This window comes from Camellia sinensis, chromosome 13 (genome assembly GCF_055761805.1).
Source record: "Camellia sinensis isolate YWXY chromosome 13, ASM5576180v1, whole genome shotgun sequence".
NCBI classification, from domain to species: Eukaryota; Viridiplantae; Streptophyta; class Magnoliopsida; order Ericales; family Theaceae; genus Camellia; species Camellia sinensis.
The window spans coordinates 82,607,214-82,751,392 of record NC_138973.1 but is presented as its reverse complement, the minus strand read 5'-3'; the positions used below and the strand labels follow the sequence as shown (position 1 = coordinate 82,751,392).

Below are 144,179 nucleotides of genomic sequence, written 5' to 3'. Positions count from 1 at the left end.
TACCCCCCGTACTAATATACCTAATACTTGGTGATATTAGTGGACTAGTACAATCCACCCACGTCCTAGGATATGCATAGACTCTGTATATTCTGGAAGTATAACTGCTTTTTGAATAATGAAGCAGTGAACTTCATTAAATCCTTGTACTTTGCACTTCCATTCTTTGAGTAGACAAAAATACTGGTATATCCCCAATAGCCAGTCACATGTTGTCTTACATTGATCGAGCATACGAAGAGTCTTTGGAAGATGATTGCAGGCCTCGAAAGAACCTTAATTCATTTATTGGCTACACTTATTCGCCTCCATTTATACAAGTCATGGAAGCTTTTGCAAGTTACCAACCTTTGGACCAAGAATCTACCAACTACAAACCTTTGGACCAAGCATTTGCAAGAATGAATCTTGGAAGCTCCTCCTCTACCCCACAACCTCCGTATGGGACGAAGCCGCTTCTTCTTCCTCCAAGTCCACTGGCTAGGGAAGTTGGTCAACACCTGCTGAACCCCAATTAAGAGAGCGAATTCATCATTAATTTGTTGAATTCGATGATTGTAATGCCCCGCCTTTTTATTACTCGGATTCCATTACCAAACCATTATTATAGATTCAATTTCAAAGATAACATACAAAAACTCTTTATATTTACAGGAACACGTGAATAAAGATTCTCTCATCCGAATATAATATGAATGTAAGTTGTATTTAAATAAATTTCCCGTAGGCTTACATCTTTTAAACTAAGAGGAAGGGTTTAACCCTTTTACATCAATGGCATTCCGCCCACAAATAAAAGGCCCCGTGGCCAACAAGTAAAGAAGATCCATGACCTTGAAACACTCCTCGACGTTCACCTGAAAAAGGATTAGCAACGTGGGATGAACATAAAGTCCAGTACGGATCTCAACATGATCCTAAACAATAACAACTTACAGATAGTTATGATCATGAATGCTTAATCTCATACTATAATAATAATGTAACGGTTTATACAGAAATATACGTATACAAGAACTTTTCTCAAAATCATTCATTTCATTCAATAATGTAAACAATTCACTTTTCTTTTTTCTTGTTACCTTTTTCCAAAATTTATATGACCATAACAGATTTTAAAAAACAATTCCACCAAGCCCATTACGTTTTCTCTCACTTTCCGGACTTGCGCCTGATTTGCCTTTTCAACATATGTTCACAAGTATCCAATATCCTTCACATTTTTCACAATCTCAATATAGTATTTACGTCCGTTTCCAACACATTCATATCTATACATGCCTACCTTTAGTACAAAATGAAACAACAAGCAACCAACAACTATCTAATCAACAAATGAGGCAACTCGGCCTTCCAAAAATATAACCATCGTAACCCATAACATACCCAAATACACTGAGACAATAATGATAAATAAGTTCTACTCTACCTGCCTTAAGCACGGTAAGCCAAGGATACACCTTTCCACAATAAAATGCTAATTTACCAGACACCGACTGGAAGGTAATGGTACCTTTACCAAGTTCTCCAAGAGCTAGCTGGAAGGTGCTGGTACCTCTCATTCTAAGCGCGGCCAATTCTCCAGGCGCTAGTTGGAAGGTAATGGTACCTCTCATTCTCAACGTAGTATACGTTACCAATCATTACAACATGACAAAGTACAACCAACAAGTGTAATGCATACACATAAACTATTCAACAAATTATAACCAACACAAGTGTAATGCATACACAACAATTCAACACAACAATGTCATCCTCCACTAATGACCAAGGACAAAACCTCTAAACGTATGTATTCAACACATGTATTATAATAATTCAACTCTCGTGAGATTTTAAATCCAACAACAACAATATTAAGATAACTAAGGACAAAACCTCCAAATGTATGTATTCAACACACTTATTGTATTAATTCAACTCTCATGAGATTTTAAAATCCAACCTTAAGTTAATTTCTGAGATTCACACAGTGTTATCATTTTATTCTTCCATTTCAAAAATCAATTCTCTTATTTTCCAAGTTAACATACTCCACCATTTATCCCAATCCATTCTTTTCATTTCACAAAAACTAATTCCGTGGATATCAAAGCCATAACTCAACTCAATTTAATATGTTCAATCCAAAATAATTCCAATGCCATAGTTAATTCTCCCTTTTAGCTATTAACACATTTACACAACCCATAATAACAATTTACAAATATTATTTAACTTTACCCATTTTTAATTCACCAAGTCAAAACATTAGATTAGGGCTTTTTCTTCTTTCAACATAACCATGCTAGATTACTCCCCAATTAACCCAAACATCAATCAATTTAACAATATCATTCCCAAATAACAAACCCTAGGTTCCCTTTCATGACTTTCAAAGAAATCCATAATGGATATGATTTTAATGCAATACAAATCTACCACATATCTATCTATAGATGAGGTATTGAAAAGGAACAAGGAAATCCCTACCTTAAAATTCGAAACTCAAGATTTGAAGCTAAAGATGAAGACCCAACTTGAAATTCCAATGAAATCGCAAAACAATCGGTAGAAGTTTTGATCTATGCTTTCTCTTCAACATTCTTGAAAGATTTGGGGTGAATTTTGGGTAAATAGAAGAGAAATCAAGAGTTTGGAAGGTTAGGGTTTTGTTTTAGAGCATGGGAGGAGAAGAGATGGAGAAAAATTAGAGTTTTAGGGCCAAAAAATCACTTTATAATGTCTGTTAGCGATGTGGTTGCTCGAGCGAAGGAAGCTTGGCTCGAGCGAACAAAAGAAGCTCTCAGAATTTCTGAAACTCACACAGTTCGCTCGAGCGAAGAAAATCTCGCTCGAGCGAGCATGCTTCAGCACAGAAACTCAAAATTCAAACAGGTATAACTTTTTCATCTGGACTCCGTTTAGGGTCGTTCTTGTGTCCAAATTGAAACCCCGGAAGTAAGCTTTCCAATGGTTCTAGCCTCACATCAAGATTCAAAGTATGGAGAGAGAAAATGATGAAAGCATAAAAACTATTCAATAACAATTATTCAAATTTGGAGTTTCTAATTCAATCTCACCCAACTACTATGGCAACACCTTAACCAAGAATCAAATAACAACTAAGAAGGTTCTCAATCAAGGTAATCAAATGGTCAAATATAGTTCCATTATCAAGGTAATCAAGGTAACAATGATCCCCTTTCTGTTCCGCCTTCTACTCAAAGTTCAGTGGTTTGTCCCTATGTACCCACTGATCACCAATGCAGTCTAGAGGACAACTTGCTTGTGGCGTGGTACACGTCTTCCATGCCAGGGAAGATAGTGCAAGAAACTCCTCATCCAGACAAAGCATGGGGATATAATCCGTCATTCTTGGCTAAAAAGGCAAAACTTTGCTCTTTTGACTGGCTGGAATGGGTGAATGACCCCTAGTTCCCCTCTTCCTTCGGGATGGATCCCTCTGTACCTCCTCTCCCTCAGAATCCTTATTGGATAGAGCAATTGAAACTTACTCTCTTTGAGAATCGATTTTTTCCTTCCTACCAACCTTCAGCTCTTCCAACTGTATTTGAGTGATACAAGGCTCAACTTCTGCTTGCTGCTTTCTCTCACTTGCCTTTCAATGTTCTTGGGGACAAGATTCCTCTCAAGAACTTCCAATAGGCCTGTGATGTTATGGCTCGGGGTCATGTTCTCAACCCCATTGCCCAAATAGAGCTTCAAGCTTTTTCAGATCAACTTCCACTCCTTCTTCATTGGTACAAAATTTCTTTGGCTTCCAGTGACTCTTTGGACAAAATCACAGCCAATCGAATTCAAACTCAATACGAAGTAAAGAACCTTATTAAAGAATATGATGACTTCAAGAATAAGGATTCAGCGTACTGAGATGATTTAAATATGGACGAAAAAGAGCAAGGCTTGAACGAGACAGAGTTCGAGGTGAAAGCTAAACAACTTTTTCACCAAATAAGAGCATACTAGCTGCAACAACCTAGCTTTGATAGGATAGAAAATAAAATAAAGAAAGAACATAAGTTCATTGAACACTGATGGGTTAAATTTAATGAACTTGTTACTTTTTCTATTCCTTATTATTATAAAATCGAATTTGTAGCCAAGTAGGCCTTTCTAATGTAATTACTTACATATTAATAAAACTAGGGGTTTTCTTCCCCTATTTGGCATGATCTGGTTTTATGTTCCAATTGCATGCTTGTGACCACTTTATTCACACAATTCAAATAAAATTACAGCTTCGAATTAACCAGTTTTGCTTCGAAGCCTAGTTTGAACATCTCCAAAGTATAGAATACTTGAAGCCTGATTTGAATATCTCCAAAGTATGGAATACAATTGACAATTTTGCCTTAGGTCTTCTCATTCCAATAGCATGGTCAACATAATCTAACAACTTTGAATTTACCAACCTTTGTATCAAAGTTACTTTTAAATGCTTCGAAGTATGGAACTACTTTTAAAAGTAACAATGTTGCTTCCCAAAAAAGGGTTTATTTTGACAAAAAATCCAAAAAGGAATTTTTCATGTTCAGGTAAGTCTTTTTGGATTTTGATCATTTACTTGACTTGGTATTGGCTTTGCAACTTTTAAGTCTAAAACATTAAATAAGAATCAAATTCCAGCTACAGAATACTTCAAAGTTCACTTCGAAGGATTTATCTTTTACAAAAAAACCTAAGAGCAAGTCCCCAATCCCTTTGAAACAGATCAAACCTAAACATTCTTGCATTCTTAGGCATAAAATGTGTTTCGAAGTCAAGTACCTGCTCTTGAAGCCCTAGCTGGATGTTTGACATCTGGCTTTGGAGCCAAACCCTGGCTTCGAAGCCAAATATCTATTTTCGAAGCCAATCTGAGTGTTTGAGATACGTTTCCCTCCCAAACAATCACTCTTGAGAGAAACTTTCCATGTTGTACTCTCAGGACTCCTTTGAATTTTAAGGCAAAGGCTTAAACTCATATGGGTTCCAAAATCAGTCAAACAATCATCTCGGGTCTTTTTACCCATTTAGACTGATTGGACATCTTTCGGACAGAAAGGTTTAAAAAACCCTTTCTCTTCGCGCTTTTAACTTACTTGCTTGCCCAAAACAGAAACCCTTTATTTCTATTGCTCTCTCCTCCTCTTTACTCTTTTTTTTAGCTTCTTCCATCGTGAACTTCTGCTAATGGCTTCTTCTTCCTTGAAAGTACCAGTTGTGGAACGTATGAGCCCATTCATAGCTTTGGAGAGGATTATCACTGAAGAATGTGAGAAGTACAAAGCTGGCAAACAAAGTGCTATTGATGGGCACATTTTTTCATTCCCCGTCGTCATGAGCAACAGGAATATGTGCTTGGGCCCATTTTTAAGGAGGACCCTACTCAGCATCCTGCTTTATACCCACGTTTGGAGGATCACTGCCTCCTCTATGAAGGTGGTCTTGATTGGGAAAGCTGGAGGATGAACTGACCCCATCGCTGCTGGCCCACAGTAAGGCCAGAATGGGAGGAATGGTACGATCGAGTTATTCTCTCTAGGTAATTAGATCTCTAGGAACTTTGCCTCTTCGATACCCTTCAACTATCCAGGTTCACTATTTCGAAGGATCCATTTTTAATATCTGCTGCTCTTTGTTTTTGGAACTCTGCTTTTAATTTCTTCCAATTTAGATGTGGTATGATGGCCTCTACTATCCTTGACGTCTACCATCTTTTAGGGTTATCCCCTATTGGCACTCCCTTTGGTCCAGACTATCCTGACCTTAACGTCTCTTTTTCTATTCCTCCTCTAAACTCATCCTATAGTGACTTTGTCAATCTGAGAACAAAAGGGAAGGTCCTGTAACTGATAGGGAACTCTTTTCTTTTTTATTATATTGGCTTTGTAAATTCCTCATCTGTACCTCTTCTCAGAAGAATATGCCTGAGTCTACCCCTTTCACCAAAGCTTTTGTTTTGCATGAAAATATAGCTTTAGCTCCATATATTCTGGGTCATGTCTACAGAACTTGCTCTTAATTTTGTGACAAACCCATGGATGCCAATCAAGGAGGCTCATTTTGGGTACTCCAACTCTGGCTTTTTACATACTCCACTGACTTGCACTCTAAATGTCTAAGATTTCTGTCACCAGACCCTACCTCTTACGGCATGAAGTTTGACAGGGTCTCTCTTTACCCTTCCAATTTTGCCTTCTATTTTTCTTTTTTCCATCAACTTCCAGCTTCCCCTTCTAGCCTCTTTTTCTGTCCTTTCGAAGCCAACATTGGACCAGCCTGGCTGAGTGCCTTTTTGGGTGACAAGTCCTACTCTAGGCCTCAACACAAAGATATGTGGGCTTCGATTCTGATTCCAAGGGAGCTTTTCATTGGCACTATAAATCCTAGAGCTTATAAGTATATTTTTTAGCCCTACTGTAGACGCGCCCGCGTGAGGGGGACCTCGCTGCTACAGTTCGGACTTGCGATTTGGTTGTCGCGGTTCTTAATCTGAACCAAAGAGTCCAAATCTGGCAAATCGTTTTGAGAAACAGATTTTTGAAAAAGTAGTGCCAAACATAGATTGCTTTGCCAAATATAGAGTCGCCACCTAAATATTTTTAAAATGGGAAAATTTAGGAAACCCTGACTCGGTGCCGAAGGCCACATGTCCGTCATCACCGGAGTTGTCTCGGCTTAGGAGCTTGGGTACGATCGGGGAAGGTCAGCTATGAGCACCCCCTTTCGCCCGATCCGAAGACCGGCCTCTACTAACCATGATATCCGATTTTGAAAACATTATGTGTTCTTATTCCATTTATTAGCCTAGAATTACTATGTTATGCGCGCAACAAACAAGTATAGACTAGATTGCCTAATTTGGAAATAAGCATTGCATATCCGTTTGTTTTGAAAAACATTTTGGATTTTCTACTCGCAAGTAGGCTAAAACACGGATTTCAATGAGTTCTTCCAACTCAAACAATCCAACCTTCACCCACAGGCATTCAAACAATTTATCACATAAGCATTTAGCCGCATGGCAAGCATACTGTCATGGCAACACTCACACGCATGCGGGATGCTAAAGCGTAGATACTTACATCGTACTCCGTGCCAAAACAAAGAACTCGTTAGCAAACATGCATGATCCAAGTCCATGTTAAGTGCCTAATGCATCGCATACAAAATGTTGCTAGAATAGGCTCGGCTATCCTAAACATGGCATGTGAGAATGCGCAACTATCACATATTCAGTTTAGAATTTGAAGTACAAATGCAGTTAGCGTGATGTACCGAGCCTAATGTATGTAATATAAATGTATGGATGCACGCATGCATAGCATAAGGTATGCTAATTTAAACGTGCCCTAATACTAACCATCAAAGCAGGTAAGTAAAAGGGAAGAAAGAAGTGGGGATTGGGAAACATACACACCACTCACACACACTTATTACAGATTCGCCCTCCCTCGGAGGGACCAAATAAATATTACAAATTAATTAATTAATTAACAAATTAAGTAAGCTAAAAAAAGCAGGAAAGCCGCCTCGGGAAACGCGCCGCCATGCATAGGCTGCCTCTGTTTTCTTTCCTTCACTCCTTTGGAGGTTGTCAAAACCTCAGGACTGCTCCCTTGGATAGAGGGGATCACCACCGGCTAGATGGAATTGCCACCGGCAATGAAATGTGGCCACCGGCACAAGGTGAATCTGTCGGCAGAGAAATTGTTGCCGGTCGGCACTTTACACTGCCGGTCGGCAGAGGATGCCTGCAGAACCTGCAATTGACAGCAACAGAGGGCAAGGTAAAGCATGGCAGCACAATTCAAGGCATATATGCACCAACCATGTCCCTTATCATGTTTGTGACTCAAAGGGGCATGTGTCTCGATTCTCGGACCACCAATCACACATTTCCATGTATGATGGCCCAAAGAACCAAGTATGCAACTTTGATTTCAAATGCATGCAAACCAATCAAACAAACTAGGCCCAATTCCTATCACCAATTCAAGAAACAAGGCATGCATGCAAGATGCAATGCAACCTAGGCATACAAGCTAAGGATGCAACATGGCATGGCAACAAACTTATGCAATCATGTAAACAAACATGAAGCAATGCTAACCAATGCTAAGGTGGTCTTAAACATGATTTGGGGCAGCTCTAATAAGGCCCAAAACAGTGGCCAAAATGTTATAATGAGGGACCAAATACACATGCACACATACACATGTTGAAAGGCCAACACTTAGGCATAAATTGAACAACTCTCAAACACATTTGAAAGGGGGAATCATGGACTAATTAGCATGCAACATAAGCATTGAAATCATGCTAAAACATGGTGCCAAACCAAGCAATAAATCAAGCCAAGCATGCAACAAATGGCCCAAATGCTCGAAGCAAACCAATAGAGTATTGAACTACACCTAGCAAGACCAAACATGGCATGAACTCATTGACCAAAAACAGAGTTTCGGGACATTAATACAAGGCCCAAGGACCACCTAGATGGCATCCAAATGACTCAAAAACAAAAGCATGCATAAACACCAAAACATGGAGCATTGCTACACAAGCTTATGAGGCATTAAAGAGGCATGCAAGGTAATCAAGCAAGCATGAAAATGGGACTGAAATAGCATGTAGGGTGGTCCCAAATCACCAAAACAATGCAAAGATGCCATGCTATACATTCACATACCTAAGGCTAACAAGCCAAAATGCAAAGGGGCTATGTGATGCATGCCAAAATCAATCCAAACACTTATGGACAGACCTAAAACATGTCAAAATAAGCACATAATCTTCACAAGACTAAGCCTAAAACATGCTCCAACAAAGGCTAACAACCTAAGGCATATTAAGGCATAAACAAGGCATTACATGGCAAATATGCTAAGCATGCATGGAGTACCAAAGCCAAGTAAAAGCAGAGGCATAACATGACATATTAAGCATAAAAAGCAGCCAAGTCATGGTCAATACACACTCTAACATGGTGCTCCCTCAAGAGGCCAAAACATGCCCTTTTCAAGGACAACAAGGAGAGGGGGTGGCCCTCTCCTTCTTGGGACTTCAAGGCATCACCTTCACCACTGAAATCCCTCAAGATTTCAGTGGTGAAGAGACCCCAACACCAAAATCCCGGAGTTAGCACAAAATGGCTCAAAATGAGGCCTTTCAAGGCCTAAGAGGGGTCAACTACCCTCAAACCAAGAAACAATCTTAATAAACAATAAAGAGGGCCTAAAAATAGAACTTTTTTGTATTATACACTAAGCTCAAAAACGAATTTAAGATAGGTAGAAATACAATGCAAAAATGGGGTAAAAAGGGGTGAGATTCTTACCCTTGAAGCCTTCTTCAACAATGATGCTCCAATGGCCTTCCTTAGCTTGAATCCAACACCAAAACCTCAAAATCAGTCCCTTAGAACCTTAAAAGCTAGACAAAGGTGAAACACTAGGTGTTTGTGTGCAATAGTAAGACACAAAACACCTATAGCATAAAAGGGAGGGAAAGAGAGATAGAATGTGTATACAACTCAAACCCTAAAACCAGAGCTTAACCATGGCTATCTAAGCTCTCAAAATATCCTAAGTCTCTAACCTCCCAAGCCAAGAGACCAAACCTCTCTCTATATGGCACTTCTTGTCTTGTAAAGCTTACAAGACAAGCTTCATAAGAGGGAGATCCCTCCATACACGTGTATGGAGGGGAGCAAAAGCAAGACAGCTGTCTTAAAATATCTGCAAAAGCAGATGCACAGTAATCGGCCGGCCAAAAATGCCATTTTGGCCAAAATAGTGCCGGCCGGCACTAAATAGTGCCGGCCGGCAATAGCAAAAACCAGCCGGTGGCCTCTAGCCACTGCCGGTGGTGGGTGGGGATGGTCTACAAGCCCTACCCTGCCTCTCAAAGGCAAAACACAAGTGTTTGGTGTAAAACCAGACACTAAACAGTCAAGTTCGGAGATCCTGAGGCAAGGTGCGCGAGCCGAGACCTCCGGGAACTCCAAACGAACACAAACATGGATAATCACCGAGTGTTCAAACGGTGACGTCCAAGTCTTGAGGACGGTCAAAAATGGGGTGTCTACACCTACTACCCTGCACAATTCGCTAGGCAATTTGGATTCACTCAGGGGATCCCTATCCCTCTCTGCAGCTAATCCAACTCAAATCTTGTAAGCAGAGAACTAAAGGTTCCAAGGTCCAAACTGGGGGAAGCAACCTCCAAGTTGATCCAAGACTTGATTGATTTTGAATACTTACCCTTCATTCCTCAAGGCAATATATTGAAAAGACACCAGAATTGGTGGACGGCCAATATGGAGGTGCACCTGGCCATCCCTCCTCAGGATTTGTTAGTGGGACTAGATGTACCTTAGGCCAAGTCCAAGGGGACTAGGATCATCATTTCCTCTACTGCCCATGCATCCCAGCTCCTAATCCTGTTGTCGCAAGGACTGTTCCTTCTACCCTATCTCCTCCTCCTACAGTTACTAGAGCTGCTTCGAAGAAAGGTGTGCACTGTTGCCTCCCTCTTTTTTTTCTTTTTTCTTTATGATGCCTTACTTAGTTATTTATAGCCTCTCTTTGGTGCAGGGACTTCACAGGAGGACTTTCCTTAGAGAGTTCAAGCTTTGAATATCCTCAAAGACAAGCAGCAACAACAGAGGAAAAGAAAACTTCTACTTGATCCTGAAGAGGAGATACTTGAGGCTCCCATAGAAGAGGAAGAAGTAGAGAAAGAGAAAGAAACACCATTAAAGAGAAGGAAGAAAATAACAGTTTCTCCTTCTGACCTTGTTGGTGATCTTATTCACGAGGCAGCTGCTAAGGCTGTGGAAGAAGAACATTCCAAAGAAATTATAGCATTTCAGAGGTCTGAAAAGAGGAGGCAGCAAGAAATACTAAGGATGAAGCTGCTACTGTTGATGCACTACAAAGGGAGGCTGCAAGGAAAAAATAGACTGCTGAGCTCTATGCCTTTCACAGCTCTCCAATCATTACCACTACAACTTCTGAGGCTGGTAATTTCTCCCTTAACTCCTTTTGATTCCCTCTTAAGACTTAACAAAAAGAATTAACATTTTCTTTCTATTTTCTATTTATGCAACAGCAGTCATTCCTCCTCCGACATTGGCCTCTTTGGTCTCAAAAGGAACAAGGAAGGCTTATACTGAAGTGCCAATTATTATAGAGCCTATTTAGATGGTACTTCCGCTTCCCAACTCTGTATCCTCCATGCCTTCATTTTTAAAGCAAAGCATTCCACCTTCCTTATGCCCAGGCTTAACACCATACCTGCCCCATCTATCTTTCCTCTCTTCTCATTTTACTTCTCCCATAATCATGGCTACTCCTGTATCACCAGAGAAATCCAGGGGTCACTTCATCTTTAGTGATAACTGGTACTCGCAAGGAAGATACTAGTGGCTCACCAATTTCTTTTCAACCATCCAGCTCCAGTCCCTCTTCTTTAGACTTGCTGGTAGCCAGGACTATTGACTTTGCGAGGGGAACTTTTACCCCTTCACCTATTCCTATGCTTCCATCTCTTCCATCAACCAACAATCCCTCTGTACTAATAATGTCATAAGAGGAGATAGACATCTTCGAAGCTCAACTAGCTAGCTTGTTTGGCATTTCTTCACCAGCTCGGGTACCAAGCAGTGAGACTGAGCCATTGACCCTTATTGATTCCTTGCTAGAGATTTTTGAGAGCTCCTCTACTGCTGCTGAAGCCTCTTTACCTCGAGCGAACTTGGGCACTTGCTTGGATTTACTGCAAACATTTTCGAGGATTCCATTTAAAGCTTTGCTCCTTAAATGTTGCCAGGCCTTTGAGCAATTTGATCTGGCCTTTTCAAGCCACATATCTCAGGCAGCAGCCACCATAGACTTTTACATCAATATCTGCCAAATGGCTAAGGCTGCAGAAGAAAAACTGTTGAAGGATAAGGAGTTTGTATCCCACATCCATGCTGAAGTGTTTGAATTAAAGGGACAATACTGCTATGCATCCCAGTTTCGATCCCAACTATTGGAGAAGAAAGCTTAACTGGAAGAGGAACTAGCAGCAATCAACCTAGCCTTGGATCGAAATGCCAAGAAGCTACAAATTACTAACCAAAGGCTGGTTGACAAAAAACAAGACATGGCTACAGCTATTCAGTTGTTCTCATCCCTTAGAAGTAGAGAATCAATTGTAAGGGAACAATTGAAACACTGTACTAATTTCTAGGCCAATTTGTGGCTACATGTATTTAATTCTTTATAAAATGAAAAACCTTTCATTATCGATGTGGGTGTATCATGCTCTATCATTCTATTATTTAGCACTTTCTACACTCATTGTGTCTTCTACATAGTTGGATAATAAGGCTTCAAGTACCTGTCATTAATTTTCTTGGGATGCACATATCCGTTCAGATTTCTCAGATGGTATGCTCCCCCAGACAAGACTCTATGAATTTGATATGGTCATTCCCAATTAGGTGATCATTTACCAAACTTATGGCTTTTAATTCTTATTGGAAGTATTATCTTCCATACCAAATCACCTTCATCAAAGCTAATGTGCCTGACTTTCTTATTATAGTTTTTGGCTGCCCTCTTCTTTTAGAAAAGAATACTATTTAATGCCAAAATTCTAGCTTCATCCACACTTTCTAATTCCAAGAACATGCTTTGATGGTACTGCTCCGAAGTTAACTGGTCCTGGCATTTTACCCTCAAGGATTTAATATTAATTTCCACAGGCAACACTTCATCATGTCCATATACTAAGGCATAAGGAGTGATTCCTATACTTGACCTTGGAGAAGTTCTATAGGCCCACAACACATCTAACAACAAGTTATGCCAATCCCTAGGATTGTCTTCTACAACTCTTTGTATTTCTTTTTTCAAGGATTTATTAGATGATTCAGCCTGACCATTTGCTTATGCATAATAAGGGGTGGAATTAACAAGGCTAATTCCAAACTCTACTATGAAATATTTTACCATCTTTCCATCAAATACAGTCCCAGTATCTACAATTATGGTTTATGGGATGTCAAACCTATGGATCAATTCCTTGATAAATCCAATAACTTCAGTCTGATCCACAGCCTTATAAAGTTTAGCTTCGACCCATTTAGTGAAGTAATTTGTGGCCACTAGAATGAAACATTGTTACTTCGCAGAAGGTGGATATATTCTCTCTATCATATCTATTGCTCATCCTTTAAATGGCCATAGCTTCACTACTACATGCAAATCAGCTATCGGAACATACCTTATCACGCCATGCTTCTAGCATGCCTGACATCCTTTTGCATACTCTATGCAATCCTTTAGGATGGTTGGCCAATAGTAGGAATGCCTTCGAAACAACCATTTCATCTTCACACCAGGCTGATGGGCACCACAAATACCTTCATGCACCTCAGCCATAGTAGTCAATGCTTTCTGTAGCCCTAAACATTCCAACAACAACCCATCTGCCCCCATTTTGTAAAGAGCATTTTTATACACTATATATTGCACAGGCTATAGTTTAATGTTCCTGCTGGCCTTTGAAGATGAGCCAGTTAAATATTGAATGATTGGATGTCTCCAATCATGCTCTTCTAAGTTATTCTGGTTAACTTCTACCGATACCCCTTTTAGCCAAAGGTGGTATTAACTTCTGGTATGTTGCTTGACTTATGTCCATTTGGGTATTCCCTTTTCTTCTGAAATTCGAAGCCTTTTGGGCCACATCATTAGCCTTGTGGTTCATGAATCTTGGGATGTAAGTCACATTGGCTATTTGAAACTGAGAAAGCAAATGCAGTGCAGCAACATAATATGGTAACATGTTTGCACTTTGACACTTGAAGATTCTTTTTACTTGGTTGATTACCAATTAAGCATCCCTAAATATATCAACTGCATGAGCTTGTAATCCAATAAGTATCTCAAGTCCCATTATTAAAGCTTCATATTCAGCTTGATTATTGGAACAAGTAATTTCATCCATTCTGAAACCATGTGTGGTTTCTACCCCCTGTGGTGATTTAATTATAACACCAATTCCAACCAAACCACTAGCTTTTGATCCATTGAACCACATTTGCCATGGCTCAACATTGATCATATCAAGATCCATTATCTCCTGGCTTTCTATTTGACATGGATGATCTGCCAAGAAGTTAGCTAAAACTTGTCCTTTTACTGCCTTTTAGGAGACATATTCTAGATGAAATTCTGATAAAGCTAATATCCATTTGCCAATTCTTCCTCTCAACATAGGTTAAGATAACATGTACTTAACCAAGTCCGTGGTTGCAATTACCAAGAGAACAATAAGCAAAAATAATATCTTAATTTTATTGTTGTAAAGTATAATGCAATGCACAGTTTTTCTACAGCTGAGTATTTACATTTACAAGAATTTAAAAACCTACTAAGGTAATAAACTGCTTGTTCCTTGCCTTCTTCATTGTCCTGGGCTAGGAAAACTCCCAATGAATCTTCTCCTTGGCAACATCAACACTGGAGGCTTGGCCAAGTAGGCTTTAATTCCTTCGAAAGCAGCTTGATACTCTGCTGTCCACACAAACTCCTCTTCATCTTTCAACTTTAACAGAGAAGAAAATACTTTAGTTTTTCCTACAGTGTTAGGAATAAATCTTCGAAGAAAATTAACCTGACCAAAGAACTTTTGTACTTCTTTCTTACTTGATGGAGGTTTGGCCTCAATGATGGCTTTGGCATTATTCTGATCAATCTGTATTCCATTCTTGTGCACTACATACCCCAAGAAGTTTCCAGCTATACACCAAAAGCACATTTGAGAGGATTAAGCTTTAATTTGAACTTTCTTATTCTTTCGAAAGCTGCTACCAAGTGAACCAAGTGTTCCTCCATAAACTGGGACTTTACAACTATATCATCAATTTAACACTCTAGGTATCCTCCAATAAGATCATGAAAGATAGTATTCATTGCCCTTTGATATGTTTCCCCAGGATTCTTTAGACCAAATGGCATTTTTACCCATTCAAAGGTGCCAATATTCCCAGGACACCTAAATGCTGTCTTGTGGACATCCTCATTTGCAATGCATATCTGGTTGTAACCAAAATGCCCATCCATCATAGAAAAAATCATGTGCCCTGCTGAACTGTCCACCAATAGATCCACCAAATGGCATGGGGTATTCATCTTTTGGAGTTGCCAAATTCATATTTCTAAAATCAATGCATACCCTCATATTGCCATTCTTTTTAACCACAGGCACAATGTTAGACAACCATTCAACATACCTGACTATTCTAATGAAGCCTGCTTTAAGGAGCCTGAAAATTTCCTCCTTCACTTTCTGAACCACTTCAGGGCTCATCCGTCTTGGTTTCTGCTTGTGTGGTTTGAAGTTAGGCTTTATAGGGAGCCTATGTTCCACTAATGACCTATCAAATCCTAGCAATTCATTATAAGACCATGCAAAACAATCCTTATATTGCTTTAGGACTATCAACAACTAGTTCCTGTCAATAGAACTTAACCAAGCACTAATATAAGTGGGTTGTTGTGCAGAACCTTTTCCTAAATTGACTTCTTCCAAGAGGTCTTGTACTTGAGCACTTACTAATGCTTCTCCTTTGACTTCTTCTGCCTTCGAAGCAATTTTTTTGTTTTGTTCTGCTCCCACATTCTCTGGTTCAACATCTTTGCCTTCTTTTTCATAGACAAAATCTGTCCATAAGGCTTCTTCTTCCTGTATTTCCTGGACTTTTGTTTCAATGTCCAATGCACAGTACTTATCAAGGGCTAAAGGCCTGACCTTTTGTTGTTCCTGATTACAGCCAACCACCATGGCTTCCCTCTCTTGTTCCTAAACCTTCTGGACTATTGACTTTTATGTCCAATGCTGAAAACTTGACTAAGGCCAAGGGTCTGGCTTCTTGGGTCTTATCTTTACCAGGCATCATTGTTATCCTTGGTGACGAACTCTTCATCAGCACTCTCTTGCATTAAGTGCTTCAGGTGTGCTATTTTCTTATCAACCGTCATTTCAGCTGTTCCATCAGGTTTTCTCAATATACTGAGTGGTGTCACTCCTTCAGTATATAACTTGGCCTCTGCAAAATCAGCACAAGTGATAAAGGGTTGAGGGTCTGCGTTGATCTCCTCTGTCTCTCCATTGCATAGGGCCATCATCATTTTCTGATGTAGAGAGGAAGGCACACATTTGTTGGTGTGGATCCAATCCCTGCTAAATAAAGCATTATACTTGGCATTACTATCTATAACAAAGAATGCTGTCATGCAATCTCTAGTTCCCACACTCAAGTTAATGGGCAGGATACCCTGAGCCATTTGCTTATCCCTAGTGAAACCAGCAATGGTTGTGCTGGTTGGGATTAGTCTGGGGTTTCTTTTTCCCAATTTCTTCAAAGAGGACTTCGGAAGTAGGTTCACTACTATCCCATTATCCACTAACATCCTGTTCATTTGTATCCCATCGAAATAAGCCTTGATATACAAGGGCTTAATGTGCTACGTCATAAATGTTGTAGGGTACTCGAAGGGATACGAGAGATTAATACTCTCCTCTCACCTCCTCACTTTCATCTTCAATTTCCATTGGCGTGGCCACTTCAGACTCATCTTGAATCATGCTAACCTGTGAATCTTCACTAGAAACTGGAATAGGGTCATCTTCCTGACCTTCTTGGTTTCCATCTTCAGCCCGGAACTCCTGTGGCAGTATATATACCATGTTTACTGACACTAGAGGAAATGAGCCAAACTGAACTGCTGGTTGTACTTGTTTCTCTCCCAAACTAACTTATTCAGTTAGTTCGGAAACATCTTCCATGCTGTACTCTGGTACCTCTGTGCTAGCAGGTTCCTTTAAAACAGCCTGTTAGTGATTTACCTCCGTTGGCTTATTAACCAAAAAGGTTTGCTCAGCTATGAAAGCCTCAAATATTCCATCTTCAGCCAATGTTCTCTCTTGGCCTAGTTCAGTCCGTTCATCCGTTTCATCGTCGCTTTCTATTAAAGCCTTCTCGAGGCCTGCTAAACTGGATTTTTCTTTGGCCCTTAGTTCAGCATGAACTTTAGCCAACTTCTCCATGCTGGCACTCCTCTTGATCTTGGGAACAGGCTTTGAACCTATCCCTCCATCTGTCTGATCCTTTGTTTGTGCCATGGAAGTGCTCTCTCCAATTTTTTTCAGATCCTTCTAATACTGGGTGTATCTTCGTTGGATCTTCCTTCTTTAAGACCTAGAAATTGTAGAAACCACATCCGGCTCCTTTGTTTTTGGATTCTTTAATAACATCCAGCTGTTTGAAGCCACCAAGGGAGGTTTGATCATTGTTCCCTGGTCTCCAAAAACCTTTCTTTGAGTTGACATCTCCTTAGGTTTATTTTGCATGACAAACCAATCTGGAACTCCTGGGACCCATGAGCCCACTGGTCTAGCTACTGGATCTACTACCCCACTCTTTGAAGCAGTCTTCGAAGCAGTCTTTGGAGGCCAATTATCAATCTTGGTCCCATGCTTGTACTGAATCCATGCCTCATTTCAAGCTGGTTGTCTACTCTGTAATAATTGGGTGACTTAGTTTTATACAGAGGCCTCTTTCCCTTTGACTGCATCCTGGTGTCTGGTGGAGTTACCAAGGACAAATGTTGTTTGGGGCCAGTTGGGTATGGCCTCTTGTTATGAGTGCTGGTTATTCGGTCCCACTACACCTCTTTGTAATGTTGCTTCCTATCAACTGGGAGCCCTTTCAACCACTTGTAACACATTCTGCACCTGGGGCATATTCTCTGCACTATAGCAGCTTCGAGAGAGTCATCATCCAACATCTCTTCACTAGAGCTTTCTATTAGGCCTGCAGAGCTTTGTCCATCAGCTGGTGAGCTTCTTGTGTTCTTCTTGAGAGTAGCATGGCTAGCCACATGCATCTGCATAGTGACTTCCTCCAATTCTTTCAGGGATAGGTTTTGGAAATCTGGCATGCCAACATTGGCTAGAACCTTTCCAATTTCTGGAAATGGGTTGGTGTCAATTCCCATAGCTTTCTCAGACTTGGCTGGAAACTTTAGCCTTCCCTTTCGAATCTGTTCTTAGATCCTGTCCTGGAAAACAATACAGTTTTTAGTTGAATGGGACCAAAAATTATGCCATTTACAATATAGTTTTCCTTTAAGTTCTTCTAGGGTAGGAATCTTGACTCCCTTTGGTAACTTTAGGAAATTTGCTACAAGCAAATAATAAAAAATGTCATCTACTTTTGTTAAGTCAAAAGAATACTTCCTATGCAGGTCTTTCTTTTTAAACTGCTGGTCTATTGTGCTGTCTTTCTAAATTAATGTCTCACAAGTCATAGGTTCTTTTCCTACTATTTCTACTGCATCAATTTCATAATTAGGGTCCCTATAGTAGGCTTTATATGATGCATTACTTCGATCTTGTTCTTCCTCGAGTAAAGTTTCATATCTAGACACCTTATAGGTTAACTCTACTAAGTCTCGAAACTCAGTTGAAACAAACTTTTTTCGAAGCCTAAATTCCAAGCCATTCTGAGCCAATCTTACAAATCCAGACTCTGGTAGCATGACCCTGCATTTGTTTCGTACCCTTTTAAATCTGGTAATAAATTGACCAGCCTTCTTATCAGGCCTTTGGCTTAATCTTGCCAAGTTTGCCACAGAAACTTCAGGTTTTGTTTGGAAAAATTGGGCATGAAAAACTTCATTCATTTGCTGCCAACTTTGGATAGAGCTAGGTGTAAGGTTTATGTACCATACGAAGGCTGCTCCAGTTAGAGAACTTGAAAAAAGTCTCAGTTTGATGTAATCATTATTAGCAAACTCACCACATTAGCTTATAAACCTAGCAATGTGTTCCACTGTTGACTGATTTCCATTACCATAAAAGAGGGCAAAGTCTGGTATTTTAAACCCCCTAGGATTCTCGTGTACCCTATCTACCCACTCTAGGTAAGGTTTTCTATATACTAGTGTCTGAACCCCCCGAGCCATAGGTCCACACATTTCTCTAACTATATTAGCATTTGGTCCTTTGGAACCATATTTTGTGCTCGTTGAACCACTACTGGAAGGACAAACACAGGATTTGGAAGAACACCATGTGCTTGTGGGCCTCTTGGTCCATACACGGGTACATTCAGGGCTGGTTGTCCCTGTTGTACTGGCTGCTGTTGAAGGTATGGCTGGCCTCTTGGGGCCTGCCCTGCGAAAGGTCCTGCGAAAGGTACCACAAGAGGAGAAGTAAGTGTTGTTTCTCTTCTAATTGCAAGAAATCCTTCTAACCCCCCAGGTGCAAACTCAAACACAGGGTTGGTGAAACCCCTTGTGCCAGGCATGTTCTCTCAACATAGGATTTGGAAATGCCCTCATGCCATTACCCTAGGCTGGTTCAGATCCACCAAATTGTATAGTTTCGTTGGTAAAGAATGGTGCATTCTAAGTGGCCATTGGTCTCGAAGGAATTTCATACCATGACTAAGGCACAGGTGCTGGCCTCTCATGGTTGTGACTACTAGTCTGACCATTGACTTGTCCATTATTTTGCATAGGTTGTTTATCTCGAGGCAATCGTCGCTGAGGACTATTTACATTTTCTTCAGTTTATTTTACAGTAGTTGGTTGATAAGAATTCATTCGATCCAAAAAGGATGTTGCCCATCTTTCCATTGTATACATTAGTTGTTGTCCCATAGTATCTACTAAATCTCCCCACGGATTCAGTGGTTAGGTAGAAGGAACATTCGAAGGTCCAGTCTCATGACCCTGTCCAGTGTATTGGACATATATAAGTGTTGGTTTGTTCGACCGTTTTTGGAGGATCTAATGGGAAAGGTGCATCCATCACATTGTCTTCTAGGTTAGGTATTTCTACCTCTCCCTCTACACCTACGTCTAGCCATTTTTAATAGTCCCATTGGGCGAGCCAAAAATATGTTGGCTTTTTTGGCTTTTGAGGGTTAATGGTGTAAATTTAAGCATGCCAGCAAAGATCAATTAATCCTTATAGAAGTTATAATTGCCAACTAATTATCAAGCGATTGTGTTGAAATTCTTTCAGCCTCAATAAAGAGGACTTTTACTAGTGGCTTGTTTTAGGAGAAAGTTATGAATAGTAACACGTAAATATAATTCAGAAATCGAATTTCATTAAGCAAATGAAAACTTACAATGAAGTTACAATGACCCAGTCTCGACAAGGTTCACAGTAACAAACTACTAAAAAACTACTCCTATGAATTGAAGTGCAGTATAGGAATTGAAGTGCTGGAAATGTAAAGAACTGGAAATGTAAATAATTGAAAAGAAAATATGAAGTAAATGACTAGTTTCTAGATCTGAGTCTGGGTCTCTTCTGTTTAGCCCTCTCTGCTATTTATGCTCTTTAGTGATAACTGTCGAAGTGGCCTTCTAACCGTCGAAATACGTTTCCACAATCTCTGGTCATGGCTTCGCTCAACTAGCTCCCACTACGCCTCTTTTGCAATTAGGCTATCCTTCTGAATTTGAATTTAAACTGTAGGTAACCGTTAGGTTACGTCATCTCGCGTCTCTTAACTATTCAGATGCTACACAGATCCGATACTATCAATATGAACTGCTACGTGTCTGTCTTTGATTGGAGACTTGCTTTAATTCTCCAAATCGCCCTTCAAATGCCACGTGTCATTCTGCGATTGACTTTTACAATTTATACCGCCAACACGTAGTGGATTTTTTATTTGCCATTAAATAAGCGAAATGATAATTTAGGATAAATTTAAAAAATAAATAAAAATTAGAAAACAACAAGAGCACCTTCCCCAATAATTTCTCCTGTTTTGAGCGTCGATTAATTAACTTTTGAGTGAGAAAATCGCCGGGAAACGATGGAATCAGAGAAAGCGACGAATGAAACCCTAGTCTCAGAAGCCGAGGCCAATCAAGAGCCGACACTTCAGCAGAATTCTCAGTTAGACGAAGAAGAAGAAGAAGAAGATGTTGAGGATGAAGTGGGAGTTGATGAAATTGGAATATCGAAATCGACATCGTTGGATCAGAAGGAGATTCTGAGTGCTCTGGAGGTCGTGGAGAGAGACTCGGTGGCGATCGCCGACAGCTTCACCTCTCTCTTCGCTTCCCTACGCTTGGCTCTCTCCGAGGTCAGTCAGTCAGTCAGTCAGTCAGTCAATTTTGTATAATCTTCTTCTACTTCTTTGTTATTCACCGCAATTGTTTATGAAATGTCTTGTCCAAGTTTCTATAATTGCTAGTTTCATATTATTAGATTATGTCTTCACTGACAGAAGGATAAAAATGAGGCCTTTTCAATTCGAACTGTTCTGTTTCTTTAGACGGGAAAATTTTGATTGTGATGGTGGGGGAATAATTCAATTGTTTATGAATATATTCTGATCCAAGTTTGTGTAATTGTTAGTTTCATATTCTCAGATTTTGTGTTCATTTGAAGAGGGATAAAAATGGAAAATTGTGCATTTGGTTTTGGTTGAAAATGAGGACTTGCTCTTGGAAGAGTTCTGTTTCTTTAGTTAGGAACCGATTTTCCAGCAAAAATTGATGGTGGATATCTTTATTGCAACTTTACGGTGAACCATTTTTCCTTATTTGGTATGGCAAAACTGTTGACTGAAAAATTGATGTTTGCAGTTTGTTTGACATTGTTGAAGTGGTAGATGATAGTGGATTTGGATTCTAGACTAGAGACCTGAAGTAAGCTGTATGAGAATTTAAAAGATTGTATATATTATAGGTGTCAGTTTGATAATCTATTAAGTCAAATAAACATGGTCAAAATATGTATGAAGTAGGGATTTTTTAATTTCTATGGAGTTGAAATTGGATTTTTTTGATTGAAGATTGTGTCTATCTGGTGACACAAAGCAATATTTTGCAGGTAACAAGCACTTCAGTTGACCATATGCGATGCTTCAGTGATGCTGCAGGCCGACTTCAAGAATGTGGTAAATTGTGATTATAGTGATTGATATTGTGCTTTATATATTTATGTGTTTAATAAACTCAAAATGTTTTGGTAGAATTGAGAGTAATTGAATTTTTGTGTTAAAAATTGTTGGAAATTATGGTTTTTATAAGGATTTTTTAAGGCTTGTTTTGGGCCTTCTTTGAGCCTAAATTTGAGTAGGGCCCACACGTCTTTTGGGGTGGGTCCAAAGAGGTGACGTGTTCCTTACCGCATGGCAAGTCACACGGTTCGTCAAAACTATTTTTAAGTGAATGGGAACTTGAAGTCGTTTTTGAGTTTATGGAATGGGAAATTAAAGAGTCAAATGTGGGTTGCCTTAAAATAGTTGTCCCACATTGAAACTTTAACAGAGCTTGTGTGTGTATATAAGCTCTAGGTGGACAAACTTGAGTTGGGCCCCAAGGGCATCTCAAATTTGTAGAAGGAAGGAGTTATGGACAAAATGGGCTTTGGCTCAAACCACCACACGGGCACCGGGTGTGGGTTGTGGGTCGGGTCCTGACATCAATTTTTTGGACAAAATTCATTTGAATTTTTGTAGGAAAATTATTTGAATTTCTGAACGGAATTAATTCAAATTTTGCGCCAAATTTGAATTCAACTGTTTCAAACATATTTGAATTCTATATCTGTTCAGTTTGAATTCTGCACCTGTTCAGTTTGAATTACACCTGTTTAGTTCAAAATTGCACCTGTTCAAGTCTTTCGAAAAGGCACCAATTTGCCTATAAATTAAGACCTTCTTCCAGTAGTTTGTTCAATTCGAAAATTTTCTTGTTGTCTTCCATTTTGCTCTCTTGTATATATATATTCTTCATATTATTAATTTTAGACAAAATTCTAAGAGTATAGAACACAGGTTCTAATTCGCCGAAACAAATTGTTTTTAGTGCTAATACAATCTGTGAAAGATCCTTATATCTTGGGAGATGAACGCCATTATTCCGTAAGCACCTGAGCAGGGCGAATCTGTTTTAAGGACATAGTGTCACACTCATTCGTGTTCTTAAGTTGTTTCGGTAAATGAATTTTGTAAGTAATTTATTTTGTTTATTTGATTTATTTCTAGTTATTTATTTTATACTGAAGATTGTTCCAACAAAAATATAGGATATCCATATAATTGTCATTTCCCTCCATGGCATCGGTCTGCAATCCAGTATGATTATGGCTTCTAAGGTGCTCATAGGTTGCCTGACACAAGAAGAGAAGAGAAGGGAAAATTTATTGCAAAAAGGAATTAAGTTCTTTGCAATCTTTCTGCCTGCTTTCTCTTGTTGAACAGAGGAATGCAAAAGAATATACTACTAGCCGAATTGAAACAGTTATTTAGCATGACAGTTCTCTAATACAAGTTGAAGCTCACTAGAAAAGTCTAGGATTTAAATTCCTGTGGTGGTTTAGGAAGGTTATGGGTGGTTAACATGTTATGGTTGCTTCACCCTAGTGTGGTTGGAAGGAATTGGTGCTGATACTTGTAGTGTAGTTTTGTAAGACTTCATTCATCTTACTATAAGTGAATGCACAATATTACTGACTGCATTTCCTTTAGGGCTTCAATTTTTGTTTTTGTATTATATTTGGTACCATCTCAATTTAATGAAAAGTTCTCAACATTGAGTATATTCATTTTTTAATTTGGTAGTGTCTGGCCGTAGACTCTCTCTTGCGGCTTCCACTTCATGGCTGCAGAGATTCTGCTGCCAGTGCCAGGCTTTATTCTTTACCTTTCCATCACTTGCCCAGTTGCCCTTACAGAAGAGCTTGGTGATAGTAGCAAAACAACAGTTAGTTTTTGGTTGAGGTTTTGTTTCTGCATTAGTTTCTCCTTGTGACTTTTTATATCTCTCTCTCTCTCTCTCACACACACACACACACACGAGGCTCACTTTTTTTATATTTCATCCTTAATTATTATTAAACCCAATTGTTGCTGTCCTATATTTTGGATCCTCTGACTTGAATTTTATTCTTCTTTTGCAGCACTTGATGCAGCAACAAAAGGGAATCGCTATATAAATTCCTGTCTCAGGTAAATAATTTGATTTCACCTTGCCATTTTGATAAATCCTGATAACTTTTAAGCATGTTTTGATCAATTTTGAACTACTGTTCAGAAAGGATGTTTTGCGCTTGGTTCTAATGGCATTTACATGGGAAGTTATGGAAACTGGAGCTTGACAATAACTGTGCGACAATATACATTTTGTGGCAATATCTAAGGCAAACTTTTTAGTAGTTAGTTAAAATTTAAAATTGAAGTACTGCCAAAATGAAAGGAAAAGAAAAGGAATAAATTTTGATAAATTTCGTTGGGAGGAAGGTTGGTTGTTGCCTGTGTCATTTTGTACTTCTGCAGCCAGTTGGTGACTCGAGAGTTTCAGGGATCTTAAATCAAATCTAGAACTGGAACTTCAGATATAAATGTGGGAGCTGCTACTCCTTGGGGATTGAACTTCAGTGCCTTCATTATGACATCAAATATTATCATTTTACATATAAAGGAACTTGCATTTGCACTGACTCTTTCTTGTGGAACTTGCTTGTTTGCAGATTAAATGAGGAAATAAAAGGCATGGATAGTCTAGCCACACAACTGTATCCTTGGTTTTACTTGAGCTTACTTTATATATATTGCTTCTCCCTACTCCTTTCTTGTATGATAAATTTCTAAGGTTCAAGACCAGAGAGATTGACATCCTTCTTTTTTCCCTTTTCATTTTTATTTATTTATTTCATTTTTTCAATCGTACATTAATAACACTCTCGCACATATTGACATCAAGGGCCAAAGAACTTTCTTGGTGGTTCATTGGTGTTATGCCAAGTTTTGACAAGCTAATATTCTGAATTTTGAATCAGAACTTCAAAACCTTGGTAGCATTCGATGTAATCTTTCATCTATACAAAGATTTTCACTCTGCAGTTCCATTGGATTTGCTTCCTTGATGTTTGCAAAGAAAAATTCTGAGGAAGAACGTAGATACTTTGGACTCGGCTGTGAATAGGCTCCTCCGTCTTCCATGATGGTGATATTCTTGACACTGATTTTGTCAGTTACAAAGATTGCTTCTTCAAATTTCTTTGTACCTGTGATGTGCTAGTTTACTTGATTATTTTTTTAATGATTGTTTCAGTGTGGTTGATATTACCTCTATACTAATATATGAAGGCAGAAGGCTATTGGTGTTGTGTGGATTTTGTTCCATACCAATATTATCCTCAAATTGTTCATTTATTATGGTTTTTATGGCTGATATTTATGCATAATTAAAGGTCAAAATTGGAATATCAGAATTTCATGACACCAGTTGAATTTACCCTCAAGGTTATCCACTTCCCTTAATCAAAAGCCTTCATTAGTTTCTATTTTCTTTTATGATGATGTTTGTACATACAAATATGTCGATATAAAAGAGAGATATTGGATAATGACAAATTTGTTTCTGTTTCGACGATATCAATTTGTTTGGATATGAAGGTGATGGAATTAAGGCACAAGAGAGAAAACCCAGAGAGGGTAGGCAATGGAGGGATCAAAAAAAGCAAAGCAATGTTTCCTTCTTTGAATCTCTTAGTTTTGTGTTCTCTAAAATACCTTCACTCCATAACAATATCAAGATTCAAACATAGCAATGTTTTGCTTTTTAAAATCTTTTAGTCAAGAATGGAAATCAAGCTATTAATTCAATCAACAATACTACATGTTTATAAAAATTAACAAAAAAAGTGAATAGACGGATTATATTCATTCTGTGATTTCACTTATGTTAAATATATACATTCATTGGAGTAAAATTCGAAATAAATTTCCATGGTACATAGCATTTTTGTAACTCGATGATAAGATTTTCAAAATCTTAGCCATGTCTCTAATGCACTTCTAGATTTATGATTGTGTTTTAAGATTTTGAAAATCTTGGTTATGTCTCCAATGCTTTGATACTAAATGATACAAATCTCTTAAAATAGAATTCACTTTTGAAAGTCAGTTTACAAGAAGAGGGATCCCAGATGATTTATATTACTAAGGCTAATTATATTTTGTTCGTATGTGAAACCATAATAGATTCCGCATAATTGAACCCTTACCTGTTATCCTCAGCTCCACTCCAGTAGAATTACATAAACTCATATGAAACCAAAATGGGTTGGCATATGATTATCTCTCAATTTGAAATTAATCACTACAAAACAAAGAAAATAAAACTTACTTAAAAAAAAGGGGAAGGTGGATTGGGGTTTTTTTTTGTTTTTTTTTTGTTCCTACTTTTGTCAAGATAACATTCATTAGTGCAAATAAAGAGCATACAACAAGGACAAGTCATTATTATACAAGTTCATAATACAGCAAAATTCCCAAGGGCAACTAATCTATTACAAAACAATTCATGAGAATGAGAGAGAGAGCGAGAGAGAGAATGTGGGGGAAATCTACCTAAATCACATCCACTTCAAGAATCAATAGAACATGTGAAGGAAAAGGACTTAATTGTATAAAGTATAAACCCTAGCTACCCTATATAATATACTTATTATAATTTAAAGTTAAAAAAATTAAAATAAAAAATAAACATTTGGTTACATCGCTTGTTTAATTTTGTTGATAATATTCTTTACAGTCCAATTGCATCAATAAGACACAGTCTTATTAAACCGATTTGTATTTATTCAATGTGTAAATTAAACACAATGTGGTGATCCTAATAATGTGTTCAACTATCCAAACGATTATTTAAAAGATATATATTTATATATACATATGTGGGGAGTGCTTTTGAAATACTCCTTTAATCCAAACAAACTCTTGAAAGATCCTTAAGATGTCACCTGAAACAAAAGAAAAAATCTGGTCGGTGGTGCCTGAATTAGCACTCCAACGAGCAAGGTAGTTTCTTTAGAAAGAAGAGCCTTTGCTACCTTGATATTTTCTCCTAAAGCTTAGCCCTTTATCATCATTATGTCAAGGCCCATCTTCCTATTATACTTTTCAGAAGAGGACATTCTAGGCCCACCTAAAGGGGTCATGCCGACTTATCTAATATACTCGGCTCAAACACACGGTCTAGGTATCCTTAACTCGGCATGTTTTTCATCCCATTTGTATCTACTCGACAATGACTTGTTTGAGTCCAATAGGTCTTGGCTAAATCTAGCCCATCAAAGATGGGCTTGGATGTATTCTGTTTGCCGATTAGATTTATTTCTATTCATCTCCCAAAATATATATATATATATATATATTAAAGTAATTCTCGGTTACAGTTTTTTTTGGTAAATTCTTTTGCAAATATAGTTCCAAGCATCCAATAATTTCTTCTTTTTTTTAATGGTGAGAAACTTTTCTAAGGCACACATCTCTACATATTAAATTATAAATATTTGTAGTCACCAGTTGAATTTACCCTCAAGGTTATCCACTTTCCTTAATCAAAACCTCCATTAGTTTCTATTTCTTTTATGATGATGTTTGTACATACAAATATGTTGATACATAGAAGAAAGATATTGAATAATTACAATTTATTTGTGTTTTGTTGATATCAATCGGTTTGAATATGAAGGTGATGGAATTAAGGCACAAGACAGACGACCCAGAGAGGGTAGGCAATGGATGGATCAAAAAAAAAAGGTAATGCTATGCTACACGCAGCTTAAAAGGTGGGGTATCATATACATTATTATTTTTGTAGTATATATTATGTATTTGTGCTAAAATTTATTTATTTTTTTCTAGTAGAGTTAAGGCAATTTATGATTTATAAATGAAGTTACGTGTTTTGTAGTAATGTTACGTGTTTGTGATAATGTTATAAATGTTTTGGTTAAAAGATGTTTGGATAAAAAAATATGTAATATTATCACAAAATGCGTAATTTTATTTCCGAATCACAAATTATCGTATTTCTACTAAAAAATTACGTAATATTTTATTATAAAAATATATAACATACACTATAAAAATACATAATAAGTGTATATGATACGCACTCATAAATTTACACCATACATTTATTCAGAGGTTTCTTTAATTGTAAATTTACACATACATTTATTTTCAGAGCAAAAATATTAAATTTACAAAATACATTCATTTTTAGAATAAAATTTGAAATAAATTTTCATGATACATAGTATTTTTGTAATGGACAATAAGAATTTCAAAATATTGGCCATGTCTCCCATCACCTCCTAGATATATTATATTGTTTTTTAAGATTTTCATCACAAGATTTTCGAAATTTTGGTGATGTCCCCATGCTTTGATATTAAATGATACAGATCTCTTATATAGGATTTACCTTTAAAAACCAAAAAATTGTTAGTGAATTTCAAATAAGCACTTACTAACCAGTCTCATTAATTAGACTTATTTATTTACATACTTTGACTGATAAGTTTATTACTGTAAATTTATTTATAAAAATAAGAGAAATTGATAAATTTATCACTTGATAAATTTATCAATAAAATTTAATGGGTAATAAATTCCGAAAGTAAAGTCTATTGGTAATTTACCCCTCAGATAATTTATACTAACAAGGCTAATTATATTTTGTTTTGACGTGAGATCGTAATAGATTCCGTATCATTCAACCCTTGCTTGTCATCATAAGCTACAGCAGAACTATATGATCTCTTAAAATCAAAACCAAAATGGTTTGGGCATTACCTCTCCAACAATTTTTAGCCAAAAAGTAAAAAAGCCAACTAAAACTAGTCACATCACCTCTCTACTTTTCTGCACATCTTTTCGTAAAAAGTCAAAAAATTACTAAAATAGCTTGTTCACAAACGAGGCCATTTGAAATAAATCACTACAAAACAAGAACAAAAAACTTGTTTGGGGGGTTTGAACTGGGGTCCGGGTTGGGTGGGGTTGATTATTCGGTAGTCTGAGAATACCGTCACGTGATATTTTATGATAATATGATTAGTGGAGAAAATAAAGTATTTATTATTTATGTTAGGTAATTAAGAAACATAAACGATATAATAAATAGTAAGCAATCAAAACAAAATTGTATATATAAATATATAAAATTATTTGCTAATTTATTTTTTAATAATAAATAAGATTAATTAAAAGTTTAATATTAATGAACAAAAGCAAAATGAATATGCTTTAGTTTTTTCAATAGAATTTTTTTATTATGTTTAAAAAATATTCCTTTTAGAAAGGGATTATTAAATAAGTTGATATTAAAAAAATGACATTTTATAATGGTATAAAATAATTTAAATATAATAAAATTAAATTTCTTACAAAATAAAAGTATCTGGATAAGAAAAAAGGTGAGAAGAAAATTTAGAATGGTATTCTCATTTGATCTAAAAATAATTCTAGATGACCAATAAATTATCACATATAGCCCTCATTTTTTTAATATAAAAAAGATATTTCACGAATCATTACTTTTAACAGAAAAATAACATTTATTTCTATTTTGTTTTGGCAAAAGTTACTTTTTAGCAATTTGAGTAAAAAAAAAATTCATTTTTCATTTTAGTTTGTTTAATTGACAATTGAGATTAAAAAAAAAAAAAAAAAAAAAAAAAAAAAAAAAAAAAAAAAACCGGAATCCACCATGTTTCACAAGTGCTAAAAAAGTCTAGATGAATAATAAAAAAAAATGTTTGACACTTACAAAAATACCCACAATGATGTGGTATCGTAAGTGTCATCTCTTAATTTGCTCTAAATTTAATGATATAGGACTCAACTCCTTTGCCACATCATTGGCCTCGTTTGGAAAGTGGCTATTTTAGTAGGCTATTTGGCTTTTTGGCTATTTTAGTAGCTATTTTAGTTTTTGTGTTTGGGAAGATGAGATGATTTTTTAGTTGAGTTATTGTATTGAAAAGTGTGTTGAAATGATGTTTAAATTTAAAATGACAGATTTATCCCTAACTTTTTATTTTTTAAAATTGATATAAAGGGGCAAAATGGTAATTTCGCCCTTGCTGCAACACTGTCCGGCAGCAGCCTATTTTCTTTTTTCTTTTTTTTTTTTTTTTGAAAATCCATGCACAGTGTTGCTTTTGGGCTAAAAAATCAAATGAGGCTATAATAGCCTAATTTTCGGAATCCCAAACAGCGCCATTGTAGGCGAAAGTATGAGCTTGTAGCATTGTTAGAAGAATAAATTATCACATGTAATTTTTTTATTATATAAAAAAATAAATTTCCCGAACCATCACTTTTACCGGAATATAATGTTTATTTCTTTTTAATTTTAGCAAAACTCACTTCTTACTATTTAAGCTAAAAAAAATATTATTTTTTATTTTAACTTGTTTAATTGACAATCAAAATGATTTTTTTTTTAATAGAATCCATCATATTTGGCAATGTTAAAAAAATCATTCATGTTCTTAATGTTTTTGTCTTTTTGTTAAAAAAATTGTATTAAAAAAAATTTATTGTTCAAGTTCTTGTAATTTAAAAGGACATAAAAAAATTTGTAAAATTTAAAACCAATATATACATATATAAGCTTTTAATAACGATTAATAATTTGAACACGTGTATTTAATGACATATTATCTTTAGACTAATAATATTAGGACATATCATTATGACATATGTGAATTATAATCTCATTCTAATTGTAATAACATAATTTAAAGAAGAATTTAAATTTAAAATTTTATGTTATAATTCAATATAATATGCATAAATTAAGGAATGAATATTGATCTCATTCCAATTATAGTAATATAATTTAAGGAAGAATTTAAATTTAAAATTTTATTTTAATAATATAAAATTAATTTATAAACCAATCATATTGTAACACATATTAACAAAAATTAAACAAAAACAAAAAAAAAATGAGAAAAAAGAATTGCAACTTTCAACCTTAAGATGATAACGTTTTGCAAACCTATATATATATATATATTAAGGAAAATGAGATTTTTAATGAACATAGTATGGTGAAACTCAAAACCCTCATACTATTTTTCTAGATTTCTTATTTTTCAAATAATTAAAAAAACTTCTATCAACTAGCTATTATTGAGTCATTTAAAAAATAATCTTATTATTCCTTCATTTGCACATCTCAAAAGGAAAGTTAATTAATCCATTGAAAATTTTAAATTTAGAAATTTAAAAAAAATAAGTTAACTAATCAATTTTAAAATTTAAATTTTTGTACCACTAAAATATAGGAATCGTCTTTCATAGATTTTTTTCTCTTGATGTTTAATAGTTTTATATGTATCGACATTTTAGTTGAGACCTCAAAGATTAGTGATAGAGTTAAAGAAAATGGGTTAATCTTAAAGTTTTAAAATAAAATTTTTATGTTAGAATTTTTTCAAATGTAATTATCTTAATATTTATAAATATTTTTTATTGATTGATAAAAAGCACCATAAACATTAAGATTATTATTATTTTTTTAATGATATTGAATTATTAAAATATGATTTATTATAGGCTTGAACCAAGAATTGTTGAAAAAAATAGACACGAACTAGATTTTCTAGACATTTTTAATATTTAATCTAATATTGGAATTTCCAAATTAGCTCATATTAGTCACGTACCGATAAAGACATTTTTGAATGATCAAGATAATTTTCAATGATTAGGTGAATGTCATATTGACATAAATATTGAGTCGACTACCTTCTAACTCACTCCTAATATTTAGTCAATTACCACAAGTCAATCTTAATCCATTTTTACGAAAAAGTTATGACATAAGATAATTTACAATTTTGAGTAGACAAATTTTTAGGCTTTACAAAATAAGAAAAAATTAATATATTAACAAATGTAATTTACTACTATCATATGCTAAATTAAAATTACAAAATTTATAAAACAAAGTGTATTTATATTTTATCGTAAATATAGTTTTTGTAATTAATCCTTTAATTTTTACTAATTAAATTATGACATGAAATTTTTTTATTAAAAACTTATAACACACAATTAATGGCATCAGAATAAAAATCTTATTTTATATGTAACTTTGATAAAAATAAATTAAATTTAATTGATTATAAATTATTTTTACTTAATATTTTAAATAAATTTTATATTATTATTTTAATTTAGAAACTAATTTTTGATTAGTTATTGTACGCGTGCATAGCACAGGTAATATGCTAGTTATAATAGTATATAGATGGATAGATGGCTATATTAGGGTAAATTACATCGATATTCCTTATATTTTACTTTTTAAGTCATTTTGGTCAATGTAATCTCAATTAATTCGATTTTAACCCTTAATTTTAGATTATGTGTCAATTTGATATAATTGATAATACCGATTATCATTTTTAAAGAAAAATGGTCACTAAGTTAATTGAGGTTAACTCACTGAGTTAAACAAATTTATAATTTTGTCTATAAGAACATAACACATATCGTTTATGTGCGTATTTTCTATATAAAAAAAAAACTAAAAATTGTAATTAATTGGACCAAATTGATGTAAAATTATAAATTTATAATCAAAATTGAATCAATTAAAATTAAATAGATGAAAATGATACAATGGCCCTGTTTGGTGCAGCTTAAAAGCTGCTTATTTCAGCTTTCAGCTTAATTTAAGCTATTTTGATGTGTTTGGTTTAACTTATAGCTTATAGCTTTTTGGAAGTCAGAAATCAGCTTATTCTTTGAGTGGGACAGGAGATGCTTAATTTATAAGTCAGAAATCAGCTTATATTTATAGTTATAAGCTATAAGCTGTTTAAGCATAAACTATAAGCACTTTCTCACAGCTCTACCAAACAGGGCCAATGACCAAAACATAAGTACCACTAGTATAATTTGCCTTTTAAATTTTTTTGGGTATGCTCAAGGATAGTCATAGGGATAGACAAGTGCACCATTTTTTCTTCTTCTTTGTAATAAAACTATTCTGTCACAATGAAAGAAAATAAAAGAAAAAAAGTTTTGAAAGGCATAAATAGTTCAACAAATATGTGTACATGTGCCTAAACGTAGTCTGGTATTTTTAAAATTTGGAAAGAGTTACAATGTTGTGTGAAGAAATTTGGACATATTGCAAGATTTTAGTAAAGGTGAAATCAAAATTTAATAATTTGCAATATAAATTCAAATTTTGGATTTGATTGGACAATTAAGAAAAAGTTGATCTACTCATATGGGGAAAATAAAATAGTAATTATGCAAAATAAATATTCATAATTTTTATGAAAGATTTTCTATACAAATGGTAATATATTCTTAAAAGAACAATCAATCCCGAAAGTTTGAAAAACAATTTCATATACAATAAGTAATGAAATGTTTATATTTAAATTCCGAATAAAAATAGTGAATTTAAATTACTTTTAAAATTTCCATATTATTAAAAGAATATGAAAAGCATCACTATCTTTAAACCATTCAATTTTAAATAACCTGTGATGCTTCTTGGATAACTTTTTTCAAATTGATTTTGTATTCCTAAATTAGTGTATTTGCATTTGATTTTGTATCCCTAAATTAGTGTATTCCTATCTAAACTGATTTTGTATCCCTCAACTTACCCTAGCAACCTAATCTTCGAGGCTCTTGCAAAAGAATCCTAATCGTCATTTTGTTCTTCCGCCATGCTGCCTAACACGCACTCCGGTAGAGGACGTTGCTTCCTTGTGGTCATTGACCAGCCTTCTTCCATTACCAGGGGCTGTAGTTGCGACAGTGGCTGTGAAATCTCGTATTTTTGAAGTGTTCATATTTTAGTGAGAAGTATTGATGATTCATTATAATATTTTAGTAATTTATTAAATTCTATACTGAAACAAACTTTTCAAATCATAAAATTAAGCCCTAGTCCTCATAATTTAAATAAAATATATTTGAACCCTCCAGAAAATCAAAGTGTTTGTGTACATCTTGAACAAAGATTATTAAGGAAGCTTTGAAGAATTATTGAAGAAGTTTTGATAGATTATTGAGGAAGTTTTGATAAAATGTGGAAGAATCCTTGATGGATTGTTAAGAAAGTTTTGATGGATTATTAAGGAGGCTTTGATGGATTACTAAGGAAGCTTAGGAAACTTGGATAGATTTTTGAGGAAGCTTTGAGAAAATTATGGAAGAAGCTTTTGAACTCTATAAATACACCATTCCCCTCCACATTTTGGAACAAACAACACACTTATACACTACCTATATACACCCCATGGTTGAGAGAAGAGGAGAGTTATAGATTTTGTAAGTCTTACCTATCTTATACCTTAGAATTCACCATTTTTGGACATCCATGGAGAAATATCGAGATTAGAGTATTGGTGATGGAGGAGATTGATTTGAGGTAATTTGAGTGGTATACAATATGTTTTCTTTAAATCTCTTTACAAAGAGTTTCATTTTAATTACCTTCAATTTGTAAATCCTTTTAATTATTCTGGTCATTTGATAAATTTTATAAAATCATTCTTGATTCGTTTGATTACTCTAGTGTAAAGTGTTGGAGAATAAGAAAAGTTCAAAAAAAACATGAGCCAGAGAGTTATAACTCGATTTTTTCTTTTTTAATTTATGTAGAAACGACTTTTCGAAAGCCGTTTTATAAAACATTTTTTTTCTAAAATCATTTTATAAAATAATTTCTGAAACCCATTTTTTGTATATCTTATATTTTTGTTAAAAAAAATATTTATGTTGAAAATGAATTTTTTAAAAAAAATAGTGTAAAAATGTAGTTTAGAAAATCTTTTTTAATTAATTAAGTTTTAATTGAAATGGCTTGTGATAAATGTTTTTTTATTATATTTTAACCAATTTTGTAAGGTAAACCGTGGCTTTTTTAGAAAACGATTTTGGCAAAACTGGTATAATGAGAAAAAAAAAAAAAAAAAAGGACAAAAACTCACCCTAAAGTGGGGATAAACTTTTGGCACTGCCTTAGAGCCTCTACAATAGAGTGATTAAAAATGTACGTTAAAGTATGTTATATGATAAAAAATGATAAAAGTAGAATTTAAAAATAAAATAATTATTCAATAATTTAAAATAATGGATACGTGATATTTTATAGTATTATAATTGGTGGAGAAAGTGGAGTATTGTGTTGGGTAATTGTACAACATGAGAGACATATTGAATGGTGATTAATTAGAAAATATAGACACGTGGTAGTTCGGAAATATTGGATAATTTCTTCCAAAAATATGTGTTAAGAATTTATTAATTTAATAAGTGGAGGGTGATACCATAGATATGTTAAGGCCTGTTTTAAAAATATATATATATATATATATAAATAATAAATAAATAATTTAAAAGTACGGTCAACCCGCCCTGCCCTGTCCCAGTGACCCTCTCTCTCTTGTTAGCTGATTATCCAACTTGTTAACTGTAACCTGGCAAGCGTAATTATATGTTTAGCAGCTCCATTGTAGCATCATTTAAGTCCACCACTGATCAAAATTTTAAAATCTGACACTAACATACACAGTAACACTGTGGATGCTCTTAGTCACGGAAATCAACCCTCTCTCTCCCTCTCAGAGAGGGAGGAGAGAGGAAAGAACGGCGGCTCCGGCGAGAGAGAGTGGGTGAAGTCGGAGGAGGAGAGCGATGGTGGGGCGAGACGGAGGCGATGAGGTCGCACGATCTCAGATCTGAAGCGTGGAGACTCTGACGGTGGAGTTGTTGGCCGCCGCCATCGCCGGCGGAGACGACGGATGAGGTCTCGCCGCCCTCTTCTTTCTTCACCGATCTCTCTCTGTCTCTAGGGTTTCAATCTCTCTCTCTCTTCCTCTCAAACGCATCGCCCTCTCTCCAATCTCTTCCCTCTCCCTCTCCCTCTCCCTCTCCCTCTCCCTCTCCCTCTCTCCAATAGCTTCGGTGGATCAAACCGAAGGCCGAGGTATAGCCATTTTTTAACACATTTGAGTTGGTGCTCGCTTGTAGGAAGATTCCCCGCTCTGAAGTAAAGTCTTTTTGGAGCTCAACGCCGGAGTCCACACCAGGGCACATCGAAAGGCAACTTCTCCCTCTCATGGCACACGTCTCTCTCTCTCTATCAAATAGATGCCGCCGGAGGAGGTCTCATCACTGACCAGGAAGAAAAGATTGAATCTCGCAGTCTCAGGTAACCTCTTGCATTGCAAAATTAGGGTTTTGACTTCAATTTGGGTACAGAATCAGGTTTTCAGTCTTACCTTCAATTTTTGTGCAGAATCGTGCTTTTGATCTTAAAATACATTTATGATTATATTTTATTTTACTCTTAACTACTACTTGAAAATCTGAGATAAAGATGACACAGTTGAGCTATCTCAATATAATATTTTGATAAAATAAGTTTCAATAAAAAAGTTAAATTTAAGAATTCTTTAATTTTAACACAACCAAGTTGGGAGAGTTGGTTTTAACGAAAACTCAATAAAAAATGTTGATATTTTGCAGCCCGAGGTTTGAAGTCTTGTCACTTACTACAACATTTAGTTTGTTAGCCTAATTTGTGATGGCTTGGTGGTAATTATGAATATTTGTGCAGGATTAATGCTGAATTTTTTTTTTTTAGAATTTGGAAGTAAATTAAGTTCTAAACTTGGAAGGGGTCATTAAAACCTTAATTGTACCTCTAGATTAAGTTTAAATTTATAATTTTTATTTATCCTTTATAACGTCCCTGTTTTAGTATGTACTAATTGGGCGTTGTTTTTTTAACGTCCATACTTTACTTTTTTTTATGGAAGTGTGCGTGCTCTGTTTTTAGACTCTTGTATTGTTTTAGTATTAGAGTTATAGAGCTAATTTGTAATTAATTTCACTGATTCGGTTGCTGGTTTTGATGAAGTTTTTCTATGATAATTGTGTTTGACTTGCCTTGATTGTCACGGTGTGCGGCTGGTTGTTGCTCTTTCATTAGGAATTGCTGGGAGTTTTAGGAAGGCATGTGTATTTTGTTTTTGAGTTTTGTTGCTGGGAGATTTAGAAAAATGTTTTGATCGTATTCTTACAACCTTGAAACCAAATAAAGAAACTACTTCGTGAGATCGATAAATACAACTTAAAATAGTCTTAATACATATATATATATATATATATATATATTAAAATGAAATTTCAAAAATCTAAGAAGTTGCATAGTTCGCCGAACATTTTACATTCATCAGTAATTTCTAAACATATTCAATACGTTAATAACAATTATCAAAAAAAAAAAAACTAATAACACTATTGAATCAAATAAAAATCTTACAACTTCTCACAATTGTCCATAAACTTGAAATCGTCCATTAATCATATTCATAATTACTTACATTTCTTTCATGTCTGATTTTTGCCATAAACCTGACATCTTTCATTAACCATATTCATAATTACTTGCACTTCCTTCCTATTTGGTTGTTCCAACAACACTGGAACATGCGGATAAACCGGTTTAAGAATATGCCAAACTCATAATGAGTGTGACTATGAATGCTACATCACATTCTCTCATTATCGAAAGACATTGTTCGCTAGCTAAACGAACATCGGCTAAAACAAATTGCATATAATTAACTGTTCTCTTAGTAGCGCCACTTGATTACATGCCATCCAAAATTGCATAAGATCATGTGTAGCTATTAACTCGTCTCCTGATTGTTGATCTTCCTCAACATGTGGCTTAAATATCGAAATTCTCTGAGCATTTGCTATATTTTGGATATCTAACCATGAAGTTGCATTTGAGAACAACATTACATTCAACGGGTAGGTTGGCGTTCCTATCCAACCAAATTCGTCTATCAACCCAACAATGGTTTGTATATCATCTTCTGTGACAGTCGGGATTTTTGGCTTTTGAACAAGCTGTCTTAACCACTAACAATGTATTTGTCCAAATTCTGTAGGTCGCAAATATCCATTCGTTTGTGGTTGAAATTCTGCCATTTCCCGGTGTGCTACGTTTTCGTTTTTCATTTACTGTCACTGTCAAGAATAAAACAACAATCAATACAAAATTAAATAACAATTAAACCATATAATTATTTGTTACTAAATATTAACGTTTCACTGCACATTTTAGGAGAGCATGTCAAAAAAGCAAACGTCAAAAAGTACAAAAGTTGATAGCGGGCATTGTTAATTACTTTATTAACATGTTCTCCTAAAATGTGCAGTGAAACGTTACTATTTAGTAACAAATAATTATATGGTTTAATTGTTATTTAATTTTGTATTGATTGTTTTATTCTTAACAGTGACAGTAAATGAAAAACAAAAACGTAGCACACGAAGAAATGGTAAAATTTCAGCAACAAACGACTGGATATTTGTGACTTACAGAATTTGGGCAGGCACATTGTTTGTGGTTAAATTCAAACTTATTACTAAGATATGGGACAAGGTTGCTCCATTACTTAGGTAGACAGCTTGTTCAAAAGTCAAAAATCCCGATTGTCACCGAAGACGATGTACGAACCATTGCTAGGTTGATGGACGAGTTTGGTTGGATAGGAACACGAACCTACACGTTGAATGTAATATTGTTCCCAAAGCAACTCCGTGGTTAGATAACCAAAATGTAGCAAATGCTTAGAGAATTGCGATATTTAGGCCACGTGTTGAGGAAGATCAATAATCAAGGGACGAGTTAATAGCTGCACATGATCATATGCATTTTGGATGGCATGTAATCAAGTGGCGCTACTAAGAGAGTAGTTAATTATATGCAATCATGTATTTGTTTCAGCCGGTGTTCGTTTAGCTAGCGAGCAATATCTTCCGATAATGAGAGAACGTGATGTAAAATCCATAGTCACACTCATTAATGAGTTTGGCTTATTTCTAAACCGGTTTATCCGCATGCTCCAATGTTGTTGGAACAACTAGATAGGGAGGAAGTGCAAGTAATTATGAATATGGTTAATGGACGATTTCAGGTTTCTGGCAACAACCAGATAGGAAAGAAGTGTAAGTAATTATGAATACGGTTAATGAACGATTTCAAGTTTACGGACTAGTGTGAGAAGTTGTAGGAATTTTTTTTGATTCACTAGTGTTGTTAGTAGTTTTTTTTATTTTTATAATTGTTATTAACGTATTGATTATGTTTAGAAATTACTAATGAATGTAAAATGTTCGGCGAACTATGCAACTTCTTAGGTTTTTCAAATTTTATTTTAATATATATATATTTATGTATTAAGTTGGATTTATCAATCTCACGAAGTTTTTTGTTTATTTGGTTTCAAGGTTGTAAAGATGCGATTAAAACATTTTTCCAAAACTCTTACCAACACACTCAAACAAAATACACCTGCCCTCCTAAAACTCCGAGCAAATCCTAATGAAAAGTAACAACCAGCCACACACAGTGACGATCAAGGCAAGTCAAACAAAATCATTATAGAAAAACTTCATGAAAACCCGCAACTGAATCAGTGAAATTAATTACAAATTAGCTCTATAACTCTTATTTCACTGATTCGGTTGTTGGTTTTGATTTAGTTTTTCTGTGATGATTGTGTTTGACTTGCCTTAATTGTCACTTTGTGCGGCTGGTTGTTGCTCTTTCATCAGGATTTGCTGGGAGTTTTAGGCCAAGTTTGGCATCCTTAAAATAATCTATATTTTTATCTTTTTTCCATCACATCATATCTCTACTTTTCTGCACATCTTTTCGTAAAAAGACAAAAAGTACACTTATTTAGTTCATCCCAAACAACCCCTTAGTAAGGCTTGTGTATTTTGTTTTTGAGTTTTGTTGTTGGGAGTTCTATAAAAATGTTTTAATCGCATCCTTACAACCTTGAAACCAAATAAACAATTAAACAAACAACTTTGTGAAATCAATTAATCTAACTTAAAATAGTCTTAATACATATATATATATATATATATATATATTAAAATGAAATTTCAAAAGCCTAAGAAGTTGCATAGTTTGCCGAACATTTTATATTCTACAGTAATTTCTAAACATATTCAGTACGTTAATAACAATTATCAAAAAAAAAAAAGAAGCTAATAACAACACTATTGAATCAAATAAAATTCTTACTTCTCACAATTGTCCGTAAACTTGAAATCGTTCATTAACCGTATTCATAATTACTTACATTTCTTCTCTGTCGGGTTGTTGCCATAAAACTGAAATCGTCCATTAACCATATTCATAATTACTTGCACTTCCTCCCTATTTGGTTGTTCCAACAACATTGGAGCATGTGGATAAACCGGTTTAGGAATACGCAAAACTAATTACTGAGTGTGACTATGGATTCTACATCACGTTCTCTCATTATTGAAAGACATTGCTCGCTAGCTAAACCAACACCGGCTGAAACAAATACTTGATTGCATATAATTAACTACTCTCTTTGTTGCGCCACTTGATTACATGCCATCCAAAACTGCATAAGAAGATCATGTGTAGCTATTATCTCGTCCCCTTGATTGTTGATCTTTCTCAACATGTGGCCTAAATATCGTAATTCTCTGAGGATTTGCTATATTTTGGATATCTAATACATGGGAACAACATTACATTCAATGGGTTGGTTGGTGTTCCTATCCAACCAAACTCGTCTATCAACCTAGCATTGATTTGTACCTCTTCTTCTGTGACAATCGGGATTTTTGGCTTTTGAACGAGCCGTGTACCTAAGTTATGGAGCAATCTTGTCCCATGTCTTAGTAATAAGTTTGAATTTAACCACAAATAATGCGTTTGTCCAAATTCTGTAAGTCGCAAATATCCATTCGTTTGTTGGTGAAATTCTACCTTTTCCCCGTGTGCTACGTTTTCGTTTTCCATTTATTGTCACTGTCAAGAATAAAACAACAATCAATACAAAATTAAATAACAATTAAATCATATAATTATTTGTTATTAAATATTAACGTTTCACTGCACATTTTAGGAGAGCATGCCAAAGTTGATAGCGGGCACTACTAATTGCTTTTTTGACATACTCTTCTGTACTGTGCAGTGAAATGTTTATATTTTTAGTAACAAATAATTATATGGTTTAATTGTTATTTAATTTTGTATTGATTGTTGTTTTATTCTTAACAGTAACAGTAAATGAAAAACAAAAACGTAGCACACGAAGAAATGGTAGAATTTCAACAACAAACGACTGGATATTTGCGACTTACAGAATTTGGACAAGCACATTGTTTGTGGTTAAATTCAAACTTATTACTAAGATATGGGACAAGGTTGCTCCATAACTTAGGTAGACAGCTTGTTCAAAAGTCAAAAATCCCGATTGTCACCGAAGATGATGTACGAACCATTGTTATGTTGATAGATGAGTTTGGTTGGATAGGAACACGAACCTACCCGTTGAATGTAATGTTGTTCCCAAATGCAATATCCAAAATGTAGCAAATGCTCGAAGAATTGCGATATTTAGGCCACATGTTAAGGAAGATCAACAATCAGGGGATGAATTAATAGCTACACATGATCTTCTTATGCATTTTGGATGGCATGTAATCCAGTGGCGCTATTAAGAGAGCAGTTAATTATATACAATCAAGTATTTGTTTCAGCTGGTGTTTGTTTAGCTAGCAAGCAATGTCTTCTGATAATGAGAGAACGTGATGTAAAATCCATAGTCACACTCATTAATGAGTTTGGCGTATTTCTAAACCGGTTTATTTGCATTCTCCAATGTTGTTGGAACAACCAGATAGGAAAGAAGTGCAAGTAATTACGAATATGGTTAATGGACGATGTCAGGTTTATGGCAACAATCAGACAGAGAAGAAATGTAAGTAACTATGAATATGGTTAATGGGCGATTTCAGGTTTATGGACAATTTCGAGATGTAGAAATTTTATTTGATTCAATAGGGTTGTTAGTAGTTTGTATTTTTTATTATTAATTGTTATTAACGTATTGAATATGTTTAGAAATTACTAATGAAGGTAAAATGTCTGGCGAACTATGCAACTTAATGGGTTTTTGAAACTTCATTGTAATTTTGATCTGCGAAATTTCATTTTAATGTGTATATATATATATGTATTAAGACGATTTTAAGTTGGATTTATCGATCTCACGAAGTTGTTTGTTTATTTGGTTTCAAGGTTGTTAGGATGCGATTGAAACATTTTTCTAAAACTCTCACCGACAAACTCAAAAACAAAATACACATGCCTTCCTAAAACTCCCAACAAATCCGAATGAAAAGCAACAACTAGCCGCACAGTGACAATCCAGGCAAGTCAAACAAAATCATTACAGAAAAACTTCATTAAAACTAGCAATTGAATTAGTGAAATTAATTGCAAATCAGCTCTAGAACTCTAATGCTAAAACAATACAAAAGTCCAAAAACAGCGCAGACACACTCCAAAAAAGAAAAGAAAAGCATGGGTCGTTAAAAAAACAACGCCCAATTAGCTATGTTACACGGACTCTTCAAAATAAATCAAATACTTGTGTTGGACACCCGACACTTGGACATTGGTATTGGATATGTGTCGGATATTTTTCAACAGATACTTCTTATATAACATTATTATTATATGTTCATATTGTTGTATAATTGTTATAAATGTCATTTTGATATTATAAGTTACATATAGTACCATTTTATCTTACATACTTGATTAAAAATATAAAAATATGACATTTTTTTTGCCATGTCCGCGTACCCTTAAATTTATGATTTGATGAGTCTGACCTCTAAATACATACCCGCACTCGACACCAGTACTCGAGTCCTTGTAACATAGCCAATTAGTACATATTAAAGCATGGACATCATAAAGGATAAATAAAAATTATAAATTTAAACTTAACCTAGATGTACAATTAATTTTTTAATGACCTTTCCAAGATTAGAACTTAATTTACTTCCAAATTCTAAAAACAAATTACACCATTAATCCTACACAAATATTCATATTTACCACCAAGCCATCACAAATTAGGCCAACAAACTAATGTTGTAGGTAAGTGACAAGAGTTTAAACCTCTGTCTGCAAAATATCAACATTTTTTATTGAGTTTTTTTAAGAACAAACTCTCCTAGCTTGGTTGCGTTAAAGTTAAAGAATTTTCAAATTTGACTTTTTTGTTGAAACCTATTTTATCAAAATATTATATTGAGATGGCTCACCTGTGTGAGTAGCAGTTAAGAGTAAAATAAAATAAAATCAAAAATGCATTTTAAGATCACAAGCAAAACTTAAAACCCAAACCCTAGTTTCGCGATTCTGCACAAAAATTGAAGGCCAAGACCCAAACCCTAGTTTCATGATTCTGTACAGAAATTGAAGCCAAAACCCTAGTTTCGCGATGTCAGGGGTTACCTGAGAGGTCGAGATTTGATCTTTTTTCCTGGTCGGTGATGAGAGAAAACCTCCTTCGGCAGCGTTGGTTTGTGAGAGAGAGAGAGAGAGAGGTGTGTGCGGTGAGAGAGAGTTGGCATTGTATGTTAAAAAAAATATTTTATTTGGGTTCCGCTGCCCCAATGATGCCACATCTCAAGAGGAGACTCACATGAGCATGAGCTTGTGACAGGCTTTTAACGATATAAAAGATGTGAATGTTGAGCTCACAGCCTTCGCCTCCAAAGAGCTCGTCGAAGATCGACATTGGTCTCAAGTACGGAGAGGACCAGACCCCGTCACTGATGTGGCTTCTCGAATGCCTGCCGTCTACTTTGCTTGCCATAAGTAACGTAATAAATGAAGTCCTTTATTTGTATGTATTTATGGTTTTAGGCTGATTGAATTTGAATTTATTAGACATGAAATTCAATTCTAGGTTCCTACAAGGCTACCTAGGTTTTCTCCAACAAGGGTATTGGATTTTGGAGCTGGTACTGGTTTGGCAGCTAATTTGATTCGTCCTATATGGTTACTTGGGTAGTGAAGATTGATATTGGTTTTTATAAATTACTTGTGATTGTATTTTGCTAGTTGTGGTCAAATACTTTATTGGCATATTTGGTTCCAAAGGGCACTGTGAGAACTCTGGCCAAGATCTCCGGAAGGAATTAATTTAGTAAAGCCATTGCAATCGATGCAACGAGAATAAAGAGTAAGTTAGGATGCAAATGGAGCAATTTTGTATGCTCAATATGTTTTTGTTATGGTTCTTATTTACTAAAACATACAACAAAAATGTGAGGTGTATAAATGTGCGTGTCTATAAACTTTGCTTGAAGGCCTGAAAGTTGTACCCTAGTTACACGTTGAACTGACCTATTTAGTTTTCAGCTTGTCATGCCATTTAGATTTTCAGTGATGATAATGGAAACTGGAAGTTGTTGAATCTGAATTCTAAATACTTGGGTCAGCTACAAAAATCTTCTGTAACATGCAACTTTATCACAGCTACTTGAATCGTTGGACATGATCTTTTAGGTAGCCTTAAGTGTTGCTTTGTTAGGCCTTTGTTGTGATGGAAGAATAGTAACTCTTTGGTGTAGTGTTGTAAGCTCAAATTAGTATGTATATCTTCAATGCTCCATTCAACTTCTTGTACACAAGAAAATAGGTTTATATATATATATATATATATATATAAAGGGCAACAGTGCACAAGGCCTTTGCAAAAGCGGTGTGGGGAGGGCGAAGTGTACGTAACCTTACCCCCGTTTCTAGAGAGACTGGTTTTATGATTCAAAGCTATGCCACCAGGACGTTTATAGAAGACATCAATTTTATTCCATTTAGAAAAGGAAAACACTAGGATGGAGTACAGAAATAGTAATCAATTTCGTGAGTCAGAATATGAAACTTTAGCAAAAATAATGCATTAATTTAGAAGTATTGAGACAACATAGCTCGAATGTTAGGCATTGGTTTTCTTATTTTGGGTTAGACAATTTGAAACATTATTTGTCATATTCACTGTTGGAAAATTCACTTTTAGTAGCGTTTTAAAAACGCTGTTAAAAGTACTAAAAACGTCGCTAATTTTTTTTGTGGCGTTTAGTACCAAACGCCGACGACGCGGCCGTCGCTATAACTTTATGGTGTTTAAAAACGTCGTTATATTAAAAACGCCGCCAAATGTCCTACTAACTGTACCATGACGTCACTATGACATTTAGCAACGTTTTGAAAACGCCGTCATAGACATTTATACATTTTAAAAATCTAGCCGTTGGGGTGGGATATAGTGACGTTTTTTAAACGTTGCCATATCCTTTTTTTCAAAAATTTTAAATTGTGCTAATTTTATATGGTTGAACAAAAAAAATACCTGTCAAACAATTATTAAAAACCAATAATTAATGTTTATTAAAATATTAAATAAACTAAGCTTGAAAACAAAATTAAAAATAAGAAACAATGCATTGCGTACCTAAGAATAGAAACAATTCAGACTTTAAATACATCAATTAAAATCAAAATGGTCGAGAAGTGTAATTTGCCCAAAAAAATGAAAAAGGAATAGAAAGCACACTAATATGGCTCATAATATTAAAAATACCACTTGTCTTCCAACCATATCCAAAGATGAGCCTAAACTATATGCAACAGATGATACATTTGGAACCATACAGTACGCTATAATCCAATTAAACAAGATAAAAAGAATTAGAGGGGGGGGGGGGAAGTAAAAGAACAAGAACAAATAAAAAAAGCTTCATCATATTCCCTCCAATGGCTTTTTCCCTCTTCTCTCACATAAATTCTACATGTAGCAACTTCATATCCATCATGATGATCATTCGGAGTTAAATAGCTTCACACAATTGGGTTTCAAATTATTTTGTCTTGTCTTCTTTCAAATCATCGTTCGATACCCCGTTGTTTCCACCATGTACTGATCCGACTTCAAGTGGACTTCGAATATCCTTTGAAGGCATAGGAGATGGTTTTATGAGTGTCAAAGTATTATCATCCCTGTCAAACTCTTCACTTGCTTCTCCCGAGTAAGTATAGCTGCCACATGTGAAAATATTCAATGTGGAGAAGAAAATAATTGACAATTAATTTTTATAACATAGAAGAAGCCCTCTGCGAGGAGTTTGCAGCTAATTTCTATGTTCCACCATAAAATTGATCGATAGTTGGGGAGATTTTTCCTGGACACTCAAGTCTCTACGAGTTATTATGACCTAATGTGACAACAATCATAATACTCACAAATTACGACCTCAAGAATTAGTGATTAGAATAACAATATCATGCATCAAGCTTGCCACATCACATCGATAAACAAATGTTACTTCGGTGGATTTTTTCAGAATTCAGGCATCAATACTTATATCACATATCAATAAAAATAGCAACGTAGGTGTCATTTCAGAATGCAGCATATCATAAAAGGAAAGTATTCTCCCCTCTCTCTGCAGACAGTGAGGCCAAATGAAGCCCAAGCTTACTTATATGAATTCCAAGGCACAAATAGAAAAATATGCACAAAATTTAGTCATTGGGCCCTAGCAGTGTTGAATGGGATACAAAGCACAAAATACAAAGAACATACATCACACCTTGACCTGCAAGTAAAATTTATTAAGATTCCTCACTATTTTCAATTTTCAAGAGCTAATGTCCATTACATTGACATTGGCACTATAAAACAGTTGATTCATTATCGTTGCCCCGATTACTGCCTAATCAAGAAATAACTAGAGCAAATCATTGTTTTATTTCATTTGAGATCAAATCAGAAATCAGCTTACTACAGAGCGCATGCCAAGGTTCAAACTCATCTATCATCGACACAAATAACATAATAAATAATTAGGGAATGTGGTTATCACTAGCACTGTATAAAGTTGTAGACATGTTTATAAGGATTTATGGAGTTCATAATTATAGGAGTATTCTACTACCAGCGTCAATCTCCACCATGGTTTTAGATAACATTTTAGAAGATTTTTGTTTTTTGGCGTTTTAAGAGTTTTCATTTCCAAATGTTGGAGTCTTTTAGTTATACTTTGTTTCAATTCAGTTTATTTTACATTTACAGGAATTAAAATGCCTACCAAGCACTTTTTTATTAAGTAGAACTTATCTTCACATTTTTGTTATTTGTTTTTGCTTTTTTTTTTCTCTTCCTATAGAGTATGTTTTAACCTGATTAAAATACCATCTGATATATAAACTAATAAACAAAAATGTTTGACTCCTATTGTTAGCTAGATATGCAACACGTTGAGCCCAAATATAGAAGTATGAACTTGCAATTCCAAACAAACTAATTAATATTTGAATCTTTGCTAGCATAGCATGGTATTGTCAAAGGACCACATAATGAACATGATCAAAAGGTTTTTCCATATAACAATAATAATATAACTAAATATACCTGAAGCTTATTTAGAGTTGCAGAGAGAGAGGTAAATATCCAAAGAATGAAGAAAGCATCCAAGAGTGCCACAGGAAGAACCAAAAACAGTCTTGCTTTTCCTGAAAGATCACTGATAGCACCAACATTCTCTACCAGTTCAAGCACTTTAAATACATTAAGCCATGTGGCTCATATCCTTATGTATCCATTTGTAATTAGAGCAATCAAATCTGGAATATGGTATGCAATGGTAGACACTTATTGTCATATAAAAAAAGAATACATACATCTTCATCTTGTGTGTAGCATTTTCTCGTCTACAATGGCAGCTAATTTCTGATCTGCCTATGTTCTTCCTTTTCGCTTCGATGATTTTATGTACTAATTCAACCATTTTCTTCTTTGCCTGAAACAACCCATCTTCAAATTTATTATTAATTTCTCATAATAGTGTAAAATAAGAAAAATAAAGAAATTAATGTGACTAGATAATTAACTTGCCTGTAATGACCTGTGGAGTCTACTTCCAGGTATGTTAATTGGTAAAGACATGAGACCAGCCATGAATTCATGAAATTGTTTCTTTAGAAACTCCGTGTCATCACCTGGATCCATGCTAACCAATGCCTTCACTAGTACTTGAAAAGCAATCTGAACAGAACATATGGACCTTCTTTAGTATAAGTAACATCTTTAAAGGGTTTGGAGATACTTGTGCATGTCTTGGGTGATCTGAGCTTTGAGATGTGAGGATTTGAAGAAAGACCCGATGAGGCCATGAATTTTCCTTTGCAAGCTTCCAGTGATGAGCAATATAGAAGACTTACCCATCAACTCAGTGAGAGATTTGGGATAAGAAGGCACAAAAGCCTTGCCATCACTTTGCAAAACAAATCTACTCACTTCTGCATCTGTGGACACAATTGTAGGACTTCCAAGTAAATGTGACTTAAACACCTTCCCATACCTACGAATAAAAATTTCTATCATAATTCATGTAATCCCCAAACTTGGTTTCATCTTAATCAAGCTATTATGTGGGTTTTGAGTCTAGCCAGTTTAGTGCAGCTTATTGTAAATTAAAAATTAATAATTAAAAGGCAAACTCATCTATCAATTTTTAAATAATTAATTTTTTTAACTTATTTAAACTATTAGTAAAAGTCTAAACAATCTAAAATAGATTCTTAAAATAAAAAATAAAGAACTCAGATAAACTCTATCAAACATAGACATACAAGTGACGACGTCGGTCCATGAAGGTCTCAGGGTGGTTTGAGCAAGCACAGGACATGAAGGAGATGATTTTGCAGAGAAAAGGCCATCCAAGAGTGCCTAAAGGAAGTGGGATTGGCGATCTTCTACAACTCCTTCCCTTCTACAATTTGAGTACCTGTTGCAACTGTGATTAAAGCAGCCCAATAATGAGCAAGCATAAAAAAAAATCACAATTTTATGTGCTAGAATGAAGTTCCACAACAAGAGTGCCCAGGTAAATCGCCAGTAAGTAATGATTAGTACCAAAAAATTGAGGAATGACAATCTCTTGACTACTCGATTTAGAAAGGTTGCAACAGATTTCATCATAGATATGAACAAAGCTATATTTACCAGTTTGCCCATACGCAAAACAAGTTGCTTTGGTCCGCTGAAAAATTATTGGAACAATAGGCTCCACAGTTTCACGTAAACCTATGGAAAGATAAGAAAACCAAGATTAACTAATGCCAAATAGCCTAATAAATTATTTCCATCACACCAAAACCATAAGTAGCTTGTATTTTCATTTTAGTTTCTTTTTTTTGCTTGTGCAGCGTACTCACCTCCTCATTTGAGACCTCTTCATTCAGCACTACATCAAAAACAAATTCATGCTTTTCCACAAGATTCTATTAGGTCAACCTGCTGAATTTTGAGATATAGAACTTTTAACAACATATATGAAGTTCGAAAAAATGTGAACACAATCTATAACTGGGATAGCTTTGATATGAAAAAGGCCAAAATAAGAAAAGAGAATGGTAAAATAAAATTATATATGCTCATGTTATATAAGGACAAACTTGTATGTTTCCCCATTTTTAAGTTCCACCAACTATCAAGATTATAGCATTAATTAGGGGGCTTAAAAAAATATAATATGTTGTTACTATAAGTTTGCTTCGCTTCTTCAAGCTCCACCCCTTACTAACTAATCTGACAAACTTAAACTCTCAAAACCTAACCCTCCATGCGATTACTGGAAATTCCTAGGAAAATAATAAATTAAATTTCAACTCTTAACTCCTACAATTCATGTTCTTTTTGTTTCAACAAGCAAAAAAACTCCATGATTTAAAAAATAATAATAAAATAATTTCAAATCAACCAAAACTTGTTGGCTGCTAGATTCTTGGCTATTTGGGAGCCAAAATCGTGAGAAACCTAACATCATATTTTAATAAATTTCCTTTCCTATATTTCCTTCTAACAAAGTAGAGCAATAATTTAAATTCAACCCTAGTTTCTTTACATCTACATTTTCTCAGCAACCAAACAAAGACTGCATAAGTATAAAAATGCTCTCAAAAGACAAGACTCTCACCATAGGATGCCCCTGTGCAGTCTTGAGGAGAGAAAGTGGAAGCTGAAATAGAAACAACCAAATCATTAAAAAATGATCCGACAGATGTCCAAAGTACACCAAAACAAACCAAATCATTAAAAAATGATACCAGAGATCTCCAATGATATCACTTGCTTCTTGTCTCATACCACACACACAGCCATGCAGAGAGAGACAGAGTGCACAAAGATGGCTGCACAGTGGTGAGGTGGTGGTTGGAGTGAAACACAGATAAGAAGATGAAAAATGAAAAATGAAAAAATATATATATATTGGAAAAGAGCATTAAGCAATTCCCCCCCCCCCTAAATTAGTTCTAGCACAACACCACATGCCTAAATAATGCATGAGCTTCACACACTCTTATTTTTGAATTAAGGGTTTCTGTTAATTTCATACTACAAGGACCATAGGATTTATGAGGAAACATGTATTTTAGAATGAAAATCTCATATCTAAAAGGATATTGTTTCGAATGAAAATTTTTAATGAGGAAAGACTATATATTTTCGAATGAGAAATTTCAAATCTCAAACAAATATTTTTGAATGAGAAATTTCAAATCATAAACATATATTTTTGAATGAGAAATCTTAGATCTGAAACATGTGTTTTTGAATAAGAAGTTCTAAATCTCAAACATATTTTTGAATGAGAAATCTCAGATCCAAAACATATGTTTTTGAATAAGAAATCTCAAATCTCAAACATATTTTTGAATGAGAAATCTCAGATCTGAAACATATATTTTTGAATGAGAAATCTCAGATCTGAAATCTTAAACTTATGTAAACCCTAGGAGAAGAATCGATGGAAGGAAAAGCTTGAGAGAGAGAGAGAGAGAGAGAATACGAAATTGAGATTGTAGACGGTGGTGCTCACCTTAGTCAACGGTGGTGATGGTGGTGGCGGTGGAGGTTCGAAATCGAGAGAGAGAGAGAGAGAGAGAACTTCGAAATCAAAATCACTTTGAGATTGGATCTGAGATGAAACCGAGCTGAAGAAGGTTAAATCTTAATCTCTAAGACTGAAAGGTTTAGAGAGAGATCGAGTGAGTGAGAGATTTGAGGGATTGGTTTCTCTGAGACTAAAGGTTTCCCATATTCAAAATGAGGGCCTGAAGAGAGAGACAGTGAGAACGGTTCTGATTCTCACAGAGCTAAGAGAGAGAAATGGAGGAATAACATTGTAACACGTGTGAAGGCATTGAAAAAACGACTTCTATTCCTTAAACGGTACCGTTTTAATTAAAATAAAAGGCAACGTTTATAAAACGTCGTTAAAGGTTAGAAACAGTAGTGTTTAAAAAAACGTCGCTAAAAAAACGCCGTTAAATTCTATATTTCCTGTAGTGATTATTGAAGTTAACAAACGATATAGTGTTACTAATTAGGTAAGTAATGCATGTTGTTATATGAGTAGATTTATTAGGGTTGTAATACAAATTACAATAGCAAATAACATGTCTCAGTGTTATGTGCTCCGACTTTTATTTGAGTTTCTTCCAGTTTTCTTGAGATGTTGACTTGTCATTCTTTATGGAATTGGTTATTCTTTGTTGCAACTCTTCATTTTTTTTGGTTGTCAACAAGGGAAAAAGAGGTTTGTGTCAAGAAAACTTCTAATATTTTTATTAATGGTTATTGTAGATCTGAAGAATTTGCCACTTATTTATAGCTATAATAGCATTCAGTCGCTAACTAAGAATATCAATAAATCTGGCACAGAGCATGACCTCGTCATTGTTGTAAGTTTTATTTTCCCCTCCATTATTGTCTTTGGTCCGGGCCTATGAAGCTTGGATACTTCTAGAAGGGAGTCATGCATGTATCGGATATTGATACTCTAATCTGTGTTACCAAAAAAATGCTAGTATCCTAGGGAATTACGTTTTAGAATGCACATTCTGAAACATTACTCCGTTCCAAAACCGTAAATTTAGTGATCCGAAGCAATCCCAAAATATTTCTTTAAATGTTTTCTTGGGAGGGAAAAAGATATATATAATGAACTAAATCTTAGAGGAGTGAAGCTTTAACATGACATATTTGTGTACAACACTTCTGCATGTAACACATTGAAGTATGAAAGTGAAAAAGTACAAGGGGAATAAAAACAGTTTCGACATAATAATGAAATGAAATTTGTATAAGACCTATTAAAAAAGACGTAAAGTGGCTGGCCATTATCTTGTAATCTAATGCCTAATTCCTAGGGAATGGTTTCTCACCATTCTTTGAGCTTATTATAATACAATACTAAAACTTATTAAAATAGTATTTCTTATGAACGTATCCTTGTCGTACATGCATCCTATTTTTAAAGGTTTTTAAAGGTTTTTTTATTTTATTTTTTTATTTTAATATCTTCATATCCATATCATAGCCATATCCCGTATCTGTATCCATATCCATGCTTCATAAAGTCTGGGTGTTTCTTTTACTTATGCTCTAGAATAAAACTGATGGTAACATGCTTTTACTTGATAGTGCTATCTCTACCAACTACTCTTGAGAACTATTTTATGCAACCCTGATTTGTGCTAATTAATGCTTAATTTTTGTTGCTACCGGGTGAAGTCCTATGTGCTTGGAGAGATAGCATCACCACAGGACAGAATTACCATTGTGCACTAGCTTTGGGATCTTACACGAGATGTTCTGGTAAATTTTTAAGTCCGTGGATAAGTTTCATGTCTCAGTATGTGCAAGCTTATGTGTTGAAGGTATATGTGATTTGGTTGCATTGTTGATTAATATAATTCAAAAAAAAAAAAAAAACATAGAATGTCCATAGTTGTTACTTTGTTTCATGGTTTAAAATTTCCTGTCAATTTGTTCTTTACTTTTCCTTGGGAAGTGTCAATTTATTCCTATTATATTTATTATTTTAATCCTTCAAGGGGTATTTTTCATGGGCGAGGCTTTCTCAGCATTTGTTTCTGGGGCTATAGATGTTGGATCAATCTATATCTTGATATTAATCAGCAAGTTGAGCATTTCAAAATAGTAGAGTGTGAAAAAAGTGAAAACATGTGAAGTATGAATTGTCAGTTATCTCTATGTAAACAAAGTATTCTTCAAGATGGATAGTATACATTGAGGAATGTTTAGATGACTTGCCCAAGATATATCATGCTAACAACTTTCCATTGGACACTTCTCATATATTTGTATTTAACATTATCTTACATGTATCATTTGTTGTGTAATCGTGATAAAACACTTTTTTTGATGTTGTATGTTATATATAGTATCATTTTATCTCACATAATAGATTAAAAATATAAAAATGACCCTTTTTTTCTGATTCTACGTATCCTTAAGTTTGAGATTTGATGAGTTCATTCTCTAGATACGCAATAGTTTGCAATAATAAGCTCCATTTATGTTTATAATTTAGAAGTATTACTCCATTACCTTTTGTTAATATGTTTCTTTTATAATTTTTGAAGCACATTTGTTTTAGTTAGAGAGAAGTTTTAGTGACCTTGCTACTAAGCATGAACTCAATCCAGTTGACCTTTGTTTTGGTTTATTTGCTTATTTATTTATGTCCATAACTGCTAACTGTGTTACATGGACTCGGTAGTTTGGGGCGAAGTACCCGTGTCGACATGACACGGGTGCGGGTGTGGGATCTATGTTGGATTCGCCTCCTCCCTCTCAGACACGGCTAATCAAGAAGGAAGGAAAGTCAAGATACTTGCATCGATGTATTGAGTTCGAGATCTAGATTTGTTGAATCCTTAGTAGTAGGAATCGTGGATCTTGATCTCTCTAACTTTCGATCTTATTCTCTCTGTCTTGATCTCCTTTTCTCTCTCCATCTTGATCTCCTCTCTCTCGATCTTGCTGTGCGTGTATGCGAGAAGAGAAGAGAAGACTGTCTAAGGGATCTGTTAGTAATGGACCTGCAACTCCATTTGCATAGTGGTAGCTGATTGAGCTCTTCCATGGCAAATGAAGTGCAAACCATCAATCAAGGAAAGACTGTAATGTTTTCATTCTAACATCATGTTATTTTAAGTTTGACCGAAACCCCAAATGATGTTACATGGACTATTCTAAGTGTGTGAAGTACCCGGGCTGGGCACTTGACACTGGGGCATTTTATTGATATATGTCCAACATGTGTAATTTAACATTTACTTATCAAGCATGTAGTAATTTAAGCTTACCGTATAATTATGCATTAGAATAAACTTTCATATAATGCATGAAATCCCGTGTCACCTTATAATAACTCTCATCCTAAAAATAAAAGTAGAATATTAAGAAAAATGAATATTTGTCGTGTCATCTTTTCTTATACATGAGAATTAGATGAATCCTGACACTACACATGCCCTACTTGACAGTTTTACTCAGGTCCCATGTAACATACCCCAAACATCGTGGATACAACAGCAAATTGTCTAGTAATTTGAGGCACAGGCCAGAACCGGAAGGCATGAATATGCAGGCTCCTGCATCTTCCCACAAACTACTTTTACTTTTGCAATTTTTCATGACGGGTTTGTCGTCTCTTACTACAGGGTTAGTCTTATTTAACTTGCTTTTGGGATCTTGGAAAAATAACCAATCATGGGATGACATGCTTTCTCTTTTTTTCCCATCATGGGTATGTTGGATGACATATCTCAGTGCTTGCTGTGACACATTCAAAAAATAAACTTCCAATATCTTGATGGTCAAATTGTTAGGATCAAACACACCCAGAAAAAATTATCTCACACACACAGAGAACACAATATTTACGTGGTTCGGCCCAATGCCTACATCCACGGACAGAAATGAGAATTTTCACTAAAATGGAGCAAAATACAAATACAGAGGAGGAGATGAAACTCACTCAACTCACAGCTCTCACTCGCCAATTTCTGATATAAAATATCCTCTCCCTCCCGTCTCTATTTATACACAAAAGGAGTAGGTGGGAGAGCCTTCATTCTTGACTTGGGTAGCCTCCATTCTTGACCCTTGCTATGGTTGGTGGCTGCCAAGCTTGACTTGGTTGGTTGCCTTCCCACGTTTTTCATGCATGTGGGTTGGTGGCTGACAAGCTTGACTTGGTTGGTTGCCTTCCCACGTTTTTCATGCATGTGGGTTGGTGGCTGACAAGCTTGACTTGGTTGGTTGCCTTCCCACGTTTTTCATGCATGTGGGTTGGAACAACAATTCTCCCCCTCCATACCCATATGCATGACTGACTTCTCACTTGAAGTCCATCCCGGCAATGTCTCTGCAAATTTCGAGTTTGTCTCTCGAGACCACCTTTGTAAGCATGTCAGCTGGATTCTTATCTGTGTGGATCTTGATCAGTTCCAATAACTGCTTGTCCATCACTTCGCGTATCCAATGATACCGAACATCAATGTGCTTTGTGCGAGAATGGTACATCGAATTCTTGCTCAGGTCTATGGCACTCTGACTATCACAATGTACCGTGAACTTTTCTTGCTTTAATCCCAACTCTTGGAGAAACCGTTTCAACCACAACATTTCTTTCCCGGCTTCCGCTGCGGCAATATACTCTGCCTTAGTTGTGGATAAAGCAACACACTTCTGCAGCTTGGACTGCCAAGACACAGCTCCCCCTGCGAAGGTGAACAGAAATCCTGATGTAGATTTCCTACCATCAAGATCGCCTGCCATATCTGAATCAGTATAGCCTTCCAAGACTGGTTTAGCATCTCTAAAGCACAAACACATTTTTGTTGTACCCTTGAGGTACCTCAGAATCCACTTGACTGCTTCCCAATGCTCTTTTCCTGGATTGGAAAGGAATCTGCTTACAACTCCAACCGCATGAGCAATATCTGGTCGGGTGGAAACCATTGCATACATCAAACTCCCTACAGCGGATGAGTAGGGAATCGCCTCCATCTCTTGTCTTTCCTTCGTAGAGGAGGGACAAGAATTCTTGCTCAGCTTGAAATGATTAGCCAGCGGAGTACTGACTGGCTTGGCATCTTTCATGTTGAACTTCTCAATCACTCGTTCAACGTACTTCTCCTGTGACAGCCACAACTTCTTGGCTTTCCTGTCACGCACAATATTCATGCCCAAAATTTACTGTGCAGGGCCTAGGTCCTTCATGTCAAAGGACTGTAATAACTCCTTCTTCAGTGATCTGATTGTTGTGGCATCTTGTCCAACGATTAACATGTCATCAACATAGAGCAGAAGTATGATAAAGTTTCCACCGGGAAATGTCCTGACATAAACACACTGGTCTGCAGCAGTTCTCTTGTACTCATGACCTACCATGAATGAGTCAAACTTCTTGTACCACTGTCTCGGCGCTTGTTTGAGGCCGTAGAGACTCTTCTTCAATCTGCAGAATAAGTTTTCTTTCCCTTTGACTTCAAAACCTTCTGGCTGCTCCATGTAAATTTCTTCCTTCAGATCACCATGGAGAAATGCTGTCTTCACATCTATTTGTTCAAGTTCCAAATTCAAACTAGCTGCTAGTCCCAAAACTACTCGAATGGATGTCATTTTCACAACTGGCGAGAAGATTTCATCAAAATCAATACCTTTCTTCTGCCCAAAACCTTTGACAACCAATCGAGCCTTATACTTGACTAGCTTTCCCCTGCCATCTTTCTTCAACTTGAACACCCATTTGTTCTGCAATGCTTTTCGACCCTGGGGAAGTTTCACCAAATCATAAGTCTGATTCTTCTGCAAGGATTGCATCTCTTCTTGCATAGCTTGCTGCCAGCTACTCTTCTCCTTATGATTTTGAGCTTCTTGAAAACTTTCTGGCTCCCCCTCATCGGTAAGCAAAATATACTCAGAAATAGGGTATTTGGTTGACGGCTTAAATTCTCTTGTTCATCTTCGTAACTGTGAACCAACAGTCTCTGGTAGAGGGGATTGTGGCTCCCCCTGCTCAACACCCTCTGCTTCTGGATCTTCTTCTTCTAGAAATCCATCCTGCAACTCTACATCATTGACTGCATGCTGCAGTAACTCTTCTTCATCAGTGGCATGCTGTGATGGTGCAGGGTTTGGAATAATTTCTTAAACATCATCAACTTTGGGTTTGGCTGGTTGCCCAAAGTCTTCAAAGGTCTGGCCTTCTTGAAACACCACATCTCGGCTTCGAATGACCTTTTTGTGTTTCGGATCCCACAATCTGTATCCAAATTCTTCATCTCCATAGCCAATAAAGATGCATGGAGTGGCTTTGTCATCTAGCTTCTGTCTGTGCTCCTTGGATACATGTGCAAATGCTTTGCACCCAAACACTCTCAAGTGAGAGTAAGAGATCTCCCTTCCAGACCATACTTCTTCTGGAATCTGAAAATTCAGTGGAACTGATGGCGATCTGTTGATCAAATAGCAAGCAACACGAACAGCTTCTCCCCAAAATGGCTTTGGTAGCTTTGCCATTTTGAGCATACATCTGACCTTCTCCACAATGGTTCGGTTCATTCTCTCGGCTACACCATTGTGTTGTGGGGTTCCAGGAACAGTCTTCTCATGCCGGATGCCGTGAGTAGCACAGTAGGCTTTAAATTCCTTTGACGTGTACTCGCCTCCATTGTCTGTTCGGAGACATTTCAGCTTCTTTCCAGTCTCCCTTTCCACCATAGCATGGAATGTCTGAAAATGCTGGAACACCTCAGCTTTGGTCTTTAAGACATAAACCCATACCTTCCGTGATGCATCATCAATGAACGTCAGAAAGTATTTTCTACCACCCAAAGATTCCACTTCAATGGGACCGCAAATATCAGAGTATACTCTACTCAACAACTCTGATTGTCTTCTGGATGATGAATGGAAAGCGACTCTATGATGCTTCCCAAACAAGCAGTTGTCATAAGGATTTAATTTTGCATCTTTGGCAAAGGGAATAAGTGACTTCTTTGCCAAAATCTGTAACCCTTTCTCACTCATGTAACCCAGCCTTTTGTGCCACAAATTTGGTGACGTCTCATCTTCTGCTACGTTGAGGCTATTTGAATTCACCTCCACATGAGTCTTGTATAATGTGCCAATTGCCTGTCCTTTGGCTACCACGAGAGATCCCTTTTTCAACTTCCATATGTCTTTGCCAAAGTAGTTCTCATAGCCTTGTCGATCTAAGGCTATCCCTGAAATAAGATTCAGGCGTAAATCGGGAACATGCCTGACATCTTTCAACACCATCGTGCACCCAACTTTGGTTTGGATATGAACATCACCAATTCCCACAATTTTTGAAAAACTGGAGTTACCCATTTTCACTGTGCCAAAATCTCCAGCTTGGTACGTACTGAAGAACTCCTTCTCGGATGTAGCGTGGTAGGAAGCTACTGTATCTACCACTCACTCGGTGTCGTTGTCTAACATATGGAGGCATTCTTCTTCTTCAACAGAGAATAATGCAATATCCTCTGAGACAGTAACTGCAGTTGTCCCATCTTCGGTCTTTGGCTGTCTATTGCCTTGTTGTTGTTCTCCCTTCAAGGCATAGCAATACTTCTTTATGTGACCCTCCTGGCCACAATGGTAACATTTGAACTTTGGCCGGCTCGTACCTTCTCTAGATTTCCCTCTGTCTTAAGATCTTCCTCTGCTGTGTCCTCTACTTTTGCTTCTTCTCCTGTCCCTGCCTCTACCTCTGCTTTTATTTTCTGTGACGAGGGCATGGGATTGATCTCCACCCATTTCTTTCTTTCTTGCCTCTTCACTAAATAAAGCATCTGTAACCATGCTCATGGTCAGTTTCCCTTCTGGGGCAGAGTTGCTGAGGGACACCACCAATGTCTCCCAACTGTCTGGCAAAGAATTGAGCAGCAATAGGGCCTGCATCTCATCATCTAACTCCATTTTGACAGTTGTTAGTTGGTTCACCAAATTTTGAAACTCACTGGTGTGTTCAGCAACAGAGATACCGCCTTTCAACTTCAAATTCACAAGTCTTCTTATTAGGAGGGCTTTGTTCCGAGCAGTCTTCGACTGGTACATGCCTTCTAACTTTGTCCAGAGAGCATAGGCATCAGTCTCCTGGGCGACATGGTGGAAAACACTGTGATCAATCCATTGTCTGATCTGGCCAATGGTCTTTCGGTTTTTCCGCTTCCAGTCTTCGTCTTTTTCTGTTGGTGGTTTAACTCCATTAAGCTCAATGGGGTCAAACAAATCTCGGCAATACAAGACATCTTCCATTCTGGGCTTCCAAATGACATAATTGGAAGCATTTAACTTTATCATGGAACCTGAAGTCGACGTTGATTCCTCCATCATACAAAAATGATCTCTGTTTGAAAAACAGGCTTTGTTGTGAAGTCTGGATTGCTCAAATTAGCCGGAAAAGCACTTTAGATTGCCAAAATAAAAACTGCAAATTTTTGAAAACTTATTTGCAAAATCTGACCGTACGGATGTGTCCGAAATATTCCAAATAGTTTGAAAACACTACTGGCTCACCCAAATCGGACCTCAAATGGGTTAGATAAAGCCAAAACAATTTTAACGGTTCAGATCGGTAGAGTCTGGTGCGCCTGAGAAGCACCAGATTATTCCTCCGATTCTGCTGACGTCAGCGGCTCGGTCAACGCTCTGACTCGGCTTGGTCAACTCAGCTCCGGCTCGGGTGGCTTGGTGCGCGCGCGTGCGGCGCGTGTCTGCGCGTGAACTCACGCGTCTTCTTCCTCTGAAAGCGCGTGGTCGCGTGTGGGAACGGCGTCACAGGCGCGTGTGGCGCGTGAGAGGCCTTCCGATCTCTGTTTTTAACGCGGTTTTCACCTTTGTGCTCGTCTCGTCGAGTACTTCAATGTGGTGTGATCAAAAGTAGATTTCTACCACTTTGATTTCTGGGTAAGTTTTTGGAACAACACTCTGTTTTTCCGAAAAACGTACAACACCGGCTCTGATACCACACTTGTTAGGATCAAACACACCCAGAAAAAATTATCTCACACACACAGAGAACACAATATTTACGTGGTTCGGCCCAATGCCTATATCCACGGACAGAAATGAGAATTTTCACTAAAATGGAGCAAAATACAAATACAGAGGAGGAGATGAAACTCACTCAACTCACAGCTCTCACTCTCCAATTTCTGATATAAAACATCCTCTCCCTCCCGTCTCTATTTATACACAAAAGGAGTAGGTGGGAGAGCTTTCATTCTTGACTTAGGTAGCCTCCATTCTTGACCCTTGCTATGGTTGGTGGCTGCCAAGCTTGACTTGGTTGGTTGCCTTCCCACGTTTTTCATGCATGTGGGTTGGTGGCTGCCAAGCTTGACTTGGTTGGTTGCCTTCCCACGTTTTTCATGCATGTGGGTTGGAACAACACAAATCAGTTTGCATATCTGCTGATTTAAATGTAGATATTTAACCAACTCTTCAAAAATTATTTTTCACTTCTTTGAGCTTTGATGTAATGCTATATGAATATTCTTGTGGTTGTGATTATTCTGTATTTCGAGAAATTTATTTTTTCATTAATGACCTTGATAGAGGACCAATTCGAATATGAAGGTGAGAACTTTCCATATGAAGACAATCCAATGTCGTGATTCTGATATTGTAGAAACAGATGCCATCACTGAGAATCATTTACACTCGTGCTGATCTTGGGAGTGGCTGGGGCAGAATAATTCACACTCCTGTTAGGAGGGGCAAGCGGGTTGAAATGGATGTCTGTTGAGCAACCAATCGTGATGGCTCTGAGGGCTTGTTTGAGTGCATTGTTATTACGCAAAGTAAGAATCCTACGTTTCATCATCAAGCCCGAAGATCTCTTGGGGAGATTTGTGGCCCTTTTTATACCATTCTGTAATTGTTATCATTATATTGTTTTGTGTTTTTTAATTTTACAAATGTAAATGTGAACCATGTTGTTAAGTCATCAAAGAATGAGATATTGTTCTTGCTCGCTCCATTTTTTGATTTTATCTTTTTGAGTTGTAGTATTATGCATTGAGAGAAGTAATCGAACACAAATTTGATAGGTCGAAGATGAACAACATGCTATTGATGCTTATTGTAAACTTGTTTTGGATTTATGATCTCAGGATAAAAATGGGTTAATTGTTGTTCCAAAGGTGCTAGTTACCCAACTCTAGCAGTGGCAATTTGTTTAGTCAAGATGAGTTGATGGGTTGAATTTTATTTTATTTTTTGTGGAGTTAATTACAGTAAGTTTTATAAGTTTGACATAATTTAACTTAATTTGAGGTTAATGTTGTTACCAAAGAAATCAAATTTATCTTAAATAGAAAATCTAACGTCGATGTCAAATGAAAATAACTGTTAATAATTGTTGCTTGGACATATGAGCATGGAAATTAAGGCACTCAACTCGTTAATCAAACAAGCTACCTCTAATTCATGAGCCTGAGATGGAGCCCCATATTTGTGAGAGATTATTAAACAAGCTACACTAAGCCTGTGTTTTGCAAGTGGGTTTGCAGGCTTTTTGGTTATTTTAGCCACAAAAAACAAAATAGGCTATTTTAGCCATAACAAACAAAACATCACATCCAACCCATAATCATTACATTCTTCTCTCACAAAAAAACTCAAAAAAGTCAAAAAGTCAAAAAGCCCTTCCCAAACCAAGCTTTTAAGCCCAGGCTAAAATAGCCAAAAAAACCAAAAAGCCAACCCACTTCTAAAATAAAACAAACAGGCATATTGGACATTCAACATTTGGACAAGGTGCGGGATGTATTCGATTTTTTCTAGTGATGTATAACAGCACAAATTTGAAACCCTCCAATTCTAGTTGAAATTATATTAAAAGATGGGTTTTGTTAAGGAGACATTAAATGATCTTAACTAACCCCATTACCATGGAAAATTGAAAAAAATTATAAATATTGTATGTTTAGAGACCAAACTATCATTTTCTTCAATTATCTCTATTTTAATATTTTTATATACTTTTCATAGTGGAATATTTTTAAAATATTTTTTTATTATAAAAGTGAAATCCCTTAATTTTTTTTAAATGATGTTTTTTTAATTTTTTTTAAATGTAATTTAAAATAAAATTCCTTCGTTGATTGATATTATGAATTATAAATTTCTTCGAAAAAGACACAAATGGTCCACAAGAGGTAAAGTTGATTTCAAATCACAAGGATAAAATAAATTTTTACCTCATTATAAATTTAAATTTCACCAAACATGTTATAAGTGATAGAGTGACTCAATATGGATTCTTTGTAAAAAAAAATAAAAAACAAAATTAATAAATTACAAAAGCCTTTTATAATCTTATGAAAGATAAAGAAACCTATTTTATTATTTTAATCGAGAAGTATACAACTTAATATGTTAAATATCTAATAATAAGTCGTCAATTAAAGTATATCATAGTATAAAATAGATTTCAAAATGTATAAAGAGAATCTTAGCACATGAAGGATATAAAAATATGTTAATTTAGATTACTTGGCGTTTGTTTTATGAGATTGAAGTGTGGGATTGGATTCCATGTCTAATAAATTTATTTATTCATTGTTTTGTTCGTTCAGTGAAGGTTGGATTACAAGTCAATAAATTTAACAATACATAATGTATTGTAATTCGCTCTTATTGCGTCCTTCTAAACAAATATCCCATTAAGGTAAATTACAAATAGACACTCTGATTTTTGCTTAAATATAATTTATATCCTACAATTCTAGAAATTATAAATACCCCTTGTCAACATTTTTTATTTAATAAATTAAGAAAAAAATATCTATTAACAAAATTTATAAAAATAAATTACAAACCAGTAGTAAGTTTTACCAATACTAATAATGAGAGTTTAAAAGTTTTTATTTATGTATAATAATATATTTTAGGATAGTAATTTTTCAAAAAATACAATTTTTATATACCAAAAAATTATCTAAATTATTTATTTAAATATAAACATATTTCTAGTAGTTCAAAATACATATATATGCGCGAGCTACAAGTGGAGGCCAAACAAAAACCCCTCACTCCAAAAACCCCTCTTTCTGTTCGTCTGCCCCAATCAAACCCTAATCCTCATACAGAGCCATGGCCATCACGCGTTCCGGCAGAGGGCGCCCTTTTCCCGTCGACAACCAGCCCTACCCGGCCAGCCGTGGGCGTGGGCGTGGGCGTGGGCGTTGCTGTGGCCGTGTCCTTATCCGTCACCGATCACCCTCCCTATCCTTGAACCCAACCCCAAATCAACATCGACAGGAGGAGGAGGAGGAGCTCGTACGAAATCAATTAGTACCGGAGGAGCAGGAATCAATAATGGAGGAGGAGGTGGAGTCCGTAGAGAGCCTTATAGAAAGCTTACAGAAAGAATATCTGGTGGCTCTGGTTATGGAAGCAATCTCCAATGACACTCATTTGATTGAGAGGGTTCGTAATCTGGCTGAGGTTGATCCTGCCCAAAGGTGTCCCAATTTGGAAGGCAGGACATGACCCCCTCTCACTTCCGAGCGTTGAATTCTTTCTTTGGAAGATATGGAGAAATTGAAAATTGCACCATCAATATCGAATAGATATCTGGGAAAACAGAGAGCCGAGCCTACATTACCTTTAAGCAGCGAAAGACCGTGTGGGAGGCAGCGAAGCAGCCATCCCATAGGATTGGCGACATCTATGTCAGGTGCATACAGCCCTCTCTTTGGCGCTCCCCAACGCTTCCTGCTGGTTGCAATCGCCCAATTACAATCCTCTAATCCTCGAATGGGATGCATATTGAGATGTCAATATAAGTTACCAGAAAATCAGTACGCCACCACCTCCTCCACCACTGAGGAAGAAGAGAAGCCTCAGGGACTTACAACCTGGTTTCATTAGTGAAGGAAGGACTGATGAAAACCCCAACTATACTAGAGAGCCTCTACAAGCACGCTGAGATTGATCCGACTCTTCTACATATTGCAGCTTACTGCGTTGGCTCCTATTTCATGACTAATAGGACGATTGTGAATTCAGTATTTGAAAGATATGGTGAGAAAGAACACTGCATGTTTGATTTTGATGAAGATGGTGTTCAAGTATTATTCAAGCACCAAAACAGTGCATGGAAAGTGCTGAAAGAACCATATCTAAAAATCGGTGATTACCTCACAAGGTGCATGCAACCACCAGGAAGCGGCACCATGCTTTTGTGGATGGACTGTTGAACAATGAGCACCAGCCACCCACAGCTTTAGGTGGGTGTCTTTAGGTAAGAACAAAATAAGATATATTTAATGGCTTGATATGTGTCTTTTTTGTGATGTTTTACTTGGTTCTTATACACAAAATTTTAACCTGTTTTGCAAAGTTATTAATAATCAAATATTTGATTTTTTGTTTGATTAAAAAACAAATAAAAAAAACAAAAAAAGAGAAAAATATTTGATTCTTCGTTTTGATATATAAAAGAAAAGAAAAAAGCAAAGATAGAATAGAAAGTGTTAGTGTATGCAAATAACTGATTTTTGCGTATTGATGTTGCATGATATAATGATTAATGACTTCACATTAAGACGCATGAATTTATAGCACACTATCTAAATGGCTAGTTAACTTACTTACATTTATTATATGAATAACAGCCACAAACACTCAAAGTGTTAGTTGGAAGCTTGTCATTGTGATGCGCTAAATTATCAGAGACTCAAATTATTTTGGCATCATCTGACAAATGTTGGCATATGATGTAGGGTTTACTTTAGACCTATGTTGCTGTTAGATAGTTTAGGGTGGTTGTTTTAGCTATATATTTATATGTGTGGAGTTTAGTGGGTTTGACAGTTTGAGAGGCACTTAGTTATCCTGAAGGGATGGAGGAATGGAGTTTATTGTTAAACTTGAGCCATAGATTGTTAATTTATGGTAGATATTTGGATTTTGTAGTTTTTTCTATACATATGGAGGTAAAAGATTGTTTTGGTTTACTACTTTGCAGTTCACTTGAAAATGTATATGGGTGGGATAGGCTAGTCGTATGGGATAATATAATGCTTAAATAAGGTAAACCATTTTTTCACAATTTCATTGGTATAAATGTCAAGACTATTTTTTTTAATTATCCTTTTTTTCCCCTCTTTGTGTTGATTATTGTAGAAAATCCAAATATAATTGGTGGAAAATAAGGGAAGGTTGGATAAATTTCTGAAGTTATTTGGTTGATAGTGGCTTTAAAAGTGAGATTTTGTCATGCTGTATGATGCATGGATTCCCCTTGCTTGAGGTTTGAGATTGCAATTGGCAGCGGTGGTGAATTTTTTTGAGCTTCTATGTTCTAAGAGAGGAGTGAATATGGTGAAATGGATGGGGCAGAAGTGGCTAATTTTCTTGAAGAATTTTATTCTATCTACTTATAATCCCCTCCTAGCAGAAACTATTTGGAAGACTGCGGGGGAAGGGTGTTCCTTTTGTTATTTGTGCTACAATTTTGGATTCCATTTTCACTATTAATCAAGGTTGTCAAATTGGGGTATGAATCATGAATCAAAATGCTTTTTTTTTTTTTTTTTCTTTCCTGAAATTTAAATCGCATTGGAATCTTAAATTGATTCAATTTACATAATAATATAATATGTTTCTAAATATGTGGTGAAATCATTTCGTCAAGTTTATTAAAATACATCAAAAATGTATTTATGCATTTAGATAATAAAGATATATTGAAAAAATGAGTATTTTAGGTTTAAGTCAATCAAAAAGCTTGATTTCAGTTAATCCCATGGGGTTGGCCTAGTGGCAAGGCTTTAGTCTTGGGGGTGTGCCCACTCCAAGATTCAGGATCGAAACCTCTTAGGTGCTAACAATTCTGTTAGGCCATCGGATTAGGGAAACCCTTGCACCCCGGTGCCAATCAAAAAAAAAAAAAAAAAAAAAAACTTGATTTGAATTATGAATTGATAATCATTTGGTCTAACCCCGGTGCCCACTCCAATCTTTTGGTTTTTGTCGGTTATGTTGTGATGTTTTTAATTCTCATCGTTTTGGGCAAGTGGGTGTTGAGTGAAGGTGTGGATGACATGTGATGAAGCTGTACTTACTAATGACATTGTGAATCTATGATTCACTGTGCGTGCACTAGATAAGACAACGGTAATGGAGTGCGGTATTGGAATGCTAGTCATTATGTATTCCCCAATCTGCTGCTAGTTTTGGATCATATCAATGTATTGTAAGTTTAAGGGCTCATACCATGCGTGGAGATCACCCACACCAATGCTCATGCTTGAGTCTATGTAACATAGATGATTCCGTGTGCTATAAAGGTGTGTAAGATGAGTTCATCCTACGGAGTTTATCGTGTTAAGTTTTGTTCTTATAGACAATGGGTTGGAGATACCAATGAAGGTTAATGTATTGTTTGATGATCATGGTTTATGATCTTAGAAGAGTGAGTGTTTAGAAGAGTGTGTATGTGTTTGTTTGTTTTCAAATTGGATGGTAGGTATGTCCGTATTTTTGTTATGCATCTACTGTTTTAGGTCAATGCACAAGGTAATGATGATCTGAGATCCTTCAATCAGTATGAGTGACTTGCCTTAGTGTTATTTAAACTGTTAATATTATAAAGTCCACTAGCATTGCAATTTATTCTTGTTCCAATTTTGCTATATGTGATGGAAATATTGCTCTTATGTGTAGTAAATAAATTGAAGCTAGTCAATATTGGACAAATTTTGTGTCATATTTCTATAGGCTGAGAAATTGTTTATATGTTTGGACTGTTGATTTACTTATCCCAAAAGGTTTAGATTGTTGTTTTGAAGTATGTTCCTATGTCAAATTCAATTTAGTCATCTCTACCATGTTAAATATTAAAACTCTTCTTTTGTGTCCCCTTTTTTATTTCTGTTAAACCTACTCCACTAAACCTAACCCACTCCACCTACCACCTCTACTCCACTAAACCTAACCCACTCCACCTACCACCTACCACTACCACCTACTCCACTACATCTCCTATATAAGGAGCCCCTCACCACCATTTGTAATATATAGTTGTAATATATAACATACATCAATCAAATAATACATACAATTTATTCTCTCTGTATTTCTCTTTTTATACATTGAATTTTACATGGTATCAGAGCTATAAGATTTAGGCCTATATTCCTTTCTTTCCGGCAGGCAGCCAGCCGGCAACCATGCCTTCGCTGCCCGCTGGAGTTTTTCAACACCTCCACAGAGTATGGCTCAATACCAAGCTTATTTCCATCAAACACAGTCTCAACAATATACCCACTCTCAAACTTCATCATCGGACGGCCAGCAATTGCTGTTTTTGTGGTAGCTGTAGCTTTGAGTGACCACAACCATTTCATCAGAACAGAGGCAACACTTGAGAGAAACCCACTAACAATCTTTGCAGGAGAAGTGGCTTGAGCTGATGATTCACGGATCTGATCTCCTTCACAACATCAAGATGACCTCTATCTGCCGCGGTAAACAACACGGTCTCTCCCAATTCATTCACTTCATTCCTGAATTTTCTGCAACCTCAGAGTCCCCACCATCTGCAAATCGATACCGCCAAGAATCTGTTTCACCGCGGCCAGGTCACCACGCTGCGCCGCCAAATGTAGCTCGGTGTCGTTGTGGCGGCCGGTGACCTACTTCACGTACTTCTTCTTCCTCCATGCTGTCCCTGCCTGTAGTTGAAGTCCCTCCACCATTTCCAGCTGACTGAAGAGGACCTTGGGGAGAGCCGGATTGTGAACTACTTTGCTTTCGTGACTCATCGCGCTGATCTTGTGGCATCAACATGAAGTCGGTATTTTTTGCAAATGAGACTTCCCTTCATCGTTGGCGAGTCCATCGACCTGCATGAGTTCTCTAATCTGCTTAGGAGTGGCCACTTGTGAACCACCAAGTTGTTGCAAGGCATTCAACATCACCATGCTGAGACTTTGGAGTGGGAGGTGCAAACCCTAGAACGTGAATGACAGAGCTCTCTCTCTCTGGTCCCTTTCTCTCCACTAGACCCACTCACTTCCTTTTCTTATATTTTTAATATTTTTACTCACCCAACATGGATACCACTCACTTCTTTTTTTTTTTTAATTACACCCATCCATCGCCCAACCTTTCTTTTCATTATTATAAAATTTAATTGGTCTCACTTCTCATTTCTTTTTTTTATTTATTTCATCCCACCCATCCACCGCCCAAACTTTATTTTTTTTCTTATACAGCTCAATTGGTACTCTCGATTCGCCCTGTTCCCCACTCCCACCTTTATTATTTTTATTCATCTTTATATCTTCATCATCACCATGCTCATCATTTCATCACCATCACAAAAAAAAAAAAAAAAAAAAAAAAAAAAAAAAAAACACAAACCCAAAACAATTTACAAATTTGCACAACAACCCATATTTTATTCATCTCAGGGATCAACCCCGATCACAATTTTACACACAAAAAAAAAAAAAAAAAAAAAAACAAACCAAAACAAACACACAACCAAAACCCAACCACATCCACCGGCGGGATTTTTTTCTTCTCTACTCTGCCGCCGGTCTCTTCTTCTTGCCTCCGTCCTGCGCGGCCCTTGACGATGCTGCCTCCGTGTTTTCTACTCCACTGGGCACGATCACTACTCCCTGCTCCTCCACTGCAGCATATGGCGGCCCTCTAAATCGGAACATAACGGTGGCCTTCCGCTTCAGCTCCTTATTTTCCGCCTTTAGCACACTTATCTCTGCTCGCGCATCCTTATACATGCGCTGGAGCAGAGCCAGTTGGGCGTTTAACTGCTGCACCTCATTTGTCCTACTCTGCAGTCGGTGCGACAGGTTTGTGACCGCCGTCATGGTCTCCACACATGACTTCAACGTATATTGATTGGCCTCAATATCAGTTTGCACCGTCATTTTTTGTTCCATCGACCGCATCGGAAAGTTCAACGGAGCAAAACCAGAGGCGCTTGGTTGAGGTTCACTGGCCACCGCACCAGTTATCTCTCTTGTGGACTCGTTGAGGTCGGGAAAGAGAGTAAGCAGAGGGCGGGACGAAGAGGCCATTTTCTGGGCAACAGAGTGTTACAGAGTCTCTCTCTCAGAAAAAGGAAGAGTTTTTCAGAGGATTTTAGCAGGTTTTTTTTTTTGCCTCAGCCTCCGCCTCCGTCTTGGTTTAAATAGCCAGGGCCGATCCGCGCATCGCGCGCCACTTGCCGACAGACGACAAAACGGGCGCGCAAGCCAAGGCACTCACGTGCCTCGCCATCATGTCCGGCACACCTTTTTATGGATTGGGCACGCCTTTTGATGGCACGCCTTTTGAAAGATTAGGCACACCTTTTGAGGGCACGACTTTTGAGGGCTCGATATCTATATCCATGTATATCTTTTGGGCAGCCTATATACACACTCATACAGTGTCTTCTACACCGGTCAGCTTTATCAATCCCTTTGTTTCAACCTCAAATAGGTTTCTATCTTCACACCTATTTGAGTTTGAGGGGGAGTTATACACAGTATCATGTATAAGTCGCTCATGGCGCACTCCCTAAGTCGCCCCCTTGGTGCACCACCACAACGGTCCGACATGACCCCATAAACTGTCCCGACATTGATTCCGGTCAGCTTCTACTACGGTCCGACATGACCCCCGTAAACTGTCTTCAACAACGGTCTGACACGACCACACAGTGTCTGCTACAACGGTCCGACATGACCTCGTAAACTGTCCTGCTACAACGGTCTGACATGACCCCATAAACTGTCTGACACGACCATACCGTGTCTCCTATCCTGTTTTGTTTTTATTTATCAGTTTACTTTCATGTTTTGTTACTCTCTCCAAACTCAAGTTGGTTTGTGTCTAACTTCCTTGAGTTTGAGGGGGGCTGTTAAACCTACTCCACTAAACCTAACCCACTCCACCTACCACCTCTACTCCACTAAACCTAACCCACTCTACCTACCACCTACCACTACCACCTACTCCACTACATCTCCTATATAAGGAGCCCCTCACCACCATTTGTAATATATAGTTGTAATATATAACATACATCAATCAAATAATACATACAATTTATTCTCTCTGTATTTCTCTTTTTATACATTGAATTTTACAATTTTTATTGTCATTAGTCCCTTTTTTGTTACGAAAATTATTGTGCCCCCATCCTGGTTGGATAGACAATGGGTGTAATACAGGATATGCAGTTTCAGCCTCCAGTTTGTAATTGTTGGTTTTATACTTGAAATATTTTCTTCTTATGATGAGATTTTATTTTTATTTTTTATATATGATTTTACGCTTTCATTGTGCAAATTCATCAAACGTTTTATACTCTAGTGATTCATCGAACTGAAAGTTTTGGATTGGTGATTTTGTATGAAGTTCCTGATGCTCGTGTAGATGATGCTTTAATTATTGTTTACCTAATGACTAGAATCTACATTCTCCGTACCTTCCTATCTATTCAAGTACTTCATTTTTTTGGATGTTTCCTGAACAATGTGGTATTTTTGTGTCAATATTTATGTTTCTAAAGAACTATTTGGGGAGAACATCGTCAAAACATCAGTTGTGTGGATTTTTGGACATATTAATTTTTCTGCAAGTGCTTTATAATGGAATTATGTTCATAATTGAAGTTGATAGTATTGTTTGTTTATGTGGTGCTTTGTTGTACTATTATTGCATAATCATCTTCGACGTCTTTCGTAGCCTTATTTTAGCCACAGTGTGAATCCATCCTCTACCAATCAGTATTGCAGGTGGAAAGGAGGTGGAAAGGACTAACCACCCCACCCCCCCCCCCCCCCCCCCCACACACACACACACACTTTTTACATGTAGGTAACATTCCTCAAGATTTTTTTTGGTTTGTTTTGCTTTTTCTTTATTGTTCACCTCCCCAGGGCGGGGTGTAAGGCTCAAAAATTTCCTATATATTTGATGATGGATGGTTCAAGACATGCTTAACTTTAAGGGATGCATAGTTTTGAAAGCAAAACACATGAATGAATTGGGAGTGTTTCCCAATTAATGGGATTGTTTCCATCCCCTTTTCATACTAAAATTACCTACAATGTGTAGTTTCTCCAAATAATTAGTGAGTATAGATTTTGAACCCCTCTCAATTTCGTATTGAGAACAGAGAGCTTTATTATAATAATTTTGGCCACACACCTCGCAAATGAAAACTAATTGAATAAAAGAATTGCAATTTGTGATTTTATGGCAATGACTCTTAATTAAATTTGTAATTTTCACATGCATATATTATTATTCAAATGTCATCTATTTATCTAATTATTTATTCAAATATCACCTATTTCTACACGTGATACCTATCTATTTACAGATTTGTCCAATATCACTTATTTGTCTAACTCACCGTTACCAGTCGCCACTGCCATCCATCGAGTCCCAACGACTTTTACAATGACTTTTTCTACCAATTTTCTGGTGCCGACAAATTTTTATTACTTGCCTTGTCACCAAAAAAATATTAAATCTTGGGCCAAGTAACATATTCCATTAGTATGGACCTTTCACCAATTAACCCTAAAAATATTTAAATTTTTATTTTTCCTTTGCACTGTGTTTGGTTGAGAGATTTGGAAAGAAAAAATAAAATGGTGTGTGAAACTAGGTGAAATGTAGGTATATTTTATTCATATTTCACCTACCTTTTCCTTTTTAAATCCCTTCCCAAATCCCCTAACCAAACTCTGCGTAAAAAAGTTGTATATATTGAATTTATGTGTTTATAATCTCGGGGACATTAAGAAACCAAACATTTTAGTCAAAAATTTATTATAAATTGTTAAATTATTCTTTCTATATTTTTATACCTATTATTATAAAAAAAAATTAAAAATATTATAACGATCAATTCTCAAAGTAGCCCAAAACTTCAGAGGACATTTCACACGCAACATTTTATTTAAGTTTATTATCCTAATTGTTTTACTTGGTGGAAATTACATTTTTGTCATATCATAATATATCAAATATATATTTTTTGGGTGAATATCAAATATTATTATTTGATAACATGAAAAGAGAAGAGACATTATATAATATATATGTACGTTAAAAATAACTAAAAATTTAGAAATATGCATACCCAGCATAGGTTTTAGTTTAAAGAGTTAACAACATCCTCCTCCTTGTGAAATGTTACTTGAGTTTTTATACTTTCAATTGTTACAATCAATTTTTTACACTTTAAATATCATGTCAAGTATGTATCTTGTCCTTTTTATTAATATAATCTTTAAATGAGGCTATTACAAACAGAATTTTGAAGTAATTTTACATCTAATCATTCTATTGTTTAGATGTCATGATATCTATTATGTGTATAATCTTTATTTTTTATTTTTACATTATGTAGGGGGTTTGAAATGTACAATGATTATGAGAGTAATCGGAGGGGCAAAACTATGTTAATGAGTTAACAAATCTAGGAAGGTTGGAGAATGAGTAGTTAGGCGAGGGTAGAGCAAGTGGTTCAAGAAGAAGGAAATGACAGCTCACAAATAGGCAGTGTATCCCCTAAATCCCAAGAAGTTCTTCTCTTTGGCCTTGGAAAATAGGTTCTATTTATAGGTTTTTCCTTGGTACCAAAGGATCCAAGTGGCCAAATAAGATGACGATATGTGTCCCTAAGGATCACATATAATATTCTGTCTTAGACCACCGTCTCCAAAGCATTACCAACCTAGGGCTGATAGCAGGCCAAGTCATTATTAGCTCGCCACTGATGGCCAGCCTCGAAGCTCACTAGCTTGGCGCTGATAACAGGCCTCAAAGCTTACTGGTTGGAGCTGATAGCAGGCCCAGAGATACCAGTATACCGCGGCGACCCAGTGACGATGGGAGCAAGGTAGCCCGAAAGTAACGAACTCCCTTCCCATTTACTCAGGTCATGGACCTGCCTTGGTTGCACATGCAGGACCAAGGAAGCCCACTTGGGCTTGGTACAAGGCACAACCCTAGTTGTGGCCTTCGCCTTGGAAAGTTGGGGAGTTTGTGGTTAAGTGGCTAAAGGTGGAGGAGTCGCTGAGGTAAACACAATCAACGCCAAGCATTAGCCTTTACTTGTGGAAGGGAAGTCTCTCTCAAAGGCTGTGTTAAAATCCACCTACTCTCCACCTACTTCACCCACTTAAACCTACTCCACTAAACCTAACCCACTACACCACTACCACCTCACCTACTCCACTAAACCTAACCCACTACACCACTACCACCTCCACTTCACCTACTTCTTACCTACTACACACTCACCCTTTTCTATATATAGGAATCATGAATCATTGTAATAGATATTATATCAATATCAATCAATAATACAATTCTCTATTTCTCTTGATACATTAAATTTCTACAGGCTGCTATAACCCTAGTGAAGTCTTCCCTCTACAAGTTAGTTACGGTGGTTGTAGTTGCTACGGTAGCTGTTTCCCTTAGCAAGTTCAAATGGCGGCGCCAACAATACTAGAGATGGCGGCACCAACGAAGTACCTCAGCAACTTGACTGCTGCAAGTGCTGCCTCAGCAAGTTAGTTGCTTTGGTTTTCTCTTTCCCTCAGCAAGTTCAAATAGCAGCGCCAACAATACTAGGAATGGCAACATTAAGACAAAGTGTCTTAGCAACTTGACTATTGCAAATGTTGTCTCCACAACTTGACTTAGCCTCTTTTTTTTTCATGGAGCTTATTCGTACCTTTGGAAGGTTGGACTTGTTCTAGTCCACTGTTGACCCATTTCCCTTGAGTTTCAGCTCATGCTCCTTTAACCATTCTTGCTCGCCTAACAAGGGCGACCTCAGCACTTAGGTCCATACTTAATTCCTGTCCCTTTACACATTATTTGCAACAATGATAAATATCATGATTTGGTAAGAAAGACATTTAAAAGTTAGGCTTGTTAGCAATGTTTGAAAACCCGGACCAGATCGGTCAGTCGAACCAATTGAACCAGTGATCGGACCTAGTTCTGGTCCCAATGACCCTCCAACCTCGGACTATGCTCAAAACTAGCTTGGAATTTGAAAACCGGTAGAACCGTCCATTCAACCGGAAGAACCGCCGATTCAACCCGAATAATCGGCAAATCGGTCATGGGTCGACCTAAGAATCGGCCGGGTTTGAAGAATTGAGGTTTTTTTCAAAAATATGTTGAGTGAGTTTGAATATGGAACCAAGTGCATAAAAGGTAAGCACTCAAATAACTAAGCCATCAACACAATTGTTGACAATGTAATAAGTATATATATTATATATTCAATATTATCTTAATTATTTTTACGAAAAATCAATGTATAAAAAACGTAAAATAAATTTTAAGAAATATTTTTTTTGTAATTGTTTATTATTTATTATTTTTTTTGTAATTTTAATATCTATATTTATTACACTTATGGATTTTAATATATTTATGACACAATATCATGATTCAATTTCAGTTCACTCGCAATTAAACTAGTGACCCGTCTGTCCGGTTACTTTTTCGATCCGCTCACCAATCTGATTTTCAAAACATTGCTTGTTAGCTTCAAAACTATCAGAAAGTCCATTTAGGTCAATCAACCTTAATGTAACGCCCTGAAATAATGACAATAGCCCATCCCATAATATTTCTAACAATTGATCAATAACATCGTAACTTATATTTCATTTATAAACTTGATGATACAAAAGATGACATATGCAAATACATTCATAAATCCTAAATTCTGAATCTATAGTATATGACATGGATACATGAATTAAAGTAATCATATGCCCTAATGGCTACATTTTTCCAAGTCGATGTTTGGGTACATCAAAATGAGTTCAACTCAATACAATTAAAGCCTAGGGCTTACAAAAAAAATTATTACATCAAATAAACAAAAGAAGCTCTTGGCTCCAAACCCTCCAAAGCTATGTCCTTGGTGGAGGCATATCATCAGCACCTGAAAGTTGTTTTCTACATAGGGTGAACCAAAGCTCAGCACGAATACTTTAACACAATATGTGAATCTTAACAAAGTCATAAGGTGAATGCACATGCACACCATTTGTCAAATATTTCACATTTTCCTTCTCAAAACTATGCAATGCCAGGTTATATATCAATTCATGAAAATCATCTTTTTATAATAGAAAATAGGGCAGCGGATACAAAACACTGGAAATCTCTAGGTACTAAAATTATGTAAGAAGTCTATGAATTTCATGGTATGTCTTCTAGCTCCTTTAAAGCTACTTTATTAAGAAAATGGAAATAAACATTCTATATATTATATATGCACTTTTGGTAGAAATATTAGCTTCTTATATTTTGCATAATTTGATGGCAGAGGTTTTGGACAAAGGCATTCCTGCTCTGGGGTTTTCTACTTTTAGGAGACAAGCATGCAGATAAAGCAATAAAAATTTAACAATCCTTTTTTGTCATAATTTATTTGGAACGTGTTTTTATTTATATGTGTGTACATATATAGGTATATACAGATTTCTCGTTTCAGCTGAATTGCTTTTGCATATTTGAGCTCTTTTCCAACAAGTTGAATAGTGGTGTTTATTTTCTCTCGCATCTTTTCAATAGTGGGTAGAAATGCATATGGAAAGTTGTTCCTTGTTTTAGTTTGTATGCACAATCATACAATTATACAATAAATAATCGATATTTAGGTTCGAGTAGAAGCATGAGCTTTAGGATGAAAGGTTGTTTTGCTTGTTTTCTCAAGTCAATGGCGTGTAGTTGCGTGGGGACCAGGTGCTGGATTGGGGTTCTTGTGGGAAAGCACCATGGTTTGAATGATCCAAACACTCTAATCGAAATCTCATTCTCTAAAAAGCTAATATAGAAAATGGTATAAAGTAGTTAAGAAAAAGAGAAAAAATGATGTAGAAAAATTCTGATCTGTCTGTGTTTATGCATATGTTCATTTAGTCTTTTATTTTGCTGCTAGGATACTGAAGCTTAACATAAGGAAATAAATTGATTACATATTTGGTATTGCTTGTGTATTTACATTTCAATTCCATCACGTCCCCTTCTGTCTTTCAGGAAGTTACATCTCGGAATCCTTTCAAATGCATTGTTGACTGGTTGGAGGATAGAAGCAATAGGTGTACAGACAATTATTAGTACTGTTTTATATTATTAATCTTTTTTAGTATCACAGGAGCCAAATTATACCCCACCACCATTCTGCCTAGTTGTATTAAAAAACATATAGACTGCTAGACTCCACAACAATGTAAACCAAAATCCCTGACTATTTATTAATTCTCTTTTGACTTTTTTGTAATCCACTACTGTTCTTTACGTGTTTGCTTACTTTTAGTCAGTGACGAAACCCAATTGTATTGGTTGTTGATGGCGCTTCAATGTTAACTCTTTCTATCCTATAATTGTTTAGTACAAAATTCTATTATCATGTTGTTAGTATGATGTATGCCGGAAAAGGGAAAAATTCGAGCAACATAAGCTCTGTTTGTTTGAGTAGAAAATATTTTTTTTTTCTTATTTTTTTTTTGGCTTTTTGTACAACGAAAAACAAAAGTCAATGGAAAACAAATTTATTTGAGTATAAAGTGTTTTCCACCTTGAACGGTTGGAAAACGTTTTCCAAACTAAAATCTTAACAATGCCACCATAGTATTAATACCACCATACCGCCATCACCACCACCACCACCACCACCTCTGCCCCACTGCCACCATCACCACCACCCCACCACCACTAATACAACCTTTAATACATATTTCAAGGATGCAACAAAAACATTGGAAAATGTTTCCTGTCGAACAAACGGAGTGATAGATTAGCTTCATGTTTTCTTAACTACAAATTTGTGTATTCTTCATTATTCAATCAAGTTAAAACTATGTTTTTCAATCAATATGACTTTCTATTCCAAGTGCATGTATTATACATTCTTAACTGGAAAAGAGAGAGGAATAAAAAAGAAAAAGAAGAAGAAGAAAGAAAGAACAATGACAACATGAACACTATAAAACTGCAAAACTCAGTATAACTAGGTGTGATCATAATCTTGAGGAAGCTAACTAATTGTGAAGTGGGTTTGGTCCTGCTGGAATGGTTCATTGTGACACTCCATAAACTTGGTCGATTTGTTAATTTCTAGATTCCCCAGGAGCTGTTGCAGAGAGATGCTGTGAAAACCAAGAATAGAATTCGTTTCTAAATCTTTCGTCAGTTCCTTCAGTAGCGATTCTGTGGACGTTGCGACCATTTGAAAGCTCGCTAATAACAAGCATCATCATTATCATGATCAGAATTGGGACTATATGATGTTGAATTCCCATGAATATTGCTTATGAGAATACTCAATAAGACTATAACAGAAGCAAAGGAATGCCAATTTGAAAAACCATTTGCTGAAGGGGCTTGAGTGTTGACTTGCATCAATTGCTATGGGTTTTTTTGATAAAAAAATGAGCTAACACAGACACGTGCCGGGACACACCAAGGTCAAACAAGTTGTACATGTTGCCTTCCAATCTTATGATTGACTGACTGTAGGTGAAGAATGGGTATTAAGAACACCCATTGTTGTTGGCTAGGATTTTCTAGCAAGGTTTGTTGCCTGTTAGGCTGTTACCAGATGACTTAGATGTGCACAACTTTGTACCTTGCAAAACACAAAGATAATAGTGGGCTGTTTGTTCTAGCTTTAACAATTCCAATTGATCATTAACAGGGGAAAGCAAGTGATGAACTAAAACAAAGTTTCACATTCTTATGATGTAGTGAAATTTTTGCGTTTGGGGGCTTCACTCTGAGGTTATATTTGGTTGATTAGAATGGTGCTAGATGGGAATGGAATGACGGTTGGAATGGATTTGGAATAGAATGAGTTAGGAATAATCATTCCTATTCCGATGTTTGGAAATAACATAGGAATCAATGTAAGAATGGCATTGCCATTCCAATTCCTATGTAATGATGATTGGAATGGAATGAAATTTGTAATAAATTGGCCAAAATACCCCAATCTTATGAAATGGTGAAATTGCAATGATGATTGGAATGAAATTTGCAATAAATTGGCCAAAATACCCCATTCTTATGATGTGAAATTGCAATGATGATTGGAATGGAATGAAATTTGCAATAAATTGGCCAAAATACCTCATACTTATGATGTGGTGAAATTGCTGGGTTTGGAGGCTACACTCTTAGGTTATGTTTGGTTGATTAGAATGGTTCTAGATGGGAATGGAATGATGGTTAGAATAGATTTGAAATGGAATGAGATATGAATAGTCATTCCTATTCCAGTGTTTGGAAATAACAAGCAATCAAATCAGTATGGGAAATGTCAAGTTTGAGATTTAACCAAAATCTCACTCAATTTTTTTGTTGCCCAGCTAGGCAACCCAAGAGGTGGGGGTGAATTGGGTTAATAAAAATAAATACAGAAATTTAAATATAATAAATCAAGTAAATAAATTTCAGCAAGCAATCAATAATAATGAAAATGAAAGTGAAAGGAATGAGAGATTAAACACAAGGATTTATAGTGGTCCCGCACACCGAGCCTACGTCCACTCCTCAAGGATCCTCGTCAAGAATTTTTTCACTATGAATCAAATCAATACACCACTAAAGCTTCACCAAGCTTGTGGATTTTTACATAGGGATTACTTTATCCATTGAGGACGTCTCAACTAAATGCCTCACTTTACAAGTTTTCATTCAGAATAAAAGAAATAAGAACAAGAGGTATAACTGTCCTCTCTTACAAGATTTCTCTCTCAAAAGATGTATATGAAAGTGTAAGAGCAGAGGGAATTTTGAGATACACTCAGAATAAACTCAAATATGAAAGTGAAAGTACAAGTGTAATATGTAGCAGATATTGATTAGGAATAGTACTTGAATGCTCAGAGTTCTTCACTTATCTCAGATCTGGAGAAGTGCTACAATTATAGATTTCAATGTCTTCTAGCCGTTGGAGAGAAGGATGGGTGTGTCTTCTAGCCGTTGGAGCAGAGAATGGGTGATGTCCTCTAGCTGTTGGAGTAGAGCATGGGTGTGTACAGGCTATTATCAAGCCTTTGGAGATGGAGCCTCCTCAAAAGATGTGATGCCCATCAATACAGATTTTGGTAGGTGGAGATAAGATATGTCTCCATAATGATGATAGCAAATTTTGCTCATAGATCAAAAATGGCGGCTAGGTTTTGAAACCCAGATTTAAGGGAGTCGACCCTTGCAGTTTTGGTGTGAACCTTTTTCTGCTGGAAGATTTAAACTTTGTTCTCTGTCTTTTGGTGTCGACCCTGGCATGTTCTTGGTGTTGACCCTTTGCTATGGAATGACTTAAACTTTGTTCTCAATCTTTTGGTGTCGACCCTGTCATGTTCTTGGTGTTGACCCTTTGCCGCTGAATGACTTAAACTTTGTTCTCTATCTTTTGGTATCGACCCTTTGCCGCTGAATGACTTAAACTTTGTTCTCAGTCTTTTGGTGTCGACCCTTTGTTGCTGAATAGCCAAAGCTTTGCTCACTGTTTTTTTGTGTCGACCCTGTCATAGCTTAGTGTCGACCCTTTGACTTGTTTTAACCAAGACTAACATTTGCACAAGTATACATATCCTTTTGCTTTGAGGTACCAATACTTGTGAGAATATAATAATTTAGAAGCATACATCTTTGAAGAGCAAAGATATGGGAATATTTTGAAAATTTTGAACAATTAAATAAGCTCAAGATATTTGTCTCAATTAAAATGTACATAACTTTGGGGCTAACACTTTTCAACACACGCAACAAGCAACTGTTAACTTGTTGAAGATGAACCTCACCTTAATTAATAGAGGTGATTCTGTTGAGGGAAAAAAAAAAAAAAAAAAACAAAGACCCATTCTCCATCAATCTCTTATTCTCTATTCATTCTAAAGAGTTCTCCATCTCGTTTTTGAGTTACAGTTTGAGAGATAAAATAAAATTTAAAGTCATGTCAACAAATTATGTCTGATTTGTGTCTGATTTGAGATAGTAATTGACACTAAATGTGAAATTGATCCAAAATTCAATAGTTTAAATATAAAATTAATATAATAAAAAATATAAGGGTTAAATTGATTTTTAAATGAGAGCTTTGATGACAAAATGACATTTTTTAAAAGGTTTTTGGTATGTACCAACAAGTGGTCTAAAGACACCATTTCAAATAACCACGTGTGGAAATTTGAATTTTAAAAGTTTGGTTTAGTAAATAAGGTCTTGATTCCATGAGACTTTCTATATGCAACAACTCAAAAATATATATTGCAACAATTTATTTTATTTTATTTTTTTGCTAACATAAAAACCAAGCAAGAATCCCAATTCAAAACACCAACAATTCCCACTTCCTACATAAATGTAATACTAAGTACTAATTGAAAGAAAATAGTTTCAATCACATCCTTACAACCTTAGAACCAAATAAACATACAAACAACTCCATGAGTTGTGTCAATCGATAAATCTAACTTAAAATAGTCTTAATACAAATATATATATATACATATATATATATATATATATACACATTAAAAGGAAGATTCAAAAACCTGAACATTTTACATTCATCAATAGTATCTAAACATATTCAATACGTTAACAATAATTATCTTAAAAAAAAACAACTAATAACAAACCATTGAATCAAATAAAATTCCGACAACTTTTTACAATTGTCCACCAACATGAAATCGTCCATTAACCATATTTAAAATTACTTGCACTTCCTCCCTGTTGGGTTGTTCCAACAACATTGGTGCATCCGGATAAATTGGTTGAGGGATGCCATTATAGCCAAACTCATTAATGAGTGTGACTACGGATTCTACATCATCTGCTCTCATTATAGGAAGACAATGCTCACTAGCTAAATGAGCACCAGCTGAAACAAATGCCCTATTGCTTCTAATTAACAACTCTCTTTGTTGCTGCAGTTCATCAAGTGCATGCAAAAATTGTAGAAGAAGATCATGTGCAGCAATTAACTCGTTCCTTGATTGCTGATCTTCCTCAATATGTGGCCTAAGTATCGCAACTCTTTGAGCATTTGCTGCATTTTCGATATCTAACCATGGAGCTGCATTTGGGAACATTATATCCATCGAGTAGATTGGCATTCCTGTCCAACCAAACTCGTCTATCAACCTAGCAATGTATTGGACATGAAGTTCTGTGACGACCGGGATTTTTGGCTTTTGAACAAGTTGCCTACCCAAATTATGGACCGACCTAGTCGCACACCTTAGATGTGCTTTTGAATCTAACAAAAAACCATGAATTTTTTCAAATTCTATAAGTCGCAAATATCCATTCATTTGTTGTTCAAATTCTACCCTTTCCTCATGTGTAACGTCTTCGTTTTCCATTTACTGTCAACAATAAAGCAATAGTCAATACAAAATTAAATAACAATTAAACCAAATAATTATTTGTTACTATAGAGAAGAGAGTGTCAAAAAAAAGTATTACCTTCACAAATAAACTAAAATTACATTTGATTAAAAAAAAAAAATTATATTTGAAGTGAATTTACCATTCCAGTTAAAATGAAAAACAAAATATTCATAATTCTGCAATTTCATCAAAAGAAAAGTCTGTTTCATCGCTTGAGCACCACCTTCATCAAGCATATGCTTTCCCTCTAGAAAATGAATCCCCCAACAAAATGACAAGGAATGTAAAGAGAACCAAGAAAAAGATTGCAACGAGATCAACTTTTTAACAAAATTTTTACTAACAATGTCTTGCTATCAATTAGAAGCAAACAAATAAATTGGCACATCCGCCAGTGCCGTACTATCAATTAAAAGCAAACAAATAAATTGGCACACCCGCCAATGCCCTTGTTATCAATTAAAAACAAACAAATAAATTAGCACACCCGTCAGTGCCCTGCTATCAATTAAAAACAAACAAATTAATTGACACACCCACTAGCTAATGCCCAGCTATCAATTAAAAGCAAGCAAATACATTAGCACACCCGCCAGTGCCACGGCTAGGGGTAGGGAGTTTTATCTTTTACTTGTACGTAAGTATGATGAAATTGAGGACTTGCAACAAAAGAAAACATAACATGAACATGGAAGTTAGTAAATAAGACAATGCTTAAGGAAATTTAAGATTATAGGGAGAACGGGAAGAGTCTTATGTGCTAGATGTTATTGTAACATTTGAGTCCTTTAAACTATTGGAGAGTGTATCTAATTCCTTTATTTTCATCTTGGTAGTCTTTGGAGCTGATGTATATTGGTTTTGGAGGAATACAATTCGATTTAGACTTGTTGAGATTGTTCGTTCACGTTTGTTTTCGTTGAAAACTTCTTTGGAAACTTGGAAAATTTGTTTTGGTATCGACACTAGTCTTTCTGAGGGTCGACACCACCTTGCTGCCTTGCTCATAGTGTCCCTGCTGGTTTATAGGGTCGACACCATGGATACCAAGGTCGACACCACGGGTACCAAGGTCGACCCTTGTCTAATGTTGTCTTCTGGGTGTTACTACTAAAATATAGGGTCGACACCACTGGTTCCCAGGGTCGACCCTTGTCTGCTGCACACATTAGGATCTCAGCTTTTCTTCTTGAGGGTCGACCCCTGTGAGTTATTTTCATAAAGTTTGGTTCGGTTTTGGACTCAACTTTTTGGGGGTTTAACTTATTCTTTTCTTTGACTTTAGGGCTATTATTATACCACTATAAATAGACCTCAAACACACTTTTCTCATTCACTTCTTCTTCTTCTCTCTCTCTCTCTCTCTCTCTCTCTCTCTCTCTCTCTCTAAACCGTGAATCTCTCTCTTAGAAACTCAACTTTTCTTACATAGATCTCTAGATCTACTTGGTTAGAGGCATCTTTTCACCTTGGTTCTTTGACAAAGATTGTAAGTCTCGTCAAAGGCTTTCTTTTTATCTAAGAGTTTCGTTGTGTCATCGACTTTGAGTTTTTTTCCGAGTTCTCCTCTTCACTTCAAGAGGAAGGATCTATTTCCTAAACTCAATATGAGTTCAGTAGCATATTTGTGACGTATTTTGTTATTTATATTTGGTAGTCATTTGGTTGATTTTGAAATGTTATTTTGGGCTTGAGGGTTTGTACAAATTGGGGGGTTGTTTTGGCTATGATTTTGCTATTAAATCTGTTTTTGGTAAACAAACTTGCATTTGATTTTCTAAAATAGAAAAACCCCAATTTGTAAGAAAACCCTAAATGATATTGTTTTGGGAGTTAGAATTATTTTTGGTAAGTGATTTGGTTGGAAAGAGATAGAAAGGGAGAATGATTGTTGGATTTTAAAACAACGGGTGTTATTACTCTTTTGGAAAAATATATCTGTATAGTTATCTTTTAACTATCGCATTAGAGATAACTGTTTTGGCTATCGGTAAAGGTTAACATTGCCGTGTGTTAGAAATTGCTTGTGGATTAGGCAAATTCAAATCATTCATATCATGGAGCATGCAATGGATTTTGGAAATTGAAACTGTATGCTTTGGAAATAAGTTTTGGAAATTTTCACATTATGTTTTGAGACATTTGCATTGTTTTGAAAAAACAATATTTTGAGTTACATATATTGTACTATTGAAATGGGTAAATAAAATGGTGAATCTGGAAAGTAAGTATTGTCTCGTTGAAATAAGTTGGCCTGAGTGTCCATGATGAAAGTCCTAAAACCCGTGCGTATACATGGGTGCCGATCCCGGGGATGAAATTTCTGTGAAATGGCAATAATAGTACTTGTATAGCCTACATTTACATGGGTGCCGATTTACGGTTTCCTACGGACAAAATTTCTTTGAAAGATTGTATTTGTTTTGGAGATTTACCCATTTTATTTACTATTATGTTGGTTTTGGAACAAGACATTTGGAAATGGTTTGAGCAATATATTTGCTTTTTGTTCTGCGATGTAGTCGCATTTGATTTAGCAATGTTTTTGCTAGTTGGTATTGAGATACCTAGATTGGTTTTTTGGAAAATGATTTTATATCAAACAGATGATTTGAACTCAGAAAACGATTTGATTAAACGAAAAGTTTTGGTAATTGGAAAGATAGGATTTTGTTGAGAAATCAAATGGATTTGAAAATGTATTTGGGCATATTGTATATATGCATAGCATCATGATCATTTATTTTTGAAATATTCTCTACTGGGCTTTATGCTCACCCTACGTGGCTGAAAATGTTTTTCAGGTATACATGTGTGGATGTGGACTGTAACGTGAAGTTGTGTTCAAAACCATGTAGGGTGGTTCAGTTTTGACTTAGATGTATTTAGGAATGTATAAAACTGGATAAACAGATGTATTGTGTGACTATATTATATTCATTTGCATGACAGTTGTTATTTACTATTCATCGGTCACGTGAGCCGGACCGTGTAAATCCGAGGCATAACAGTTGTCTTCTCATCTTAAATATTACATTGAGATATTCCTTATAGCTTTAACCAACCAAGCCACAAAAACCTTAAATAGGACAATAGCATCCACCTAGTTAATAGGTTCTTATTTAAAATTATCTTGGTTTCAAATTAGCAAACATCAGAGAGTACCAAATTTGATTCTTTACATCCTTGTACCCCAATACAGACCACCAAACAACAAAAGAATCCAACCTAAATTTTAATTTAATTAATTTTTCTCTAATTTTTTACCAAATTGACCCCCAAAAAAAAAAAAAATCATTCATAATTGAACAACATATAGTGCGCACACCCTAAGAACCTAAATTTCAAGGCAAGAGAACACAACTCAAATCTTCAAAAGAGCAATATATATATATATATATATATGTAGTAATTAAACAAGTAGATATCAAACTATCAAAAAAAAAAAAAAAAAAAAAACATATAAAATTCTCACTTCAAATAATTTGGCCTAATGGTTGAGCCACCTATGCAATCAACCAAAGAAAATCAATAAATACATACCCCAAGATCAATTCAAGGGGGTTCCATCAACAAAAACATAACAAACAGCCAAAGTTGAGCAAAATGAAAGAAAATGGCTTTGATTAAAAGTTGTTGAGTTTTATTTTTGTTTTATAAAATAAAAGGGTTTTTTCCATAAGCCTATAAATTGAAACTCCAATATTCAACATAAAATCCAGTTGTACTTAAAATTGATCGAGAGACTAAACAAGCTACAATATGAGCATTATGAATCCACTAATTCCACGAGAATGATTATAACATCAAACAGAAATAAATCACAAATTGCCAAATAACACCAAATGAATCCCAAACCCTAGTTTCGCTTGAAGCCAAGACCCAAAACCCAAAGCCCTAGTTTCGCGATGTCAGGGATTACCTGAGAGGGCGAGATACGATCTTTTTCCTTGGTCGGTGATGAGAGAAAACCCCCTCCGGCGGCGTCGGTTTGAGAGAGAGAGACGTGAGCAGTGAGAGGGAGAAGTTCGCTTTCGATGCGCGGTGGTGTGGAAAAAAGACTTTACTTCAGAGCGGGAATCTTCCTACAAGTGAGCACCAACTCAAATGTGTTAAAAAATGACTATACCTCCGCCTTCGGTTTGATTCACCGAATCTGTTTGAGAGAGATGAGAGAGAGGGCGATGCGTTTGAGGAAGAAATGAGAGAGAGAGAGAGAGAGAGAGGCGTCTCAGAGAAAGAGATAAAGGAGGGGAAAAGGGTCAATTTTCTTGAATTTTGAATGCTCCGACGTAATTCGGACAAGTCGGGCTAAGAAATTTGTGTGGAACAATCTTTTTTCTTAGGAAAAGTTTGGAATTTCAAAATTAATTTATTCACAATAGAGTATATGGAGAAATTTGTGTGGAACAATCTTTTTTTTCTTAGGAAAAGTTTGGAATTCCAAAATTAATTTATTTACAATAGAGTATATGGAGTATATGCGTTGTAGGGGTGGCCACGTTTGAGGTGAGTTGCATCTCCCGCTCTTGCCCCCATTTTCAAAACCCATCCCTCCAATCCCATTATGGATGGAATTTTTCAATCTCATTCCCGCTCTTATAGATATGTGTAGATATCCGATTACATTTTAAATAGTAAAAAAAATTGACAACTATTTAAATTTTTAACACACTAAAAAATTCTCTTATTCCCATATATACAAACAGTGAGACTTTTAGAATTATTATCTATTTATATTTAAAAAGAATTACAGACTTTTAATATTAGTTTCTTATATCTAATTATATTATATATATACTAATATGTTATTTTTTTATATATTTATACTATTATTAAGTGAAAGTCGAAATTGATTTAGTGAAACATTCTTTTTCTCATGTCACGTGGCAACTTTATATATGCCAAAATAAAAATAAAAAATTATACACAGCGTAAGTAAGTTTTGAATTCAAGATCTTGAGTTTTATTAAGAACATATTTATCACTTAAACAACATACATATTATGATATTAAATTCTTTATTATATTTTTATTATTAATTATATGAATTGCACACGCATCGAGTGTGCCGTCCGCTAGTATTATTAATTATATCGGGTCGGATTTGAACCGGGGGACACAATACCCGCCTCCACCTCACCCCCATTGCGAGTAGCCAAAATATAATCCATCCCCGCCCCACATAAGTGTCGGGTCTGGTAAGATCCACCCCATTTGAACAAGTATGGGCGGGCCTCCGCGAATCGGACTAAAATGGTCATCCCTAATTTGGTGCAGATTAAATTAATGAACTACGAGTGAAATGAATTTTTGTTTCTAGATACTGAGCAGATAATTTTGAGTTTGTAGTATTACTATTTTCCGAGATACAGAGAAAGGGAGGGTAGGAAAGGAGAAATTATTGGGTGCTCTTAGAACACCAAGTCACCATTGACTGATGGTGCTCCAGGCCAATCAAAGTGCACGCCATACAAGACTTTTGCCAGTAGATCTAAGAACTCAGCATCTTATCTCACCATCTTTAATAAACTATTAATTGACATTCACAGGAATGGTCACGGCCTAGGTTTGGGATAGATTTGTTGTGATTCACGCTCGTCTCGTTTTATATTGGGGTCAGGACTAACCGGAGAATGTCGATGGTGTAGCGAGTGTGAGACAGGTGACGGGTTAATTTGATAAGTTCAATAATGAAAATATTAATAAAAATTATGTGTACTATTGTATATTGTGGATAATAATTTATACTTAAAAACAATTATAACATATAAGATAGAAAATAAATTAATAGAAATTAATATTAAGTATAATATTTTAGTGTTTTAATTTTACTATAGTGAAACAAAAATTAAATTATATATATTCTACACATATAAATATATTTAATAAGTATACTTGGGGTGAGGCCGAATAGAATGGGCAGGGAAAGAAAAACCCGTCCCCACTCCACTTCCTCAACGGGGTGGAAAAAATCCGAGCGGAGAGGGGCGGAGGATGCGCGTACAGAGCGGAAGAGGAGAACACCCATTGTTGGCTAGGATTTTCCAGCAAGGTTTGTTGCCTGTTAGGCTGTTACCAGATGACTTAGATGTGCACAACTTTGTACCTTGCAAAACACAAAGATAATTGTGGGCTGTTTGTTCCAGCTTTAACAATTCCAATTGATCATTAACAGGGGAAAGCAAGTGTTGAACTGAAACAAAGTTTCACATTCTTATGATGTAGTGAAATTGTTGCGTTTGGGGGCTACACTCTGAGGTTATATTTGGTTGATTAGAATGGTGCTAGATGGGAATGGAATGACGGTTGGAATGGATTTGGAATAGAATGAGATAGGAATAATCATTCCTATTCCGATGTTTGGAAATAACATAGGAATCAATGTAAGAATGATTGCCATTCCAATTCCTATGTAATGATGATTGGAATGGAATGAAATTTGTAATAAATTGGCCAAAATACCCCAATCTTATGATGTGGTGAAATTGCAATGATGATTGGAATGGAATGAAATTTGCAATAAATTGGCCAAAATACCCCATTCTTATGATATGGTGAAATTGCTGGGTTTGGAGCCTACACTCTTAGGTTATGTTTGGAGCCATTGCAATAAATTGGCCAAAATACCCCATTCTTATGATGTGGTGAAATTGCTGGGTTTGGAGGCTACACTCTTAGGTTATGTTTGGAGCCATGTTTGGTTGATTAGAATGATTCCACTCCTGGGATGTTAAGCATGTGAAGCAGGAAGGGAATTCGGTAGCCCATTGTCTAGCTCGGATGGCGATTGCTATGGAGGAGTTCTCCGTATGGATGGAGGAGGTTCCGCTTTCTTTACCCTCGTTAGGAGGGAGGCATCTCTTTGATTTTGCTATCTTGTTCCGTTATTATTTTGACTATCTAAAAAAAAAAAAAAAAGTAAGAAGATCGAATAAAAAAGAAAAAGAATAAAGTAACAAGATCCAACACATTAGCTAGTATCAACTAAGAAATAAACAGGAATATAGCAAAGTAATAATAATGGACATCAGAGGTCTCCATTAAGTAAAGCCTTCACAAATTATTCTTTCTCATAATCTTCCAAGGTGAAGAAGCAAGCAGTAACCTCATGCTCACGTGCTATAGCAAGCATGGCTCCGTAGCGCTCAACCGTCTATGGATTGGAAAGCTTGCAAAGCTCCTCGTTGATTTTGTCCCTCTTCAAAGCTATATCCAAATCCACACCTAGTGCTCGACTGAATTTATCTGTTGCTTCTTCAATCTTGGTGCCAATAATCATAACTGCTTCACGAAAGGCATCCAACCTGTCACTACTATTCTTCCTCTTCTTTCCTTTATTACTGTTTCCTTCATCGTTGATGGAAGCATTTGACAATGTATCAATTTCTTCAACACTCAAATTTTGTGTCAATGCTCTCATTTCTGCTCACTTCCTCCAAGACATCATCAGCAGTAACCGCATGTTTTCCCATAGCACGATCTCTCTCGAAGATGATGCACAACATGTCACAATGTGGGAAACTCCTATTTTTCCAGGGAGCAGCACGCTTGTGGCTCTGCAGCAATATTTAATTTTAATAACAAGACATCACAAAGCATAGATAATTGATTTATACTAAATTTATTCTAGTGTGGTCATGTGAATAAAACATAATAATTGACCTATCATGGATCACAAAATTTTAATTTAAATTCTTTTAATTTTAGTAAAAATCAAGCAACGAGATCAATCTACCTATGTAAAATAAACTAGTCAATTTACAAGAGCTGAAGTTACACAATTCACTAGCTTAACACTGATGTAAAATAGAAACAATTCTTAGAGAAATTGACTCAATTCACAACAACGATCTTGAACGAATCATGCTATCAAAAAAGTTTAAAAGACAAACACAAACATCATTATTAGACAAACAATAATAGCTCCAGCAACAAACACACCAATGATTCTTTACGAAAATTTCTAAATGTTTTTGTATCACTCTACACACAATGCAGTGTTGCTATACCATTGCACACACTGCTTTTTGTCCCACAAAAGCACACACAAGCCTCATCACATCTGTATATATATAAATACGTGAGCATGGATAAACCATCAACCCTTTTAGACTTCCCAAGAAATCTACCAACCACCCAATAATAATAATATTAAATTCATTTGGTGCATTCCTGAACCCAGCAGACCACCATTTCCAATGAGCACAAATAGTGTGCCAATTATAGATAATAAAGACCTATCTAGAAACCACTGTGTACCTCAATAACATGGGCAGCTGTATGGCTCCCAGTAAAAGAAGCTGAAGTAGTGATCAGGTGAGAAAGGAGAACAAAAGAAAGATGGAGGACAATTATCTAAATGTTTCTTAATCTGTCCTTGATCAGAGTGAATTTAAGAACAGGTCAGATCTTCAAAGTCTTTACTCATAACCTCAGGTATGCCTACAGTCCTATCTGGTTATAAATCATTAAATACACCATGCTTTGATTGTTTATAGATTAAATTTTATTGGGTTTGAAAAGAATATACAGAACATGCATGTTAATATGGTTGTTGTGTTGACATGTATAGCTGGCTCTCTTAAAAAATATGCATTTTGTATGAAATTCTAGAACTAGCATTGCTAACAGCAACTTCAACATGAGTTTAACAATCAATGCAAAGGTTGACTTGACATGGATAGAAAGAAACACATTTATGATCAATGATAATGACACTACTTAAATCAGGTTCATAGATAACAATGACCTCAATAGCTCTGCATTGCAGCAACAAATGACTAGTGAAATAAGTGGAAGGCACCACAGATAGGAAGAAAGAAATGAAGAGAATTCAAGGTAATATAATACCTGCACATAGCCATCCCACACTTGTTTTTCAGCAACCACCATATTTGTGTTGAAATCCCATCCAAATCCACTGCAGCCCACTCCGTTAACCATATCAAACACAGTTCCAGTATCCCTTTTCAATGTCTTGACCCTAGACTCTGTGTGGCTTAGCCTTAATTCCACACCCCGGCAACTTCTCATGCAACACTCCTTCAAGCACCCCAAGAAAGCCTGACTTGAAATCATTGTCAGCCTTGTGATTTCCTGTATTGACCATGTCAAAAAGAGCATAAACCAATTCTCTATCCTCTTCATCTGTCCACATTCTCTTGTTCTTCCCTGGCCTTTTTCATCCATATCCATGGCTAAATATATATGATAACCACCACAACCAACAACCCAATAATGTGACAATAATAAGCAGCCATAATAAACAAAAGCAATATAATAAATAAAGAAATTATACTCACTACACACTTCAATAAAAGTTCCAACCAAAAACACTTCATTCTCAAAACCTGTAACTCATTGACCAAATAAGAAGCACATCATGCCTTTCCATTTCTTAAAACCCTTTTATGTTGCATAAAGATTTCAAGTACTAATACCAAATGGGTGGTCCAAAAATATAGATAAGCCCAAAACAGACTATTCAGAAGCAAACACACCATCAAATATGCACACATTTCCAGATTATATTTTACTTCGACTATGGCTCAAAGTGAAATCCAGACCACAAACAAGAAGTTGAATAAATAAGCACAAAAATTTGACAACAAATACAAGAGATCCATGAAAACAGAGTATATATAGCAACCAAACAGCTTCAAATACAACTATTATTAGCAAATCAAACTGTTACTTTCGCTTGTCATTTGCATTTGTTTTCAAAACCATCTAAAACTCAAAACATGTTTCCAAATAAGAGAATTGCCTCCATAAATTTCATAACACCTAACTAAATTGGATTCAAAGCTTCAAAACTACCATATAGAAACAGTCCTGATTGAAACCCCCACAAAAAATGTTTCCAAATGTTAAGGATCCAAAACCAACAGATATTAGTTAGAAATCATATAACACCAATTGAAAAATAATAATAAAAAAGTGCTTAACTTATGAAAAAGACAACCATCAAAAATTGCATTAATAAAATGTCCCAATGTAAATTAGAAGCAAAGTAAGCCCAAAACATTGTAAAATTGAAAAACAAAATCTCAAATCAACAAATCAGAAAAGAAAACAATTCTATATAAATGAAACTATATTTATGTTCATATATACACGTGTAGAGAAAGAGTAGGATACCTCAATTTTCTTCAATTTCAACTAGGAACCAAGAATCTGTTACAAATTAGGAGAAATTAATAAAGAAGGCAAAATCAAAACCCCAGATCTAAACAATAGCTCTTGAATTCAAATCAAATCCTAAATCTAAATTCGTCGCATCAAAACTGATCGAAAATCAAACCCTAGATTTACCAGATTGATTATAAGCAATGATGGAGAGAGAGAGAGAGAGAGAGAGAGAGAGAGAGAGAGAGAACAAAAAAAAAAAGAAATCCTGCAAAGAAATCTGATAATCAACCAAGGAATCTTTGTATTTGACTTATGAAAATTAATGGAAAAAAATCAATTTAATGTTTTGTCACTCCCATGCATAGTTGTCAAATTGGAATTTAAATCGTGAATCGAAAATATATCTACACACTTAGATATTAAATATATCTAATAAATATGAAATATTTAGATTTAAACCAATGAAAATATTATTTTAAATAATGATCATGTGATTTGGGTAAGAAGTCAACACGAGTTCTCACGTTTACCACGTTACATTTACCCTTTTAGATACCATTACTTATCAACCATTCTTAGTAAAGAAAACAAACAAACAAACTTTCAATTTTCAAGTAACAATAACTCAACAACAATGTTTTAACTTTTTACAAGGTTAAAAAACCAAAATCTTCAAACTATTTCAAAAATCTCATTTGATGCCTTCAAAAGATTCATTTTGTAAATGCAAGTACTTAGATAAAATTGAAAATGTACGCTTAGAATATTGTAGAGAGAGAATGTTCATTTTTTTTTCGCTTAAGGTTTGAGTATTTGAGAGTAAATAGGGAGGGAGAAAGTCAAAACATGGCATACATAATCCTAAAAACCTTAAAAAGGTTGTGTGAACCCTTTTCCCACAATAAAAAATCAAAAAAGAAAGCCAAACATTGATTTTAGCGAATCGAATCAATTTAAGGTTCGCGATTCGGTTCACCGATTCACCTACGATTCATAACTATTTGCAATTCACACAACCTATTCGTATCGATTACCCACTGAATCAAATCGAATCATACAATTCAAATCGCGAATCGTACAATTCTAATAATAAAGCTCCCATGTGGAATTTCTTTTCAAAAGTCTACAATAGTTTACTTGATCTATGTAATTTAAATGGAAATACAAACTCAACCCTTCAAGCAAAGCAAAAATTAAAAACAAACAAAATGAACTCCACTTTCGTAGGTCTATTGATTGCATTTAGCATATGCAACAAACCTTTAAACTCCTAGGTTACCCCTAGTGGATGAGTTATAGTCTTATGAGGGTTTGTAGTAAATATACCCACAAAATTCAAAAACTATCCTCAATACTTTTCTTTCATTCTCATACAACCAGTTCAAGTGCAAAGCCATGAATCCCATCACCTTAACAGAAAAACCAATACTAGCAACAAGTAAAGATATCCCACAATATTCAAAATCTGGAGTGTGTGAATAAGTTTAGCCAACACAAATACAATTTCAATCTCAAAGTAGAACATAACTCAAATTTCTTTTAGAAATATGCTCTGACTCAAATCTCACTGGATAATGCACTCAACAAATAAATCACTCTGAAATAGGTGCAAAATTACCCTCAATATATATATGCGAGCGGAATAATGTAAGTCATGTTGATCAAATATCGATAGCTATGTGATCAAATCAGTTCTGTATAAAAAAAAAATGGACGGTGAACAAATTAACGGTTGATAAAAAACTGATCTGATCACATAGCTATCGATATCCGATCAACGTGATTTTTTACAAGCATATAGTACTCGACGAGTTCTACATATTGAACGGCTTGGATTATCAAAACGGGACCCGTGGTGGGTCTCCACAGGCCCAACAGCACCATCCAGTTCGATCTCAAACTGGAGGCAAACTGCTCCCTTTTATAAATTCCATAACTAGAACTTGTATCACATTTGATCATATTCATTCCGCGTATTTTGTACACCCTCTTAGGGGTTCATACCATATATACCCTACCACAAATTGATATAACTTTATCAGAAAATTTCGTAACATCAACCACAAAATGTGTAATCTCCCTATAAATTATCATAACAAAATATCCAAAATTTTATAATTCATATAACAAAAGTTTGTGGAATTTTTTAATTTATATAACAAAAGTTTGTGATTTGGTTACGACATTTTTTATTGCACTAATTTGTGGTGATGTTACACATTTTGTTAATGGTATTATAGAATTTTATGATAAAATTACACTAATTATAATAGGATACATATAATATGCATCCCAAGTGGGGTGCACACCATAGATTCATAAATTACAATTCAATTTAGTCCCATAACTTTTAAAAGGACCAAAAAATCCCTTTTTAATGTACCACTAAATTTGGCAATGGAATCCCAATTCAATCCATTGCTTGATTATAAGAGAAAATTTCATTAGAATATCTAATTTATCTTCTACAATATGATTTATTCTTAAGATAGCAACTATAAAATATTTTGTATATTAAAGTGAGGCATATTGAGTTATTGTGCCCGACACTCTTTTGTATTATTAAAAATGTCTATAATAGAATCGAGATTAAAATCTAGCACCTGATCAAGTAAATAGTTTATACCTTATTCTATTCTTTAGGAGCTAGGACTTGTAATTAACACTAGTTATAGTTGATCAAAAATATTAACACTAGTTATAAGAAATTAATTTAATTTATTATATTTTGTCCATTTTTTTAATGTTCTACTTTGATTCTATGTTTAATAGATATAGAGTGATGTCCCCTTAAAATTTCTAAAAGAAGAAGAAAAAAAATAAAAAATAAAAAAATTGAGGAGGTGAGTCTCTATAATATGTAAATAATTGTAACTAATCTATATATTATATAAAGAAAATGAGGTTTTTAGTGAGGAGTATTGTGAGAGTTTCGATATCTCATACTAATTTTCTTGATTTTTTTAATTTTAAACAATTAAAAAAATCTCCATCAGCTAGCTAATTAGTTTATAATTTATTTGATAATCCCATATTGGGAGAAGAATAAAAAAATAAATTGTTTTACTCATATAAAGTCAATCTTATACTTCCATTTAATATTATAGTATTGTGCATGTTTCAATTTAATATAATTTAAATTTTAAAATAAAATTTAAAAATTTTAATTGATAAACTTTTGTGTAAGTTGGTTGGTTTTTGACCTCACCGATTAGGCAGAATCATTTTTGATTTGACTAATTCGTTGTTTAATTCGAAATAAATTAAAGATTGATCTGATTAAAAATTGAACGACTGAGATTGATTGATTAAAAATAAACTTCCCATCCAAATTATTGTTAACTTTTATTTTATAATCTAACATCGGAAAAAGAAGAAAAAAAAAATGAGTTGTTTTATATATATATATATAAAGTGAACCTTAATATTGTAATACTGTACATGCTTCAAATCGAGCCAGTTTAAATTTTAAAATTTAAATATCATTTAAAAGTTTTAATTAATTAATTTTTGTACAAGTTGGTTGATCATTTGACTAAAAGGTAAACGAATACCCACTAGACTAAAAGGTAAGTTTCATAGAACAGCTATTAGACCGGCTATGTTGTATGGGACGAAGTGTTGGGCAACCAAGAAACAACATGTAGATAAGATGAGTGCGGCTGAGATGAGAATGCTAAGGTAGATATGTGGTAAGACTAAACAAGACAGGATTAGGAATGAGTGTATTCGGGAATGGGTAGGAGTAGCACCGATAGAAGATAAGTTGAGAGAGAATCGTTTGAGATGGTTTGATCATATTCAACGGAGACCAACAGAAGCAGTAGTGAAGAGATGCGATGCTATAACGGTAGATGGAAGTGTTAGGGGACGAGGTAGGCCCAGATTAACATTGACTAGCGTTTTAAATAGAGATATGAATCTACTTAATTTGACTAATGAAATGGCCTTTGATAAGACCGCGTGGAGAAGAAGGATTCATGTAGCCGACCCCATTTGATGGGACTTAAGGCTTGATTTGGTTTGGTTTGGTTGATCATTTGACCTAACCGATTAGGCTGAACCGTTTTCAGTGAGGAGCATTGTGAGACCTTCAATATCTCATACTAATTTTCTTGATTTTCTTAATTTTAAACAATTAAGAAAATCTCTATTAAGCTAGCTCATTAGTATATGATTTATTTGATAATCCCACATTGGGAGAAGAAAGAAAAAGTGAATTGTTTACTCTTATAAAGTGAACCTTATATTCTCATCTAATATTGTAGTATTATGCACGTTTCAATTTAATATACTGTAATTTAAATTTTAAAATAAAATTTTAAATTTTAATTAATTAATTTTTGTGTAAGTTGGTTGATCTTTTGACCTAACTGATTAGGCTAAATTATTTTTGATTTGACTGATTCGTTAGTTTAACCACGATTTTAGCAATTTTATTGTAGTGGTTTTATTAAAATATATTGATTAGATTTTTTTGATTCGAAATAAACTAAAAAAATGATCTGATTAAAAATTGAACGACTGAGATTACTTGATTAGAAATAAATTTCTTGTCCAAATAATTGTAAATTTTTATTTTATAATCACACATCAGAAAAAGAAAGAAAAAGTGGGTTGTTTTACTTATATAAATTGAACTTTAATATTGTAGCATTGTGCATGCTTCAATTCAAGCCAATTTAAATTTTAAAATTAAAATATCATTTAAAAATTTTAATTAATTAATTTTTGTATAGGTTGGTTGGTCATTTGACCTAACTGACTAGGCTGAACCATTTTTAGTTTGACTAATTAGCCGGTTTAATCGCAATTTCTCATACTGATTTTCTTAATTATAAACAATTAAAAAAAATTCATTAGCTAACCTTCATTTAACCATATAAAAATAAAATTCTAATTAGTTTATAATTAATTTTATAATCCCACATCAGGAGAAGATGGAAAAAAATGAGTTGTTTCACTTATATAAAATAAATGTTATACTCCCATTTAATATTGTAGTTTTGTGCATAGTTTAGTTCAAGACAGTTTAAATTTTAAAATAAAAACTCTAATTAATCTATGATATGATTTATTTTATAATCCCACATCAGGAAAAGAAAAAAAAAAGTGAGTTGTTTCACTTATATAAAGTGAATCTTATACTCTTATTTAATATTGTAGTGTTGTGTATGCTTCAATTTAAGATGGTTTAAATTTTAAAGTAAAATTTAAAAGTTTTAGTTAATTAGTTTTTGTGTAAGTTGGTTGGTCTTTTGACCTAATCGATTATGCTAAATCATTTTTTATTTGACTGATTCGTTGGTTTAACCGCTATTTTAGCAGTTTTATTAAAATATATTGGTCATATTTGTTTGATTCAAAATAAACTAAAGATTGACCTAATTAAATTGTTTGATTCGAAATAAACTTCTCACCCGAGCAATTGTCAAATTTTATTTTACACAATCCCACATTAGGAAAAAAAAAAAAAAAGGAAACATATGTTCCCATTTGATATTGTAGTATTATGCACGTTTCAATTGAAAAAAATTTTAATGTTAAAATAAAATAAAACTTAAAAGTTTTAATTAATTATTTTTGTATAAGTTGGTTGGACTTTTGACCGATTTTAACTATTTTATCTATATATATGTATATTGTTTTATTTTTAAAAGGTATGTTTAAGTTTTATGACAGACTTTAATATAGAATAAACTAAAACTAAAAAACTTATAAAATGAAATTTATTTTTATTTTATCATTAATACAATTTTTTTTGTAATTTATTCTATTTTTTTCATCTTTACCAATTATTTTTATTTTATGACATCTATTTCTTATTGTGAACTTAAAATACACAATTAATGACATAATAACTGCAATATATATATATATATATATATATTAATAAAATGGTTCAAATTTAATTCATTTTAAATTATTTTTCTATACTTTTTAAATAAACTAGTTGGCCCCCCACGAACTCCACGCATGGGGGTCGTGGTATAGTTTCAATATAAATATTTTTAAAATTATGTTTGGTTTATGAATTTGAAAAGTGAAATGTAGTTACATTTTATATTAATTTATTTATCTTCTGTTTTTCTCTTTGCAAATTTATTCACAAATTAATAGCAATATGAACATAGCTATCTGTCATATTAGATGTAAATATATCTTCACATTGGTAGTAAAAAAAAAAAAAAATTTGATAACAAAATCGACAAAACTATAGAGAAGAGCACTATATTTATTTACTAATAAAAAAATAATTCATCTATGTAATTTCTCCAAATAACCTGCCAAGTTAAATTTCAAAAACTACATTAAAATATTCGTGCAAACTTTCCTTGTATGTATTTTGGGAAGAAACTGTATAGTTATAACATTGTTATCGACAATAAGTATTCTATGCGATCTTGTCCAGATGTAATGTACAAAGATATTAATGCTGATGGTTTGATAATAATTTGCATACAGTATATATCTTATAACATATATTTAACCCAAAAAAAATTGGCAAAAAAAATATGTTCACTATATCATTCCATACCGTAACTTGTTTTCATAACATTATACATTATAGTAGATATACAGTGGGGATTTGTTTACAAAAGATAAGAAGAAGAAGAAGTACTATGTGTTAGTGTGATTATGTACAATGTGTATAGATACATCTTTGTCTTTCTTGATGTACAATATTTTAATCTTACGTATTTTGTACAGATGAAGGCAGAATACATTCTTTAATCTTATGGGTTGAAAACCAAGACTTGACTCCTATTTTTTAATTATTTATTCTTTTTAAATTGAAGAGCTAGTTTTTCTCAAACACAACTTGATTGTGTGTTCAATTGATAATTGTTTTTATAATATATGTATTTTTTAAATCTATAATCTCTTACTAATTTTCTTTTATACATAAATATATATTTAGTTCTATAAATCTTTTCTTAATCTTATTATTGATTGAACAAACTATTAACCTGATGTTCTACAAATTCAGATAACAACTCATAGGCCAAAGACTGGTGCTTGAACCCTAGTAAAATGAGAGAGCTAGGCCAAACTATTAAGATGCTTCCATGATCTAATCAAACTTATGATTGAACTTGGCTTCGTTGGCAAATATCTACGCAGATTCCTTAGCTTCATTGTTGGTGTTCTAGGAAAGAAAATTTCCTTTCAGAAGCTTCATATGTTTTTGGTTTTTGGTATTGGATTTTCATTTTCTTTCTATTACTTGGATTTGGATTTTAAACCTAAAAAATTGGATGGGTCTTATTTTGCTTTTGTTCAACTAATTGTGAAAGGTTCCAGGTGGAATGGATACTGTTAGGTTTTATTTCTTGGCAATCCCGTTTGACAAAACTCCTTTGAGTTGTAATTTTATTCGCATTTATATTTCAGTGAGGCTATGAGTTGTTAGATGTGAATCCAACCCGAATTGTGCCTTTCAGAGAAGTTTGTGATGCTAATGCTTTCAAGATTGCCACTTCGCTGATTATAACGGGGATCGAGCTGCCCGATCAGCTCGCGGGGGTCCAGGGGGCAGCGCCCCTTGGCGGGTCCGGGGCAGCGCCACGGCGGGGTCGAGGGGCAGCGCCCCCGAAGCAAAATGCAAAAATGCATTAAAAGTTGCCTGTCCGATCATGTTATATTTTGCCAGTTTTTCCATTTTTGGCCTTCCCGCTCGAGCGGGGAAAGTGACGCTCGAGCGGGGATTGGAAGCTCTCAGCATCTCTGCAGTTGCCTGAAAAAGTACTGGATGGTGTGATTCGCCGCTCGAGCGGCAAAACCGACGCTCGAGCGTGGAGCCTGTATGAAATCACAGAATTTGAAGTCTTCGCTCGAGCGGGGAAAAGGGCGCTCGAGCGGACCGCGCGATCCCAGATTTCCAGATTTGATTAAGGAGTTGGTTTTCTTCTGAAACTAGGATTGCTTTTGGTTTTCTATAAGTAGTTGGTTTTCTACCAAAAACTTAATTACTTTTTTGGAACTGCTCCAGATCTTATTTTTGGATCTTAAGATTTATATCTGGAGAGATTTTGTTAGTTTTCTTTGATGTTTTTATTGAGTATTCAACTCATGATCTAAAGAGAGTACATCAAAGGTTTGTTTGTTATACACAAAAGAGAGAGTTATTCTTCAGTTGTGGATTCTGAAGAATTCGAGCCTGAAGCTTTGGTGGAATCCGGAGTGGCTCATCAGAAAGACAATTCCGTGGTGAAGATGGGGTTAGAAGAGGCACATAAAGGTTGGTTCAATTAGGCGTTGTGGATTCGCTAGGTAATTGAGAGTATACCTGTGTAATTCCTTTAATTCTTCTTAGTGGATTGTCTTGTGGATGTTGCCCGTGGTTTTTTTGATCACAGTTGGAGGTGTCCAATTATGGTTTTTTCCACGTTAAAATCGTTGTGTCTCTTTGTCTTGATTGTTTGATTGTTTGATTGGGATTGTTATATTCTGCTTAAAATTGATACATAATCACAAATCAACATCTAGGGGATTTCTAGATTTTTCAGATACAACAAATATGCAGAGTCTGATTCAGAAAATTGAGGCTGGTGAACTCTTTATTTATTGAGACATATTAACAAACACATGGCATGCATTTGTTTAACATGTGGGCAGGGGTGAAATCGTGTGGGTAAATCATGTAGGCATCAAATTACAGTTAAAGATGTAGTTACCAGGATTTCCGGTGGCAGGATCAGAGCTTTGGATGCCCAATTTTCACAGCGTCACGGTAGCAAGAACACCAACGGTGATTCGTAGAACAGGACAACAGCAACTCCATCCACAAAAGATATATACATATCTTGTGAGAATTTCCATGTTTGCTGATGGCATGAAAAACAAAATCTCCCGCTGTTCGAAGGGGTAAAATTTGTTTTATTCTTCATTTTCGGCGTGGCTGATCGGGGAGGAGCTTTGGGAAGTAGGCCAAAATTCTGTACCAGCAGCAGGAAGGGCTTCGCAATTGGTAGGAAGAATGGTGGGATTGTTTGTTTCTACTGTCGTGTGCGTGGCTCAGTTGAAGGCCGCGTAGCCAGCACAAATCGGCTTTACAAACCAAAGCAGCAGCTGCGTTACACCATCCAAAGAAGCAGCTGTGTTACACCATCCTTACACTCTTTTCATATAGGTAATAGATAGGAATGCAGCAAAATTATGTTGAATTGGAGTGAAGCAAAATTTGGGTGAATATATATATATATATATATACATATCAAGTTTTCATTGGGTAATTATTTGAATAAAGGAAATGGCCTTTCTCATCTAACTTGCATTTTTAGAAACTCTGTTAGCTACAAGGAATATTTTTTTTTTTTTTTATTTCTTCTTTTCAATCTCAAAGGAATAGCTTGACAAACATGTAGTTGGTGATAAAATAAGATTTTTCATGTTTCACATAATATTTACAAGTGAGGTTTTTTTTTTAATATGTATAAATCTTTGGTTTCTCCTTTTTTTTAAAGTTTTTCTTTTGGGTAGTAATTTTTTTTTTTTTTTTTGTGTGTTGAAGCTCTTGTTTTGTCATGGAGTTTTCGGGGCTTTTTTTTCTAAGCAGATTTTGAAGAGCTTTTTTCTTATCCTGCTTCTTTAGATTACTTGATTTCCTATTATCTCTCCTCGTTTAATATTTTGGTATTTTCTAATCGTTTAATATTTTAGCTGAGATGGTTATAGATGGCTGGGACAGGCCATTTAAGGGTTTTGGGGTTGAATTTAAGGTTTATAAGGGCTATATGTTTGGTTGGACAAGTGATTAAAGGAAATCAGCTAATAGCACTGTAGCAACAGGGAAAAAATTAAGCAAGAAAATATGGAAAGAGGGAAAAAAAGAAAGGAGGCCTAGGAAATCAGACTAAGGTTCTTAGGAAAGCTCACTTGTAAAAAGATACAACACACATCCACAAAAAATAGGCAGCAAAAATATTTCTTCATCGATTGATCAAAAGAAGCCAAATATGTATATACAGGAGAGTGAAGTTTGGAGGCCAATCAAACTTGGTGGCCAAGAAAAAATTCAAACATGGGTTGTATTGATTCTCTAATGTTTGAATCCTAGCGAGTTTTATCCAAACTAAATAAATCAGCTCACAAAGAAAAAAGCCATCTTTGCAGCCCATCAAAATTCAAGAAGAACACAAAAACAATAATATAGTCTAATTTAAAACTCTTAAATTTCCTTTGCAAGACCTAAGCTACAGTCCTGCCAAATGTTTGCTCTTGACTCTGTTTTCACCAATCTGCTGTACACAAGAAATGTTTTTTTCAAGTTGTCTTTCTGATTTCGTGGCCTTATTTTGTTGATGCTGTGTGTGTGTGTGTGTTTTTTCCTGCTGTTTGGTTTTGCCATTTCTTGTTTGTTTTCCTGGTCTGTTTTTTCAAATAATTTAAGGAAGTTGCTGATTTGATTCTTTTTTCTTTGTGTGTGTGTTCTTTGTATATTTGTTTTCTTGTTTGCCATTTCTTGTTTGCTGAGTTGTTTTTTTCAAGTTGGTTCAGGCATATTATCAAACACATGGTGAACAATATATGGAAGCCAAAACATCTCAACCTCTTAGTCAAAGATATTTGCAAACACATGTTGGACAAAGCATCTCATACCCAAAAAAAAAAAAAAAAAACAGAGCATCTCATAAAAAAACAACACAACATCAATAAAATAAGGCCATGAATGTATAATAACATTAAATACAAGTAGGCGTAAGACAAGAACACTGACAGAGAGAGAGACAGAGAAGATGAACATACCGGTTATTTTGTTTGCTACAGATACAAATAGGACCGACACCAGCAGCAGAAAGTATATATATAATCCTATTTCTCCTTATCAATTCATAGTCGGTTTGTTTTTGTTGTCTCTTGCTTTCCCAAGAGGTAGAATCAAGCAGGTGACTCATCAGCATCAAGCAGCTGAATCATTCTGAGAACCATCCTCAGCCAAAAACCAGCAGGCGAAATGGAGGACCAAAAAAAACAAAGCAAACCGACTCGCCCAAGCATCAACAATCGAGCCAGGACAAATGAGGGACTTCGAGGCGTTAGATTCAACAGGACTTGCCTGCTTCCCTTCTTTTATATATGAGCAGTGTGGGGATATATTTTCTGAATACCAACACGTGGCATGGTGACGCCGACGTGTCAGCCGAGGTGCCACGTGTCGTGGTAGTTAGGCCGAGATGATCTCGGAGTTGCCGAGGTTATCCCCGAAGATATCGGAATCCGAGATAAGCGAATAAGGGACAAGAGTCCTAAGACGAAGAGGGGACTTAACCAAGATAAGGATAAAGCTCTTAGGGAGTTTATCTTTATCTCTTAAGGAGTCCAAAGTAAGCACTGAATTGGGAGTTCATAGAAGTCATACTTCTAGTAGGACTTGGATTGAATATATTATAAAAGAGAGGCACCCCCGTGGGTCTAAGGTATGCAATTTATGTTTTGAATATTAAGTTTAGCACTTGATTATCTTTGAGAGATATACTGACTTGATCGTCGGAGTGCCCCCGAGTGGAAGAACCACCGCCGGAGCCTTTTCTTTCTGTTACAGGTTGCTGAAGCCATCTATTCTGCCTGTGCTCTCCAGTTGATCACTAAGCAGGCAGTGTGGTCAGATTTTCACCCACACAATTTGGCGCCGTCTGTGGGAACGAAGGAAGAATAGATGGCCAGTAACGGACAGCAGGAAAAAATTGGGGATGACGCTCCCGCTGGGAGTGGCAGACCAATTAACCTTGACATTGAAGGAGACGACCACAATACAGAAACCCGTGACCAGGGTCACAGAGAGAAAGACGTCATCCAGGAGGGCGACACGTCAAAAAGGACAGACCAAGGAAAGTACTACAATGAAGATAACCTCCAGGTATGGAGGGACAGGTGCCTACGAAGGGATGAGGAAGTGAAAGAATTGGCGAACAAGTTGGCAGACCTTCAGTCAGTCGTCAACTTCATGATGCAGAATAATGTTATGCAACCACCATACCCGCTGCAAGATACGCCGATGCCAGCAACCAACACCCAGAAGGGTGGAAGAAAAACAATCCCCGAGGTCCCTCAGCATACCAGGAGCGGAAGACATTCTCACTGGCCTTCCAAGGAAGTCGGACGAGAAGAGCCGAGGCAAGAAGAGTCCCGAAGGACGCACCACATGAAGAATCCAGAGCCCAAAGAACATCGGCATGTTCAAAGGCAAGCACTCTGCTTTGACACAACCCATGGAGAAAGATCCAAACGGGCCCACCACGAGGCCGAAAGCAGTGTACCAAAAAGACTAAAATCCATAGACAGCCGAGCTCCAGGGAGGAGCAAAGAAGACCTGAGGGACTACCTCAAAAGGAGACAGCAGAATGTTGAAGCCGAGGTAAACTCCCCAGTAAAGCCGAAGACAGCCTTCTCGGTGGAACTGGACAAATTCGAACCACCAAAGAGATTCAGTATGCCGAGGTTTCAAATTTATGATGGTAAGTCAGATCCAAACTTTCATGTTGGACTATACCTGAATTCAATGGCGTTATATAGCGGGAACGAGCCATTGCTCTGCAAAGTATTCCCCTCATCCTTTGGGGAAATTGCATCTGATTGGTTTCATAAATTACCAAAGGGAAGCGTAAAGACATGGGAAGGCCTGGCCGAGATGTTTGTGGCCAGGTTCGTGACCAACAAGCTACAACCCCTAAGGGTTGATGCTTTGATGGCTCTAAGAATCACCAAGGAAGAAGGCCTTAGGGCCTATGCGAAGAGGTACTACGGGGTGTTCAACCGAATACCCGAATGCAACCAAGAAGTAGCGGTCGTGTCTTTCAAGAACGGCCTGAAAGATGACTGTCCACTACGGAAGTCTTTGGCAAAAACATTGCCAAAAAGCATGGAAGAACTCATGTCAAGAATTGAGAAGTACGCCAGAGCCGAAGAAGATACATCGGGAAACAAAGAGGTAAAGCAAGAAAAGGGAAACGGCTCGCCGAAGCGAAGCCGAGGCAACAATGGGCCGACCAAACAAGAAACAGAATTGAGAAGTAAACAGGCGGTAACGACGATATTCCGAATCCCAATCCATAAAGTCCTAGATCAAATTCAAAACCAACCTTATTTCAGGGCTCCGGCAAGAGCACCAGGGGAATTCATGGGAAGGAACGTTGGTAGACGTTGTGCCTACCACAATGAAGAAGGGCACCCAACTCAAGGTTGCAGAGCCTTGAAAGCACACTTGGAGGACCTGGTGAGACAAGGCCTTCTGAGGGACCTGGTCGATGAAGCCAGGACAAGGGAAGAACAGGCAAGGTTGCCTCAAGCACCAGCAGCACCGCCTCCCCCAGCACAACTACCACAAGCAGGAGGACCGAGGGTGGTTAATGTGATCCACTCAAGGGTCAACGAAAACAAAGTCAGAGGGGAGACCCAGAGGGTAAGACATTTACAGCATGTCTACCAAGTCGGGAAGAAGAGACATCGGCCAGACGAATGCCAAGGGCCGATGATAGCCTTTACTGAAGCCGACCTGGAATTGGTCCAACATCCGCATAATGATGCCTTGGTAGTATCCCTCCAGGTTGGGGAGTGCCAAGTGAAACACATCCTAATAGATCAAGGCAGCTCTTGTGACATCATGTATGTCAGATGTTACAAGGAGCTGGGCCTTCACCCTGATGACTTAGAACAATCCAGCGGCCCGATGGTCGGCTTTAATGGAACGCCGACATGGCCACTGGGCGCAACAAGCTTGGAATTACAAGCCGGCACTAAGAAAATCAAGACGGAATTTTTGGTAATTGACACGCCTTCACCATACAACATCATCTTGGGAAGGCCATGGTTGCATGCAATGGGGGCAGTTCCCTCAACGTTGCATCAACTACTACGGTTCCCAACAGAGCATGGGATTGAAGAAGTCAGAGGAGATCAACTGCAAGCAAAAAATTGCTCCATGACAGCAATGAAGTCCACCTGTAGTATACGGGAGCCAAGCAAAGCAGAAGTTGAAGATGAGGACATGGAGATCCTAGAAGACGTCGGGAAAGAACCAGCCGAAAAAAGCGAAGAGGCACTAAAAAAAGTTTTCGTCCAAGAGGGCGACGAAGAGCGCTTCTTTCTTCTCAGCTCAGGCTTAGCTAGAGAAGAAGAAAGAGAACTGGAAGACTTTTTGAGGGCAAACATAGAGGTGTTCGCCTAGACACCTTACGAAATGCCTGGCATTGACCCCGAGGTCACTTGCCACAGACTGAATGTCGACAGGTCGGCAAAACCTGTGATTCAACGAGCCAGAAGACCGACGTTGATGCACGTCGAAGCAGTAGAAGAAGAGATAGACAGACTCCTTGAGGCCAGGGCCATCCGAGAAGTTCAGTACCCAACATGGCTGTCCAACACAGTAGTAGTAAAAAAGAAGAATGGCAAATGGAGGGTTTGTGTAGACTTTACCAGCCTCAAGAAAGCCTGCCCCAAAGACAGCTTTCCTCTGCCCAAGATCGACCAACTGGTAGATGCTACTTCAGGACATGAAAGGATGAGTTTTCTAGATGCATACAGAGGGTACCACCAGATTGCCATGTACCCTCTAGACGAGGAGAAGACCGCGTTCATCACCCCTAAAGGCCTGTACTGTTATAAGGTAATGCCTTTTGGGTTGAAAAACGCAGGAGCAACCTATCAGAGGTTAGTGACAAAGATGTTTAAGCACCTGATTGGCAAAACAGTGGAAGTCTACATCGACGACATGGTCGTGAAGACCAAGGAATCAAAGGGTCATCTTGCCGACGTAAAAGAGGTCTTCGACATACTCAAAAGATATCGGCTCCGACTCAACGCCTTGAAGTGCGCCTTTGGAGTTGGATCAGGTAAATTTTTAGGGTATTTGGTAACAAGAAAGGGCATTGAGGCCAGCCCAGACCAAATCAAGGCCATCCTGGAACTACAGAGCCCCAACATCGGCAAAACAAGTTCAAATGCTTACTGGAAGGGCCGCAGCCCTAAACAGATTCATCAGCAGAAGCTCAGATAAGTGCAGACCCTTCTTCAACGTGGTGAAAAAAGCCACAGACTTCCTATGGACAGAGGAATGTGAAACCGCCTTAACCGACCTAAAAACGTACTTGACCACAACTCCGGTTCTTTCCAACCCAGTACCAGGGGAGAAACTGTTTTTGTACTTAGCAGTCTCAGAACACGCAGTCAGTGCAGTGCTAATCCGAGAGGAAAAAGGGGAGCAAAAGGCTGTTTATTATGTAAGTAAAACTTTGGCCGACGCAGAAACAAGATACCTACCACTGGAAAAATTAATGTTGGCCTTAGTAATGGCTTCAAAGAAGTTGAACCATTACTTTCAGGCACACAAGATTGTGGTCCTAACAGAGCACCCACTGAAATCCTTGTTGCAACAAGGAGACTTAACAGGAAGGATAGCAAGATTGGCAGTAACCCTGGGCCAGTTTGACCTGGAGTTCAGGCCGAGAACAGCAATAAAGGGCCAAGTTTTGGCCGACTTCGTCGCAGAACTCACACCTGAAACCATCGCACATCGGGCTCCGTCGAGCCAAGATGAGCATTGTCCCAACAAGCAAAAAGAATCCCAGCCAAAGACAAAACAGCAAGAGAAGGAGAAGCTCAGACCCTGCAGCATCTACATTGGCGATTCATTCAGACTATTCGTCGATGGAAGTTCAAACCGCCAGGGAGCAGAGGCAGGAGTACTGCTGATATCTCCAGATGGAGAAATGGTAGAACAGTCCATCCGTTTGGGGTTCAAAGCCTCAAACAATGAGGCAGAATATGAAGCATTAATTGCAGGGCTAAAGCTAGCAGCAGCAGCAGAAGCAGATGAGGTAATTGTTTTTTGTGATTCACAACTCATTGTTAACCAGTCAACAGGAGAATTTGCAGCCAGGGACGAAAGAATGTCAGCATATGCAAAGGAAGTCATCAGATTGGCAGCCCTATTTCAGAATTGCAGATTACTCCAAGTTAGCCGAGATGACAACACCCACGCCGACGCGTTGGCTAACCTGGCCAGTTCAATTCAAACTGGAAAAACAAGGACAATTATGATCGACTACATGTCGGCCCCGAGCATAGATAAACAGAGCACCGAACAAGAAGCAATGTGCGTAGACTTGGGACCAAGCTAGATGGATGCAATCATTGCATTCCTAAAAGAGGGGAAGCTGCCAGAAGACCATAAGGAAGCACATAAAATCAGACTGAAGTCGGCCAGATTCAGTCAAACAGCAGAAGGCCATCTCTACAGGAGGTCCTTCATTGGGCCGCTTTTAAGGTGCGTACACCCTTTGCAGGTTAAAGATTTTCTTTACGAAATTCATGAAGGAATTTGTGGAAGCCATGTTGGGGGCAGATCATTAGCCCACAGGGCCATTACCCAGGGGTATTGGTGGCCCTACATGCAAAAGGATGCCGAAGCCTATGTGAAGAAGTGTGAACAATGCCAAAGGTTTGCACCTTTGATACATCAGCTAGCTGCTGACCTGAACCCAGTATCCAACCCTTGGCCGTTTGCCCAATGGGGCATGGATCTGGTTGGACAACTTCCCCAGGCAACTGGGCAGAGAAAATACTTGCTCGTAGCAACAGACTACTTTACAAAATGGATAGAGGCAGAACCTCTTGCCAAAATCCGAGATGTGGACGTCAAGAATTTTATATGGAGAAACATTATCACCAGATTTGGGATTCCAAGAGCAATAGTTGCTGACAACAGAACACAGTTTGACAGCAAACTCATCAAGAACTTTTGTGCAAAATTCAAAATCAAGAATTATTTCTCAACACCAAGTTTTCCTCAAAGCAATGGGCAAGCAGAGGCATCCAACAAAGTAATTCTGGATGGAATAAAGAAGAGGCTGCAGGCAGCAAAAGGAAAGTGGGTAGACAAGTTACCCAACGTACTTTGGGCATATCGGACTACGCCGAGAAGATCAACAGGAGAATCCCCCTTTGCCATGGCTTATGGCACAGAAGCAGTCATCCCATTGGAGATCGGCATCCCAGGGATCAGAACCCAGGGAGTAGAGAATGGCACCAATGACGTACTCTTAGCCCGAGATCTGGATTTGTTGGAAGAACGAAGAGAGAAAGCTGCAATTCAGCTTGCAGTATACCAGCAACAGCTTGCCAGAGCTTACAACAAGAAGGTCAATCCAAGAGATTTTCAAGTCGGCGACCTAGTCCTGAGAAAAGTTGTCGAGAACAAGAAGGATCCTAGGGAAGGCAAGCTTGGCCCAAACTGGGAAGGACCCTACAGAATCACTTCAGTATTAGGCAATGGAGCTTATCGGCTTGAGGACAATGAGGGCAAAGCATTGCCCAGACCTTGGAATACTTGTAATTTGAAATTTTTCTACCATTAGATGTGCATCATTTTTTGGCCGATATGATCAATAAAGACTTTTCAGAATTCTTTCAACACATATGATTGATAAAGTTATGCATTGATGTTTACTGAAGACATAATTAATGTGAACCCAAGTCAAAACTCAGGTTCACATTGGGGGCAAAGAAAAGGCAGAGATTATTCCTTAATTCACTTGTTGAAATTTGTGGCAATTTACAAGTTGAAGTTAAGCCGAGATTATTCCTTAATTCACTTGTTGAAATTTGTAGCAATTTACAAGTTGGAATTAAGCTGATTCCTTATCTTCACTTGTTGAAATTTGTAGCAATTTACAAGTTGAAGTTAAGCCGAGATTATTCCTTAATTCACTTGTTGAAATTTGTAGCAATTTACAAGTTGGAATTAAGCTGATTCCTTATCTTCACTTGTTGAAATTTGTAGCAATTTACAAGTTGAAGTTAAGCCGAGATTATTCCTTAATTCACTTGTTGAAATTTGTAGCAATTTACAAGTTGGAATTAAGCTGATTCTTTATCCTCACTTGTTGAAATTCGTAGCAATTTACAAGTTGAAGTTAAGCCGATGTTATTGCCTAAGTTCTCATAGCAATATATGGGTTGCTTAAACCCTAAGGAAGATGCTTAACACTTGTTGAAATTTGTAGCAATTTACAAGTTTATGATCACCCGCTGAGGTATACAGAAATTTACAGGTTGAAGTAAAGGCTAAGTATATTGTTTAAACACTTGTTGAAATTTGTAGCAATTTACAAGTAGGTTAGACCAAGATCACTGTTTAATACTTGTTGAAACTTGAGAAGAAGCTTGCAAAGATTACATTAAGTAGTATATGTTTTATACTTGTTAAAATTTATGAAAGGTTTGCAGGTCAGTATCTTGCCGAAGTAAAAGTTTTGTAGTTATACCCAAGGTATGTAACCCCGAGAAGATTGCACAAAAATTTCTAAGTATAGAACTATGCAGAAGCAAACAACAGAACATCACAAGACTAAAAGCATCCGTAGAAAGAACAGTTACAGTTACATATAGCTACGTCGGCCATAAGAAGGAGTTTTGCATTGTCCAGAAATTAAAAGAGAGTACAAAGTGCAAAATGCAGAAAAAGAAGGAAAAAGTACAACAGACATTTTAAATCAAGACTCTTCAGTATTAGCAGCTGCAGGGACTGGGACCTCGGACGATTCTGGTGGAACCTCCTCAGCAACCCTTTCTGCCTCAACCTCGGCATCAATCTCAGCCAGCGTTTTGTCCATATTTCTTTCAGCCAATAGAAGGTCGGACGATAGTTGCCCGATGGCAATTTCCTTGGGTGCCTCCCCAACCTCATCACCCTCCTCATCCAAGGTTAAATCCATCACGTGCTCAGCAGGAGGAGGGAACTTGGCTTCAGCAGCATCCTTGGGTTTCCTCACCAAGGCCTCATCATCATTTTTCCCTTCATCCTCATCCTCGGCATCAGCCTCGGTCTCTGATTCGTCCTCAACCTGACTTGGAGGAGGAAATGGTAAAGGAATGGCATCGGCATTACGAAAGGGCAAGTCAACAGGGAGATCAAGTTTTTTTATCAGGGACATCCAACCAAGGGAAAATCCCCTGTTGCATGCCTGCCTGACTTGAAGTTTATAATCCTCTGTGACGTCGGCCATACCCTGGGCATAGGCCTTTTCATCAGCCTCTTTGACTTCGGCCTCCTTGGTGGCCAAAGCCTGCTGGAGCTCCTTCTCAGCCTGGGCCTTTTTCACTTCGGCCTCCTTCTTCTCAGCTTCAGCTACTTTTCGGAAAGCCTCAGCAGACTCCACTTTCTCTTCAGCCATCTGCTGGGCCTTAGTCGCAACCTCGGCCTGGTCCTCCAGTTTTCTCATCTTTGATTCAAGAGATTTAATCTCTTTCTTCATAGAAGATGCTTCCCTCTTCATATCAACCAATCTTTGCCGATTTTCAAAAGATTGCATTGAAAATGAATGGGCGTGCTGAATGGCCTAAAGAAAAACAGAAGTATTAGAAAATATTCTCAAGAAACAGAAGGAAAAATCACAAGTGCAAACAGGAACACTTACTTGAATGGAGTGTTGGAGCATAAGAGCGTAATTCTCATACTCACTGAGCTCAGCATTTCGGTCCAAATCCTTCGGAAGGAGAAGAGCAGTGCTGAGGGTGACACCAACGTTGATATCGTCGGCACTTTCACTGGGCATAATAGGCCTATCCTCCAGAGTTAGTTGAGGGGCCCATGGAACGTTGGGCTTCTTCGACGCCGAGGTCGTCGCAGACAATGACCTCGGCTTTTTTGATTGTGTAGACCCTGAGGGTTGGGCCTCAGCAGACCTCTTGGTGGAAGCAGAGGTTGATTTTTTGCTTTCTGCCAGCTGAGCAATAGGCAAAGCATCCTCAACCTCGGCGTCAGTAGCCTTGGCCTTGGGCTGAGCCTTTTTTACTCTCTTCGGCTTTGGTGGGGGCATCGCATGCGTTGGTACAGCATCAGCGTCGATTGGAAGGTCGGCAAGAAGATCTTGAACGACAGGCCTTGGACGAACTATCTCGGTAGTCTTTACAAGTCTTCGTCGACGTTTATGTTCCGGAATTGGTATTAAGTAGGGGGCCGAAGTGGATGGAAGATCGGCTGGGTCGGAGGTGGATCCTTGATCTGTTCGGGATGAAGACGCGGTTACAGTTGTGGCAGTAGGAGGAGAAAGACTCTTTTTCTTCCTTTTTGGGACGTCGGGTAAAGTGGATTTGTATGTCGGAATGAAATTCAGCAACAGGGGAACCTTGCGCTTGTGGATAGGAAGACCAAGAAGCTTCTTTAAGTCTTTTCCAGGGAAGAAGGATTGACGGAAGTTCTTTGGTGGTTGATGAAGATCTGCAGGACAAGCAAACAGACATTAGAAACAGACAAAATTTTAAAGACTTAAATAAAAACAACTAAGTGTTGGCACTGGACTCTTACCCTTGCCCTCTTTAACTGATCAAGGAAGAGGGTAGAGATGGACATCTTCGTCTGGGCCAAATTCCCAATTTCCCGAAGCGATAACAAAGTCATCCCCAGCCCCCTTGTTGGAGTCTGGGAGGTCGGCTACAATTTTGAACTTGGTAGACCTCGGCTTAAGGTAATAAACAAAGCCCCTTTCCTTCAGGTTGAGGGGGCACATTGTATAACAGTACTGAAGGTCGGCCAGGGTGATCCTAAGATTCTCCTGCCTAGCTAAAGCTATAATACCGTTAATCACCCTATAGGAGTTGATGGTAAGTTGCATGGGGTTCAGCTTGTAGAAATAAAGAACTTCACGAAAAAGGGGATTAAGTGGAAGCCGAAGTCCACATTCAGTGAAAGCTACTATAGGAAAGGGCATCGTATGATCTGTGGACATAATGGAATCGTCATCCCCAGCTAGTCTGAGGTGAACATCGGATGGGATGGAAAACTCCTGCCGGAAGTATTCAAGTTTTGTTGGGGTATTTACCCTATGCCTCCACATACCCATTACGTCGGCCTAAACAAAGAGGAATGTGTTTCAGAAGATGGGCGTTTTAGAAGGATTGCAAAAACCTCGACAAAGGCCTAGGAAAGGATTGCTAAGGCTTGTCTCAGTTTTCCCTAAAACTTGAAGGTTCTACACACAAATCCCAAGCCTAAGAACTATAAAGATCAAGATCGAAGGCACAGATCTGGGACAGATACGAAAAACAGAAAACAAAGACGAAGTTTCAGATTCAAGAATAGAGGTATGGTTCTCAGAAATGAAAGAAATATAGAAGTAAAAAAATCAAGAACAGTGGCAAGAAAAGTGGTGAAATAGTGCAAGTGTTTAAGATGTAGCCACGATTCAAGATACGAACAAACACAAGGCTTTGAACAAAAGCAATAATGACAACAGGCAGACGAAAGCACATAAAGAGAACTAAGAGTGAAAGGAACAGAATCTTACCAGAACAAATGAAGCCGGGGCAATATCCGCCGAGATCAGAAATCGGTTGTGACAGCAAAGAAAGCTTCGCAAGAATGGAAGATTAAAGACAGTTTCAGAAGGGAGATTGAAGCAATGGCAGATTCGAAGAAAAAAGAGCTTTCGGAGAGAGAAAGAGCAAGCAATCAGAATGAAAAAGTGAAGAAAGAAAGAGGCAAAGAAAAGTTTTGTCAAAAACTTGAAACGGCGGCAAAAATAGGGCATTTATTACGCCTGGAGCATCGTATACGTCAGACGGCGCAGACGGATGAAAAGACAGCCTTAAGGCGCGTCGCAGGAACGGGCCAATAAAAATAAAGCATTTGAAGGGAACGGTTAGGAGTGCATGACAACTCATGCGCGTGGGAGAGTACGTTCGAAACCTTGTTCTCCAAAGAGAACACATCGGCTGAAAGTGGATTATCTCGGCTAAACAGTTTTTGAGCCATTACTCAGAAAAGAAATGTCAAAATATCGGTATAGGTTCCATCACCTCAGAATGCCGAGGTAATAGAACCTAGGGGGCAGTTGTGGGGATATATTTTCTGAATACCAACACGTGGCATGGTGACGCCGACGTGTCAGCCGAGGTGCCACGTGTCATGGTAGTTAGGCCGAGATGATCTCGGAGTTGCCGAGGTTATCCCCGAAGATATCGGAATCCGAGATAAGCGAATAAGGGACAAGAGTCCTAAGACGAAGAGGGGACTTAACCAAGATAAGGATAAAGCTCTTAGGGAGTTTATCTTTATCTCTTAAGGAGTCCAAAGTAAGCACTGAATTGGGAGTTCATAGAAGTCATACTTCTAGTAGGACTTGGATTGAATATATTATAAAAGAGAGGCACCCCCGTGGGTCTAAGGTATGCAATTTATGTTTGAGTATTAAGTTTAGCACTTGATTATCTTTGAGAGATATACTGACTTGATCGTCGGAGTGCCCCCGGGTGGAAGAACCACCGCCAGAGCCTTTTCTTTCTGTTACAGGTTGCTGAAGCTATCTATTCTGCCTGTGCTCTCCAGTTGATCACTAAGCAGGCAGTGTGGTCAGATTTTCACCCACACAAGCAGCAGTACCGCTATGATTGGATTGAGTGATTTGGAGAGAAAAGAAAAGAAATGGAATGATATATATTTGTCTTATTTGTTTGGATAATTTAAGTAGAGAGAAATGGGAAGAAATAAAGACAAATGGAGAGAAACTCATTTCTCTTATACGCCTCATTTTCAATCTTCCCAAAAGTGAAGAGATTGGGAGAGAAAAGAAATCACTATTTTTATAATACCAATTTTGTCCCTATAAAAATAAAAGAAATAAAATGATTGAAAATATAAAAAGGTTATTTTGGTAATATAACATAAAATCATTTCTTTTCTTTTCTTTTCTCTTAATAAAACGTAACCAAACAAGAATGAGAGAAATCACAATCATTTCTTTTCTTTTATTTCTTCCTTATCCAAACAAAAAGGAGAGAAATCACAATCATTTCTTTTCTTTTCTTTTCTCTTATTACTTAAGTAATCATTTCTTTTCTTTCCTTGCAGAGGTGAGATTGCCATTATCTATTAGGATAAAGGGCAAGGTTATAGACTATATCTTATTATTTAATTTTAAAATTATTTTTAATTATTTATTTAGCTCGTACTAGTACTACTATAATAAAAAAATATTTTTTAAATAAAAAATGATCCGTAACTTGAAGCTGACGAAGCACGAATGGCCTCGTTTTGGGCAGCATTTTTTTTTTTCTTCTTCTTCTTTCTTTCTTCTTCTTTCGAACACAGACATGAGAAGATGAGAGAGAGAGAGAGAGAGAGAGGGAGAGAGAAAAGAGAAGAGAGAAGAAAAGAGGAAGAGTAAGAGAGAAGAGGCGACAAGAAGGAGAAAAGATGATCGACGGTGATGGTAGCGGCGCCGGTGGGTATCACCGATCTCTCTGTGTATCACCGATCTCTCTGTTTTCTCTATTTTTTTCTTTTTTTTTTTCGAAGTAGATCTGGATCTGAATGGAAAAAATATATATATATTATTGATGTTAATGAAGATGTTGTTGTTGATGTTGATGAAAATGCTCTGAAACTCTGTTTTCTCTTCTTCTTCTTTTTTTTTTTTTTTTTTCTAAGTAGATCAGGATCAGAAAAAAACTAAAAATAAAAAATAAAAATTGTTGATGATGATAATGTGTTGATGATTGTTGATGTTGATGAAACTGTCCAACTCCAATTTCCTCTTCTCTTCCTCTTCTTCTTCTTCTTCTTCTTCTTCTTCTTCTTCTTCTTCTTCTTCTTCTTCACTTTCATCTTCTGCATCTTCAGAAAAAAACGAGAAAGAGAAAGAAAAAAAAAATCAAAACGTTGTCGTTTTTCGACTCGGGCCATTCGAGCCCCATAAGTCTCGAGCTACAAATCGGGATTGTTTTTAAATAGTAAGGGAGACGGTCGCCCCTCTTGCCCCTCTACACGTCAAGACAAAACAGATAAGGATGCATGATTACTCTTTTATCCCGCAAACACCATTTGTATGCTTAAGTTTCTTCATTTCTATTAAAATGGATTATCTCACCCATATTGAGAGAGGCTTCTTTGAATTTTCTTTACTTTCTTCTGTAACCATATTGTGTTTAAGCTTCTTTTTTTTTTCTATAAAACTACTTTTATTAGTTTGTTATATGAGTTGTTATAATAGTTTTTATGTATAGTGTATTTTATTAGATAGTGTTGGCTACATATTTTGTATAAATCAATTACAGTTCGACACGTGACAAGATGAGGGTAATACAGGAAGACAATTCAAATCTTCAATCGTAATTACAGACGTGGTAGTTAGTATTGGTTATTATAGATCTGCGTAGCACTGGATCAGCAAAGAGATGCAAAATGACGTGGCTTCAACGGTTACTCATATTTAAATTCAAAATCAGGAGGGAAGCCTAACTGCAGATGTGGCATAGTGGAGCTAACTATAAGGCAACATGATCAGCGACCATGGAGGGATGGTTCGACGGTTAGAAATGCATTTCGACGATTTTCATTGAGAGTATAAATAGCAGAGAAGGCCCCAGAAAGTGCCTCAGACTCAGATCCAAAAAACCAGTTTTATCTACTTTATTTTCCTTCCAGTTTTTACATTTCTTATTCTTTACATTTCTGTACTTAAAATTTCTGCACTGCATTTCGTTCATAGGAGTAGTTTTCAAATAGCTTGTTGCTGTAAACCTCTACGAGGTTGAATTGGATCGTTGTAAGTCTTTCATTTTTACTTAATGAAACGCTACAATTGTTTTTCATTTAATTGTTGTTTACTTAATTCTCCTAAACAAAGCCACCGTAAAAGTCCTCTTCATTGAGGCTGAAAGAACTAAAATACAATCGTCTGATAATTGGTTGGCAACTAATTTTCTGTAAGGACTGATTGATCCTTGCTGGCACGCTCAAAATTACAATAATAACCTTCGAAAGCCAAAAAGCCAACATATATTTTTGGCAAGCCCAGTGGGACTAATTAAAATGGCTAGATGTAGGAGACAAAGAGAAAATGAACGCTTGGAAAAAGGCATGGAAGGAGAGGTAGAAATACCTAATCCAGAAGATAATGTGATAACACATCTTGTGGGCGTACCTGTTTTATCAGAACCTATGGTCGAACAGACCAGCACTTCGGAGCAAGTACCACATGTTCAAAATATTGGACGAGGCCAAGGAATTGGACCATCCACTGTTCCATCTACTCAGCCAATGAATCCATGGAGTGGCCTAGTAGATGCCATGGGACAGCAGTTAATGAACACAATGGAAAAATGGGCAACATCCTTTTTGGGTTAAATGAATACTCATCAACCAATTAACACATGGCACACAGAAGAAATTTCAAATGTCCCTCACCAAAGATTGGCTAGAGATAAACAGCATATACAGCGTAATGGACATACTAATGGTCAAACTAGTAACCAAAACTATAAAAGATCATCACCTCAGTCTTGGTATGAGCCTCTTTCGAGGCCTGTGACAACTCAAAATGCCTCATTACTTAACAGTGAAGCCATGCAAATTGGTGGATCTGGCCCAACACAAGAAAATGGCATAAGGATGCTTCCAAATCCCATGTTCAAAGCCATACCTGGCACAAGGGGGTTCACTAATCCCTTGTTCGAATTTATACCCGGGGGGTTGGAAGGGTTTCCTGTAACTGGAAGAGACACAACACCTGTTCCAGTACCTTTCGCAGGTCCTTTCGCAGGACAAGCTCTGAGGGGTCACCCATACCCTCAACAGCAGCCAGCACCACAGGGACAACCAGTCCTAAATATACCGCCCTATGGACCAAGAGGACCCCAGGCACAAGATTGTCCACCAAATCCTGTGTTTGTTCCTCAAGTAATGGTTCAACAAGCACAAAATATGGTCCCTAGGGACCAAATTGCTGATATTGTTAGAGAGATGTGTGGACCGATGGCTCGGGGGGTTCAAACTCCTGCGTACAGGAAACCATACCCAGAATGGGTAGATAGGGTACATGAATACCCAAGAGGGTTCAGGATACCAGACTTTGCTCTTTTTTATAGGAATGGAAACCAGTTAACGGTAGAACATATTGCTAGGTTCACCGCTCAATGTAGTGAATTTACCTATAATGATTACATGAAGTTAAGACTGTTCCCAAATTCTCTTACTGGGGCAACCTTCGTATGGTATATTAACCTTACACCTGGCTCTATTCAAACTTGGCAACAAATGGAGGAGGCATTTCATACCCAATTCTTCCAAACGGAGCCAGAAGTTTCCATGGCAGACTTGGCAAGGTTGAGTCAAAGGCCTGATGAAAAGGCTGCTTAATTTATTTCCAGATTCAAAAGAGCACGAAACAAATGTAGGATCATCCTACCAGAGCCAAAATTCATAAGATTGGCTCAAAATGGTTTAGAGTTTAGGCTTCGAAAGAAGTTTGACTCGACTGAGTTTAAAGACTTAGTGGAACTAACGTATAAGGTGTCTAGGTATGAAGCATTATTAGAGAAAGAACAAGATCAAAGTAATGCATCATACAAGATGTATTATAGAGATCCTAATTATGAGATTGATGCAGCAGTGATTGTAGGGAAAGAACCTGTGATCTGTGAGGCATTAACTCATAAAGACACAACAATTGACCAGCAGTTTAAAAATAAAGACCTTCATAGGAAATACTCTTTCGATTTAACAAAGGCAGATGACATTTTTGATCATTTGCTTGCGGCCAACTTTCTAAAGTTACCAAAAGGAGTCAAAATTTCGTCTCCAAAGGAACTTAAAGGAAAAGTGTATTGTAAATGGCATAATTCTTGGTCTCACTCGACTAAAAACTGTATTGTTTTTCGGGACAGGATCCAAGAACAGATTCAAAAATGAAGTTTAAAATTCCTAGCTAAAGCAGAAAAGGCCATGGGGATCGACTCTAATCCGTTCCCAGAAATTAGAGAAGCTGCAGCCAATGTTATTGTGTCAGATTTTCAGAACTTATCCTTGAAGGAATTGGAAGAGGTCAATGTGCAAATGCATGTTGCCAGCCAGACTATTGCCAAGAAGGATGCTAGAAGTTCACCAGTTATCGGACAAGGCTTTCCATACCTGAGGGAGGACTCTGACGAGGAAGCACTGGATGATAATTCTTTAGAGGCAGCTATCATCCAAAGAATGTTTCCCAGGTGCAGGTTGAGTTACAAAAGGCTGAAAGGGCTTCCAGTTGATGGGAAACAATATTACAAAGATGTACAAAGGCGTCCTAAACCAACCAGTGCCTATAACAAAAGGCCATATCCAACTGGTCCTAGGCAGCAGCCAGTCATGGCTGGGTCAGCAGCTACTAGAGTGCAATCCAAGAGTAAGAGACCTCTACATGAGTTCAGACCACCCAACTATTACAGAATGGAGGGCAATCGTCTTGAAAGGAGGCATGAAGTGGGCTCAGGTTATGGGATCAAAGCCAGAAATTGGCCCCCTAGACCAACATCACACAAGATGGAAAGTGGCCACCTTCATGGAAGGCCTGAATTAGGCCCAAAACAAGGAGTCAGGGCCAAACAGTGGTCTTCACAGCCAGCCTCGAAGCTGGCTTCAAAGGAAGAAAGAGATAGTTCAACAACTGAGCTAGTGGGTTCATGGGTACCTAGAGTTCCAGATTGGTTCATGCAGAACAAACCTAGGGAAATGTCTACCCAAAGAAATGTTGTTGGAGACCAAGGTAGGATGGTTAAACCTCCTTTGGTGGTTCCAAATAATTGGATGTTACTTAAGCATCCAAAAACAAAGGAACCAAATATGGTCCCAGTGATTTCTAGGTCCTAAAGGAAGAAGATCCAGCGAAGGTATACTCAGTACCAGAAGGATATGAAAGAAAGTGGAGAAAGCTCTTCATTGGTCATACCAATGGAAACTGGAGATGAGAGTGAGGAAGAGGTGAGTATTAACCTCTCATACCTTTTTGAGTATCCCACAACATCCATGACACAGCATGTCAAGCCCTTGTATATCAAGGCCTTCTTCGATGGGATATAGATGAACCGAGTATTGATGGATAATGGGGCAGCAGTAAACCTGTTTCCGAAATCTTCTTTGAAGAAACTAGGAAAAGGGAACCCCAGACTAATCCCAACCAGTACAACCATTGCTGGTTTTGCTGGAGACAAACAAATGGCTCAAGGCATTTTTCCCATCAACCTGAGTGTGGGAACTAGGGACTGCATGACTGCATTCTTCGTTATCGACAGCAATGCTAAGTATAATTCACACCAACAAATGTGTGTCTTCCTCTCTACATCAAAAGATCATGATGGCTTTGTGCAATGGAGAGACAGAGGAGATCAACGCTGACCTTCAACCCTTCATAGCTTGTGCAGATTTTGCAGAGGTCAAATTGTACACTGAATGAGTGGCACCACTCAGTGTACTGAGGAAACCTGATGGATCAGCCGAAGTGACGGCTGATGAGGAATTAACACACCTGAAGCACTTAGTCCAGGAAAGTGCTGATGAAGAGTTTGTCGCCAAAAATGACCATGATGCCTGGTTATAGGCAAAAAGATGAAACCCAGGAGGCCAAATCTTTGGCTTTAGTTAAGTTCTCAGTATTGGACATAAAATCAATAGTCCAGAAGGTGCAAGAGCAAAAGAAAGAAGCCGTGGTAATTGGCTATAAGCAGCAACAGGTCAAGGTTTTGGCCTTGGATAAATGTTGTGCATTGGACATTGAAACAAAAGTCCAGGAGATATAGGAAGAAGAAGCCTTATGGACAGACTTTGTCTATAAGGAGAAGGACAAAGATGTTGAATCAAAGAAATTGGAAACAGGACAAAGCAAGGAGATTGCTTCGAAGACAAAAGAAATCAAAAAGAAGAATCGGTGAGTCCTCAGATGCAAGATCCTTTAGAAGAGGTGAACTTAGGGGAAGGTTCTATGCAGCAGCCCACCTATATAAGTGCTTGGTTAAATGCTCTTAACAGGGACCAGTTGTTGGTGGTTTTTAAGAGATATAAAGATTTTTTTGCATGGTCTTATAATGAATTACCAGGATTGGATAGGTCATTAGTAGAACATAGGCTCCCTATGAGGCCTAATTTCAAGCCATACAAGCAAAAACCAAGAAGGATGAGTTCTAAAGTGATTCAGAAGGTCAATGAGGAAATTCTTAGGCTCCTCAAGGCAGACTTTATTAGGACAGCCAGGTATGTTGAATGGCTACCCAATATTGTGCCTGTAGTTAAGAAGAATGGTAAAATGAAAGTATGCATCGATTTCAGAAATCTGAATTTAGCGACTCCAAAAGATGAGTATCCTATGCCCATAGTAGATTTATTGGTAGACAGTTCAGCAGGGCATCAAATTTTATCAATGATGGATGGGCACTCTAGTTATAACCAAGTCTACATTGCAGAAGAGGATATCCACAAGACAGCATTCAGATGTCCTGGGAACATTGGCACATTCGAATCGGTTAAGATACCATTTGGTCTGAAGAATGCTGGGGCTACATATCAAAGGGCTATGAACACTATCTTTCATGATCTCATCGGAGGATATTTAGAGTGCTACATTGATGATATTGTAGTAAAGTCTCAGTCCATGGAGGAACATTTGTTTCACTTAGAAGCAGCTTTTGAAAAAATGAGAAAGTTTAAGTTGAAACTTAATCCTCTCAAATGTGCTTTTGGCGTATCAGCTGGAAACTTCTTGGGCTATGTAGTGCACAAGAAGGGAATACATATTGATCAGAACAAAGCCAAAGCTATCATTGAAGCCAGACCTCCATTAAGTAAGAAAGAAGTACAAAAATTCCTTAGGCATGTTAATTTTCTTCGAAGATTTATTTATAATACTGCAAGGAAAACTAAAGTATTTTCTTCGTTATTAAGGTTAAAGGATGAAGAGGAATTTGTATGGACAGCAGAGCATCAAACTGCTTTCGAAGGAATCAAAGCCTACTTGGCCAACCCTCCAGTGCTGATGCCACCAAACGGTGATAAACCTTTGAAGTTGTACATAGCTGCAGCAGAAGATTCACTAGAAGTCTTTTTAGCCCAAGACAATGAATAAGGCAAAGAGCAAGCGGTTTATTACCTTAGTAGGTTTCTAAATTCTTATGAATGTAAATATTCAGCTGTAGAAAAGCTGTGCCTTGCATTGTATTTTGCTGCAATGAAACTAAGATATTATCTTTTGCCTACAACTGTCTTGGTAATTGTAAACACAGATTTGGTTAAATATATGTTATCTAGACCTATGTTGAGAGGAAGAATTGACAAATGAATATTAGCTTTATCAGAATTTCATCTAGAATATGTTCCCCAAAAAGCAGTAAAAGGACAAGTTTTGGCTAATTTCTTGGCAGATCATCCATGTCAAACAGAAAGCCAAGAGATAATGGAACTTGGTATGGTTCTTGTTGAACCATGGCAAATGTGGTTCGATGGATCAAAGCCCAATGGTTTAGCTGGAGTTGGTGTGGTAATTAAGTCACCACAAGGGGTAGAAACCCCACATGGTTTCAGAGTGGATGAAATTAGTTGTTCCAATAATCAAGCTGAATATGAAGCTTTAATAATGGGATTGGAACTACTTATTGGATTACAAGCTCATGCGGTTGATATATTTGGAGATTCTCAGTTGGTGGTTAACCAGGTGAAAGGAATTTTCAAATATCAAAGTATAAGCTTGTTGCCATACTATGTTGTTGCATTACATCTGCTTTCTCAATTTCAAATAGCAAATGTAACTTATGTCCCAAGATTCTTGAATAATAAAGCTAATGATGTGGCTCAAAAAATTTTGAATTTCAAGAGAAGGGATAACACTCAAAAGGACATAAGTCAAACAACATATCAAAAGGTAATACCACCTTTGAATAGAAAGAATATGGTCTTAGAAGTCAATCATAATGACTTACAAGAACAAGATTGGAGGCATCTAATAATGCAGTATCTAGTTGGCCCATCTTCGAAAGCCAGCAGAAAAACCAAATTGCAATCTATGCAGTACATAATGTATAGTAATGCTCTCTACAAAAGGGGGGCAGATGGTTTATTATTGGAATGTTTAGGTCCAAAGAAAGCATTGACGGCCATGGCTGAGGTTCATGACGGCATCTGTGGTGCTTATCAGCCTGGTGTGAAGATGAGATGGCTACATCGAAGACATTCTTACTATTGGCCAACCATCCTTAAGGATTGCATAGAATATACTAGAGGTTGCCAAGCATGCCAAAAGCATGGCGCAATAAGGCATGTACCCATAGCTGATCTGCATGCGGTTGTGAAGCCTTGGCCATTTAGAGGATGGGCTATGGATATGATAGGGAAAATACATCCACCTTCTTCGAAGCATCATTGTTTCATCTTAGTGGCCATTGATTACTTCACTAACTGGGTCGAAGACAAGCCATATAAGGCTGTAGATCAGACCGAAGTTATTGGATTCATTAAAGATCTGATCCACAGGTTTGGCATCCCACAGACCATAACTGTTGATAATGGGACTGTATTTTATGGGAAAATGATGAAGTCTTTTGTGGCAGAGTTTAGAATTAGCCTTGTTAATTCTACCCCCTATTATGCACAAGCCAATGGTCAGGCAAAGTCATCCAATAAATCTTTGAAAAAAGGAATACAGAAAGTTGTGGAAGACAATCCCAGGGATTGGCATAACTTACTGTTAGATGTATTATGGGCTTATAAGACTTCTCCAAGATCAAGTATAGGAATCACTCCTTACACTTTAGTATATGGACATGATGCAGTACTACCTGTAGAAGTTAATATTAAGTCCTTGAGGGTGAGATGCCAAGATCAGTTAATTCCTGAACAGTACCATCAGAGTATGTGCTTGGAATTAGAAAGTGTGGATGAAGCTGAAATTCTGGCCTTAAATAGCATTCTTTTTCAAAAGAAGAAAGCAGCCAAAAACTATAAAAAGAATGTCAAGTATATTAGCTTTGATGAAGGTGATTTCATATGGAAGACAATACTCCCAATAGGGATTAAAAGCCACAAGTTTGACAAATGGTCACCTAACTGGGAAGGACCATATCAAATTCATAGAGTCTTGCCTTCGGGAGCATATCAGTTGAAAAATTTGAATGGATATGTACATTCTAAGAAAATTAATGGAAGATATTTGAAGTCTTATTATCCAACCATATAGGAAACACAAGAAATAGAATAAGTGCTAAGTAAAAAAAAAAAAAAAACATGAAAACACTCAAAGAATAAAATAAGGATTTTATTTCATAATGAGTTGAATACATGTAGCCATAGATTGGCCCAAAAGTTAGTACAGTGTTTCAGTTGTTCCTCTACAATTGACTTTCTACTCTTGAGAGATGGGAACAACTAAATGGTTGTAGCCATCTCCTGCTTTCGATCAGTCAGTCCTTGGTTAGTGATCTGCAGCTTAGTAGCAGTTCGATCCAAAGCCTGGTTAACTGCTGATAACTCTTCCTCAACCTGAGCTTTTTTCTCCAGTAGTTAAGCTCGAAATTAGGAGACAGAGGAATGTTGTTCTTTCAATTCTGACACTTCAGCATGTATTTGGGAAACAAAACTCTGGTCTCTCAGCAATTTCTCTTTTGCAGCTTTGGCAGTATAGCAAATGTTGATGTAAAAATCAATGGTGACTGCTGCTTGAGATAAATGACTTGAAATAGTCATGCTGGATTGCTCAACAACCTTGCAGCACTGGAGAAAGCCATTCTTGATTATAGGCCTTTGTAAGGCTTCGAAGGGGATCCTCGAGAAGAATGTCAGCAACTCCAAACAGCTATCCAAGTCTAGTGTAGGCAAGGAAGTCCTACTAGTGGAGGAAGAGCTCTCAAAAATTTCTAAGAGATAATCAGTTAGGACTAATGGCTCAGTTTCATTATTAGCTGGTGGAGTGGTGGAAGGCATGTCAAAAAGACTAGCTAACCTAGCCTCGAAGATGTCCACCTCATCTGTTGACACGGAAGATGCAGAAAGAACTCTGGTAGGAGGAAAAAATGGCTGCATAGGAATAGGAGAAGAAGGTGAAGTATCCCTAGCAGTTTTCATAGTTTTGGCTATCAGTAGGTCAAGAGAAGAGGGACTGGAGCTAGGTAGAGATAATGGACAAGGAATTGGTAAGCTACCAGTGTCTTCCCTGCAGGAATCAGCTATCGCTGAAGATGAAGCAATAACTGAAGTGATAGCAGGAGTTTCCTCAGAAGAGGAAGGAACAGTAAGGCTTAAAGGGAGAGCAAATTGAGTAAAATTGAAGGATAAGTGAGGAAAGTATGGAGTTAAGCCAAAAGACAGAGATGCAGGAATACTTTGCCTCAGGAAAGGTATGGAAAATGTGGGACCAGGGAGTGGGAGTATTATTTGAATTGGCTCCACATTTTAAGGTCTTTCAACTTCACATGAAATTGAAAGAGTCCTTATCGAAGGGGGAAGCAGAGTAGGCGTTGCTGCAAAAAAAGAAATACAAAGTAATGTTAATTCTCAAATATCAAGAATTTGAGAAAAGAAAATGGAGACACGAGAGGAAATTACTGGTTTCAGAAGTGGTGGCAATGATGGGAGAACTACGAAGGGAATAATGCTCAGCAATGTGTTGCCTTCTCGCAGTTTCCCTTTAGATTGTATCAGCAGCAGCAGCTTCATCCCTTAATAGTTGTTGTTGCTGCCTTTTTTTCAGCTCTCTGGAAGACAATTATCTCTTTAGAGTGTTCCTTTTCCACTGTTTTGGCAGCTGCCTCATGAGTAGGATCTTCGACCAGGTCAGAAGGAGACACCATTATCTTCTTTCTCTTTTTTCTCTACAGTGGTACTTCATGCTCCTTCTCTGCCTCTTTCTCTTCAATTTGAGACTTAGACTCCTCAGGAGTGAGTATTAGTTTTCTTTTCTTTTTCTGCTGGTGTTTGTCTTTAAGAATAGCTAGGGCTTCAGCTCTCCTCGGAGATTCTTCTTGTGAAAACCCTACACCAAGTAGTATGAATATGAAGAAAACAAAGGAAACCTAAAAATGCATACCTTTATTCGAAGCAGCTATGGTAACTCTGGAAGGACAGAGTGAGACTGCAGGAATAATCTTGACAGCTGTAGAAAGAGAGGGGATGGTTCCGGCTTCTTTTGGTTTAGCCTTAAAAGGCACACCTAGCCCTATCAGTAAATCATGAGGTTGTATTGCTAGATGCACTTCCATATTGGTTGTCCACCAATTTTGAAATCTTTTCAAAACTAAGCCAGAGGGGAGAAAGTGGATAAATTTAAACTCACGCAAATCTTTCAACAGTTTAAATGTTGCCTCCTTTAGTTTAGATTTGGGTACTCTTAGGTCTCTAGCTGTAAGATGGACATTCGAAAGACTGCAAAGTGGAATGGGAATTCCTTGGGTAAACCCAAATTGCCTGGCAAACTAGGAAGGGTAGTATACCTCAGATATGCACTTATAAGCTCGAGGGTTTAAAGTACCAATAAAAAGTTCCCTTGGCAACAAAATAGAAGCTCACATGTCTTTGTGCGATGGGATGGAACACTGTCTATCAGCCAAGAATATCCTTAGCCAAATTGGTCCTTTATTGGCATCGAAGGGGGAAAAGAATGTGGCAACTGGGGAAACAGGGAGCTGGTGAAAAAAAGTAAGATAGCAGGCGAAAGAAGCGGGATAAAGGGCAATTCTAGCATACTTTTCTCCATAAGTGCTAGGGTCTTGAACTAAGAATTTCAAGCACTTGGGATGCAAATCAGTAAAGTAAGGCCAAGTTTGGCATCTCCCTAAAAAGCCAAAAAGTCAAAAAGTTATTCAAAAAGTTAAAAAGTTATCACTATTCACCAAAAAAAAATATTAAAAAATTAATTTTTCACACATCAATTCACACAGCCGTACAACTCATCAATTGACCCGTGAAGCTCTGTGCTGCGTTTGAAAGGGAAAATTGCACAGTTTGGTGCAATTTTCACACATTGCTGTTTGGCCTATGAGGGCCCATCACGGGTCTCGTTTTGATAATTTGAACCGTTCAATGTGTAGAACTCGTTGAGCCCTATATGTCTGTAAAAAATCACATTGATCGAATATCGATAACTATATGATCAAATCAGTTTTGTATAAAAAAATGAATGGTGCTATAATTAACGATTGAAAAAAAACACATCTGATCAGATAGCTATCGATATCCAATCAATGTGATTTTTTATAAATATATAGTACTCGATGAGTTCTACGTATTAAACGGTTCAGATTATCAAAATGAGACCCGTGATGGCACCCATGGGCCGAACAAAACCGTTCAGTGCAATGCCCAAAAATTAGCCAATAATTTCTTACCATCAATTCAACCCTCAGATTGTATGGCTGCTGACTTTTCATTTCTATTCTTCTCCTACACACTTCTTTATACAATTTTTTAAGACACATTTTTTCATAAAAAGTCAAAAAGTTAACCCAAACATCCATATTTTTTTCCTTAACTTTTTAGTCCAAAAAGACAAAAAGTTCACTTATTTAGGACACCAGAGCCAGAGTTGAAGCATCTAGAGGGGACCTCCTTGGTTGACATCAAGAGGATTCTCACAGAATTGAGAGCAGACTCTATAAACATGGCCTAAAAGATAAGGGGCCAAGGCTATTCGCTTCTTCAAAACAAGGGCCTTTGCAAGTGGGGCAAACTCAAGCATGATTCGTTGAGATAATGTACAAAAGAGGAATTTACATAACCAGTATAAAATAAAGGAGAAGAGTTCTCGATTACTCACAGGGCCCACCTTTTTATTTTCAGCCTTTACGAAGTCACTGAAAGAAGAATTCAAAGGTGGAAGAGAAAATTTAATCAAAATGTCTGGATAGCTGGGTGTAAAGGGGGAACCAAGTGGTGAAAGCCCTAAAAGATGGCAGATATCAAGAACGGTGGGAGCCATCATACCACAACGAAACTGAAAAAAGTTAAAGGCCATATTCCAGAAACAAAGAGCGGCAGGAATAAAAAAAAAGGGTCTTTAGGAATGATGAACCTGGAAAGACGAAGGGCATCGAGAATCCAGAGCTCTTGTGGGTCTCATTCTCTTGCAGGCACGACCCTGTCATACCACTCCTCCCACTCAACCCTCAATGTTGGCCAGCAATGATGAGGTCGGTTCACTCTCCAATTTCCCCAGTCAAGCCCTCATTCATAGAGAAGAAAGTGGTCCTCCAAACGAGGGTACAAAGCTGGAAGTTGGGCGGGAGCCTCTCGAAAGATAGGACCTAGGACATATTCTTGTTATTCGCTGTGACGAGGAACAAAGAGGCGTCCGTCTATGGCACTCGATCTACCAGCTTTAAAGTTCACGATTTCTTCCTTAAAACATCTTTTCAAAGCCATTGTTGGGCTTATACGTTCGCCAGTTGGTACTTTCAATGAAGAAGACTCCATTGGTAACGAGCAGCAAGAAAAGGAAGGTCAGTAGAGATGAAGGGTTTGTGTGTTAGGCAGGCGAGTGGATTTAGAGTACAAAGTAAAAAGGGTTTTTAAAACCTTTGTGTCTGAAAAAGATACCGAATTGTTCTATGTAGGCGGAATTCGTAAAGAAGTACTAAAAGTACGGATGCGAAAAGTTTCCCTCAATATTGATAGTTATGGAGAGAAACGCATCTCAAATACTGATGTCAGTTTCAAAATAAAATATTTGGATTTGAAGCCAAGTTTTGGCGCCAGAATCATGACAAACGGTTTCGAATGCGGGAAGTCGACTTCGAAGCGCATTCCACGCCAACGGTGCAAGAATGCTTAAGTATTTGTTTACTTCAAAAGGATTAAGGATCTGTTTTTAGGTTTCTAAATGAGAGTAAAATCCTTCGAAGCAAAACTTGAAAGACCTTATGATTAGAAATTGTTTGTTCTAAGTTTCAAACCAATAGTTGGTTTGATAGTATATAGAAGAAATCACTTTTTTCAAATAAAATAGTACAATCCTTAAAAGAGGTTTCCACATTTTGGAAAATATAGACTGCTTTTTCGAAACAAAATTAATTGATTTGAAAGTCCTTGATTGTATCAATCACATTTTGGGGAATTGGATATGATCAAATCAAGTTTCGAAGGGCAAAATTGTTGAATTCGAGGCTCTGATTCTGAAAGGAAACTGACAAAAGTTGTCAGTTACACTCCATAAGTTGGAAAAGTTCATATCGGGTTTTCAGTATTTCATTGGGTGTGATCGAATCGAGATTCGACGGATGAAATTGTTGAATTGGAAGCCCTAAGTTTGTTGGTCTTTGACAAATGGGATAAAATCAGACCATGCCAAATAAAAAGAAAACATCTTAGCTTTATTAAGACAAAAACAATTACATCAGAAGCCTTCTTTGGCTACATAGTCAAGTTCATAAAAATAAGGAATAGAATAAATGACAAGGTCATGGAACTTGTTCCAACTATGGTCAATGAACTTCTGTTCCTTCTTTATTCTATCTTCTAACTTCTCCAGGCTAGGCTGCTGAAGTTGATATGCTCTTACTTGATAAAAAAAAATTTCGGCCTTTATTTCAAACTTTGTTTCTTTCAACCCTTGTTCTATCTCATCTATGTCCAAGTCATCCCAGTATGCAGAGTCTTTATTCTTGAAATCATTATATTCATCGATGAGGTTCTCTGCTTCATACCGAGTATGAACTCGATGGGCTGAGATTTGACCCAAAGATCGAGTGGTGGCCACAGAAATGTGATGCCAATGAAGAAGCAGTGAGAGTTGGTCTAAAAACATCTGGAGTTCTACTTGGACGATAGGGTTGAGGACATGACCCGGGGTCATAACATCACAAGCCCATCGAAAGTTCTTGAGAGGAACATCGTCCTCAAGAACATTGAAGGGCAAGTGAGAAAAGGCCGCAAACAGAAGTTGGGCTTGCTGTCGCTGATATTTAGTAGGAGGAGGTGGAGGATGATAGGAGGGGAGAAACTGGTCCTCCAAGAGTGTAAGTCTCAGTTCCTCCATCCAATAAGGGTTTTGTGGGAGAGGGGGTGCAGGAGCTTTCATCTCGAAAGAAGGAGGAAATTAGGGGTTGTTGATGATATCAAGCCAGTCAGAAGAGCAAAGTTTTGCCTTTTGGGCTAAGAATGACGGGTTTTACCCTTGAGCCTCTTCTAGACGACGAGTGGCTTGTATTATCTTTGTAGGCATGGAAGACGTGTACCATGCTACGAGTAAGTTGTCTTCCAAACGACGTCGGCGGTCGATGGGTAGATATGGGTAAACCACCGAACTCCGAGCAAAGGGAGGAAAAGTTAGAGCATCAACAAATTCGACAAAATGATGATTGATTCGCTCTCTTAACTTGGACTCCTCAGGCTCTGGCCAGCTTCTCCAACCAGAAGCCCCAGAAGAAGAAGAAGCTGCAACCTCATCCCACGCAGAAGGATTTGGGTCGGAGGAAGAGCTTCCAATATCCATGTTTGCAAAATTTTGGGTTAAAGAATTGTGGACAATAGGTTCGTAATTCAAAGGCTGATAGTTTGCAAAAGCTTCCATGACTTAAATATAGGAAGGTGGGTAAAGATGGCTAATTAATGCATGAAGATTCTTTCGAGGATGGACAACATTATCAAACAACTCTTCATATGCTTGATCGAGGTAAGAAAATGTCTGCTTGGCCATGAGAGCTGAACTAGTCTTTTCGAATACTGAGATAGTGGGAATGTTCAAAGGACAGAAAAGAATTTAATGCAAGTGTTCATTGATGAACGACGGTTGCATTTCTGAAAAGTGCAAAGCCCATGCACGTTCTAAGACGTGGGTAACATACCTTGATCCACTAATATCACCAAGTATTGGGTATATTAGTGCGGGGGGTAATGTTGGTTACATATTTTGTATAAGCCAATTACAGTTCGACACGTGGCAGGATGAGGGCAATACGGGAAGACAATTCAAATATTCAATCGTAATCACACACGTGGTAGTTAGTATTGGTTATTGTAGATCTGCGTAGCACTGGATCAGCAAAGAGATGCAAAATGACGTGACTTCAACGGTTACTCATATTTAAATTCAAAATCAGGAGGGAAGCCTAACTGTAGATATGGCATAGTGGAGCTACCTATAAGGCAACATGATCAGCGACCATGGAGGGATGGTTCGACGGTTAGAAATGCATTTCGACGGTTTTCATTGAGAAGTATAAATAGCAGAGAAGGCCCCAGAAAGTGCCCTAGACTCAGATCTAAAAAACCAGGTTTATTTACTTTATTTTCCTTCTAGTTTTTACATTTCTTGTTCTTTACATTTCTGCACTGCATTTCGTTCATAGGAGTAGTTTTCAAATAGCTTATTGCTGTAAACCTCTACGTGGCTGAATTGGATCATTGTAAGTCTTCATTTTTACTTAATGAAACACTGCAATGGTTCTTCATTTAATTGTTGTTTACTTAATTCTCCTAAACAAAGCCACCAGTAAAAGTCTTCTTTATTGAGTCTGAAAGAACTAAAGCACAATCGTCTGATAATTGGTTGGCAACTAATTTTCTGTAAGGACTGATTGATCCTTACTGGCACGCTCAAAATTACATTAATAACCTTTGAAAGCCAAAAAACCAACAGATAGTGTTTAAGTAATTCACCGAATAAATAATATTTAAAAAGAAATAAATATTATCAAAATTGTTTGTTTAATAATCTTTGAGATGACGAATATATTTTGCATAGACTTGAATATTGAAATCAAAAAATTTGTTCTAAAAATTGATTATTAATTTTTAGATTTTTTGCCAAAAAAAAAAGGCAGAAGAGTTGACGGGACTTTTGTGACTTTTAGCTAATTGCCAAAACAAGTCTCAATATTATGAAACTCAGTTAGATTATTAGACAGAATGTATTTGTTACAAGGTATGGTGGTAATGAGTGCACTTCAACACAATCACCAAAACAAAATCAACAAAACTGGGAGTTTCTGAAAATTATATGCATATTTCCAATTCAACTGCAAACTAACTGGATATGGATCTCCCCATATACAAGTATTGACAACAGATTACTTTCTTTTTCCCAAGCAATACATCAAAATTTACACAACTGAGATCTAGTAAACAAGTGATTACATCGAAACATAACCCTATGCCTCAACACACATTACAAGGAAAACCAAAAATCTATCTCCTCCATTAATGCCACAAAAGCATAACCAAAAAAACAACGACGACGACAACAGCAACAACTATCTGTAGTTGTAAACCTTAGAATGTGAGTCCAGATCAGGTCTCCACCATTGATGAATTCCATGAGCTTCTTTGAAGTCTTGTGCAGGAATTAAATTAACTACCAGATTGGCTGAAGGAATGAGGTGTAGAGGCTCTTCTGACTCCTTCCCCATTGCGCTCATAAGAAGGCCCCCGAATGAATTCTGTGTGGCTAACCTCTCGACCTCTCCTGCTCCGATTTCCTCCATTTTCTTCCTGTGTTCAAAGTACCCAACGTACTCTGAGCAAATGTGATCCCCAGGATGGACAAATAGACATGGAACCCATGCAGACAAAGCTACAAATGGATCTTCTGATAAATTCTTCTGCTGTCGAGCCCTCAAAGCAACAGTGAGTCCTGCAGCGAGGAAACTGCTTGCAATCCGGATCCCATGCTTCACTTTCTCATCCTTGATTCTCTCAATTGGCGCGGACAAGTATGGCGGGTTAAAGAGAAAAGCTTCGAGAAAAACTCCCATCTTCGCCATAGTCTTTCCAGCAAGCATTGCCATGGCTGCTCCCAGGGAATGGCCAGCTAACCAGATATTCGAGTTTCCAAATTCAGCAACTGTGTTCCGCACAGCTTGCATGGCAATCTCGAACCGGGATGTCCGGTGCAGTCCATTTTTTATAATGTGGATGTCCATTTCGAGATCTCGTAAAAAAGCGTCTCCTTTGGTTAGGGTGCCTCGGAAGGCGATTACATAACGTGGACTTCCGTTTGTTAAGTGGTTGCAGTCACATGCTGATTTAAATTCATAGATGGCACCAAAGATGCAATGATCAGCATCATCCACAAGCTGACTATGTAATCGGAAATGGAATAACTCCCACCAAGGAGCAGCAAGAGCTTCAGGCCCTTGCCTATTCTCCTGGCGGTCCCGCTCTAATATGTAGACACCCTGAACCAAACAGGCAGCCACAGACCTTCGGTGATCCACATTTTTCCTGCACAAGATAGCACAATAATTAACGTCTCTGATTTCATTGTTCATATATAGCAGAAAGCATCATGGAATATACATCTATAACGAATCCAGCAGAAACAAGGTTTCATTTTTCATTTACAGATCATTTTTCAGTGCTGGAGGGAATCAATCAAACCGCAGAAAAATATAATGAAGCATCGAAATTGCATAGAAAGACATAATCAGCAGAAATTTCAATATAACTGAATTCTCAATCATTTGAACACATGGGTTCAGCCATCATCCTGCAAGGGTGACTTAGAAACTCTTAAGAACTTGGGCATGGCTATGTAGTGATTATACATATTTTTAGTCCCAAGGTAAAATATATGCTTAGTCATGCCTTTTAAGTTTGTTCGTGGATGTGGCTTCTGAAAGAACGGAAGAAAATTAGCGTCAATTAAACAATTCAAATTCAAAGTGATGATAAACGAGCATGGAAGCAGGTCTTCTTCAAAGGTAGAATAGGCTCAAAAGTCAATTAAAGAACATGGCCAACATGTCATGCCACACCAAATCCAAAAGTCAAATATGGAACCCAGCACCAATTTTAACAAAATATCTGTCAAAATTCCAAAGCCCCTAGGTAGAATCAGAACATGCCCCAAACTCTCAGGGAAATAAAACCCCACATGGCATTGCTCCAAACTGTCAGTTGATTTGGTTCAATGTGAGTTTTAAGGTAACATCAAGTAAGCTGTTCCAATGTCTCCCCAAGAAGAACAAGAAATCTTAGAGATGATTCTAGCATTAGCGTGAACAGAAGTCTGAATCCTATGAAATGACTTCAATATTTTGCATGACCATTGGCATACACCTCCGAGTCCACCTCTCAAATTCTCTAATTTCCTTCAACCCCAAAAATGCTATAATAATGTGGGGAGAAAAGGACAAACCAGTCAACATCGGTTAGGTGCAAGGGACCTGTAAGGTTGAAATCTTCCCTTTCTGAGGTCATCACACCTTAGTCTTGATTCTCACTTCTGTATATCAGGAACTTTTCTGCACTGCAGAGGGAAAAAAAGAAAAAAAGAAAAATCAGTGAGCACTCATCAACAAACATGATATTCAACATGGATAGATATAAGCACATTGCTTCATGTGCAAAACTATACACATTATAAACCCCTCTCTACATGTGTTTATGAAGATGAACTGATGAAGAACTTGTCCATAAGAACATCCAACACCCAGCAAGTTCATAAATTGCTGAATAAGCCATCTCACAGCCTAATAACATTTGTCAATGGGAAAAAACCAAGATTAGCTAGAATGAATTTCTATTCTATTTATGGCATGCTCATTGAAATCAAGTCACAAACCGAGGGGTATGGCCAATATTTGGGCACTTTGATAGCTATGTGCTGTACTCTAATCCAAATTCTTCTAAAGCATTTTCTTTGCTACTAATTACAACAATTTCAAAACGTTGAATTGAGCCACAGTAACCAAACCAAATTTGAGAACACAGAGGCACTGACACAGATACAACAAACACATGAAGTTTGCTACAGAAAATCTTATTAAACCCCTGATGTTTTAAGATGTCATTCCTGCACCACCATTCTACGACAACTTCAGAGTAGTATGCAACACCAAAGTCATCTGAATTTCTAAATACATGGTTATACAATAAATGTGTGTATCAAAATCTGTCTATATGCAAGAAGAACAGAAAATAATATATTCAGATATATCATAAAACTATAATGTTTCATGTTCACGCGTATAGTCCTGGCCTTTAATAAGATACAAGGAATCAAAGGCTTCAGTATTGAGTATTTTAGGCTTGACCTGAAACTTGTGCACACAAAAGGTACTCAAGTCATAATCAGTTTTTCAAAAATGATCAAAAAAATTTCAAATCAGTGCATAAATTGAGATCGGCTTAAGTTGTAATCACACTTCACATGTTCAATTACGCAAGCAAACTACAGTTTCATATCTGAATGAACTTCCGTAGTTCCAAAAAAAAAAAAAAACGATGGGGCACCAACTGAAACTTAGGAAATACAAAAAGCCATCCAAGAAGGAAAATTATGCATGGGAGTTGCTGGCTGCCACCACTAGCTAGGACATAGATCTGTTACCCTAACAAATGTAAAGCAGTTTACTCTTTGAAATAAAAAAAATTTGCTAAGGAGGGACCTTAATGTTTAAGGACATGCTATGCAGATAGGTAACTATTGCTGAATGATGATTAGTCCAAAGTCTCAATAGAGTAATATTAAATTTCAAGCACCACATTCTTCATTTCCCCAACACCTTTAAAATCAATTTGAACTTACAAACTTCCCTCAATTTTTATACACTAAAGCTGTGTTTGGATCTAGGATTTGAACATAGATTTAAGAAGGGAAAAGAAAAGGAAAGGGAAAATGTCACAAAAATTTAGCTTCTATTTCATTGACTTTTCCGTTGTTTTTTCTTGTCCCTCTGCAATTCCCACCTTAAATCCTTGATTTAAACACAATCTTATATGGAATTTCAAACAATCTTGCCTTGAGCATAATGTGGCTTGTCCATTTCAAGTAAACATAGAGTTAGTTTTGATGAAAGTCTTAACATGTAACCCAATTTTGCAATGTTGAAAACTACTTTGGGGTCTCAAACCAAGATCAATAGCAACAATCACACCTACCACTATGTAAATCCATTAATCATCACTATAACCATTTGGGTCTGTCTACCAAAGTTAAAGAACAAAAGAAACCAAATCAAAGACAACTACTTTAACAACAATGCTTCGAATTACGGCACAAACATCACATACACACACAAACAAAGAAACAAACAAAGAAACAAAATTTCTTTAACTTGATTTATTCCTGAGAATTAGGGACGAAGAATAAGAAAATCATAATCTTAATCGGTAATAGCAATGTATTCATTCAATTCAATGGCTGGATCGAATTTTTCACAGCAACAGAAAATGAATGAAAGCTTTTCATTAAGCAAATTTTTAGTCATCGATTTTTAATATGTAAAAATGGCATATGCAAGTTGACGAATTTCAAAGAATTGCATTCGAGTCTGTAACATTTGAAGATCTTCAATATTAAAGAAGGAAAATCACCAATTCAGGATCAGATTAAAAGTAATATATATACATTATTATATGATTATATGAAAAGAAATGAAATTTGAATATTGCAGAAAAGAAATGTACCTTGAGAAAGTTACACATAGAGAGAGAGAGAGAGAGAGAGAGAGAGAGAGCTTGTAATGAAAACTTGTGGGTTGGTTCCTCTTTTTTCTCCTCGTATTCGATTACGGGAGTAACATTTTGAAGAAAGCACCTTCAAAAGCAGATTCGATTATAACCCCCTCATAAGGGCTGCTTGGCATAAAAAATTAAAAATTAAAATAATCAATAAGATAATTAATTAATCATTTTTTTTCTTATAACTATTTATTTAATTACACAAAAAATCATAAATTATCTTAAACACAAGGATAAATTACACTTACCTTCCCGGATGTTTGTCTTAATTATAGATATTTCTTTATAATTTCAAAAATTACACAGACCTCCCCTGCTTTGAAAAATAATAGTCAGATTCCTCCTTCTCATTAAAAGAGCTTTAACGATGTTAAATGGACAGTAAAATTGATCATAATACCCTTTAACCACATTGTGAAAAGACACGACTGACCCTACGCCGTCAATAACATATCCAGAGATAAGTAAAACATCGTTGTTTGGTTTTGTGTTCTGTATCTACTTCCTTAGAACCCTGCATCACTACCAGTAGATGGTCTAGATCTTAGACTCACTCTGATTGGAGTGAACTTGTTCCAAAAAAAAAAAAACAAACAACAAAAATGGTGAGTCAATGCATTCTTATCCTTTCAATTTCATCTCTCATTCTCTTCAACGCTCTCTCTTCTACCACCACCGACATGAAGACCACAGCTTCCTCTAATCCGGCACCAATGATGTTATAGCGATCCCGGTTTTCTCCTTTCTGTATTTGTTGTATTCCAAACTTTGGTTCTGCGGAGTTAGTGGTTGTATACCTTGTTGTCATCCTTTAATTCCTTATGTTTGAGTTTTAGGATGTGTTGGGCATGTTTCGAGCAGGTGGGTTCAGCCTTGGTCCAAAATCTAGTTGTCAGGTTTTTGGTCGTTCCGCTCGAGTGGGTCATATGGCGCTCGAGCGGAGATTGCACACTCCCAGTATTTTCGTGCTCTGCAAAACTTCTGCAGGTGTGATTTCTACGCTCGAGAGGATTTTCCTGCGCTCGAGCGGGTCGCGCTCGAGTAGGCTTGTTGGAGCTTGAGCAGATAGTATTTTTTTTTGGTGTAAGTTCTGGGAGGGAGAAATCCACGCTCGAGATGACTGGTTTTCGCGCTCGAGCGGATGTACTTTATTCTTGTGTCTTGGAGCTCGAGCGGGTCTTATTGCGCTCGAGCTGACCTAGTGTTTTTGTTCTTGACGCTCGAGCGTTGTGTTTTATGCTCGAGCGGGAATGTCGTATAACAGAGGGCAGCTGGGCTTTTTTGAATCATTTTCTACACTTTCTCTCTCTCTCTCTCTTACTTTCCCAAAAACATTTTTGAGAGCCTCTCTCTCTAGAAACTTCCTTCTCTCTAGGATTTGATCTAGTTAGAGTGCTTTCCCTTCTTTTGTCCTTTGTAAAAGTTGTGTTGATCGTCGAGGGCTTCGTTTTGATCCGTGGATCTTGAAATTTGGAGCATTTTGGTTTTCTTCATCTTCTTCCCTTGGGCTCCGAATTTGAGGTAGGGATTCCTACTCACTCTTATGGGTTTTAACCTAGATTTTGAGCTTGTTGTTTAAATGGTTGATTTTGGGACTTAGGGTTACAAAATGTATTAAAGAGAGTTTTGTGATTTTGGGCTCATAATATGTATTTGGGTCTCAAAGTGATGATATTGTTGTTGGTTGTTGATATATAGACCATTGGGTCAATATTGGAAAATGGGGTAGAAAATCCTAATTTGTTGCAGAAATTAATTGGTATAATTAATTTGGAAAAATTGTGGTTATATGGAATTGAGTTGGAAATAATGAAATTGGCTCATTATATAGTAGAATGGTGGAGTTAGATTTATTTATCGCTCACTTTTGAAAACATTGATATTTTATCTGTTGGAGCTTTTATTATCTGTTTAGAAATAATTGCTTGGGCCGAGGTGGGTGATGCACCTTTGTTGGGTCCGGAGTTGGTTAGGGAGACGACGGAGAAAGTTGAGCTTATTTGTAGGAGGCTTGTCACAGCCCAGAGTCGCCAAAAGAGTTATGACAACCGTAGGAGGAGGCTTTTGGCTTTTGAGATAGGTGATCATGTTTTCTTGAAGATATCACCTAGGCGAGGTTTGATAAGGTTCGGGAAGAGTGGGAAGTTATCCCCTCAATTTATTGGTCCCTTTGAGATCCTTGAGAGGATTGGGGAAGTTGCTTATCGTTTGGCTTTGCCACTGCAGTTGTTCGGGGTTCATGACGTGTTTCACGTTAGTATGCTTCGAAAGTACGAGCCAGATCTGTCCCATGTGTTGGATTGGACCGATTTGGAGGTAAATGAGGATGCCTCGTATGAGGAGAGACCGGCTCGGGTCTTGGATAGGCGGGATCAAGTCTTGCGAGGCAAGACCATTCCCTTGGTAAAAGTTTTGTGGAAACATCACGGAGTGGAGGAAGCCACTTGGGAACGTGAGTTGGAAGTCCGTGAAAAATATCCGGACATGTTTGTTGATGAGTAATCATGTATTGAAATTTTGTAATATCGTTCAACTTTAAGAGCATTATATATGTCTTAAGTTGTAAAACATTGTGAATGTTTTGGTAAATGGAAGTTTGTTTTAACATTGTGTATGTTAAGTATATTGTGAAAATGCAAGCATGATATTAATGTTGTATGTGTTAAGGAATTGTGGAAAATGAGTTGAAATGGGTAAATTTCAAAGGAATGCATTTTGAAAATGCAAGTTGTTCTGTATAATGTGAAATGCCTCTTGAAAAGAGATGGGATTGACCGGTAATGGGTCGGAATGTTTAATATTATGTTGTAATATTGTTGGGAATGGAGAAAACTTGTTTTTGACAAACTTGTGTTTAATTTCGGGGACGAAATTCTTTAAGGGGAGGAGGTTAGAGCGATCCCGGTTTTTCCCTTTCTGTATTTGTTGTATTCCAGACTTTGGTTCCGCGGAGTTAGTGGTTGTATACCTTGTTGTCATCCTTTAATTCCTTATGTTTGAGTTTTAGGATGTGTTGGGCATGTTTCGAGCAGGTGGGCTGAGCCTTGGTCCAAAATCTAGTTGTCAGGTTTTTGGTCGTTCTGCTCGAGCGGGTCATATGGCGCTCGAGCGGAGATTGCACACTTTTGAAATTGTGATTATATGGAATTGAGTTGGAAATAATGAAATTGGCTCATTATATGGTAGAATAGTGGAGTTGGATTTATTAATCGCTCACTTTTGAAAACATTGATATTTTATCTGTTGGAGCTTTTATTATCTGTTTAGAAATAATTGCTTGGGCTACTGGTGGAGGGTAGTTTTTATTGTTGTAGAAAATGCATGATGATTAGGCAAACTAAAACTAATCAATTGGACGTGTCATTGAGTATGACGGTTGATAGAGTACATTAACGTTATGTATTGATTGATTGTGTATATGACTTGTGTGTATATACGTTGTGTGTGTGAGAGGAAATAGGGGATGTACTCCACGGTTTCGGGGAAGATAGGGAATGGACCTCTAAACCGGATGTTGTGTGGGAGGAGATAGGGGATGTACTCCACGGTTTAGGGGAAGATAGGGGATGGACCTCTAAACCGGATGTTGTTTGGGAGGAGATAAGGGATAGACTCCGCTGATACAGCTCATATGCTTGTCAGTTAATGTGTTGATACAACTCATATGCTTATCTATGGAAGTGTTGATATAGCTCATATGCTTATCTGTTGAAATGTTGTTGTAGCTTATATGCTTATCTGTTGAGGTGTTGATACAGCTTGTATGCTTATCTATTGAGAGATGGAAACGTTTAATATGAACTATTATTTCGTTTAGAGTATGTGGCCAGGTTCTGAGCCACGGTTATAAATTGGAGACTGGATAAGAAAAGGAAAATGAAGTGAGACATGGACACAGTTGTCATGTCATGAAAGTGGTGTATAAATTGGTTTATATGTGTCAAACATTTATCAATTGCTAATGTTTTAGTTATTGCTCATACTGTGTTTAGCATATCTCTACTGGGCGTTGGCTCACCCTTTATGGGACATCATTTTCAGGTATAGGTAGCATGCCACCTCCAAGGACATAGCTTGGATGGTTATGGGAGTTGAAGACTCCTTTTGATTATTTTGTTTGTATTTCATGTATCTCAAGCCAAGGGCTTATTTTGTATAGAGTTAGTACTCTTCTTTTTGTAACCAAGTGTTGACTTGGAAATCTGTAAGTCCGTAGGGCATTTGCTTTTGTTGTTAACATGTAATACTGTTGTAAGAACTACTCTGATGAATGGAAAGGTGTTGATTACTCTTATATTATTGCATGTCTTAAATGATGGGTTTCATGTATTATTTTGAGGGCGTTACAATGACTCTTCCTCCTCTTCCGCCACTGCCTCACCACCATCAGATCCACTCTCCAACGAAGACGATGATGACTTCTCTGACTTTGAGAACTACGACGACTTCAAAGTCCCTTTCTCCTCAGACTTCGATCAGGAAGATGAAGCTTACTCGCAACAACCTCAGATCGACGACAAGGACATTGTCATTTTGAAAAAGAGCAACTTCAGTGACTTTGTAGAGAACAATCGGTACGTGATGGTTGAGTTCTACACGCCATGGTGTGGATTTTGTTAGGCTTTGGCGCCGAAGTGTGTTGCGGCGATGACAAAGCTGAAAGGCCAGGCGGTGGTGTTCGCGAAGGTAGATGCGACAGAGGAGAGTGAATTAGCGGAGGAGTATGAGATTCAGGGGTTTTCTATTGTCTATTTCTTTGTTGATGGTCAACATAAACCCTTCAATGGCCAAAGGACTAACTAAAACCCCCTCTCTCTATATATATATATAGGAATGAATGAAAATGATTTTTACCTTAAGTGTCAGTTGTGTCTTTTCACAATGTGGTTGAAAGGTATATAGTCAATTCCACTGTCAAGTAAACGTCATCAAAGTGTTTTTAACGGGGAAGGAAGAATCTAACTATCATTTTCAAAAGTAAGGGAGGTTTGTGTAATTTTTAAAACCACAGGGGATGTATCTGTAATTAAGGCAAACCTCAGAGGAGGTAAGTGTAATTTACCCTAAACACAATTTTTTTCATCTCATAAAATAGTTAAAAAGTTAAAAAAAAAAACTAACTGAAACAACCAAGTTTCTAAACCCATGAGTATCTCTTATTTGGATGCATATTATGCACCATGTTAAATCTTTTAATTATTTAATATTTTTTTTTCACTAAATAATAAGATGCTAGGCCATCTCCAACGCTACACCAAATCGATCACCAAATTTAAATTTGATGAAAAAGTTCCTCTTTTTGTTCTCCAATAGTGTCATCAAGCCTGTATCAAATTGAGAATATACCAAATATTTCACCAAATTGAGGATGCAGGCCACCTTTCACTAGTTTACTGTGCAGGACCATTGGGGATTAGGGATGGCAATATGAACCCGGCCCGACGGGGACCCGGACCGCCCCGTCCTGATAAATAGGTTTTTCCTCAAAAATTATTCCCCATAGGGCCGGGGCTGGTATTGAAAAATACATCCCTGATGATTTTCGGGCCGGGGACGGGGATAAATTTCTCGGCGCAGGCCCGACATTTCCTCGAAGGATCCCCGCGTATATACTACTTATATATTTAGTTGTATTATATTTATATATCTGTTTAGTTTGTATTATATTTATATAACTCTCTCTCTCTCTCATATACATCTCTCAGACTCTCTTTGACTCTCATCTCAACTCACTCTCTCAACTGACTCTCATCTCTCTCTCATTCTTCTCTCTCTGTCAACTCTCTCAAACCAATATCGATCCAGACCAGATCTAGTGCGTCCTCCGTCACAACACTTCCTCTGCCATCCTCCATCGCAGCACCGCCATAGCACGTAGCATCGCGGTTTCAACCATGTTTCGGCGTAAATCTGAGTCGATCGGCATGGATCCGTGCGCGATCCACACAAATCTGTGTATATGTATACATATATGTGTGTGTGTGAGTGTGAATCAGTATCATTTTTTTTTGGTTCATCTGTTGTATATGTATACATGTATGTATATGTGTGTGTGTGTGTGTATCAGATCTGTCCTTTTTTTTTTTGTTGTAATGTTGTGGTTGTTGATCTATTGGGGTTGTTGTTGTTTGTTGTGGATGCTGTTTTTGTACAGGGATTTTTCGGGGTCGGGGATCCCCGATCCTTGTTAGGGGACGGGGGCGGGAATGGGACTTTTGTGCCTTTGGGGATCGGGGACGAAGAGGGCGATCCCTGGCCCCGCCCCGTTGCCATTCCTATTGGGGATGGGACACACCGAACAACCGGCCGGACATCCGGCCGGTTGTCCCCCCAATCATTCGGTTACTTCAACAATTCCTAGAACAAAACAATGGTTTGGACTGTCAACAGGCTTCCAAAGTTGTTTGCTTTTTGTGGCACCAAGACTAAATGCCTTACCAACATTGATGCATGGATTGCAAAGGCAAATACATTGCATGTAAATTCAAATTTGTACGCAATTAGCCATTCATTTAATAGGGCGCAACTCCAATGAGGTTACCGTTGATTTTGTAGAAGATTTCACAAAGTTACCGTTGCAGTGGTCTATAAAATAAGACTGATTTATTTTTGAATTTCACAATATCATTACAATTTCTCTTTTTTTTCCCATCATTGTTAACTTCAATCTCCACTTTTTATTTCATTTGTCAGTTGTTTCTTTTACAATATTCTCATTGTGTGATCTTCAGTCTACAGTAGTTCTCTAATTTTTCACGTCTTTCTTTGATTTTTTACTTGTTTCTTTTACAATATTTTTCACTGTGTGTTGAACGTTGTATCTTATTGAATTTTTTTAACTTGTGTATTTGTACAAATTTTACTTTCAAACTATGGAAGATTTTGAAATGTTTGAGGAATCACAAATTTTAGAGCAGAACACTTATGTTAATTTTATTTCAGAAACTTGTTTCTCATGGTAAAGTGTTCCCCATTATAGAAGATGAAACTTTATGTAGATCTTGGTTGGCAATCTCTCAAGATCCCATTGCTGGTAATAGTCAGACCAATTTTTTTTGTTCTCAGTCTGCTTTTTATCGAAATGACTATCTTTTTTGTTTTTTAGGTCGTTGAAGCTAAGCGCATGTATCATGCAATACAGAAAAAACACTTTACATTTGATACAAGTTGAGAAATTTTGCGCCAAAGTCGTAAGTAGGATGAAATTAGAACACAAACCAAAAAACCCGCACCACTACCTTATCCATTTTCGAATCCAACAATTGAAGGTGAGGCTTTTTAACCCAACAACAATATTAAGGAGGACCAACAACCGACTAATACATCAACACGACCAATTGGTACTGTCATGACCCGCTCCCCGTACCCAAGGGTTAGGCATCGTGATGGCCAGTAACCGAGGTTACCTCCGGCCAAATCTTAAACAGATCAATAAACGCAAGCGGAAGAAATATTTAAATAAGAGTACTAAAATAATCATTGGAGCGTCTATTTTTATTACAAAATATATTGACCAAAAAGGCCGATATTTACATAAAAAAAAATACATCAATAAAAGTGCTTTGTGCCTACCCCACACGCTGGTCCCGACATGTCACCTGAAAGTGGTAAAAAACTATGAGCTCATGGCAGAGTGAGAAATATTATACTAAAAGTATAAGGCATAAAATTCACCATGGATAATTAGTTGGGCCAAAAAGAGCTTGATACATAACATACATAATACGGAAATCATTTGACGTATAGTTCAGATCATTTAATATGTAATACGGAAATCACCATACAACCATAACCACGGTACATCACTAAGTGCCAAGCACTATACTGGTCAATGGATCCACGACAAACACTGGACCACAAAGTAGTCAAACACTAGCCAATGATTATTTAAGTCCCCCAAGGTGTGGGACTCCCGTGGTGGTACTTATAAAACATAATTGCTTATAAGGTCATAATCAAATATTCTTTAAAAGTAAAACAAATATATCTATGGGTTTCCTTTTAAGCAAATAGGGTTCAGAAATTAAACCACACAACTGAAACTTTTATAAAACATAACTTTTATTAATATACTAATAAAATATAACTTTTATAAAATAGATTTTGGTAAGTCAAAACATACATAAAATACATTTTGGAGACTCAAGATATAATATAACTCACCTTAACTTTAATACCTTACTATTTCTTTCCATTATCAAAGATCTTCTTAGCTTCCACTAATTTTTCCTCTCTTTCCTCTCTTTCTTTTCCTCTCTTCTTTCTTTTTTTCTTCCTTTCTCTTCCTTTTCTTTTTCTTTCTTTCTTTCTTGGTCTTCTTTTCTTTTTCCTTCTCTCACGGCGTCAACTTCTCCTATTTATACAGATTATATTCGTGAGCCCCAAGCCAAGACGCCACGTGTCGCTCCCCTGTTAATCTTCATTAATTCAAGTCTATCTAAATTAAGTCAAGCTTATCAAAACTTATTTATTAATACTTTGAGTAATAAATTATATTATTTTACAAAATAATATATAATAATACAAAATAAATCATATATTTTTTAACTGTAATTAAATAATATTAGTATAAATTCTACAGAATAATTAAAAATATGGGTTGTTACAGGTACTAAGGCTGCAAAAGAAAAGTTGAAGAAGCAAGCAATTCACGATATTAGATTCGATGAAATGGCTGCTAACCAATCTAAAATTGTTGAAGTGTTGT

The 144,179-nt window shown here is 36.7% G+C and overlaps 3 protein-coding genes and 3 long non-coding RNA genes across 22 annotated transcripts; 3 read left to right on the top strand and 3 right to left on the bottom strand.

Moving 5' to 3' along the window:
* The first annotated feature begins 20,772 nt into the window (after positions 1 to 20,772).
* LOC114261204 (uncharacterized) lies at positions 20,773 to 25,232 on the top strand. Of its 8 annotated transcripts, none has more exons than XR_014349152.1 (6): positions 20,792 to 21,163; positions 21,916 to 21,982; positions 23,664 to 23,792; positions 23,989 to 24,037; positions 24,559 to 24,603; positions 24,966 to 25,232. XR_014349152.1 is itself a non-coding variant. In XM_028201433.2 (5 exons), exons 1-5 carry the CDS (start codon positions 20,891 to 20,893, stop codon positions 25,030 to 25,032), a joined length of 501 nt encoding a protein of 166 aa, XP_028057234.1. In that variant the 5' UTR covers positions 20,773 to 20,890; the 3' UTR covers positions 25,033 to 25,232. The 8 variants fall into 8 exon arrangements, 2 of the variants coding, with proteins under 2 accessions (XP_028057234.1, XP_028057233.1); XR_014349151.1 differs by having other exon boundaries at positions 20,793 to 21,163; positions 23,664 to 23,809; XR_014349149.1 differs by having other exon boundaries at positions 20,793 to 21,163; positions 23,651 to 23,792.
* Positions 25,233 to 35,273: 10,041 nt separating this feature from the next.
* On the top strand, positions 35,274 to 60,703 carry LOC114261205 (uncharacterized). 3 transcript variants are annotated; one of them, XR_014349146.1, is made up of 5 exons: positions 35,300 to 36,083; positions 36,401 to 43,992; positions 51,460 to 51,557; positions 52,390 to 52,473; positions 60,280 to 60,703. It is a non-coding gene; the product is annotated as an uncharacterized LOC114261205 (long non-coding RNA). The 3 variants fall into 3 exon arrangements; XR_014349144.1 differs by having other exon boundaries at positions 35,274 to 43,992; XR_014349145.1 differs by lacking the exon at positions 51,460 to 51,557 and having other exon boundaries at positions 35,274 to 43,992.
* A 2,037-nt stretch (positions 60,704 to 62,740) lies between these two features.
* LOC114261206 (uncharacterized) lies at positions 62,741 to 76,148 on the top strand. The gene is made up of 2 exons (XR_003628875.2): positions 62,741 to 63,973; positions 75,787 to 76,148. It is a non-coding gene; the product is annotated as an uncharacterized LOC114261206 (long non-coding RNA).
* A 4,147-nt stretch (positions 76,149 to 80,295) lies between these two features.
* On the bottom strand, positions 80,296 to 85,703 carry LOC114261207 (uncharacterized). Its single transcript, XR_014349143.1, has 2 exons — positions 85,076 to 85,703; positions 80,296 to 81,128 (listed from the first exon to the last, which is right to left on the bottom strand). It is a non-coding gene; the product is annotated as an uncharacterized LOC114261207 (long non-coding RNA).
* A 2,401-nt stretch (positions 85,704 to 88,104) lies between these two features.
* LOC114261208 (uncharacterized) lies at positions 88,105 to 102,198 on the bottom strand. Of its 7 annotated transcripts, XM_082902647.1 has the most exons (5): positions 102,037 to 102,173; positions 99,966 to 100,359; positions 91,297 to 91,332; positions 90,007 to 90,353; positions 88,105 to 88,712 (listed from the first exon to the last, which is right to left on the bottom strand). In XM_082902647.1, exons 4-5 carry the CDS (start codon positions 90,349 to 90,351, stop codon positions 88,545 to 88,547), a joined length of 513 nt encoding a protein of 170 aa, XP_082758773.1. In that variant the 5' UTR covers positions 90,352 to 90,353; positions 91,297 to 91,332; positions 99,966 to 100,359; positions 102,037 to 102,173; the 3' UTR covers positions 88,105 to 88,544. The 7 variants fall into 7 exon arrangements, with proteins under 7 accessions (XP_082758773.1, XP_082758775.1, XP_082758774.1 ...); XM_082902649.1 differs by lacking the exon at positions 99,966 to 100,359 and having other exon boundaries at positions 102,037 to 102,198; XM_082902648.1 differs by lacking the exon at positions 102,037 to 102,173 and having other exon boundaries at positions 99,966 to 100,689.
* A 28,794-nt stretch (positions 102,199 to 130,992) lies between these two features.
* LOC114261209 (GDSL esterase/lipase At4g10955) lies at positions 130,993 to 135,624 on the bottom strand. Of its 2 annotated transcripts, none has more exons than XM_028201440.2 (3): positions 135,419 to 135,624; positions 133,146 to 133,256; positions 130,993 to 132,229 (listed from the first exon to the last, which is right to left on the bottom strand). In XM_028201440.2, the coding sequence occupies exons 2-3, from the start codon at positions 133,205 to 133,207 to the stop codon at positions 131,260 to 131,262; spliced, it is 1,032 nt and encodes a 343-aa protein (XP_028057241.2). In that variant the 5' UTR covers positions 133,208 to 133,256; positions 135,419 to 135,624; the 3' UTR covers positions 130,993 to 131,259. The 2 variants fall into 2 exon arrangements, with proteins under 2 accessions (XP_028057241.2, XP_028057243.2); XM_028201442.2 differs by lacking the exon at positions 135,419 to 135,624 and adding an exon at positions 133,386 to 133,474.
* Between the last annotated feature and the right edge of the window lie 8,555 nt (positions 135,625 to 144,179).

Bases quoted from the DNA above. Each gene is read 5' to 3' on its own strand.
- LOC114261204 (XM_028201432.2), top strand. From the start codon at position 20,891: ATGGAATCAGAGAAAGCGACGAATGAAACCCTAGTCTCAGAAGCCGAG. The intron at 21,164-21,915 runs GTCAGTCAGTCA...AATATTTTGCAG, and splicing joins TACGCTTGGCTCTCTCCGAG to GTAACAAGCACTTCAGTTGA. The intron at 24,604-24,916 runs GTATCCTTGGTT...ATCTATACAAAG, and splicing joins GATAGTCTAGCCACACAACT to ATTTTCACTCTGCAGTTCCA.
- LOC114261208 (XM_082902649.1), bottom strand. From the start codon at position 90,351: ATGGATATGGATGAAAAAGGCCAGGGAAGAACAAGAGAATGTGGACAG. The intron at 88,713-90,006 runs GTATTATATTAC...ATATTGCTGCAG, and splicing joins TGTGGGATGGCTATGTGCAG to AGCCACAAGCGTGCTGCTCC.
- LOC114261209 (XM_028201440.2), bottom strand. From the start codon at position 133,207: ATGACCTCAGAAAGGGAAGATTTCAACCTTACAGGTCCCTTGCACCTA. The intron at 132,230-133,145 runs GTTTGTCCTTTT...TATCTTGTGCAG, and splicing joins CACCTAACCGATGTTGACTG to GAAAAATGTGGATCACCGAA.